Below are 144179 nucleotides of genomic sequence, written 5' to 3'. Positions count from 1 at the left end.
TCACAATTTTTAAAAAAGAAAGCATTGTGATTTCTGTACTGTGATTATGTAATTATTGTTTACTACTAAACCAAAAGTATAATTTGGTTACATTTTCCTCTGGTCTTTTCTGGAGTTAACAGTTGATTCTTCTATTTCTTTCTTTTATTTTTATTTTCCTTTTTTCTTTATTAAAGATTTTCTTTATTTTTGAGAAAGAGAATTAGCATAAGCCAAGGCAGAGGGACAGAGGGAGAAGCATGAGTGCATGTGTGTTTTCTTAGAGCCCACTAGTCTTCTACTCCAATCTAAACTAATAGTTCTCTAGGATTTTGGCAGAGAATTCCCAGGACTTTCTATCTTACTTTTTTTTTTTTTAATCCTAGGACTTTCTTTTGTCATTATCTTGGGAGTTCTCTCTCTATTTCTCCGTCTCTCTCTTTTAAGCAAACTCTACACCCAACATGGGGCTTGAACTCATGACCCCAACCAAGATCAAGAGTCTCACATTCTATAGACTGAGCCCACCAGCAAAGGACCCATCAGGAGATCTCTTTACCCCTCTTCTATGTTGTATCTCCTATTTCCTTGATCTCAAATCTACCTCCTTCTTTTTGTATTTCATCTCAGTGGAATATACCATGCAGATACTTCCTGAGAAAGAGTGCTTGTGAGGTAAATATTTCTGTCTGAGAATATGTTTATTCTCCCATCTGCATTTTTTGATAGTTTATCTAGGTAGAGAATTCTAAGTTAAAAATATTTTCCCTTAAGATTTTGAAGACAGGGATCCCTGGGTGGTGCAGCGGTTTGGCGCCTGCCTTTGGCCCAGGGCGCAATCCTGGAGACCCGGGATCGCATCCCACGTCGGGCTCCCAGGTGCATGGAGCCTGCTTCTCTCTCTGCCTCTGTGTGTGTGTGTGTGTGTGTGTGTGTGTGTGTGTGTGTGTGTGACTATCATAAAAATAAATAAATAAATAAATAAATCTATTTAAAAAAAAAGATTTTGAAGACATTGCTTTCTTGCTTCTTTTTTTTTTTTTAAGATTTTATTTATTTATTCATGATAGACATGGAGGGGGGCAGAGAAACAGGCAGAGGGAGAAGCAGGCTCCATGCCGGGAGCCCTACGGGGACATGACCCCGGGACTCCAGGATCATGCCCTGGATCAAAGGCAGGCGCTAAACTGCTGAGTCACCCAGGGATCCCCTGCTTTCTTGCTTCCAGTGCTATTGATAAGTATGGCATCTTTCTAATTCTTGACTCTCTGCAAATATTAGGGATTTTCTTTATTCCAGTGTGGAGGATTCTTGGTAGACATCAGCAGCAGAAGCATTTTTTTTATAATAAATTTATTTTTTATTGGTGTTCAATTTACCAACATACAGAATAACACCCAGTGCTCATCACGTCAAGTGCCCCCCTCAGTGCCCGTCACCCAGTCACCCCCACCCCCCCGCCCTCCTCCCCTTCCACCACCCCTAGTTCGTTTCCCAGAGTTAGGAGTCTTTATGTTCTGTCTCCTTTTTTTTTTTTTTTTTTTTTATTTATTTATTTATGATAGTCAGAGAGAGAGAGGCAGAGACACAGGCAGAGGGAGAAGCAGGCTACATGCACCGGGAGCCCGACGTGGGATTCGATTCCGGGTCTCCAGGATCGCGCCCTGGGCCAAGGGCAGGCGCTAAACCTCTGCGCCACCCAGGGTTCCCTCTGTCTCCTTTTCTGATATTTCCCACACATTTCTCAGCAGAAGCATTTTGAATCTCTCTAAATCCTCCCATAAAATAGAGTAATTATAGGGCAAAACAAAAATAAAAAACTAAGTAATGAGATATCCCCTGAGCCCCAAAGTACAAGCAGGTGAGGACAAAATAGCAGCATAGGCTCTGCAATAGTATCTGCATTTAAGCAGGAGAAAAGCAGAGGGAAGCAATGAGAGTCTGATAGACTTGAAAACAGGAGAACCCCATGGCTAACAGGTATTCACTGGAAAGCACAGTGGGTCAAATTTAGAACAGCATCTGAACATGGAAAAGGTTTTATCCACTTCAGCAGCAGCTGAGAACAATAGGTCTTCTCCTTGTAAAATAAGCTAGACAAAACAAATATTAAATCTGTAAGTCAAGAAATCTTGTCTAAGTCTCTTCAATAAATGGTGCTGGGAAAATTGGGCATCCACATGCAGAAGAATGAAACTAGACCACTCTCTTTCACCATACACAAAGATAAACTCAAAATGGATGAAAGATCTAAATCTGAGACAAGATTCCATCAAAATCCTAGAGAAGAACACAGGCGACACCCTTTTTGAACTCGGCCATAGTAACTTCTTGCAAGATACATCCACGAAGGCAAAAGAAACCAAAGCAAAAATGAACTATTGGGACTTCATCAAGATAAGAAGCTTTTGCACAGCAAAGGATACAGTCAACAAAACTCAAAGACAACCTACAGAATGGGAGAAGATATTTGCAAATGACATATCAGATAAAGGGCTAGTTTCCAAGATCTATAAAGAACTTATTAAACTCAACACCAAAGAAACAAACAATCCAATCATGAAATGGGCAAAAGACATGAAGAGAAATCTCACAGAGGAAGACATAGACATGGCCAACATGCATATGAGAAAATGCTCTGCATCACTTGCCATCAGGGAAATACAAATCAAAACCACAATGAGATACCACCTCACACCAGTGAGAATGGGGCAAATTAACAAGGCAGGAAACAACAAATGTTGGAGAGGATGCGGAGAAAAGGGAACCCTCATACACTGTTGGTGGGAATGTGAACTGGTGCAGCCACTCTGGAAAACTGTGTGGAGGTTCCTCAAACAGTTAAAAATAGACCTGCCCTATGACCCAGCAATTGCACTGTTGGGGATTTACCCCAAAGATACAGATGCAATGAAACGCCGGGACACCTGCACCCCGATGTTTATAGCAGCAATGGCCACGATAGCCAAACTATGGAAGGAGCCTCGGTGTCCAACGAAAGATGAATGGATAAAGAAGATGTGGTTTATGTATACAATGGAATATTACTCAGCTATTAGAAATGACAAATACCCACCATTTGCTTCAACGTGGATGGAACTGGAGGGTATTATGCTGAGTGAAGTAAGTCAGTCGGAGAAGGACAAACATTATATGTTCTCATTCATTTGGGAAATATAAATAATAGTGAAAGGGAATATAAGGGAAGGGAGAAGAAATGTGTGGGAAATATCAGAAAGGGAGACAGAACGTAAAGACTGCTAACTCTGGGAAACGAACTAGGGGTGTAGAAGGGGAGGAGGGCAGGGGGTGGGAGTGAATGGGTGACGGCACTGGGGGTTATTCTGTATGTTAGTAAATTGAACATCAATAAAAAATAAATTAAAAAAAATAAAAAAAATGGACAAATAATCCTAAAAAAAAAAAAAAAGAAATCTTGTCTAAAAAAAAAAGAAAACCCTTAAAACTACACATTGAAAAAGTACGCCAAATACATAATTATATCAACCTGAAAATCACCAATCCAAGACATTTCTAATAAAACTACTGGACTTGAAAGAAAAAATTATCTGAGCATCTAGGCACAAACAGCAAATGACATAAAGAAAGAAAATTAGACTGCCATCAAACTTTTATCAGCAATAGTTATGCAAAAAAAAAAAAAGAGTAATAGTTTAAGATACTCAAGAGAAGAAAATGTGAGCCAAGGATTTTATATCCAGCAAAAATGACTTTCAAATATAAAGGGACAGGGGCAGACTATTATTACCATATACAAGCACAGATTTTCTTGCATGTTTTTCCTATGGGCCCTTCCTGTGGAATCTACTAAAGAAGAGCTTTGAACAACCACGGTGACTAGAAAGAGAGGTAGAACAACTGTCTGAGAACACTCATATATACCAATGTTATATCTACACTTTGGGTAGGTGTTTCTTCATGCATCATCCTGGGAATTTAAAGGACGATTTCAATCTTGAAACTTAGTTCAGAGAAATGTCCTTGTATTATTCATTTGAAAAATCTCCTCCCCTAAAAGCAAAAGACAGGCGGGGTCAAGCATCTGGCTGGTTCAGTTGGTCGAGTGTGCGATTCTTCATCTCAGGCTTGTGGGTTCAAGCCTCACACTGAGTGTAGAGATTATTTAAAAATACAATCTTTAGGGATGCCTGGGTGGCTCAGCCAGTTGAGCCTCTGCCTTTGGCTCAGGTCATGGAATTGAACCCCTGCATTGAGTTCCCTGCTCTGCAGGGAGCCTGCTTCTCCCTCTCCCTCTGCCTGCAGCTCCCCAACTCATGCTTTCTCTCTCTCTCTCTCTCTCTCTCTCTTCTGTCAAATAAAATATTTTTTAAAAAAATAAAATAAAATCTTTAAAAAAAGAAAAAAGACAATCCCTCCCTTATATATTTTTTTCTCTTCTGAAACGCTTATATATCAGATTTACTGGATGTCCTGTCTCTCTGCCTTTTTGTGATACATTTTGGGAGTTTCCTGACTTTATCTTCCAGCCTCTATACTGAAAGTTTCACTTTTTAAAATTTTTTAAAGATTTTATTTTTGAGTAATCTCTCCATCTAATGTGGGGCTCCAGCTCACAACCCCAAGATCAAGGATCAAATACTCTACTGATGGAGCCAGTCAGGAACCCCTGAAGGTTTTTTACTTAATCTCTCATATTTAAAATTTCCAAATATTCTATTTTTTTTAACAGAGATTGTATTGTTTCATGGATAGAGTATCATCTCTGACTTCTGTGAGGACATTATAGTTACAAGATTTTTCTTCTGCTCTTTATAATATCTGTTTCCTCTGCATCACTTTCCCAGCCTCTGTATTTCAGAATCCTGGCTTTCTTCCAGTGTATGGAGACCTGTAATTGTCCGCTCAGATTAAAGTGGAATATTAGGGAGCTAACTAAAACTCTGTAAGCATAGACTGGTTTGACCAAGGTAGGGCATTTAGGCAAGGACCCCGGTTATTTAAGAGACCTAAAAAAATCCATTTTAACTTTTTTCCTCTGGGACCATTCTGTTTCCCTAGAGAAGTGTCTTGTGGTTTGGTTTTGCTTTTTTTTCCTGGAAAACCTAACCCCGGTTGCTACCATTCTGGGAGATGAACAGGGAAAGGTGTTTGATTGGGTGGGGCGGGCACTCTGCCTTTTCACTGTGCAAATTCTTACTTATGCTGCTTCCTGACAGTCCTACACCTGACTCTCTGCCACACTGCCTCCTGTCCCCATGTGAGGAACTTCTCCCATTCAGTTTCTCCAGATTATAAACCTCTGGTGCCCTACAGAAGCTGGAGGAAAGATTGTCACTTAGCTATGAAATATGGGGAAAAAAGAACTGGAATCTATTTTTTTTTAGATTTTATTTATTTGTTCATGAGAGACACAGAGAGAGAGAGAGAGAGAGAGAGAGAGAGAGAGGCAGAGACACAGGCAGAGGGAGAAGCAGGCTCCCTATAGGGAGCCCGATGTAGGACTCGATCCCGGGACCCCAGGATCACGCTCTGAGCTGAAGGCAGACGCTCAACCACTGAACCACTTAGGTATCCCCAGGAATCTGTTTTATATATAGACTTTCAGCCAATCATTACTTTTAGCCCCATCAATCATTTTCTACCATCCACTCTTCCTAGTGCCTCCAGAAACTGACCCTTTCTATAGTTTTTTGGGAAGTGCCCTTTCTCTTCTTTGTCACCCTTATGCAAACATGTAAGGTTTTAGCTTTCTCTGTTCTGTGAAAGTTATTAATCACTCCTCCTCTGCTTAGCATCCTCCAAAAATTCGTTCACATGCTAGTCCGAGGTTGTGTCTGTTTCTCTTTACCCTTGTGAATTCTCATATCTCAAATTCATTTTCTGTCATGTTATTGGGTGTTGGGAAGAAGCAGCTATAAACAAACCTATTCAATGTATGTTTAAAAGGAAGTCCTCCTTTCTATTGCTTGAATAAAAGCATTGTGTTACTTTCAATGGCAGGGTTTTCACACTTGCTGTTTCCTCCCTATAAAAGGTTCTTTGTTCTTCCTTCACTCCAGAATATCCATTCACCTGATGTAGTGGGTTGAATTGTGTCTCTGGGGAAAAGATATACCCAAACCAGTACCTGTGAGTGTGATTTTATTTGGAAATGAGATCTTTGCAGATATAATTAAGGATCTCAAGATGACATCTCCCTGGATTAGGGTGGGACCTAAGTTCAAGGACTGCTGTGATGTTCTTATAAGAGAAAGCAGAGGGAGGTTTGTAACACAGAGACAGAGAGAAGACCCAAAGAGGTCCCTGTGAAGACAGGGGCAGAGATGTGAGTGATGCGACCACCAGCCATGGAACTCCAGGAGCTGCGAGAAACTGGAAGAAGCAAAGATGTGTTCTCTCTTCGAGCCTTCAGAGGGAGCACACTCATGTCAACACCTTGATTTGGACTTCTGAGATCCAGAACTCTAAAAGAATAAATTTCTATTGTTTTAAGGTACCAACTTTGGGCTTATATGTTGGGGCAGCTCTAGGAAACTAATACTCTTGGATAATTTCAATTCATTCTGCCGGTCTCTGCCTAAACATCACACTAATATAGGTCCACCAAATTTGGTCCCTCTGATATATAACTTCATTGCATTGATTTGTAGTATTACAACAATTTTCTTCTTTTTTTAAAAAAAATTATTTATTTATTCATGAGAAACACACAGAGAGAGGCAGAAGCATAGGCAGAGGGAGAAGCAGGCCCCCTATAACTGGGAGCCTGATGAGGGACTCAATCCCAGAACCCCACGATGACGCCCTGAGCCGAAGGCAGACACTCAACTGCTGAACCACCCATGCGTCCCATAACAAATTTCGTTGCATAATCATTTGTGTACTTTGTTTTGTACCTATTTCTCATGAGGGGCAGGACTATATTAGTCTTGTTCACTCTTGTATTTATCTTCCTGACACATAGCTCCTACATCCAAAAATCAAATATTGGGGGTGTGCCTGGGTGGCTCAATCAGTTAATGATCCACTCTTGATTTTGGCTCAGGTCATGATCTCAGGGGTTGTAAAACCAATCCTTGTACTGGGCTCTCCTTTGGGATCCAAGCTAGGCTTGGAACCTGCTTAAGAGTGTCTTTCTCCTTCTCCCTCTGCCTCTCCCCCTCTCTCTCTCTAAGGAAAAACAAATAATAGGATTAGAGAGATAGAACAAACTGTAATATGTAAGATTTATTATAAATGCCAAAGAAGTAAAACGTGCAGAGAAAAATTTAGCCAGAGATTCCAGGAAAGTCTTTGTAAAGAAAGTGACCTTTAGGCTACCTATCCTCCCAGCAACCACAGCATCTATTATGGTGGGAGCAAATAAACATTTGTTGGTGGTGGCCATAATAGGTCCTTCAAGAGTTAATCATATTTCAGACACTATGGTTAAGTTGTTTTCTCCTCTGTGTCATCATTAAGCCTTGAAACAGGCAGAAGCAGATGCAGCATACTTTTCCCATCATATCTCAGGTTGGGAAAAAGTCAGTGAGTCTGTGGGCTTCTGTATTTATAATTTTTTAAAAGATTTATTTATTTATTTATTTATTTATTTATTTATAGCACAGGGGGAGGGCAGAGAGAGAGGAAGAGAGAGTCTCAAACAGACTCTGAGTTGAGCACAAAGCCCAATGCAGGGCTCAATCTCATGACTCCAAGATCATGACTAGAGCTGAAACCAAGAGTTGGATGCTCAGCTGACTCTGCCACCCAGGTGCCCCTGTGTTTATAATTTTTTTTATCACCGTTTTACCAAGTATTCCTGAGGCTGGAGCAAGGTGTCTTCTAGCAGCTTTATTCTATACTTCTTTTTTTTTTAAGATTTATTTATTTATTTATTTATGATAGACACAGAGAGAGAGAGAGAGAGAGAGAGAGGCAGAGACACAGACACAGGCAGAGGGAGAAGCAGGCTCCATGCCGGGAGCCTGACGCAGAACTCGATCCCGGGACTCCAGGATCACTACCTGGGCCAAAGGCAGGCACCAAACCGCTGAGCCACCCAGGGATCCCCTATACTTATTTTAATCTCTATATATCCTTAGTTTTGCACCCGGCACAACAATATATGGTTGATACATGTGTTCATGTTGTGTAACTATATATTTCTGTGCTTCCCCCACTAATATGAAAGACCAAGGAGAAGACTATGACTACTTCATCACTGTGAGCCTCTCCCCGAACAAAATGCCTGGCATACAATAGGAGAGCAGCATATGTTTGTTAAATAAATGAATGTCACTTAGTGAAACTTGCTCTATCCCTGAAATTCTGGGATAGAATCCTCATTCTGGATAATTTCTAAGAGTTGAACTTTTTAAAACTGTGGTTATATTACATACATATGAGATGCCTGTAAATCAGGACTTAAACCAAATGGGTGCTCTTTTGGAGACGCTGGACCCAATTCCAATGCATAAGGGTGGGAAGTTTTCATACACAACACCTAGCAATTCTTGAACACCAACAAAGCATCCAAGAATTCAACACAATTCTGATACTGTCTACTTGGAGATAGCATCAGACTCCACAGGGTAAGAGTTCAATCATACTAGAAAGCCCTCCATCCCCCATTTCTGATACCAGTCACCAGCTCCAGGCTGTTTCGTGTGCTTCTGACTGAGAAGCTACAGATTGGAGGATCCAATGACCTCCTCCTTAGGTTTGATTAAGCTCACAGAACTCAGGGAAGCATGTTTACCACTGTATTAAAGTATATGAATCAACAGCTGGGTAAAGAGATACATGGGGCAAGATCCTGAACCAAGAAGCTTCTATATTCATGGAGCTTGGGCCTAAGAGGGATGTGGAAGCATTCTGGTTCTGAAACTCCCTAAAGAGGACAAAAAAAGTTGTCCTCTTGGGTTTTTATGGAGGCTTCATTACATAGTTGTATTGACTATGTTATTGGCCATTGGTTGATTCAACTTCCAGCCCCTCTCTCCTTCCCAGAGGCCAGAAGTTGGGGAGGACTAAAAGTTCCAGCCTATTAATCACAAGGTTGGGCCTCCTGGTCTCCAGCCTCTAGCCTTGGGTAAGGTCCAAAAGTCACCTTCATTAATAGCAAGACATCCGTTTCACCTTTATGGCTCTGAAACATTTTCAAGAACTGTGGATGAAGACCAAATATATCTGAGAAATCTATTTTGGTCATCTGAATGATCAAATATATGTATTTCTTATAAATCATTATATCATGGGTGCTCATTAATTCTCAGATCTACATCCACTGTTCTATTTATTATATGTTCCTATAAATAGGCATGGTGTAGAAATTCATCCACAGTGAAGCAAAAGACAAGAATAGCCACATCCTTCCTTTATACTATTATCACTAATGTTAGAATGTGGACCCATTAACCCTGATGGCAATTAAACAACAGGGAAGACAAGCATATGCCCAGAAGAAACACACTAGTATTGGGAGTCATGAAGCACACACATACATACACACAAGAGAGAATTCTCATCTCTCCAATTTGATAAGTAGTGTAAAAGACCTACTGGTTTGGCTATGTTGTTGTCCAACTGCTGTGATTTGCTCTCCTCTCCCAGAGGCCCAATTATGCATGTAATCAGAAAAATCTCTTGGAAGAACTAGTAGATGTACCACTACAACTCTGATCAGTGCAGTGGACATTTTGGGAATTGCACCTAGATTCCCTCCAGATTCCCTGAGAACCTTGAACTCTCTGGGTCTGCAAAACCGGCTTCATTGTCCCTGGCTAGAGGATAGCAGCCTGCCCCTTATCTAAAGACTACATAAGGCCCCAAGTGAAGCAGATGCCCTGTGCTCAAGACAAAATTTGCCTTCCTCCTCAGGTGTTGCCACCTCCTCCCCTCCTGGCCACTAAATTGATAAAGAGGAACAAATCTCACTGCAACCTGACTTGGGAGGTGCTGGCCTTGCCACAAAGAATATTTGCTGAAGGAGCTTCAAGAACGAGCTCCCAGACGAGTGGATGATGAGGGTGCTGGACCTGAGTGTACTAACCCGGACAAGGAAGACTTGAATATGAGGCACTATTACATCACTCAGATTTAATACCCAGGTCATAAAACCAGTTTTAAAGTACTTTTGAGGGTATCCCTGGGTGGCTCAGCGGTTTGGTGCCTGCCTTTGGCCCAGGGCGCGATCCTGGAGTCCCGGGATCGAGTCCCACGTTGGGCTCCCGGCATGGGGGCCTGCTTCTCCCTCTGCCTGTGTCTCTGCCTCTCTCTCTCTATCATGAATAAATAAATAAATAAATCTTTTTTAAAAATAAAATAAAGTGCTTTGAGATGGCTTTTAGAAATTTTAGGAGGGGTGGGTGGATAGCCCACATTAAAAGACGTGGAGGTGCCAGAAATGCCTTGGCAGAGTGTTAAGGATGGTATTTAAAGGCTCAAAGAAAAAAAAAAGGCTCAGAGATAAGATCCTGTCAGAATGAATCAATTATTTAAGACTCAAGAACCCACTCTGTTCCTTGTGAGGGCCCAAAAGACACTCCTTTCACTTATGCAATAAGGAATATTCTAATGAGAGGTACATAGCACCCTTGAGACACTCAGTTGTGAGGTCCTTCATTATCAAGGGCCGATGGTTCCAGATACTATTATGGCACCATTTGGGGGATACAGAGATACACCATATGGAACCATTTTTCTTAATGACAATAGGGATGGTGGAGTTCCAGAATAGAATTCTGGAGGCCAGAAGACAGATCTTAATCACCAGAGACAAGGTGAACTTAGTTACTATGATGTTTGGCAAGGCTGGAATAGTTCATGGATGGTCAACTCATTGGAGCAAGCTACAAATGAAATGGGCTGCACTATAGCCTGTCCAATGAGACAGTGTTCTTGAAGACAGTGGTGAGGAGAAATCTGCTTAATGGACCAAGCTTCAGCTAGAGTGCCTGGTCCTCTACTAGTATGGAATAGTAGAGGTAGTAGTCTACTAGTACCTTACCAGAGTAAGGGTATCATGGACTCTTGGGCAGATACTGTTGGGAGAAGGGCCAGTGGGAGCCTTCCAACCCAGCATGGAGGAACAGTTTAATACCCACATTGTTTAGTATAGTCACTATATAGTCACAATAAAAAGTGAACTGAATTTTAGGCATTTTTACTATTGTTTGAAAATCTCTGCTGACAACACACACCCTTCTTGCCTACATTAGAGAGTTCTGCTATTGCTCCCCTAGTTCACCATTGCTCGTAAGCTGTGGTGAGTACTTTAGTTGGTTGGTCAGAGGTCTGGAAGGAGTAAGACTGGGGACATGACAGCCTGTGGGCCAAAGTGTGAGTATTTCTGTATCCCCCAAATGAGCATCAGAGGGGATCCATTGTAGAAGATGCATTAAACAGCTAAGGACTTGCCCAAAATGTCAGACAGCTATGACTAGCCACCTGGTGCGTGCACAAAGATGCCCAAGATGGAGGCTATGCCGGGCCTAGCAGTGTAGATGCCCTTTCACCAGGGCTGATTTATTTGCTATTGCAGCTGTTAAATGTACCTAGTCTGTCACTAGCAGGGAATGACACGGAGCCTGCAGTGTGGTATGTTTTCCTAGGGGGGCCAATTGGTGCCATGGTAACAAGTTAATTACATCAGATCCCTTCCAACCAGGAAGGGGGCAGTGACTGCTCTTGATGAGGCTTGACACATTTTTTTTTAATTTTTATTTATTTATGATAGTCACAGAGAGAGAGAGAGAGAGAGAGAGAGAGGCAGAGACACAGGCAGAGGGAGAAGCAGGCTCCATGCACCGGGAGCCCGATGTGGGATTCGATCCTGGGTCTCTAGGATCGCGCCCTGGGCCAAAGGCAGGCGCCAAACCGCTGCGCCACCCAGGGATCCCTTGACACATTTTCTGAGTTTAATTTCTTTGCCCACAATATCTTGGGATCCCACATAACAAAGCCTCACTTTGCATAGGAATGGAACCAATTAAGAGCAAAGGAGTGACAGCAAGAACCAAAGGCCACAAGATCCAGTGGTCCAACCACAGATGGCATCACCTAGGCACAGCTTGCCTGATGGAGAGTTGGAATACTCTTAAAAATGCTCTTAAAGATGCAGCTATGGGACCAGCTTAAGAGATGACTCTGCAAGTTCAGATCACTGCCCTTCAAAATGCTATACCTTCAACCAACAACCTTTCTTTCTTTCTTTCTTTCTTTCTTTCTTTCTTTCTTTCTTTCGAGAGGGAGAGAGAGCAGCGAGCGGGGATGGAGGCATGGTGGGGGCAAAGGGAGAGGGAGAAAGAGAATCTCAAGCAGGCTCCATGCTCAGCACACAGTACGACACAGGGCTCGATCTCATGACCTTGAAATTATGACCTGAGCCAAAATCCAGAGTCAAACACTTAACCAAGTGAGCCACCCAGGTGTCCCAACCAATGGCCTTTAAGTGATGCTGTGCACTGCCTTCCACATCAGAACACAGGCCCAGAAACTGAGGAATGGAAATAGAAGGGGCACTGCTCACTATCACTCTTAGAAACAGACCCACTTGGAGAATTTGTCCTTTTTTTTTTTAAGATTTTATTTATTCATTCATGAGAGAGACACAGTGAAAGAGAGGCAGAGACACAGGCAGAGGGAGAAGCAGGCTCCACACAGAGAGCCCGACTTGGGACTCCATCCAGGGTCTCCAGGATCATGTCCTGGGCTGCAGGCGGCGCTAAACCACTGTGCCACCGGGGCTGCCTGGAATTTGTCCTTTTTATCTTTATAAGTATAGGTTCTGTGAGTCTACATATCCTGGTTGCCAGAGAGGAAATGCTTCTGCCATGGGACACCATAAGAGTTCTGATAAACTGCAGCTACAGCTGTCACATGGTCTCTCAGTTTTCTTGCCATGAGAACAGAAGGCAGAGAAAAGAGTTACTACACTGATAGGGGCAGGTGACCCTATTCATCATGAGGAGATAGAGCTGAAGCTACAGAATGATGCAGAAGGGATGCCCCTGGGACTCAAAGAACCCACTGGGGCAAAGCATGCTGTCCTCATGCCCAGTTTTAACTTGAAATGGGCAATTGCAACAGAAATGGTATAAGGGCCTGGGAACCAGTGGCTGACCTAACAAGGATGAGGGTCTGGGTCATGTCAGTAGGAAAGCCCTCTGGGACAGAAGAAATCCTTGCTAAGGATGAGACAAACAAGAATAGGTAGAGGCAGGAGATGATGGATATCCATTATGACCTCCATACTGACTGTACCAATGGGGCCTTAGCTGACTTCGCCAATGTTCTTTTGGTAAGTTCCGGCCAAGAAATGTGACCAACCACCATCTTGAAAGAACCAAGACAGGACAGAATGAACCCAAAGTGAGATTCAAGCAGATCCAAGTGTTAGAATGAGGAGATTGTAGTGCCCACTGTTGGTACTTTACTGGATCCCCTATATTTTCCTTAATTTCTTCTGTGTGCCCCTCTCATTTCCTGTGGGTTTTTTTTTTTGTTTGTTTGTTTGTTTTGTTGTTGTTTTTACTGGCTTGCATATGCAACTTTCTTCATACAACTGACTGAAAGGTACTGGAGCCTCTGCCCATACTTGCTGAGAGCCCAAAATACCTGGGAGAGGCCCTTACCAGTGACTGACTGGTGGGAGAGTATGAAAATCAAACTTCCTTGCCTCAAGTTTCCACAAACTCCGAGATGTAATTTATACCCCAGAGCTCCCCACAGGATCGTTTTAAGGCTAGTAATATTAACTGTGGTAAGCAGAATTCTCAGGTGGTGGCCAAGGACCCATACCCTTGTATAATCCCGTCCCCCTGAGTGTATGTAGAACCTGTGAATATGGCGGACTGCCACTCCTGTGTATTACGTGGCAAAGGTGAAGGGGTTTTGCAACTGTAATTAAGGCCGTAAATCAGTAGACTTTGAATTGATTAAAAGGAGATTGGGGCACCTGGCTGGCTCAGTCAGAAGAGTGGGTGACTCTTGATCTCGGGGTTGTGAGTTCGAGCACCATGTTGGGTGTAGAGATTAAAAATAAAATATTTTTAGGGGTACCTGGGTGGGTCAGTGGTTGGGCATCAGCCTTTGGCTCAGGTCATGATCCTGGGGTCCTGGGATGGAGCCCCGCATCAGGCTCCTAGGGAGCCTGCTTCTCCCTCTGCCTATGTCTCTGTTCTCTCTCTGTGTCTCATGAATAACTTATAAAAAATAAAATATTAATAAATAAGTAAATAAATAAATAAGGTGACTATCTGAAGTGAAATAAGGTGACTATCTGAAGTGGATCTAATCAGGTGAGTCTTTCAAAGAAAGCTCAGACCTTTCCTGAAGAAGGGAAGCTCATGAGGAGGTGACCACAGTCCAGGCAGGAGTTGATGACAGCGGAGCTAGGGATGGGGTGAGGGGAAAGTGGTCAGATTACAGATAAACCTAGAGGCAGAATGATGGGTTTGCTGATGGTCTTGATAGAGATTCTCTCAAAAGCATCCTCATGGATCTTCAGACAACTCTAATTCAACTAACAACTGATAAAGAATTCATTTTTTTGGACAGCTGTCGTTGACAGAACCTTCTTTTCTTTGGTGCGTTAAGTCAGCCTCGTCTGACTCTGCCATTTGGTCTCAGCTCCTGTGAAATGTAAGCACCTGACAGTTGGCCTTTTTGATTGCAGTGGAAGTGCCTGACATTAAGCTTTTGATTGCTAAGGCATCCACTTCTAAGGCTGCTTTCTCAAATAAACACATTGCCAGCCACCAGACTAAAAAGTTAAGCAGACCCACCTTTGAAGTTTCCTTTGTTTTAGAGATCTCTGGCCAACTTAGCTGGAAAGTTGACTGGAAAAACCATTGTTTTTCCTTTTCCAGTCTTTAGTTACCAATCTTATTTTTTAAATTTACCAATAAAGAGCAGAACCCTAGGCACTCAACCTGATAAAAGCAGAAACCCAGATGCACATGCACTCTCTCCCTGAGACCTCTTGTATGGTCCCAGACCAGCCATGGGCCCTCCAGGATCTGTGAGAAATAAACCTTGTTTTGTTTTGTTTGTTGGTTGGCTTTAGGATTTTATTTATTCATGAGAGACACACAGAGAGAGGCAGAGACATAGGCAGAGGGAGAAGCAGGCTCCATGTAGGGGGCCTGATGCAGGACTAGATCCCAGGACCCCGGATCATGACCTGAGCTGAAGGCAGACGCTCAGTCCCTAAACATTGTTTTTCTTTCCAAAGTTCCCTGATAGTCGGTGCTGAGGTGTATCTTATAATCAGAACGAGAATCACAAAAGCCATTTCAGCCACAACGTTGGCTCTGAAAGGGGAAATGTCTGTGGGGTCTCACCTTGGGCCTAGGTGAATGACCCCAGGCAGTCATAGCCAATAGCGTCACTATCAATGGGCTGAGGTTGGCACAAAACACCCAGTCTCTGAAATGGTCCCAGAGAAGCCTGCTCCCTCTTCCACTTGCCAAATATCAGCGACTGCTTACTCATGTCCTACACTTGGCAGGCTCAGCCTCATTAAAGTGAAAATCTAGTGTGGTAAGAATTAAGAAGCTCCCCTCAATACTAAGTACTGGGGGTATGGAAATAATTGATATACCAAAGAGGAAGAGAGTCCTGGAAGCCTGTGTAAGCACTGAGCCACAGCCTGCCTACAATTTTTCACTCCCAGAAGGCAAACAGATACACACCCACACTTATGGCTCCCAAATATAGCCAGTGTGTCTGATTTGTCTACTAAGGTTCTCTGCCCCCAAGCAATTTCCTTACTGAAAGTAAAGGTTGGTCCTAAATCCCAGCTTGGTAAACCATAATCCAGATTTCCTTCACTGAGTTTATTCCACTGTCTTTGCTCCAGAATTCTTGGTATTCCCCACAATGACTCTACTCTGAGTCTTAAGATTCTGGAAACTCACCTGCACAGCATTATGACCATTGCTATCAGAATCAAGTTTTCCCTTTGAAGAATATGCTGTCTTAGAGTCACCTGGAGTTAGCCACATCCCCATGAATTTGCTGGTTTGATTGCACATCTTTTCCTCAGGCTGAGCTAATGCCCCTGGGGTTTCTCCACAGTACTGCCCCTTTCTGCTCCTAGGTCCCTGATCCGGCTTGTCTGAATGTCCCAGCATGCCATGCAGCTGGGACTGTGAATTATGACATATGATTGAAAGAATGTTAGAACTTGAAGGAATCTTACAGATCATCTTGTCCGGTGCCTCTCAAACTTTTCTCTGAACCATGAATCTCAGGAAAAAACACAAACAATAGCAGTGAATACCTTCTCTATACAGACAAAAAACAAGAAGCTAAGTGCCAAAGGTCTTACAGCCAGTTATGATTAAGAACTAATTACATGAAAATAGTCTATAGCATTTATTTATTATGAAGAGTCATATTCTTTTGGATCTTTTTTCTGCTAGCTTGGGTTCATCACTCACCTATAAGAATTTTGAGGACTAGTATGTGCACAGTTCAAATTAACTAAATCAAGCTAAATCAGGGATCCTGACAAGTATTGAAAACAATAATACTTAAGGTGGAATTAATTCTTTTTAAAAAAAATTCCTAACTTTATTGAGCTACAATTGACATACCACACTGTGTAAGTTTAAAGTGTACTAAGAAAAAATAAAATAAAGTGTACTAAGGATTTGATGCATGTATAGAGTAAGAGATGTTTACCACAATAGTAATAACATATCTTTTAGTTCATGTAATTGCCATTTTGTTGTTGCTGCTGTTGTCATTATGATAAGAGAGAATTCTTTACTTCTGACGTTCACAAAAAAATAATAGTTTGACAATTCTACTTGACTAGAAACAGTAATCCTGATAGCCTGATGGGGAGGGTCACCATTTTTCAAATGCATTCAGATGAATAAAGTTAATATGCAGGGTATAAAGAAGATAATAAAATGTGTATGGAAATTAAGGTATTTTGGCAATTTAATTCTAAACCAGACTTATGAGGTATATTTTTCTTAACCAGTCATTTCAAAAAACAAAAATCACATTGTATTACGTACATTTTCCTCAGTTTCTTATCTAAAGAGCACAAGACTCTATTTTAATAAAATCTGAGCAACACAAAAATGATAAGAAATGGTTGAGAGAAAACAAGATTGAGGACAATAGAGATGAAACTGGAAGCTTGAATCCTTTGAAAAAAGACAAGAGGCGATCTTGGTTAAATGAAAGAATCTTCAAGAAAGATACTAGGGCACTGTATTAAGCCTGCCAGGGCTGCCATAACAGAGTATCATAGTCTGAATGGCTTAAACAACAGAATTTTATTTTTTCACAGTTCTGGGGATTAGAAGTCCTAGGTCAAGGTAATGGCAAGATTGGTTTCTGCTGAGGCCTCTCTTCCTGGCTTGTGGATAGATGCCTTGTCTCTGTGTCCTTACGTGGCCTTTCCTTTGTGCTTTCACACATACAGAGAGGGAAATCTCTGGAGTCTCTTCCCTTTCTTTTTCTTTTCTTTTTTTTTTCTTCTCTTTCTTAAAAGGACACCAGTCCTATCAAATTAGCAGCCCACCCTTCCGACCTCATTTAACTTTTACTACCTCTTTAGAGGCTCTACCTCCAGTACAGCCACATTAGAGGTTAGGGCTTCATCTGAATTTTGGAAGGACACAATTCAGTCCGTAACAGGCACTTATTCAAGTTTTTCTCAATATTATGCACTAATTCACTGCTTTTTTGAAAGTTATCTTGTGTGTTCACAGAAGAGAAACAAAGAACTAGTGTCTGTCAGGGTAGCAGCTTTGCCACTGCAATACAATGTTTATTGTGTGAGTAATGGGTTTATCAGTCTCCAGAGAGCATGCAATACCTGCATCCACCTCCCATTTGATGTAAATGGAACACAGAGGATTTGGCCACTCTTCATCTTGTGACAACTCACTCTGCACTGATCAAATCGATTATTAACAGCTCCCTGCCTTCCTCATGATTTTGTTCAGGCCTTTGCTGTCACCGGGTAGCTTAGTTTTTTCTTTTCTGGAAATACTGCAAGTTTTCTACATATTGTTACCTTGGCAGTCATATATATTAAAATTGGTTCAACATGCTGATATCTGATACAGTAAAAATGGAAAATATTACAAAGGCCATAGATAAATGTGCAACTAAATATCTCCCTTGAACACCGAAGTTGTATGTTGGCAAATTGAACACCAATAAAAAATAAATTTATTATAAAAAAAAAAAACACTGTAGTTAATGGTGATAATAATGTTGGTTGATTTTATTAAGCCCTGTATGTAAAATGCTTTCCTTTATTTTTTTCACTTATTTTAGTTGTAAAAGCAATACATGATATTGTTTTTATCTTTGTTTTTTAAACCAACCCAGGAGTATAGAGTAAAAAATTAAAATTTTATCTCCCTGGGGTACCTGTGTGGCTCAGCCAGTTGGGCGTCTGACTCTTGATTTTGGCTCTGGTCATGATCTCAGGGTTGCGAGATTGAGCCTGAGACTGAGGTGGGTGTGGGGCCTGCTTGGGATTCTTTCTCTCCTCCTTTTGCCCCTTCTCCCTTACCCACCTCCAGTTCATTCTCTCTCTCTCTAAAATAATTTAAAAAAAATAAAATCTACTTACCTTATTCTGACCTATCTCACTCCCCACACTAGAAATAATCACGTAATCACAGATGTGTTTTTTTCTAGATCTCTTACTAAATACACACACACAGAGGCATGCACACACTCTCCTTCTCTTTCTGTGTGTGTTACTTTTAAAATAAAAATTGGATGATACTTTGTGTATTTGTGCATTTGACTCCTCAAATATATCATGAACAAAAGAGAGAGATGAAATGAAAATTGCAGAATGTTGATAATTGTTGAATCTAGATAATGGATACACAGAATTATATTGTTCTCTTTATTTCCTGGCTAATACAAACATTCTTCAATGTGAGTACCAAAAAAAAAAAAAAAAAAAAAGCAAAAACAAAAACAGACAAAAAATCCTCATAGAAAAAAATCAAATATACCAGAGACAGGGGTAAAGAGTGGAAGAACTGGACGAAGTTATTCAAAAGGTATAAATTTCCATATATAAGATAAATTAGTAATGAGGATGTCATGTACAATATGATCACTACAGTTAACACTGCCATGTGGTATATTTGAAGGCTGAGAGAGTAAACCTGAAGACTTCACAAGGGGAAAAAAATTTTTTTCTTTTTTTTTTGTATCTATATGATGATGGATATTTACTAAACTTCTTGTGGTAATCATTTCACAGTAAGTCAATCATTATACTGTACATCTTAAACTCATACAGTGCTGTATGTCAATCATGTTTCAGTAAAACTTGAAAAAATGTTCCACTGTATAGCATCATTTACAGAAGGAGACTTCTAATGGAATAATTGGATTTTCCATGTGTTATGTCAAATTATGCCTAATATCTCCTTTCTGCCACCAACCCCCTATCTAAACCAGGGGATACTTTATCACTAGGGTCAGTTCTAATCTTTGGAAGGCACTGAAGGAATTCTAAACCGAAAATATTGGACTTGATACCATCACATCTATTCTTCCATACTTCTGACATTTTACCTGAATTATCATGACCAGCATTCTTCCATCTTGTTCCACATTCCTTAATTCTAATCTTGGTCACCTTTCCAGGTTAGCAATCTTTTTAGGATCGGAGATCTGATTTCTTCTCAGTTGTCAATTCCAGTGGTTGATCTCTCTACCTTTTTTTTTTTTTTTTCAGGTAGGTTCTATGCTCAACGTGGGGCTCAAACTCACAGCTTCAAGATCAAGATTTGCATGTTCTAACAACTGAGCCAGCCAGGCACCCCTTTACCTATCTATTTGCATCTCCGATTTTCATTGCCTCCAGAATTCACCTTTATTTATTCCACAAGCCTCTTAAGCACTCCCTATCTTACTTTTGGACTACCTTGAGATCAATATTGTTGATTTTCCAGATCTCTCAAAAATTTTATTCTGTCTGTTGACCTGGACTCCCTCCCCACCTTCCAGGACATTCTGTAGCTGCTATTGCAAGGCCCATTCCACCTTGTAGGTCTAGTTCAGAGTCTCCATAATCTCCCATCTACCTGTGATCTGGACTATAATAAAACTCTTCAAATGCAAAAAAGACCATTTTCTTCATACCTCAGAAAATGTCACATGTTTCTAGAAATGTATAAAGGAAGTGTCATTCTGAATTGAGAGAAGCCAGTAAGGATCAAATTATAATAGTTTAGGTGAAACTGGGAAAGACCCACTCTGTAAAGAGAGATGATGATGGTGTGAGTGATCTCATGAGGCTGGTTAAAGATGAGTATTTCAGAATAAATGAAATTGCACAGAGATTAAGGGATTATATTGTCATAAATAATAAATTCTACAAAGCAGAAATTGCTGACCAAAATAATACTGAAAAATAGAAGCTATCAATGAAAAGGAAACTTTTCAAAAAATCAATTGCCTGGAAATGTTAAATGACACCTCTAAATAACTCTTAGGTAAAGAAGAAATTAAAATTGAAATTAGGGCAGCCCCGGTGGCGCAGCGGTTTAGCGCCGCCTGCAGCCCAGGGCGTGATCCTGGAGTCCCGGGATGGAGTCCCACATCCGGCTTCCTGCATGGAGCCTGCTTCTCCCTCTGCCTGTGTCTCTGCCTCTCTCTCTCTCTCTGCATCTCTATGAATAAATAAATAAAATATAAAAAATAAATAAATAAAATTGAAATTATATAATAGAATTGAAAAAACTTTGAAATTACCAACTATTTAGAGTATAGCAACTATGTCACAATATAGTTAAAAATCCTATTCAGGGAAAATTCAATGCTGCTTAATATTTATATTAATAAGGAAAAAACATTGATAGATTATGCATTTACCTCTAGAAACAAAAAAGAGAGAGGGCGGCACCTGGCTGGCTCAGTCAATAGAGCATGTGACTCTTCATCTCAAGGTCAAGAGTTCAAGCCCCACATTGGGCATAGAGATTACTTTAAAAAATACACAAACAAAAAAAAGAAAGTAAAACAAAAGAATGTTTTAAGAACCACACTAAAATCAGAAACCATGAAGGAAAATATTTACAGGTCTAACTACAAAACTTATTTTTAAACTTCCAGAGCAAAATAGACCATAAATAATAATAAAATATAAATGACAAACTGGGAAAAATACACGCAGAAAATCCATAGCAGAAATGTAATTAATGCATCTAGCATTAGTACATCTTTCAAATTGATAAAAAAAAATCATCAAACATTTCAGTAAAACAATGAATGGAGATTTAACAAAATTTGCAGAAACAGAAGCTAAGATGGTATTACACAGACTTTATTCTAATTAATAAAATCATGAATGAAAAAGGAGAGATCACAACCAATACCAAGGAAATATACAAATTATTTTAAAAACATTATGAGCAGCTATACCCCAATGAATTAGGCAATCTAGAAGAAATGGACACATTTCTAGAAAACCACAAACTACCAAAACTGGAACAGGAAGAAATAGAAAGCCTGAACAGGCCAATAACCAGGGAGGAAATTGAAGTAGTCATCAAAAACCTCCCACGACACATAAGATAATAAATTCACTGAAAATCAGAGAAACACAAATCAAAAGAAAAATATTTTGAATCAATGAAGCTAAGAAAAATTTGAAGAGAGATTTAGCCCAGCGCTGGCATGAGAATGGGAAACTGGCACTCTTGTCAACTACTGATAGAAGTGTAAACTGGTACAAATTTTATTTTGGAAGATTGATTTTGACAATATGTTTTGAAATTTAAAATTTGCATATTAATTCGGTGGCCTGAGCAAATGTGTTTATCTCACACCTGCCAAACTCGCATTGAAGTGATAGAAAAATACATAAAAGGAAGTTCTTGGGGTCCCTGGCTGGCTCAGTCAGTGGAGCATGTGACTCTTGCTCTACAGGTTGTGAACTCGAGCCTCACCTTGAGTATAGAGATTACTTAAAATCTTTTTTAAAAAGAAAGTTCTTTGCCCTATGGGAAAACTGTAAACTAAGAAACCTGAAACCCAATATAGAGGCCTAAATCCAGCTGAGCATCACTTTCACCAGTGGTTTCTAGGAAGAACTCCCAAGTTCAGAGTGAGCTGCCGCATGTCCCCTAGAGGCAAAATTGCCCTCGATAGAGTACCACTAATACAGATGTAGGGATGAACATGGCCCTATCTATACTGTCTTAACAATGATATTTGTGGTATGGGATTACAGAGTTTGACCTCTGATATGTTATTTGAATATATGATATATATTCACATACATGTGTACATTTCATAGCAGTCATTATTACTATTACTAAAAAAATTCTGAGGAGATAAAAGGTTGAGGCACACCATTTTGTACTCATTGAATAAAGACTGGGATTAAATAAAATCTGAATTATCTGAATATGTTATTCTGAGTTTAAGGGTAAAAATCCAAAATCTCCAGGTGAGAGAAACTGGAGCTGGTCAAACTGAATTGCATTTTATTTATTTATTTATTTGTTTGTTTTAAGATTTATTTAAGAGAGAGAGAGAGCATGAGTGGGAGGGGCAGAGAGAGAGAGAGAGAGAGAATCTGAAGCTGACTTCAAGCGCTTAGAGCCCAACAGAAGGCTGGATCTCACACCAAGATCCAACCAGAGCTAAAACCAAGAGTTGGATACTCAACCAACTGCATGCACCACCCAAGCACTCCAAACTGAAATGCACTTTAGGAGAGAATCAGAAACAACTCCTGAGAAAATATACCTGTGGTATTTTGTGAGCAACTTGTTTTCTGAATAATTTCAGTGTGAGATCACCTGTTTTACCTTTACCTTGAAGAGTTTGCAGCACAGCTGAGCTAGGCAACGCTTTCAGGGGAGCCAACCAGAGGATCCACCACTGAGTGTATGTGTTACCTTCTCTTAGACTTATTGTTATTTCTCTAGTCTCTTCCTTTGTAGATATAAAGTCTTAAACATTTCCAGTGACCTATAGGTTAGACTAGGAATTAGAGAATCAACACAACATAATGTTTACTGGGTGCCAAGTAAATTCTCAGAATTCTGGATAAGAAAAATCACCCATGAAAGTAGGCTTCTTGCCAAAAACAACCCTGTAGAAAAAGAAATCCTGTGCTAAAATTTTAATAAATCTCTTGTATTACTTTATCAAGGTTTTGTAGGTAAAAGGATACATGCCTCAGAATAAGAAATTTAGCTATAAATTTAACTTCTCCTTTCTATTTTTTAAATCAATACAGTTCACATACAATAAAATGCACCCTTTTAAACAGTACACTGCAGTGGTCTTCAGTATATTCACTACCTTGTGCAATTAGCCCCAATATGTAATTCCAGAATATTTGTCATCACCCCCAAAAGACACCCATATCTGGTAACAATGACTCACCATCCCCCAGAGTCTCCTGGCAACCACTAATCCACTTTCCGTTCTATGCATTTGCCTATTCTGGATATTTCATAAAAATAGGATTATATAGTATGTGACCTTCTATGCATGGCTTCTTTCATCTAGTGTGATGTTTTGCAGACATCCATGTTGTAGCATGAATCAGAACTTCACTTCTTTCAATGCCTGAAGAATATCGTATTGTAGGGACATATTACGTTTTGTTTAGTATTTATTAGTTGACGGATATCTGAGTTTCTGCTTTTTGGCTATTAGGAACAATGCTGGTATGAACATTTGTGTACACTTGTGTAGATGTATGTTGTCCCTTCTCTTGTTTATATACTTAGCAGTGTTATTGCTGGACCAAATGGTGAATCTGTATTTAACTTTTTAAGGAATTTCCAGACCATTTTCCTTAGCACCTGCACCATTTTACATTCCCACCAGCAATGCATGAGGGTTTAATTCTCTACATCCTTATCAACACTTGTTATTTCCATTTTCTTGACAAAGAAATTTAACTTTAAACTTATTGGACACGAATTTAAGATGAAATCTCAAAATGTGAGCATGCAAATGTTCTTCAGATATATACATTGCTTATAACAAACCCGAACTGGTTAGAAGAGGTAAGACGAGACTGATCTTCAAACTGACCTTGGGATTACAGGTCTGAGTTTGAACCCTACAAATTTTGTGACTTGAAGTTGTTAATCTCCTGAGGCTCTATTTTGCTATTTCCAGAATAGAAGCCAGGATTTGGGGTCCTGAATCTTATACAGTTTTGAGGGCCCGAGTTTAAGGAAAAGAATAAAAAATTATGAACACAAAATTGGATATGAATAAGAAAAGACACCATAACAAAGTACAGATTTAAGCAGTTGACAAACATCACAACATCACAAAACCCAGAAAAATAATATATTTTATTAACTACCTGACACTCCTCTAATATATTTTCTCTCTGCATTTAATCTTCATTTTCTCTGAATACCTCTTTGTGTGATGTAAATGTTGTAGTACCATTTTCAGTGGTGAGAATAGGAAAACAATTTAGTCTTCCAGCTTGGTTAGATGATTTTTTATTTTACTACTGTTAGTTGGGATATTAAAACATAAGAATTCCTACATATATACTTGCTGTTGGAAGCTCTATTACAGATTTGTGTCCCACAGACAGAGGAATTCTGATAAATATTGGTGCTTTTGTACACATTTAAATCATGATGCAACTTCTCATCATATATGCTAGACACAGAAGTGGCTGTGAGATACAAAAATATATGATATAAACTCAAATTAAATTAAATGTATCCCTAATTTTAGATCCCCACAATCACATCCTAAAATTACCCACAGCCCTTTAACACTACCCCCAAAGGAAGAGGGAAGTGGAAGAGGGGAAATGAAGTTTAATTCTTGATCTTAACCAACTGCCATTAAAAGATCTTTTGGGGGCATGTGTGGCTCAGTTGGTTAAGCATTGGGCTCTTGATTTCTGCTCAGATTATGATCTCAGGGTTGTGAGATAGAGCCCCACATTGGCAGCACACTCAGCGTGGAGTCTACTTGCGACTCTCTCCCTCTGTTCCTGCCCCCACTTGTACACTCTCTCTCAAATACATAAATCTTTAAAATAAAAATAAAAATAAAAGGTTTCCTGTAAATTTTAACCAAAACATACAGCCATGCAAAGACACTGTTGCAACCCCTTTCAGGATCTTGGGAGGGGTCATACAAATGAGGATCCTGAATCATATTTCTTTAGCTTCCTGATAAACCTACCTCTGCATATTTCATAGAACAGCTGTGAGAGTGAATGAAATAACATGTTAACTATTCACTTTTGTTTTACACAGAACTTTACACAGTTCCAATCTGTCCAGGATAGTCCATTTTCTACTGTCTAAGATCAGTGCATCTCAGTGGGTACATCTTTTCTTTTGGAAAAAAAAAAAAAAAAAAACAAGAGAAATCATCCTTTCTCCAGTCCTGCACACTACACAAAGCTATACTAGAAATAGAATGCCCTTTATGAACATGATTACCTCTATTTTTTTCCTCTAAGGCAGCTTAGTGTATGATATGAGCCAAAAAGTCATATGGAAATAATTTCTCTAAAGGTCAAGTTAATGTAATATATTAAAGGGTGATGACAACACCTAGAATTTCTAGAATTCTGTATAAATATATCAATATATCAAAGTATTATTGTTTTGTTTTGTTTTTTTAAAGATTGCCCATATGGATTTTTTTTTCAAGTGTTTTCTAGTAAGAGAATTCTGCATTTCTAAAGAAGATTTTGATTGAGATTTTCCAATAAAACAAGAAAAATTGTTCAAAATAACTGATCTTGATTCTGTGTCTATTGGCATGGGCCCGAGGTGGGGTGGGGTGGGAGTAGGGGAGTGGCCCTCCCTGCTATAATCAGAGAGTGGAAGGAATAGAATTTTTCAAATTCAGAAGGCTGGTTTACTCAGTCTTGATGTAGGGGTTGCTCTGTACAGTACTGTGTGCACAGCTGCCCTCTACTGGATGGAACGACAATTTGCCCAAGTTCATTGAAACTGGAATTCAGTTATTCAAGTGTTCATTTAGCAGTTAACAAATATGACTTCCCTAAGTATTGTGTTGGTTTTCAGGGATACAGACATGGGGAAAAAGCAGTGCTTTCCCTCAAATGGCTCACAGAAAACTGAGGGAGACTCATAAGAAAATAAGTGACTGCAATCAGTGTTAAGTGCTATAATATTGGTAGGCATAAGTACTATTATTAGACTACAAAGAAAATACTATTTATTTATTTTTAAAGATCTTATTTATTTATTCATGAGATACAGAGAGAGAGAGAGAGAGAGAGAGAAGCAGAGGGAGAAGCAGGCTCCATGCAGGGTGCACCAATGTGGGACTCGATCCTGGGACTCCAGGATCATGCTCTAGGCTGAAGGCGGTGCTAAACCGCTGAGCCACCCAGGCTGCCCGAGGAAACACTATTTATAGTCCGTTTTGGTTTATTAACTGGTATGACTCCTGTTTGAGACCTCATCTGACAAAATTATACAGACATTCTCTAATTTTTACCTTGGAGCAGAGTTAGGGGTAGAGTTGACATAAAAACGGATGCACAATTAAATTTTAATTTCAGATAAAGATTACATAGAAAATACTTATATTATTGTTTCCTTTCCAGGGAAACATCTCTCAAAACCAAACGATTTAGAATTAAGTCTAAAAATATTTAAGAAAATTTTGGCATTTTAATATGTCTGAGTAATCTTAGGAATCTAGTTGAAATTGTATAGCTAAATAATCTATTTACACTATAATTTTAAGCCTATCTTAAGCTTACAATATTGGAACACTTTAAAGATATCAAGAAACACCATATTTATGTGTAACTTTTTAGCATCATAAAAATTATTTAATACTTGGGGAAATTTGTCAGTTGGACAACTCATATGTATCAAAGAATCATTGATTAAATTTAAATATATTAAATTTCCAAATGCAATTCAAAAAAATGAATTCAATTATCTAAGTTTATAAATGGGACCAAATATTTAGCAAATGCCCCCCCCCCTTTTTTTTTCAGAGAGGGAGAAGCGAAGGGAAAGAGAGAGAGAGGGAGAGAATCTTAGCAGGCTCCACACCCAGCAGGGAGCCTAAGGCAGGAGTCAGTCTCAGGAACCTGAGATCATGACCTGAGCCAAAATCAAGTCAGTCACTTAACTGACTGAGCCACCCAGGTGCCCTGCAAAAGGTTTTTAGAGTATTACTACAAATGTATACTTTAATACATTTATAAATCAAATAGTAAGATTTATAAGGTGGATTTAAAAGCTTTAGGAAGAACCAAGCTTTAAATCTATAACTTTAATAAATAGCACATTAATTTTACAAAAGCAAGGAATCCTGGAGTAACCTTTTCTGGGTGTAAAAGCAATCCTGAAGAATACAAATGCATACATTGAAGCCAGTCATTCATTGGATAAATATTTATGAAGCATTTACTATGTGTGAAACACAAGCACACAGTAGTTAACAAAAGAAACCGGAATGGGCTTAAAAGCATAGTGTTTGAGAGGATATGGGAATTACAGATTTTAGTCCAAATAAGCAGACATCAATCAATGGATAGAAGGAAGGGAAAATTCTATAAATGAAATAGCTGAGTATTCCTACTTGAGCCTAAGGAAAGATCCTGCAGTATAAAAGGAGGAAAAAGTAACATTTTATTTTCAAAGGAAGTGCATATATTTGAAAAAAACTAAGGGATGCCTGGCTGGCTCCGTTGGTAGTGTGTGTGACCTTTGATCTTGGGGTTGAGAGCTTGAGCCCCATGTTGGATGTAGAGACTACTTTAAAATAAAATAATTTTTTTAAAAAAAGGAAGAAAGAAAAACTAATAGAAGAAACATAATTTTAGAAAACATCTTTGTACTTGGAAAACTCAGAAAATATAGATAAGCCGAGGGATGAATGATGAGATTATAAATCAGTAGACTGTGATTAAAAAGGAGGTAGAAACAGAAACTGAATTAGGTGCCAAGTACAATGAATGGCAGAGTTAGAAAAGTCATTGTTTTGTGATCATCACGGTGAAAATTGATTCAGACAAAAAAAAAATCAGTGGATACCAAAATTATTAGGGACAAGTTTGATGATAAACAGGAACTATATACAGTCTCAAGGTATATACAGTCTCAAATGTCATATTCACTATAAAGGAAAAAAGTAATGTTACAGTGGAGAAATCTGATGGACACCACTTTAAATGAGGGATCAAAGTTAAAATCACCAGTAATAGGACAAACAGACATAATGTTCTTCCTGATGTGATTGAGAAGGATCATGGGATGCCTGCATGGCTCAGCGGTTTAGCACCTGCCTTCGACTCCAGGATTGAGTCCCACATCAGACTCCCTGCATGGAGCCTGCATCTTCCTCTGGCTGTGTCTCTGCCACTCTCTCTCTCTCTCTCTCTCTCTCTGTCTCTCATGAATAAATAAATAAAATCTAGAAAAAAGAGAGAGAGAGAGAGAGAGAGAGAGAGAGAGAAAAGGATCAGCATCATGTATGTGGTATTCTTGCCAAAACTAAATAACCTGATTCTAATTACAACAAACCCAAATTGAGAGATACTACAAAACAATTGGCCTATACTCCTCAAAACTGTCAAAGTCACAAAATACAAAGCAAAGCTGAGAAAGCATTCTAGGTTGAAGGAAACTAAAGAGACCTAATAACTAAATGTAATGTGTGCTTACTGATTGGCTCCTGTATTAGAAAAAAAATTTAAGCATTACTGAAATAAATGATGAACTTTGAATATGGACTATATTTTAAAATAGTATTGTAACAATGCTAAATTCTCTGAATTTATTTTTTTAATTCCCTGAATTTAATCATTGTACAATGGATTATGTACAAAAAAGTCCTCACTTTGGGGAGGTAGAAGATGAAAGGTAAAGAAAAATGATATATGTAATTACTCTCATGCATTTCAGCAGTAGTAAAAATAACACATATATATTGAGTAAGAGGATAATAATGTATTCATAGAAAGATATCCTGATAAAGCAAATCTATAAAAATATTAATAATTTGCTAATCCAAGAGGCACATGGGTGTCTCAGTTAGTTAAGCATCTGCCTTTGGCTCAGCTCATGATCCAAGGATCTTGGGGTCAAGTCCAGCCTCAGGCTCCCCGCTTGGAGCCTGCTTCTCCCTCTCCCTCTGCCTGCCACTCACCCTGCTTGTGCTTTCTCTCTCTGTCAAAAGAATAAATAAATAAATAATCATTTTTAAAAACTGATGAATCCAGATGAAAATACATATAAGTTCATTGTACTTTTCATGAGATTTTCTGAGTTTTGGAAATGTTTTTTCAAAATAGGAAATTCCAAATAAAATAAAAACAGAACAAATTAGAGAAGATCTCACAGATAGAAGAAAAAAAAGAAAAGAAAAATGATAAACAGGAAGCTAACAAAAATGAAAAAGAACAAAAACATATCAGGAACATATTCCTGATAAACAGGAAGCTAACAAAAATGAAAAAACAAAAACATATGTTTCAGGAAACATATCTGGTTTCCTGAAGAAGCAAGAACAAACGTTATGTTATATATGCTATAATTAATGCAGTTATAAAAAAAACTGTTAATTGCAGGTAAGCTGGTTTGCAGGCAAAAGGGTCCATCAATTACCAGGCAAAATTAAGTTTTCTTTACTAATATTTAGGTATGTCTGGGTGGCTCAGCAGTTGAGCATCTGCCTTTGGCTCAGGTCATGATCCCGGGGTCTGGGATCGAGTTCCACATCAGGCCTATGGGGGAGCCTGCTTCTCCCTCTGCCTATGTCTCTGCCTCTCTCTGTGTCTCTCATGAATAAATAAGTAAGTAAAAACTAAAAAAAAAAAAAAAAAGGAAGAAGGGTAGCTATAATAGGACCAATTAAAGTAGAAGTCAAAGGAAGGAAAAAAAAAACATTAAATCTGATAAAGAGGGTCAGGGGATGGGTGAGATAGGTGATGAGGATTTTTTTTTAAGGTTTTATTTATTTATTTATGAGAGACACAGAGAGAGAGAGAGGGAGAGAGGCAGAGGGAGAAGCAGACTCCATGCAGGGATCCCAATATGGGACTCGATCCTGGGATTCCAGGATCATGCCCTGGGCCAAAGGCAGATGCTCAACCGCTGAGCCACCCATGCGTCCCACGTGATGAGGATTAAGGAGTGCACTTGTGATGAGCACCAGGTGCTGTATGGAGTGTTGAACCAATATATTGTATACCTGAAACTAATATAACACTGTAAGCTAACTGGAATTAAAATAAAAGCTTTTAGGAAAGGGGCACCGGGGTGGCTCATTCAGTTATGCATCTGCCCTTGGATCAGGTCATGATCCCAGGGTCATGGGATCAAGCCCTGATCTGGGCTCAGCAGGGTGTCTGCTCCTCCCTCTGCCCCTTCCACCCAGCTCCTCCCCCCTGTTCTGTCTTTCTCTTGCACGCTCCCTCTCAAATAGATAAAATTTAAAACAAAAAAGTTATAAAAAGATTTGTCCTACATTGATAAAAGATACACAAAAATATAATCCTCATAAAGCTTTTTAAAAATATTTTATTTATTTATTCATGATATACACAGAGAGAGAGAGAGAGAGGCAGAGACACCAATGCCAGAGACACAGGCAGAGGGAGAGGCAGGCTCCATGCAGGGAGCCCTATATGGGACTCGATCCGGGGTCTCCAGGATCATGCTCTGGGCTGAAGAGGACACTAAACCGCAGAGCCACCCAGGCTGCCCCCTTCATAAGGCTTTATGATACAGCTCTACATATATGAGGAGAAAGCAGTCATAAATTTGAGGAGAAATTGATAAAAACACATTTCTCTGAGTGCATGTTTCTCTGATTTCTTGGAAAGATCAAAAGGCAAAACATTAAGTAGAAAAAAATAAAAATTTGAACAGTCTGAATAATGTGAGTAGTAAGATAGATATAATGTGTGTATGCTAAACTTTATACACTGTAGAAAACAGCACTGGGAATTTTATAAATATCAACACATTTTAGGCTACATATTAAAACTCCAGTAAGTTCCCCAAAGCAAAATTGCACAGATAACATTTTCTGATTATATTGTAATTAAACTGGAAAATAAGAACTGAAAAAAAGCAACACCTAAATCACTTGGAAATTAAAAAGGCTTTTCCAAAGTAACTCTTGACATAAAGAGGAAATTAAAAATGTAAATATAAATTCTTTAGAAAATAACAATAACGGAAATGCTAAATATAAAATCTCATAGGATGATGCCAATATATGGCCTCAAAGGCAGACTCACAGTCTTAAAAATGTTTTCTTAATATGAAAAAGATGAAAATAAAATAACCAAACCACGAAGTTAATAAAAAATGAAGGATATTTAAGAAAATAATACTGAGGAGCAAGATGGTGGAGGAGTAGGCTCCCTGTATCACCTGTCCCCACCAATTTACCTAGACAACTTTCAAATCATCCTGAAAACCTATGAATTTGACCTGAGATTTAAAGAGAGAACAGCGGGAACACTACAGAGAGAAGAGTTTGCGCTTCTAACAAGCACAACTCATTTTTAGCCACTCTGCACTGAGCAAAATGACTAGAAAGAAGAACTCACCACAAAGGAAAGAATCAGAAACGGTACTCTCTGCCACAGAGTTACAGAATTTGGATTACAATTCGATGTCAGACAGCCAATTCAGAAGCACAATTATAAAGCTACTGTTGGCTCTGGAAAAAAACATAAAGGATTCAAGAGACTTCATGACTGTGGAATTTAGATCTATTCAGGCTGAAATTAAAAATCAATTAAATGAGATGCAATCCAAACTGGAGGTCCTAACGATGAGGGCTAATGAGGTAGAAGAAAGAATGAGTGACATAGAAGACAAGTTGATGGCAAGGAAGAAAGCTGAGGAAAAAAGAAGAAAAACAATTAAAAGACCATGAGGAAAGGTTAAGGGAAATAAATGGCAGCCTCAGAAGGAAAAAATCTACATTTAATTGGGGTTCCAGAGGGCACCGAGAGGGACAGAGGACCAGAAAGCATAGTTGAACAAATCATAGCTGAGAACTTCCCTAATTTGGGGAGGGAAACAGGCATTCAGATCCAGGAGATAGAGAGGTGGCCCCCTAAAATCAATAAAAACTGTTCAACACCTTGACATTTAATAGTGAAACTTGCAAATTCCAAAGATAAAGAGAAAACCCTTAAAGCAGCAAGAGACAAGAGATCCCTAACTTATATGGGGACAAATATTAGATTAACAGCTGACCTCTCCACAGAGACCTGGCAGGCCAGAAAGGGCTGGCAGGATATATTCAGAGTCCTAAAAGAGAAGAACCTGCAGCCAAGAATACTCTATCCAGCAAGGTTCTCATTCAGAATAGAAGGAGAGATAAAGAGCTTCCAAGATAGGCAGAAACTGAAAGAATATGTGACCACCAAACCAGCTCCGCAAGAAATATTAAGGGTACTCTGTAAAATAAAGAGGACAGGGGATCCCTGGGTGGCGCAGCGGTTTAGCGCCTGCCTTTGGCCCAGGGTACGATCCTGAAGCCCCGGAATCGAGTCCTACATCGGGCTCCCGGCATGGAGCCTGCTTCTCCCTCCTCCTGTGTCTCTGCCTCTCTCTCTCTCTCTCTCTCTGTCTATCATAAATAATTAAATCTTAAAAAAGAAAAAAAGAAAGAGGACACCCAAAGAAATAATCCACAAAAACAAGGACCGAATAGGTATTACGCTGACATTAAATTAATACCTTTCAATAGTAACTCTGAACTTGATTGGGCTTAATGATCCCATCAAAGATGCAGGGTTTCAGACTGGATAAAAAAGCAAGACCCACCTATTTGCTGTCTACAAGAGACTCATTTTATTTTATTTTTAAAGATTTTATTTATTTATTCATGAGAGACAGAGACAGAGACACAGGCAGAGGGAGAAGCAGGCTCCATGCCAGGAGCCTGACCCAGAACTCGATCCCGGGTCCCCACGATCACGCCCTAGGCTGAAGGCAGCGCTAAACCACTGAGCCACCTGGGCTGCCCTACAATAGACGCATTTTAGACCTAAGGACACCTACATTCTGAAAATGAAAGGTTGGAGGACAATTTACCATTCAAATGGTCCTCAAAGGAAAGCAGGGGTAGCAATCCTCATATCAGATAAATTAAAGTTTATCCCAAAGACTGTAGTAAAAGATGAAGAGGGACACTATATCATACTTAAAGGATCTATCCAACAAGAGGACCTAACAATCATGAATATTTATGCACCTAATGTGGGAGCTGCCAAGTATATCAATCAATTAATAACCAAAGTAAAAACATACTTAGATAATAATAATACACTAATACTGGGAGACTTCAACATGGCACTTTCTGCAAATGACAGATTTTCTAAGCACAAACTCTCCAAAGAAACAAGAGCTTTAAATGATACACCGGACCAGATATATTTCACAGATATTTACAGAACTTTACATCCAAACGCAATCGAATGCACATTCTTCTCAAGTGCACATGGAATTTTCTCCAGAATATACCACATACTGAGTCGCAAATTAGGTCTTAACCAATACCAAAAGATTGGGATAGTCCCCCTGCATATTTTCAGACCATAATGCTTTGAAACTTGAACTCAATAACAAGAAGAAATTTGGAAGAAACTCAAACACGTGGATGTTAAAGAGCATCCTGCTAAAAGATGAACCGGTCAACCAGAAAATTAGAGAAGAATTAAAAAGATTCATGGGAACTGGTGAGAATGAAGATACAACCATTCAAAATCTTTGGGATACAGCTAAAGCAGTCCTGAGAGGGAAATACATCACAATACAAGCATCCCTCAAAAAATTGGAAAAAACTCAAATACACAAGCTAACCTCACACCTAAAGGAACTGGAGAAAGAACAGCAAATAAAACTACAGCAAGCAGAAAAAGAGAGTTAATAAAGATTCGAGCAGAATTCAATGAAATAGAGACCAGAAGAACTGTAGAACAGATCAATAAAACCAGAAGATTGTTCTTTGAAAGAATTAATAAGATAGATAAACCATTAGCCAGCCTTATTAAAAACAAAAGAGAAAAGATTCTAATTAATAAAATCATGAATGAAAAAGGAGAGATCACAACCAATACCAAGGAAATATACAAATTATTTTAAAAACATATTATGAGCAGCTATACACCAATAAATTAGGCAATCTAGAAGAAATGGACATATTTCTAGAAAACCACAAACTACCAAAACTGGAACAGAAAGAAATAGAAAGCCTGAACAGGCCAATAACCAGGGAGGAAATTGAAGCAGTCATCAAAAACCTCCCACGACACAGAAGTCCAGGGCCAGATGGCTTCCCAGGAGAATTCTATCAAACGTTTAAGGAAGAAACAATACCTATTCTACTAAAGCTGTTCCAAAAGATATAAAGGGATGGGATACTTCCAAACTCATTTTATGAGGCCAGCATCACCTTAATTCCAAAACCAAAGACCCCACCAAAAAGGAGAATTATAGACCAATATCCCTGATGAACACAGATGCAAAAAATCTCAACAAGATACTAGGCAATGGGATCCAACAGTACATTAAGAAGATTATTCACCATGACCAAATTGGATTTATCTCTGGGATGTAATGTTGGTTCAACACTCATAAAGCAATCAACGTGATAGATAATATCAATAAGAGAAAAAACAACCATATGATCCTCTCAATAGATGCAGAGAAAGCATTTGACAAAATACAGCATCCATTCCTGATCAAAACTCTTCAGAGTGTAGGGATAGAGGGAACGTTCCTCAGCATCTTAAAAGCCATCTACAAAAAGCCTATAGCAAATATCATTCTCAATGGGGAAACACTGGGAGCCTTTCCCCTAAGATCAGGAACACAACAGGGATGTCCACTCTCACCACTGCTATTCAACATAGTACTAGAAGTCCTAACCTCAGCAATCAGGCAACAAAAAGAAATAAAAGGCATTCAAATTGGCAAAGAAGTCAAGCTCTCCCTCTTTGCAGATGGCATGATACTGTACATAGAAAACCCAAAAGACTCCACCCCAAGATTGCTAGAACTCATACAGCAATTTGGCAGTATGGCAGGATACAAAATCAATGCCCAGAAATCAGTGGCATTTCTATACACTAACAATGTGACTGAAAAAAGAGAAATTAAGGAGTCAATCCCATTTACAATTGCACCCAAAAGCATAAGATACCTAGGAATAAACCTAACCAAAGAGGTAAAGGATCTATACCCTAAAAACTACAGAACACTTCTGAAAGAAATTGAGGAAGACACAAAGAGATGGAGAAATATTCCATGCTCATGGATTAGAAGAATTAATATTGTGAAAATGTCAATGCTACCCAGGGCAATTTACACATTTAATGCAATCCCTATCAAAATACCACGGACTTTCTTCAGAGAGTTGGAACAGATCATCTTAAGATTTGTGTGGAATCAGAAAAGACCCAGAACAGCCAGGGGAATATTGAAAAAGAAAACCAGAGCTGGGGAATATTGAAAAAGAAAACCAAATCACAATGCCAGATTTCAAGTTGTACTACAAAGCTGTGATCAAGACAGTGTGGTACTGGCACAAAAACAGACACATAGATCAATGGAACAGAATAGAGAACCCAGAAATGGGCTTTCAACTCTATGGTCAACTAATATTCGAGAAAGCAGAAAAGACTATCCACTGGAAAAAGAACAGTCTCTTCAATAAATGGTGCTGGGAAAACTGGACAACCACATGCAGAAGAATGAAACTAGACAATTCTCTTACACCATACACAAAGATAAACTCAAAATGGATGAAAGATCTAAATGTGAGACAAGAGTCCATCAAAATCCTAGAGGAGAACACAGGCAACACCCTTTTTGAACTTTGCCACAGCAACTTCTTGCAAGATACATCCATGAAGGCAAGGGAAACAAAAGCAAAAATGAATTATTGGAACTTAATCAAGATAAAAAGCTTCTATACAGCAAAAGAAACAGTCAACAAAACTGAAAGACAACCTACAGAATGGGAGAAGATATTTGCAAATGGCCTATCAGATAAAGGGCTAGTATCCAAGATCTATAAAGAACTTATTTTTTTTTTAATTTTTATTTATTTATGATAGTCACAGAGAGAGAGAGAGAGGCAGAGACACAGGCAGAGGGAGAAGCAGGCTCCATGCACCGGGAACCCGATGTGGGATTCGATCCCGGGTCTCCGGGATCGCGCCCTGGGCCAAAGGCAGGCGCCAAACTGCTGCGCCACCCAGGGATCCCTATAAAGAACTTATTAAACTCAACAGCAAAGAAACAAACAATCCAATCATGAAATGGACAAAAGACATGAACAGAAATCTCACAGAGGAAGACATAGACATGGCCAACAAGCACATGAGAAAATGCTCTGCATCACTTGCCATCAGGGAAATACAAATCAAAACCACAATGAGATACCACCTCACGCCAGTGAGAATGGTGAAAATCAACAAGACAGGAAACAACAAATGTTGGAGAGGATGTGGAGAAAGGGCGACCCTCTTACATTGTTGGTGGGAATGTGAACTGGTGCGGCCACTCTGGAAAACTATGTGGGCGTTCCTCAAAGAGTTAAAAATAGAGCTACCCTAAGACCCAGCAATTGCACTGCTGGGGATTTACCCCAAAGATACAGATGCAATGAAACAGCAGGACACCTACACCCCAATGTTTCTAGCAGCAATGTCCACAATAGCCAAACTGTGGAAGGAGCCTCAGTGTCCATCAAAGGACGAATAGATTAAAAAGATGTGGTCTATGTATACAATGGAATATTACTCAGCCATTAGAAATGACAAATACCCACCATTTGCTTCAACGTGGATGGAACTGGAGGGTATTATGCTGAGTGAAATAAGTCAATCAGAGAAGGACAAACATTATATGGTCTCATTCATTTGGGGAATATAAAAAATAGTGAAAGGGAATAAAGGGGAAAGGACAGAAAATGAGTGGGAAATATCAGTGAGGGTGACGGAACATGAGAGACTCCTAACTCTGGGAAATGAACAAGGGGTGGTGGAAAGGGAGGTGGGCAGGGGGACGGGGTGACTGGGTGATAGGCACTGAGGGGGGCACTTGATGGGATGAGCACTGGGTGTTATGCTATATGTTGGCAAATCTAACTCCCATTAAAAAATATACCAAAAAAATAGAAAATAATACTGAATAAAACAAAAATTAATTTTCTAGATAATGGAAAACAAATGGTAGGGTATTTTTTTTTTCAGAATTTCAAAAAGGAAACAAAACTGAGAATAGGGGAAATAGAAACTGATATTGCAGTTTTGGTGTAGTTATATAGTGTTGCTCACAAGATAATTCTTTTGCTCAGTTTCATCATGACATTTTACCTTTGTCCTTTGTATGCAGAGAGCAAACTAGTGGTTGCTAGCAAACTAGGGGAGTGGGGACAGGTGAAATAGTTGAAGTCGATTAAGAGGTATAAACTCCAGCTTATAAAATAAATCATAAGGATGAAAAGTACAGCATGGGAAATATAGTCAATAATACTGTAATACCTTTGTATGGTTACAGATGGTAACTACATTTGAGCATTTCATAATGCATATAATTGTCAATTTCAGTATGTTGTACACCTGAAACTTACGTATGTCAACTATATTCAACTTTTAAAAATAACATCTATTTTTTTCCTACTGATGATATATGTCCATTTTAAGAAATTTGAAAGCTACAGGCCGCCCGGGTGGCTCAAGTTAAGCGTCTGCCTTAAACTCAGATCATGATCCCTGGGTCCTAGGATGTAGCCCCTAATCAGCGGGAGTCTCCTTCTTCCTCTCCCTCTGCCCCTCCTTGCTTGTGTTTTCTCTCTCTCTCTCTTGCTCACTTTCTCTTTCAAATAAACAAATAACATCTTTTTAAAAAAAGAAATTTGAAAGTTACAGAGAAACACAAAGGAGAAAATAAAAATCACCTATAGTGCTGCAACACACTTTCTTGGAAATCACTTTTTGCTTTTCTGTATACTTTAACCATGCAAGTATGCATCCCTAAATGAGCTTAGTTTTGCCTATTTTTTTAAAAAGATTTTTATTTGTTTATTCATGAGAGACAGAGAGAGAGGCGGAGACAGGCAGAGGGAGTAGCAGGCTCCATGTAGGGAGCCTGAGGTGGGACCTGATCCCAGAACCCCGGGATGACACCCTGAGCTGAAGGCAGATGCTCAACCATGATCCACCCGCTGAGCCACCCAGGCATCACAGTTTTGCCTATTTTTTAACTGTATGTAAATGGCAACTCACAATATGTATTCTTTTCTGCCTGATTTCGTTCCCTCACTATTGTGTATCTCCTCATGTTATTGCATATAAATTGTTGTTTTCATATATAAAACTGTTAAATATACCAGTGGATGAATATGCCACCATTTTCATTGACAGATATTTGGGTTGTTTCCAGTATTTGGCTATTATGAACAGTGTTGGTATGGAGTTCTTATACATGTCTCTTGGGTACAAGTTCCTAGGAGTACAGTTGCTTGGTACCCTAATTCTTTTTCTTTTTTTAATTTTTATTTTTAAATAGGCCTCATGTCCAGCATGAAGCCCAATGCAGGGCTAGAACTCACAACCCTGAAATCAAGACCTGAAGTGAGATCAATAGTCCAACAATTAACTGAGCCACCCAGGGAAGTGGAAAGGAAGGACTGAACCACCCTGGTACCCTAATACTTAAGTGTAAAAGGAAGGATAAAAGGGGCACCTGGCTGGCTCAGTGGGTAGAACTTGTCACTCTTGGATCTCAGGGTCATGAGTTCAAGCCCCTTGTTGGGTATAGAGATTACTTTAAACAACAATAACAACAACAACAACAAAAAAAAACAAAAGGAAAGATGAGGGTCAGTGAAGGAGAAAATGAGAAATAGATTAATTTTGAACTTTTGTTTAATATCAAATAGATTTTTAAAAATATTTTATTTATATGAGAGCAAAAGACAGCTCATGGGTTGGGGGAGGAGCAAATGGAAAGGGAGAAGGAGAAAGAGAAAATCTCAAGAAGACTCTGTACTGAGCCAGGGAAGAAGGGACTCAATCTCAGGACCCTGAGATCATGACCTGAGTCAAAACCAAGATTCTGTTGCTTAACCAACTGAGCCCCCCAGATGTCCCTGAAAACAGATTATTAAGAGGAACAATAAAATTTTATTTTACACATGGAGTAAAACTGGAACTTAAAATAATTTTTTAAAATACTAAGGTTTTATAGGCACATAAATAAGAAGTGGTTCTTACCACTTTGGGGAGAGTCACATATCTGAGAGTCTGGTAACAGTTATAGAACCTTTTCCGTCTAAATTGAACTTAAACATTTTCATATCGTGTTAGTGTATTCATAGATCCATGAAGCTCCCCTTTCAATCTAAATTAAAACAAAGGAACAAAAACCTTACTGTGTACTTTTTTTACACGTCTCCTGTTACATTCAGGTTTTAAAGTACATTTAAAATTTGCCATATAATAAGTGACTATTGGGAAATGGAATGCTGTATCCTTTGGGTTCCTTGCCTCAACATCTTTACCCATAAACACTGCAGGATGCTTCAGGCATGCAAATGTGAAATTAGATCCAAGTTACTGTACTGGAGAACCTGGATTCTCTGGTCTACATACTCCTTGAATACAGCTGGAAGAGCCATGCAACAAAGATTTAATTTTCTGAATACACGGAGTCTTAAAAATCTTGATATCTCAGATCCCCCCAATTTGTGATGTGTTTGCTACCTTCAGGCTCAAGCCTTAACTAAGGCAGTTGGCCATTACCTGCGGAACAGGAATGGCCCTTTTTGGAAGGGCCATTACCCTTCCAAAATTTTTAAATTATAAAGTCAACCAAACATGTACCAGAATGGCCCCTTCCTAAGAACTGAGGATGCCTGGAGGCTTACTTAAGCAAGGCCCATTCGCCCAATTTAAGGAAGAGAAGCCAGGCTTTCATCTGGGTTGAAAGGGTGCCAGTCGCGGTAACATTCCATTCACGTGGTCATTCAACCAATGTTTGTTGAGCGCCTACTGTGTGCAAGCTTACTGAGCACGCAGCCCACGGTAGGACACCCACTGGCCTATGAAGTCCCTTCCCTCGCAGCCGCTAGCACCCCCTCGGGCCCAGCCCCCAGCACCTCAGAGCTCCTCAGGCCCCACCGCGTGCTCTGCGCAGCCGCATAAGCGCCCCCTCCCCGCCCAGAAGCCTCCGCGTGCGCACGTGCGGGGCGAGCCCCGCTTTGTTCCTGAAGTTTCCGAGGAAGCAGGTGCGAGCAGCTGTGTTTCGCCGGGAAGACTTGGAGTCCGAGGAGCTGACTGGACCAACCAGGCTGCCGAAGGTGGGTGTGGGGCACGTGGCGGCAGGGCGGTGGAGACACAGGCGAGGTTCTCCGAGAATTACAGAGGGAAAGGCTATTATAACGAAGCTCGCGGACTTTTTTTAAAGATTTTTTTTTTTTTTAAGTAATCTCTACACCCAACGTGGGGCTTGAGCCTAGAACCCCGCGAGGGTCACAGGCCCCCCCACACTAAGCTCGCAAGGGCCTCAAAGTTCAAGATTCTTTACTTGAGCCCAGAGGAGGGCCCCCCCCTCCCCCCCGCCGTGGGCGCGGGCGCCCTGGTCCTGAAGGTGAAGTATCCGCTTCCCTCAGATGAGCCACTTCCCACGCTCGCGCCCCGTTTGCTCCGGTGCAGAGCGCCATTGAGGTCGCCCGACGCCTCTGTGGGCATGTGGGGAAGATGAGGCACGGGGTTGGAGGGGACCCTACAGCCTGGACGTGGCTGAGAACCCGGCTTCCGGGAGGCTCAGCTGCCGGAAGGTCGCAGGGAGCAGCGCGAATCCTGTGAGCCTCGGCGCGGAGCCTGGCGCCTCCAGCGTCCCTTCAGCCCGGGTTCCAGGCCGCGCGCGCCCTCCCCCCCGGCGGGGGCGGGGGCGGGGGCGGGCTCGCTGGGGGCGGGGCGGGGCCTCGCCGGGGCGCCGCCCCCTCGGGCCGCGACTCGGGCCCCACGCACTGCCCAGCGGCTCGCGAGCGCGGAGGCGAGGAACGCCGCCCGGGTGACTGCTGCTCTCGCGCCGCCGAGAGAGGCGAGGCGCTGAGCCGCCCGGGCCCCCCGGACCCCCCGCGCGAGCCCGCACTCAGAAGATGCCCGCCGGTGCCGGCCGCCCGCTGTCTCGCTGCAGCAGCCGGTGGACGTGGGGGCGCTCGGGTAGGCGAGGGCGGCTCGGGAGGCGGGCGTGCAGGTGAGCCCGAGGGGAGCCTCCTCCGACGCGCCCCGGGAGGCGGCCGCCGCGTGTCCGTGGCGCCTCGGCCGTTGTAAACAGGGCTGAGTGGAGGTTTTGCGAGACTGCTTCGCCTTCAGTTCTTGACGTCTTGGTTCACCTGTTTGAACGTACTGAAACTTTTCGGGTCCCACAGGGCTGTGGGTGTAGAGAAAGTCTCCTGACCGTCAGGTAGTTTAGTATGAGCCGCTACTGAAGCCCGTTCCTAACTCATCTCTTCTGAGGCAGTTTCCATCTTTTTTTTTTTTTTTTTCAAAAGTTTGTTTATTTATTCATGAGAGAGAGACAGAGAGAGGGCGGCAGAGACACAGGCAGAGGGAGAAGCAGGCTCCATGCAGGGAGCCCAATATGGGACTCGATCCCGGGACTCCCAGGATCATACCCCGGGCTGGAGGCGGCGCTAAACCGCTGAGCCACCCAGGGCTGCCCAGTTTCCATCATTTCCACTCTAGGGTCGGATATACTTGGAGTGCTCAGCTTGAGGTGCTCCGCCGCCCTGGTGGCGATGTGGGAGACACTGTTTAGTAATGAAGTTACAGAAAGTGAAAAGGTCCAGGGTTATTGGTAACCTCAAGGCTTTAAAAGAACACAGTTCTCCTCCAGTTTTAAAAACTGTGGGCTCCAAGTGCAATGTAAAGCACCCCAACACCGTAAGTGCACTGTTTGCCTTTTGGGTGACAGCAGAAATATGGGACTCTTTGGAAGTATACAGTGGAAGTGACAAGATTATATAATTCGTTTATTTAAGTTTTTGAATTTGCTTTTTGACAATTATGTGTTAACTCTGTGTAGAGAGAAGTGGTACAAGCTTTAAGAAAAGGGTCATTGAATTCGCATTTAGAAAATGGTTAATTTTGTTCATTAGAGAACCTAAAGAGGTTTTAGGCTTCATTCAAAATATTGTTCAGTGGAAAGGAGGGTACATTTTAATGTTAGAGGCCAAGGCACCTGGAGGAGTGAAATGATTATTTATAGGTATTTTCAATGTTCTGTCATTGCTCATTTTCTTAAAAGCTTCTAATTTAAACACACACACATCAAAACTGTCTTTATCTTATTGCCCAGATATTTTAAAATCTGAACTTAATCACAAAGATGTCAAAAGTTTGGAGACAATACCTAAATGTCTTGAATAGCCATGCACATATTCTTTTTTAAGATTTTATTGAGGCATTTGGGGCCCTTGACTGGCTCAGTTGGAAGACCATCTAACTCTTGATCTCAGGTCATGAATTTGAGCCCTGCTTGGGTGTAGAGATTACTTAAAACAAAAAAATTGTATGAAGAATTCATAGAACTAGGGTAAAATGGAATTAGCTTTAGAGGTTAATAGTTAACCAGTAGGGAAAATAGCATAAGTTTTATTTACATTTTCTGACATTTTAATTCTAGTGGCTAGTGATAATTTTAACATGTATTTCAGCCATATTTTATAGATTAATACATTAAAAGTGTTTTATTTTACAGTACATACATATGAAATTACCACTGTACACCTGAAACTAGTAAAATGTTATGTCACTTATATTTAAATTTTGTTAATGTTTTATACAACCAGTAAAATGTAATTATGCTACTTTTATTAATAACATATATCATGATGGTGCTTTACTCTATTGCAAGTGACTTGAGGATCACTTTTTCTCTCAGTACACCAACTACTATACTTGGGCATTTTTAAATTGTAAAGTTATTTTTTATTATACCAAAGGACAATATACTGTACTTGGATTGCAAAATTTTTTTTTAAGATTTTAGTTATTTATTTGAGAGAGAGAAAGGGAGAGAGTAGGAGAAGCAGACTCCCCACTAAGCAGAGAGCCCTACGCAGGGCTCAGTCCCAGGATGAGAGCTGAAGGCAGACACTCAACGGACTGAGCCACCCAGGCTCCCCCAAATTTTAAATTAGAGAAAACAATCACCCTTTTCATTATGCCTGAAGATTAATTTTAGAAAATTGGCAGTTATGTTTTTTGGTAAATGTGTTACTTTGGTCTGCTTCCTGTGTTCCTATTTTTTCTGTCATTTATTTCTAAATGCCTTTGCTTTCATGAAGGATTTAGGGGATTAGAAGTGCCTATAAGTTATTTTGTTAGATGTGATGGAATCTGATTAACTGCAAGCCTTAAACGTGTTGCATTATTGGGATTAGTTTTCCTTTAACAGTGCCTTTTTTTAAATCATATTTGTTACTTGTTTTTATTTATCAAAAAGGAACTTTTTGTTTAACAAATATTTCCAGAATACCAGTGTTTTGGGTTTTTTAAAAGATTTTATTATTTATTTATTTTTTTTTTTTAATTTTTATTTATTAATGATAGAGAGAGAGGCAGAGACACAGGCAGAGGGAGAAGCAGGCTCCATGCAACGAGAGCCCGATGTGGGATTCGATCCCGGGTCTCCAAGATCGCACCCTGGGCCAAAGGCAGGCGCTAACCTGCTGCGCCACCCAGGGATCCCCTATTTATTTTTTTTTTAAATATTTTTATTTATTCATTCATGGGAGAGAGAGAGAGGCAGAGACACAGGCAGAGAGAGAAGCAGGCTCCATGCAGGGAGCCCGACATGGGACTCGATCCTGGGTCTCCAGGATCACACCCTGAGCAAAGGCAGACGTTCAACCACCCAGGAGTCCCAAGAATACCAGTGTTTTATTCATTACTTTTTGTGTCTGTTTATAAGTGATAATCTAGACTGATTTGTTTTTACTTTGTCATACTTGCGGTTTTATGAAGTTAATCTAGGTGTATGGTTAGATTGTCAGAAATAACTTTTCAGTAATAGCTCTATTTTACAAAGTGAAGTAAGGTTTCATAGTAAACTGAGCAAATTTCAGAAAATTTTAAACTCCTATATAGAATAAATTTGATGATTGCTTTAATGAGCAATTTTGCCTATTAAGATAGTCCCTGAAGTCTGGTAGCAACTCTATATCTTTGGAATGTATAATCCACATAATGCACAGCCTTTGTAATTACTGGTCTTTGAAACTAATGATAGTTGCTCCTGAGAGTCTGTCTTTAATTACAACAGCTGAGTCTTTGGCAGAGCTGCAGCTACTGCTTTCACTAGTGTGACTGTGGATATATGTGAACAATTAAATCCTTATCAGAATGTAATCTTCATATTGGATTCCTTGGTGGTACTTATTAGACCCTAGATTTATTTTGATTTTTAAGTTTTTCAGACAAGTTTTTTAGCCTACTATAACTCAACTGGAGGATTTGAAGGACAATATTGCAATAGGGAAAACCACTGTTGTATCTAGTTTGTCAGGATACAATTCTGAAACCTGCACACACACCTCAAGGGGGGAGTACTTTCTGCCAATGAAGGTAAAACTTAATTTCTTTTTCCCTTTTATAAGCATAAGTTTGTTAGCACTGGTATGTTTATAGGTGGAACAGCAAAACTGCAAAGTGCATGTGTGAGAGAAAGAGGAAGAAAGAGAAGGGGAATGACTAAATGGCATTTTTTATATTAAATCAACAGGACCATTGTAATACTCTTGTCTAAAAGTTCTTAACTTGGGATACGTGGACTTCAGTGATTATTTGAAGCCCCTGATTGTTTGCAAAAAAAAATGTGTGGATTGTGTTGATTTTTGCTGAGGAAAACATACAGCTTTATCAGACTCGAGAAGGTGTGAGCCCCTCTCCCCCAAAACAAATTTAGCAGTAATAAGCTTGAGGTTGTTTTATAGGAACACGTTACCAATGTTATAAACCAAGATAGCTAGATACTAGCAAAACTAGGAGTCAGACTTAAGTTTTTGACTACTAATCCTTTGCTACTTTCCACAAAGGTCCACAGTTACTGAACCTTATAGTGACCTTTTTTTTTTCTTTTTCTTTTTTTTTTTTTTTTTTTTTGGTAGGCCCATGTTCTCTACTGTGTGGCTCATAAGTAAAGCTTTTAGAGAGACATTTCAAGTTATGGAAGAGTTTTAATGACAGGTCTTAACAGAAACTATGAGCAAAAAATGAATTATTATATGTAAAGGAAGACAGGAGCAAATACTTTCTGATATAGGTAGATGAAAGCTTTGCCATAATTTTGTGCCATTAATATAAAAGAACAAATCCAAAAAGGACAAAGCTTTTCTAAAATCAACAAATTCTCTGTTAGAATTACATATTATAATAGTGGTCAGGGAAGTCCATAAGCCCTTTGACCTTGGGCTTATACTTTTTTTAAGTTTCTATCCAAATTCAAATTCCAATTAGCTGACACAGTGCAACACCAGATTCAGGTGAACAACATAGTGATTCAACACCTTCACACAATACCCGGTGCCCATCATAGCAATCCCTATCACCCACTCCCTCCCACCATCAGTTTCTTTTCCACAGCCAAGAATCTGCCTCTTGATCTGCCACCCTCTTCCATTGAACCCCTTGTTCTGTCTCCTAATTTCTGTATGTGAGTGAAACCACAAAGCATCGTCCTTCTCCAGATGACCCACCCTACCCAGCACACTTTCTAGGTTTATATATCCTTCATTTTCTGTAGCATATATTGTATACAATGACATATTTAGACAAAGAATATGAAGCAACTTCAGGAAATAGCAGAAGGACAAATTTTAAAGAAAAGTTCTGGAGCACCTGGGTGGCTCAGTGGTTGAGCATCTGCCTTTGGCTCAGGCTGTGATCCTAGGGTCCTGGGATCGGGTCCCACATCAGGCTCTCCACAGAGAGCCTGCTTCTCTCTCTGCCTCTCTCTCTGTGACTCTCATGAATAAATAAAGAAAATCTTTAAAAAAAAAAAAAAAAAGTTCCTCAAATCCATCTTTCTCTTTCAAAAACCCAATGGTTTTGTATATGCAGGTGTCTTTCAAGCCCATTTCAATCTAGCATTGTAGTTTTTCAAGTTTATTATGTGCCTGCCCATCTGAGGTATTTAGCCCATACAAATACATACACTTCATATGTTTTGCTCTCTTAAAGCTAAAAAAGAATAGGGCTTCACACGTCAATAAAATGGCTGTTGGGAAAAATGGATGAATATTAGATGATTAACATTAAACTATAAGAATTTAAAAATTACATCTCTTTATGTAATTAAACATGTGCTAATAATAGCCAACACTCAATAGCACTTTGTTCTATAAGTTAGTGTTGAATGTACTGCACATAATTAATCATACAGCAAAAGAATATTGAACTGAATTAACAACTTGAGTAGGTATTTGTTAATTTTTTATTTTTAATGTATAAAGAACTGAAGCACAGAGAGATTAGGTAACTGGTCCAAAGTTGCACAGTTATTAATAAGGGGCAGAGCAGGATTTGGAACTAGGTGATCTGGCTTTACCAAACTGCCACCAAAAATATATTTCTCTGATTTATGGCACAAATGAGTCAAATAATTTTCTTTTAAAAATAATTTATCTGAACTACTTATGTTAAATTTTTTTTTCATAAAGATTTTATTTGAGAGAGAAAAGATAAAGCAGAGGGAGGGGCATAGGGAGAGGAAAAAGCAGACTCCCCGCTGAGCAGGGAGTCCAATTCAGGTCTCCATCCCAGGACCCTGAGATCATGACCTGAGCAAAAGGCAGGCACTTAACTGACTGAGCCACCCAGGCACCCCCTTACGCTCAATTTTTTTAACAAAAGTTATTTGCGGGACGCCTGGTGGCTCAGTGGTTAAGCGTCTGCCTTCAGTCCAGGGCGTGATCCTGGGGTCTGGGAATTGAGTCCCGCATCGGGCTCACTGTATGGACCCTGCTTCTCTCTCTGCCTGTGTTTGCCTCTTTCTCTCTGTGTCTCTCATGAATAAATAAAATTAAAGCAAAAAAAGAAAGATTAATCGCTGCAAATTTTCTGAGCCTGAAAAAAAGCTAATGGCAAATTGTTCTGTTTTGTTCACCTTGTATTTATGGACTATCTAAAAGCAGGACTTACATTTTTAGCCTAATGGAAGACTAGCATGAGAAATGCCAAGAAAAATTATCTAAGTTCATTTCTCTGCCTAGGATGCTATAACCCATGTTCTAGTTAGTTTGGTTGTGGAGACTCGATAATACTCAAGTTTTGCCTACACTTTTCTTTGAAGTCTACAGTCTGTCTACTTGGTATAACCCCCACCAGGTTTATTTCAGTATCCTTAAGAAAGGGAGAGAGAGAAAACGAGAGAGGAAAGGGGGTGGCGGTGGAGGGAGAGAGAGATTCTTAAGCAGGTTCCATATCCAGTGAGGAGCCCAAAGGCAGAGCTTGATGTAGGCCTTAATCTTAGGACCCTGAGATGATGACCTGAACAGAATTCAAGAGTTGGATGCTTAACCCACTGAACCACCCAGGTGCTCCTTAGACATTGCATTATTAAAATGCTTCTACAGAACTTTTGAGAAACCTGCTTGTTGCTACAGTCAGGTAGAATCTTAAAATGAATATAATGTTAGAAATAGACAAATTATATTAAAGTCCATTCTTGATAGGAGTATTAGTAAGGATGCATATTATTATTGCTAGTTGTTCTCTTGTCATGTTTAACTTAAATATAGGAAAAGATTTTTATTATTTTTAAAGATTTTATTTATTTATTCACAAGAGACATAGAGACAGAGAGAGGCAGAGACACAGGCAGAGGGAGAAGCAGGCTCCATGCAGGGAGCCCGATGTGGGACTCGATTCCGGGTCTCCAGGATCACGCCCCAGGCTGCAGGTGGCGCTAAACCGCTGCGCCACTGGGGCTGCCCTAAATAGTATCTTAAAAAAAAAATTTCTTTTACCTCTGGCTCCAGCCATGCATTTCTTGTAGGTTCAGCAGATTGGAATTGGTAACTAATGATTGGTGGCTACATTTTCCATACAATATGTGTAGAAAGGAAGCTGCTATTGAATTTTTTGAACCAACATAGATAACTTAATATTTTAAGATGAAAAGAACACCTTGAATAACAAGAATGATTCAGGGCACCATTCATTGACATTAAAGGGGCAATCTGAGGAATACTATTGGTTTTTAATTAGAAAACCATCCAGGGCAAGAGGAAAAATTGATTTAGTGTTGGTCAGACCTAGTTAGAAATTTATCAAATAGTGCTTCATATATTACCTGTATACATTAATAAGAATGAATTTTGTGGGTTTTTAAATAAGACCAATTTTAGAGATGACTTTGTTGTTGGAGAAAACTGATAAATTTTCTACAAGGATTAAATAAGAAGCTCTTTATTATTCTTTCTCTTCCAAGAGTTTCATGTGTTTAATTCCCTTGAAAATTATGTGTCATTATCTTTAATCATCTGATTAGTTCTTTGTATTTCCCTAACGTCTTTTTAAAAATCTCATAATGGCAATAGATTAGTTACTAATCTTATTCCTGTGCCTTTACAACAATTCCCTAACTCCTTTTGTATGTGATTTTCTTCTGCTACACAGAGAATGCGCTCAGTTTGGAGTTCAATTGATTGATCTATTCATCTTTCACAGCCTGGTAGCACCATATTTTACACCCTTCTGTCAATACATCTGATTTTCAGGCAATCATTTCTCTGTTTATATCTGCATAGGGAGGAAAGAAGTGGCTTTAGGCTGGCAAGGTGGTAACTTTCTTGCTATTTCATCTGCTTTTCACTAGTTTTCAGTATATTAATTTAGAGGAAGGCATTCTTTGTATTTAATAATTGGGCTCACTAAGTAGTAACAATCTCTCATTATGTTCGTCTATAGATTGATACATAGGAGAGGGATAGGTAATCCCAGATTTTTTTCCGTGTTGTGCAATAGCAAATTATCCTTTGCTAGTTTACTTCTTGGTGGAGTAGTTCTGTTTTGCTTAAGCCAGTCAGAACTTGGGCATTTGAGAAGGTTGAAGGAAGAACTAGGAGTAGAGGATTGAGTTAATAAAGCGTTGAGCTGTTTTCTCACCTTTTCTGTGGCTGGGATGACCCTGGCCCCTTTGTGGAACCTGATCTATTTTTACCAACGCTCCTAGACTCCAAAGGGAAAGAAGCCAGGGGAGTCCTAACCCTTGGGGGCCCCTTAACTTTAATTATTCCCCTGATGAAAAGCAGCTGGACTAGAAGTACTCTTTCCCATAGCCTAGACTCTTGGGATAGTCTTTAAAGCATATAAATTACTTTTAACTTTACTCTCATTTGACCATGTATAATTAAATAGATACGGGATCCTCCTTGGGCCTGAAGGGACAGACTTCCCCAAATTTTTAGAGAAATTCATTTATATAGTATAGGACAATTAAAACAAAATTTAGACGTTCTGAATCACAACAAAATCATGGAAATGTTGGAGTACTAGCTTTTGCTTCTAGTTTAGGAAAACTTTCATATTGGAAGTTGGTTGAGGCAACATAGACACCTGAAGATAGGTTGTGATAAAATAGTTAAATCACATAGTTTAAAAAATAATCCATCCCCCCTTCCCTATTCTCTCTGCCATCATGACAAGAGACTCTCAGCAGTAAATATACATGAAAAGGTCTTGAGAAATGAACTGGTAATTCTTAGACATTTCTTTCCTGGAGTGCCCAAACTTTATGATGCCTGATCATCTAGATTGGTGGTTATCAAAGTGTGGTCCCTGGCCATCAGCATTACCTGGGAATTTATTAGAAAAAAAAAATCTTGGGCCTCAGCTCAGACAGACTGAATTAGAAACTCTGGAGGTGGTACCCACTAATCTATGTTTAATGAGCCCTCCAGGTGATTCTGATAGATGTTAACATTTGAGACCCACTAGCCTTAGATATCATGGATGGACCATGTTTTTTTTTTTTTTTGCTTTGCTAGTCCATTGCTTCAGTGTAAATACAATTATTACTTATCACTTATTTGGTATTGCCAGGAATAGGCAATTATGTTATTAATTATATTGTGTTAATTATTTTGAATGGTATCCAAATTAAAATTGTTGGTAGCTTCCGGAGTTCTCTTTCTTGTCTTTCCTCCTTGCTGAGTACCCTGGAACAAGGTAGCTGTTCGGTGATTACTTTGTTAGATGAATGGTTTGCCTGCTTCCCTTCCCACCCTACAAGAGGCATTCTTTTTTTCATTTCTTTTAGATTATTCCTTTGCAGGAGCAACATTAAAAATGAGGTTTCCAGTTAAGAACATTTCTTTCTCCTAATAGTGACACTAGTTGAAAAGATTGCTAATAACTAAAAAGGAAAAAGGAAAAAAGAAACAGTTCTTATGTAGCTGATAGAATGCTTTCCTCGGAATTATCTACCAGTAGATCTCAAACCTAGCTTACATCAGAATCACCTGGAGAACCTGTCAGATCACAGTTTGCTGGGCCTAATTCCTAGAGTTTTGGATTCAGTAAATCTAGGATTGGGCCGGAAGATTTGCATAGCCAGTAAGTTCCCAGGTGATAATGGATGCTGCTGGTCTAGGGACCACAGTTTGAGAACCACTGCCCTTGACTCACTGAGACCAAAAATAATAGGTAATTTCCTGAATATGAATGTTCCTGGTGCTTGTGTAGCCAGTGATCTATAATTGGAAAGTATAATATAATTGGATAACAAACTTACTGAATACTACTTTTTAGAGGTTTCTGGAAAATCTTTTTTAACACAAGACTTTTTCAAGCCTCTTTAAAAAGCAATTCAGGGATCCCTGGGTGGCGCAGTGGTTTAGCGCCTGCCTTTGGCCCAGGGAGCGATCCTGGAGACCCGGGATCGAATCCCACATCGGGCTCCCGGTGCATGGAGCCTGCTTCTCCCTCTGCCTGTGTCTCTGCTTCTCTCTCTCTCTCTCTCTCCGTGTGCCTATCATAAATAAATAAAAAATTTTAAAAAAATAAAAATAAAAAATAAAAAGCAATTCAAGGGATGCCTGGGTGGCTCAGCAATTTAGCGCCTGCCTTTGGCCAGGGCATGATCCTGGAGTCCTGGGATCGAGTCCCACATTGGGCTCCTTGCATGGAGCCTGCTTCTCCCTCTGCCTATGTCTCTGCCTCTCTCTGTGTGTTTCTCATGAATAAATAAATAAAATATTCAAAAAAAAAAAAGCAATTCAAGGGATGCCTGGGTTGCTCAGTGGTTAGCGTCTGCCTTCAGCTTAGGGCATGATCCCAGGGCCCTGGGATGGAGTCCCGCATCCAGTTCCCCACAGGGAGCCTGCTTCTCCCTCTGCCTATGTCTCTGCCTCTCTCTCTGTGTCTCTCATGAATGGATAAATAAAATCTTTAAAATTTTTTTTAAATGATTCAAAACTCAGCCACCTAAATAATTGAATTTGAAAGGGATAGATTCTTCCTAAAGCGTGCCACACAGATCATTTCTCTGCTTCTCTTTCACCTCAAGTTTTTTGAGTTTAGCTAAGCTACTCCACAGTATTGCTGCCTCAGCAATCATTTTGTTTGGCCAGGCAGCCTTTGGTGACCTTAAACTGACACTAGCCCCCTCATGCAAATGCGCACAGACTCAAAAGCACATGAAAGTTTATGAAATGACTTCCCCAACAGCCCTTCTGATCAGCAGTCTCCTGCCTCCCATTGCCTTTCCCTTAAGCGCATTTAATAAGACCCCTGTGTAGCTTAGCAAAACCCTGCTCTTTTGGTTTATACTGACCAATGCAGCTTAGCCTAGGAACACCAACATGCTTCACCCACAGACCCTAATAAAGGTGTGTGCCCAGGTCCTGCCTCTCTGTTTGCACTCTGCCTTGGTCTCCCCATGCGGCATGTCAGGGACTTCTTCCAGGACCTCTAAAAAATTCCTCTTGTGGTCTGTTGTTGAACCTTAACTCATCATTCTGGCATCCTGTGCTCCACTTCATAAATGTTAATTTGACAAATTCATAACAAGCTTACCTAATTTTCCAATATTATTGGAAAACTACAAGTGCCTAAAGAACAGGAAAGTTGACATTTCTTGTGGATTTTTTTCTCACAACTAAAGTTTTGTAGGCTTGACTGCTTGTCACTTGAGTTCTTACATTGTTAGCATCTCCTAAAACAGTTTAAAATGAGGTAAAAATGAGGTTCCCCCCAACTCTTTTATAAGCCTTTTTTTCTTGCTAAATGAGTGGTTCTAAAGAAGGAAATTTGAAATCTATCTGTGAATATAGAATTTTCATATTTGATAGAAACTTTATTTTTTATTTATTTATTTATTTATTTTTTTTGATAGAGAGAGAGAAAGAGAGAGAGAGAGAGGGGCAGAGACACAGGCAGAGGGAGAAGCAGGCTCCATGCACCGGGAGCCCGACATGGGATTCAATCCCGGGTCTCCAGGATCGCGCCCTGGGCCAAAGGCAGGCGCTAAACCGCTGCGCCACCCCGGGATCCCTAATAGAAACTTTAGTTGAATATTTTCAACCATACCAATATGAACACATATCTCCCTCTGCAGATTTAATTCAGAGGTTACTGTACTGGATACGTTCTAGTAGAGAAAAGTCTTAGAAGACAGTTTGTTGTTGTTTTTTTCCCTTAATAAAATATCTCTCATCAACTTACGGAAAGGCTAACCAAATCAGTACCTTCTTTGTTAAATCTGTAGTTGGTGTTGCTCTGTAATTTCAGTGTCCCCATAGCCAATATTTCTCCCTATTTTCAGGGGTTTGCCTGTTTTGCTATTTTAGAAAGTCTGGAACAGTTCTGTGCAGGTGTTCTTGTGTTACTATCCTTTCCTGAGCAACTTTTATTAACAAATTAGGAGTATTGGTAACTTCTACATCTTCATACATACTTGTTTTGTACACACTCCAGTTGTGGTAATTTATGTTTGCTTCAGATTATTATTAATGTACTGACTTAAAAAAAGTGTCCTTAGGTTACTACAATTATAGTAGACATGGAAATCAATTTCCAAATGTATATATTATCCATATAATTTTATTAAATATTTCATACCTTTATTGATATGTGAATGCCAGCTCTCATCATGGAAATTTATGAATGACAGACCATCGCTATTAAATTCTCAGAATTTTTAGTTTCCAAATTATTTGGTATTTTATTTTTATATGTCAGTCTCTTGTCCTTATTACCTTGGTTATATTTACTCCTTACAGTTTCTTTATGTCCTCTACTTTTATTTCTCTGGATCTCTTTGGCAGTGACACTTCATTAAAATACTTAACTAAAACATAGGCAAAATAATCAGTAAAGAGTAACATATTCTTTTGTTTTTATACAGTTTTAAAATGAGTAGTAGTGATCTTTTCAAAAGTAAATCTACAGTGTCTATTTTAAATACCTTTTTCAGGGCATTTGGGTGGCTCTGTTGGTTAAGTGTCTGCCTTTTGTCAGGTCATGACCTTGGGGTCCTGGGATTGAGCCCGAGTTGGACTGCTGCTCAGTGGAAGTCTGCTTCTCCTTCTCCCTTTGCCCCTCTTCCCCACTTGTGCTCGCTCTTTCTCTCTCTCAAATAAGTGAAATCTTTAAAAAAATAATATCTTTTTTATTTGTTTGAATGCTTAACTTGGAGAAAAGAAGAACTCTAGAATTTGGAGTCCAAAGTTTTGCTGGATGTTTCACTAATAAAAAGATACTTTTAAAAAATTTTCTTTTTAAGGTTTTATTTATTTGACAGAGAGAGCACAAGCAAGGGGAGTAGTAGCAGGCAGAGGGAGAGGGAGACTCCCTGCTGAGTAGGGAGCCCAATGTGGGTCTCAATCCCAGAACCCTGAGATCATGACTTGAGCTGAAGGCAAATGCTTAACCAACTGAGCCACTTGGTAACCCCAAAAATAGTTTTCTTAAAGAATGTGTAGCATTAAATTTTTTTAAAAGATTTTATTTGAGAAAGCTAGCATGAGTAGGGTGGGGCAGAGGGAGTGGAAGAAGCAGATTCCTCACTGATCAGGGAATCTGTCTCGGGGCTCCATCCAGAACCCAGAGATCATGACCTAAGCCAAGGGCATGTGCTTAAACCAGTGGAGCCACCCAGGGCACCCCAAGATGTGCAGCATTTTAATGTATGGAATAGTATCATATAGCCACCTGGGTGGCTCAGTGGTAAGCATGTGACTTTGGCTCAGCTTGTGATTCTGGGGTCTTGGAATTGAGTCCTGCATCAGGCTTCCCACAGGAAAGCAGGTTTGGGAAGCCTGCTTCTTCTGCCTATGACTCTGCCTCTCATGAATAAATAAATTTTTTTTAAAAAAGGAAATAGTATCATATAGATATTACATAACCAGTAGTATTATCCTGAAATCAAGACAAAAGTCTGTTATCCTGAAATCAACACATAAATGTGAAGCTAATTATAACAGATCATTAAGATTCAGCTAATTATATAATTGTTTGTGTTTTCATGTTGCATACAGTTACAGCTTAAATGTCTCCAAAAGAAACTTAAGAAATGGTTGGATAGTTTAGTGGTTTAGAACCCAGACATCAAGCCTAGGGGGAGTTGAAAACCAACTAAGCAATTGGTTAACCTTAGCAAGTTTCTTAAACTTTGGGAATCTCTCTGTTCTCATCTGAAAAAATGGAAATACTGCTACCAATCAGTGCAGATTAAATGAGATACTGTATATAAAGTACCTAGATGGTACATAGCATGTACCACAACTGTTATAATGACTTAATTAAAATTTTGGTATAAAACTGTCAGTGTTAGTGTTCAGTGTCTTTTGCTATATGTAAAAATCCAAGAACAAGCTCATCTGCTGTGTCACAATGTCATTTTGTGTACTGGATGACAACGTAAAAGTGGTGACCTGACTCTGAATAGCAGATGAGAATGTACTGAAGAGAGGAGAAAGACAATCAGAAAGAGGAATGAGAGAGGAGAAAAGAATGCAAGGATGTTATAGAGAAGGCACTGAGACATGTGGAAAACAGACCCCTTCCTCCTCACAAATGAGAGAGGACTAAAAGGAAAGCGGAAATCAGGAGGAAAAAAATGGAATGGACAATAAAGTGCTTGTTCTGGAGGGAGCTTCTGACCATAATTCTCTTCATGTCTCCTTTTTCTTTTTTGTAGGTATTCCTTTGTCATTTTTCATGTATGGACTGAATTCTGATCATAACTGTATGATGGTAGATTCCATTGAAGAGTGGTAAGTATTTCAAATAATGGTTTTGCTATTGCTGTTACTTATAATGCTGTATTAATTTTTTTCAACTCACTGTCAGTAATCTGCTTTACAGTTGACTTGTAAATAATTTGGCAATAAAAAAGATACATGAGGGGGATGCCTATGTCTCAGTTAAGCATCTGCCTTTGGCTCAGGTCCTGATCCTGGAGCCCTGGGATCAAGCCCCGCATTGGGCACTCTGCTTGGCAGGGGGCTGCCTCTCTCTCTGCCTGCCACTCCCCTTGCTTGTGGTCTCTCTCTCTCTCTCTCTCTCCTCCCTCTCTCTGTCAAACAAATAAATAAAATCTCTAAAAAAAAATATACATGAGGAATATGTGTAGTCTTTCACATTTTGGAGGAATGCTTTTAAAGCGTCCTTTGCAGTAAATATTTATTGGGTACTTATTTTATGAGGATTTGTGATTGGAGCTTAAGATTGAAAAATGGGTAAATTATAGTCCAGGGGAGAACATTGGCCCAAACAAAATTGACCTTAACTTACCATAAGTATTCAATTTTTTATTAACTAAATTGGAAAGTCAGACCAATATGCAGATATTGCTTAGAGCATTTATGTTATTCGAGATTTGGAACTGCCTTTGAACCACTACTTAAAAAGAATACGAAACTTAGTTATTTTGTAGCCAGATTTCTTTCCTTGCTCCATTTTTAATCAAAAGTAGCATTGTCAAATTTGGTCACCCACATATTAATCAGATGGGTTTTAAATGATATTTGGTTGATTCTAAAAACAAAACATATCAGAGGATGGAAATTGGACCAACTGTTGACATTTAAAAAATAAAAGTGCCATAGTCAGAGACAGAAGTACTCTAAGGAAATAAGTTGTCTAAGTAGTTTAAAAGTTAGGAGAGTTATCAAGGCTCTAACTTATGAAGCTGTTAGATTTTTATGACATGGACTTACATATGCTGTACAGTTTCTTGCATATGCCTATATGTGGAACCACAGAGAAAATGAAAACAAAGCCTGAAAGTGGTAGAAAGAGATATAGGTAAAGGAGGAAGCAAAACATTTTATAGTTTACAATACAGATTTAAGTGTTACTGAAACAGATGAGAAAAGTAAAGATTAAGAGTAGACATTTAGTGAGCAGCAGAATCAGGACAAGAAACCCATGTCTGAAGACTTCTTGAACAGAGCCCTTTCTTTACTGTATCATAAATACTTCAAAAACATTCTTTTTCAAGCTAATTTTGTAAAGACAATTTGAAAAGAAAATGAGAAGTTGGATTGTTAAGTCACAGTGAAGCTATATAGCCAGGTTAGCCTCAGCTACTTGTAACTGGGCCTGAGGATTCAAGATATTTTTCTGCCAATGTGATCAGTTCCAGACTTTTTGCATTTGGGGAAAAAATTGCTTGTTCAATCTTAGCAACATCTTCAAAACAAATCTCAGAGCTCTTAATTTTTGTTTGATAATTCACAGATTTTTATTTAACATTTCATAATGTATTTATTACATTCAGCCTTAGGTAGTAAGATTTTATTTGTCCCTAGTAGTTCAAATTAATATAGTTTTTTTTTTTTTTTTTTAATTTATGATAGTCACAGAGAGAGAGAGAGAGAGGCAGAGACACAGGCAGAGGGAGAAGCAGGCTCCATGCACCGGGAGCCTGACGTGGGATTCGATCCCGGGTCTCCAGGATCGCGCCCCGGGCCAAAGGCAGGCGCCAAACCGCTGCGCCACCCAGGGATCCCTAATATAGTTTTTTAAAATAAATTTCTAGGAGGTTAGATAAATAGTACATTCTAATGTATGAATTTTCTTTTCATATAGCACATCTTTCTAGAGAAGTGGTTGACATGGGCACTGATTTTCAGAAGCACACAGTTCTACTTGTCTAAATCTTTTAAACCTAAGAAACCTATTGACAGAGTAGAACTGTTCTCTTGGGAGTTATGTTGGCTTTTTTTTTTTTTTTTAAATCTTCCTTGTTTTCTGTAAGTGAGTCCAGGTAGCTACTGGAATTACTGTGTAGTTATTATAAGCCCTTGTCTCTGATTCAGAGTAATGGCCTCCAGGGAAGTAGGACTCAACAGATGGCTCATCTTTTCCAAAAGCATTTGATAATCTCCACATGGTGCTCTTTCTAAAAGATTCTGAGATTTGGCAGTGACAGAATAAACAAGATGATCAGAAAAGAAATAAGGTAGTCCTAATGTCCATCATAAATAAAATTTAAAATAAAATAAAACTTCATGAGCTTCCTCTGTTAAATTTTCCACTAATTTTATAGAAGATGGAGATGATCTAGAAACATTTTTTATTAAATAATTTCTACCTTTTGTGTATAAGACTGAGCAGGTTTTTTTTTTTTTTAACTTTTTTTTTTTTTTAAGTATTTTATTTGTTCATTCATGAGAGAGACAGGCAGAGACACAGGCAGGGGGAGAAGCAGGCTCCATGCAGGGAGCCCAACGTGGGACTCTATCCCAGGATTCCAGGATCACTACCTGAGCCGAAGGCAGACGCTCAACCACTGAGCCACCCAGTCATCCCTTTTTTAACTTACTTATTTAAGCAATCTCTACACCCAACATGGGCTCAAACTCAAAACCTCAAGATCAAAAGCCACATGTTCTACCCACTGAGGGAGCCAGGTGTCCTAAGAGACAGTTTAAAAAAAAAAAAAAAAGTCAACAACTTGTTATTATCATTGTTCTGGCATCCCTCTCTCCTCCTAAACCAAACCTCAAGAACTTGACAAGGATAGAACTTGCAGAGTCACTACTGTGATGAAATTGTGCTTTCTTAAATGTATGTGTTCATGAAGTGTAGGGGTGCCTGGGTGGCTCAGTTGGGCATCCAACTCTTGGTTTTGGCTCAGGTCATGATCTTGCAGTTGTGGGATTTTGAGTAGGCATCAGGCTCCATGGGGATTCTCTCTCTCCCTCTCCCCCCTCCCATCCCAACTTGTGCCTTTCTCTCTCTCCCAGAAAATAAAATTATAAAAAATAAATGCATGTGTTCACGAAATTTTGACATGTAAACCTTTGGATAACTTATAAATGTATCTAATGGGATGTGTGTCATGTAATAATGGCTAAATAGATATTGAATCTGAAATCAGTAAGAAGAAATGATCTGACACTCAGCCAGATGCTGCTGCCCAAATTGATAGACAAAAATCAGTAACATTCTGTAAGTGAAACAAAAAAATTACCAGATTTTACTGATAGCAGCTTAGGGGCATTCTCTGCTCCTTCAAGGGGTTACAAGCTTCTAGTCCATGAAAAACAACATATTTTTTTACCTCTTCAGTCACCCCTCTCTAATTTAAGACTTTATTGAAAATCTATTTGTGTAAACTTAGGTGTTAACCTTTGAATCATTATGCTATATGTTTTTTTTTTGTATGAGCTTTTTTTCTTCTCATGCTATAGATCACAATCCTTTTTTTTAAAAGATTTTATTTTCTTATTCACTGGAGACACTGAGAGAGAGGCAGAGACATGGGAAGAGGAAGAAGCAGGCTCCATGCAAGGAGCCTGATGTGGGACTTGATCCCAGGACGCCAAGATCACGCCCTGCGCCAGAGGCAGATTCTTAACTACTGAGCCACCCAGGCGTCCCAGATCATGATCCTTTTGATTATGACCTTGCTCTTTTATGTTAGTTCAGCCTCACCAGTTGGAGAGCTTTGAAAATTCCTCCAGTATTCTATTCATATTTTCTCTCTAAGTGTTCTATTTGTTTATTATGGCATCCAGAAGAAATTTCTCCTTCCAATTTTCTGTCACCACCCGATTCCTCTCCATGGGCCTGGACCTTTCTGCTCTTGGTTTCCTCAGTGTAATGCTTCATTTCCACTTGGAAACTCTTCATTACCAGAAACCAATACTAGCCACTGTGCTAGTGTTACAGACACTTTAACCCTCTTTTTTTGAGGGAAGGAAAAAGAATTTATTTTACATAACTGATTGAAAAATAGTAATTCAGGAAATAGTAAATAAAATAATAATATGGTCTCATGCACCCTGAAGGAGGTGGTGCCCGATTTGGAGTTGTGATTGCTATGTCCAGACAGTCTCCTATTTGGAACTTCTGTGACTGCAGGGTCATGGAGTCATCAGTCTCCTTCCTCCCAGACATGGTGCTGCCAATTTCCTTTACTCAATAGGCAGGCCTTTTAGGATCTGTAAAAACAATAGCAAAATTGAACTGTGTGCCCTTCTTTCTAGCTTCTGGGTAGACTTTTACTAAACTAGTCAGTTCTTTCAGTGTTGCATCCATCCAAGTGTAGATCTGCAACTCGCTGGACGGCATGTTTCCACGGGAAAACTCGTCCATTCCGTGGTGGCCGCCGGTATTGGTGGTGAAGATATGCAGCAGTAGCAGGCACGTTTTTTCCTGATTTTTCTCCGGCTCCTTCTTAATTTCCTCCTGGGAAACGCGCAACTCCACTGCCATCTTCCTCCTCCCTTGTTTTTTTTTTTTTTTTTTCTTAAGTAGGCGGCGCAGAGCTTGAACTTACAACTGCAAGATCAAGACCTGAGCTGAGATCGAGAGTCAGATGCTCAACTGACTGGCACCCTTCTTTACTTTTTTTACTATGATCTCTTTTCTTGATGTGTCTCCCATTCCATCTTTCCTGTTGTGCTTTTTTAGCTTCATTATAATCTCTTTATCTTTAACCATTGTTGTTGGTTTTTTTTTTCCAGCTGCTTTTGCCATACTTTGTATCTTGATCGAAGCTAAATTTCCTCCTGGTCTCTTACTTCATTAATAATTTTCCTAAGGTTTTAGATTTCCTTTCCCCTGAAATGCCCACTATTGCTAAAGAGTGTCGTGAATGATTGTACTATACATTCATACCCAACTTGAAATTTTATATTACGTTCTCGGGATCTTATTTCACTACAAATATGTAACCATTTATGTTGGCACTATTTAAAAGATAGGAACTAGGGAAAGAAGAAACTTAGCTGTAATTTAGTAGAGGAAAGAAATAACAAAGGAAAGTCAGAAATAAATAAAATAGAGACCCAGGTAAACAATAACATAACATTGAACGTGATGACCAGTTTTTTTTAAAAAATAAATAAAATTGGGCAGCCCGGGTGGCTCAGCGGTTTAGGGCTGCCTTCAGCCCAGGGCCGCCTTCAGCCCAGGGCCTGATCCTGGAGTCCCGGGATCGAGTCCTATGTCGGGCTCCCTGTATGGAGCCGGTTTCTCCCTCTGCCTGTGTCTCTGCCTCTCTGTGTGTGTGTGTGTGTCTCTCATGAATAAATAAATAAAATCTTTAAAAAAAAATACTGATCTGTTCTATAATGATTAAAAAATAAAATAAAATAAAATTGACAATACTTTAACTATATTAACTAAGACAAAGAAGAGTGCCTGGCTGACTCAGTCCATAGAACATATGATTCTTGATTTTGAGGTTGTAAGGTTGAGCCCTACACTGGGTATAGAGATTACTTAAAAATAAAATCTGAAAAAAAGAGAAGACTCAAAAACCAATGAGAAATGGAAGAGAAAACAATACAACAGATAATCACAGAAGTATATACTATAATAACAGATTACTATAAACAGTTATATACTGGGGGACCTGGCTGGTTTAGTCAGAAGAGCGTATGACTCTTGATCTCAAGGTTGTGAATATTTTTTTAAGATTTTATTTATTTATGAGAGACACAGAGACAGAGAGGCAGAGACATAGGCAGAGGGAGAAGCAGGCTCCATGCAGGGATCCCGATGTGAGACTCAATTCCGGGACTCCAGGATCATGCCCTGAGTCAAGGCAGATGCTTAACCACCGAGCCACCAAGGCATCCCAAGGTTGTGAATTTGAGCTCCACATTGGGTGTAGAGAGTACTAAAAAAATTAAAAACTGAAAAACAAAAAAAGAATTATATACTAACAAATAACTTAGGGGGAAAAATAGTTAATTCCTAAAAACACACAGATTACCATGTGACTGAACCATGAATCCAAGAAATAGGAAGTCTTAGACCAATAACAAGAATGAAAGTTGATAATCTCCCAGCGCAGAAAAGCCCAAGACCACGTTTTCATTGGTGAATTCTACCAAACATTTAAAAACAGAATTAATGACAATCTTTATCAAAATCTTCAAAATCTTATAAATAATGGAATAGAGGGAACACATTCAAAATTATTTCCATAAGGTGTACCTGGGTGGTGCCATCGGTTAAGTGTCCAACTTTTAGTTTTGGTTAAGGTCATGTTCTTGGAGTCATGAGATGGAGCCCGGTGTCAGGCTCTGCACTCAGTGCAATCTGCTTGAGATTCTCCTCCCCTCTCCCTCTGCACCTTCTTCTCACGCATGTGCATTCTCTCTGTCTCTGTTTCTCAAATAGATAAATCTTTGGCTGTCTATAATTTTTTCCTTAGAACTAATAAATGCTTTTGTAGCCTGTTTTTCTATAAATCTAATATTTTTTTCTGCAAATGTGTTGGTACTTGTCAGTAATGGTTTTTTGAGTGGTAAGATATATAAGTTCCTTTTTCTTTTTTTTAATCTGGAGAATTCTCTTTTTTTTTAAATTGTAGTTGATATACAATGTTATATTAGTTTCAAGTGTATGGTGAATTTTTTTTTAAGTCTTCCATTTCCCTGTTTTAGTCTAGACTGATGATTTCCTAGAAATGGTGTGTTACTCTCATCCATCCTAGGGTTACTGCCCGATGTTGTATCCATTCATTTTTTTAATCCCATTTTAGATTCAGTCTTTTTTTTTCCCCCAAAGCACATCTTCCAGTAGATTTCTAAGAAAGGGTGTATGTTAAATATATACATGTATCTTAGACCTTGCCTACCTTTAAAAGACTTTCTCTTACCCATGTACCAATATTATGTGAGCCAGGCATGGTAAAAGAGCTAAAGCTTCTATAACTTTCTACCCTAGCCCTCTTTTTCCTAGTGTTACCTGAGTTATGAAACTTTAGTCTTACCAGTAAGAACACTGCATTCTGGTTGCACAATTCCTGTCTCTATTTATACTAATTCCATATTCGGTGGTGATTATAGCCAAAACTATCAAAGAAACAATATTTGGTCAAAGTATCCTTTGTTGACATAATCTATTAGCAGTGGTCTGATTAGAGATTTGATCTCACCATCTCTACATATCATGAGATGAATTAATTTTAAAACATTGAGATGTTTCCAGTTAGGATGAACAGAATCTAATTAATACTATTTTTATTTTTATTTTATTTTATTTTATTTTATTTTATTTTATTTTTTTACTATTTTTAAATTTATGGTTACTTCCTTAATAAAGTTAGGAATTCAGATTGATAAAAAATGTTAAACTCAAATAAATTATTTAAAGCCAAATTTTAATATAATTCTGGTTGTACAAGTTCCCCCTGAAACATTAGACCAGTTTTGTCATAATAGGCTGGATATTAGTTCAGGATGAGTGCCAGTATGATACTTTAAGAAATTTATAAAGTGTAATAGTTATAGTATGGAATGGTAAATGGAAAGTATTGGAATTATTGGAAAATAGTAAATTTTTGGTGGTCACATTTTCTTTGTTTTTGACAGCATTTAGCTGCCATTCAGTTAACACATTTGTATTTTTTCTGTTGTAGATTGCCATTTGATACAAGACCTATCAACTTAATTGTAATCTTTGGTGGGGGAGATAATAGAGTACATTAAAATTCAGTTGATTTTTAAATTTTTTATTTATTTCAACTTCTTATTAATTTTAATAAATGTCCTAATTAAACAACATTGAAATTTGAAAAAATTGTTTTCTGGAAATGATATGATAATTCTATCAGTCATCAATCATGGGTATATAATGAAACCCCATGAATGAGTGATAAGGAGGAGGAGAATATTTCTGTAGATCTGTTAAGCACAAATTTGTCTAAATCCTTCTTCTGTATGTATTTTTTTTCTAGCCTCACTTAGTTGTTCACCTGGTATAGAATTGAAAAATTTTTGTTGAAACTAACCAACGTTGCTATACACAAGCTGATGACTTGCTTGCTATCATATTTCTTCTTTTCTTTTTTTTAAGATTTATTTATTTACTTTACAGAGAGTACACAGGGAAGGGTAAAGGGAGAGGGACAGAGCATCTTAAGCAGACCCCACACTGAGCATGGAGCCCAACATGGGACTCAATCCCACAACCCTGAGTTCACAACCTGAGCCAAAAACCAAGAGTCAGATGCTTAATTGACTGTGTCATCCAAGTTCCCCAGTTTCTTCTTTTCTAAATTATTCAGTTTTACTTTCTTTATATAAATGGCATCATACTTTAATCTTTCCAATGTGTTTTGACATTGTTTCATATAGCTTAGTTCATTTTCACTTGTGTTATATTTCCTGACGTATTATATACTATAGTTTATCCACTCTGGTGGTCAGCAGTGGACATTTCAGTTACTCAGTAACAGTGCTGCTTTGAACACTCTTCTACTTGCCTTTAGGTATACATGAATGAGAGCGTCTCTGGGGTAATAGTTCTCAGAGATTTGGGTTTTAAAATTTGCTGTTTCCACCTTAACTGTAGTGTAATGCAGTCCAGTTCAAACACTAGCCACTGACGCCTGGGTGGCTCAGTTGGTTAAGCATCTGACTCTTGTTTTCAGCTCAGGTCATGATCTCAGGGTTGTAAGATCATGCCCCATGTTGGGCTCTGCACTGGGCGTGGAGCCTGCTTGGGATTCTCTCTCTCTTTCTGTCCCTCCTCCCCTTCTCTCTTTCTCCCTCTCTCCCCCTCTTTCTTTCTGCCTTACCCCCTCTAAACACACACAACCACAAAAGCTCTCACACCTGGACTGAGTGGCAGACTCCACAAGACCTGAGTCTTCCACAGAACTTCCCTTACTTCGGATGCTAGTTGCAAGTGGGTTCCCGAAGCCATCCACACCTATGGCCAACTGGTTACATATTCAAGGGTTCCCATGGACCCCTCAACTTCAATAATTCACACAGAACTCTGGAAAGCACTTCACTTAAAACTACAGTTTTATGACAAAGGACATACATAGAATAAAGTCTTGGAGGTTCCTGAACACAGAGCTTCAATGACCTCTCTCCATGAAGTCCAGAAGCATCACCCCTTCCAGCACATCAGTGTGTTTATCAAGCAATAAGCTCTATTGAGCTTTAGTGTTTGGTGTTTATTGGGGTTCCATTAAGGAGGCACAATTGATTAAATCATTGTACATGTGGCTAAACTCATTCTCCAGCCCTTTTCCCCAATAGAACAACTGAAAAGTCTGAACTCTCTAATCACAAACGTCTCTTTCTGGTGACCAACCCTCATTTTGAAGCTGTGTAGGGTCCCACCATGAGTCACCTTTTAGCAAAACAAAGTCACTCCTTCAGGAAATTCCAAGGTTTTTTGAAGCTCTTTGCCAGGACAAAACCAATATATTCTTTATACAGGATCCCTTTCATTACCCTTCAAATTTAAGACCTAAAGAACTTTTGTTGATGAGGGTTACATCTATTGATATTTACTGTATCAAGTTAAAATCCAGAAATTTTTTCATTTAAAAATAATAACACATCCATCATGTATTAATATAAATATTTTAGTAAAAAATACTTCCCACAGAAAAGTGCTGTTGTTTTTCATTATTGCAAATCAGGCCTAATAGAAGTCAGGTGAATTCTCATACCTGCTTCTGCATTTAGTCTTTTGCGATTTCTGTTGTTTTGATCGAAGAATATAAAGAAATAAGACCTCACAGATACGTAGTTGCTGACACCTTGAAATGCTCTTGTGGGGACCCTCAGAAGTTTTCAGATCACACTTTGTGAATTGTTGCTTGAGTGTTGATGCCTAGAGAATGGAGTTGCTAGTCAGAAGATAATGCACATCTTCAACCTTAAAAGATAATAGCTGATTGTTTTTTCTAAAGTGACTGTGCCAGTTTACACAATCACCAGAAGTGTATGAGAGTTCTGGTTGCTCTGCACCTTTTTCAGCATTTAATATTGTCAGACTTTAATATTTTATCCTCTAAGGGGTATGGAAAAAATACACTTCGTTGTAGTTTTAACTTTTGTGTTTTTGTTTCCATATGGCTAGTTACTGTTTAAATATGATGGATTCCTCACTGGTTTTTTTTTTAAGATTTTATTTATTCATGAGAGACACAGAAAGAGAGAGTCAGAGACACAGGCAGAGAGAGAAGCAGGCTCCATGCGGGGAGCCCAATGTGGGATTTGATCCCAGGTCTCCAGGATCATGCCCTGGGCCAAAGGCAGGCACTCAACTGCTGGGCCACCCGGGCGGCCCATCTTATAACCTTTAGTATTATTTTTGTCAACTTCAAGATTGAATCAACTTTACGGACTTAATATAGGAAGATTTTGCATATCCACAGTAGTAAGTATTCCTCAAAAATAAAGTATGCCTGTTCCCCCTTTCAGCAAATTTTTTATGACCCTCAGTTTTTTAGAAGTATTCCTATTAGCCCAGACCATTTCTTATGCTTATGCTTAGGTATTTTATGTTTTTTGTTACAATAGTGAGATTATTTTTGTTTTTAAGAGTTTATAAATTATGAAGATAAAAATTAAGGTAATAAAAATATAAACTAATAAATCGCTCTCCACCCTATTTCTAAATCACTTATTATTCCTTTCTTCATAGGCAATTAATATTATCTTTTTCTTTTAAAGATAATTTATGCACACTTAGCTGAACACTCTTATACTTCTATTTTTATTCTGGAAAATTCTAACATATATGACGACAGAATACTATAATGAACCCCAGATACCATTTTCAAGCTTTAGCAATTATAAACTGGATAATTTTAAAGCAGACAACCCAGATATTATATCACTCCTTTTTTAGTATGTGTATGTTAAATCAACTAGTGATTTTATTTTTTTTTAAAGATTTTATTTATTTATTCATGAGACACACACACACACACACACACACACACACACACACACACAGAGGCAGAGACATAGGCAGAGGGAGAAGCAGGCTCCATGCAGGGAGCCCAATGTGGGACTCAATCGCGGGTCTCCAGGATCAGGCCCTGGGCCAAAGGCAGCCCTAAACCACTGAGCCACCTGTGCTGCCCTCAACTAGTGATTTTAAATCAAGTTTATTGAGAATGCAACCTAGGAAAAAGCAATGAAATATATGAATTAGGAGTTAAGAAGCATGAAGAATAAAGGTAGAGATTTGAGCATAGGTAACTAAAAGTTGTAAGGAAATGGAGCAATACCACAACAGTACAAAGATAACATTGCCAAGAATTTCACATAAATGTCAAAGATACCAAAAATTAAATACAAGAAGTCCATGATATGCTTATACTAGAATGTTATAATGAAAATGAAGAACACCAGAGACAAAGAGATCTTCAAAAGCTGTCAGAGAAAAAAGATTTGCCCATAAATGAGTGGCAGTTAGATTGGAGGCAATTTCTTAATAGAAGCAGTGGATGGCAGTAAGTAGTGTGGGATAATAGCTTAAGAGTGCCAACAGAAAATGTCAGTCAGTCTAGAATTTTATACCCAGGAAGATTTAACCTGATATAGCAGGTCTTTCAAAAAAATAGAATTTATCCAGTTCTAAAATATTTAAAACATCCCCTTGAAGTTAGGGAAAGACCAATGCATCTGACATTATCACTTATATTTGGCATATGTTGGAACTCCTAGCCTGCCCACTAAGGCAAGCATAAGAAATAAATGGTATAATAATTGGAAAAAAGAAATAAACTGAAAATTGTTATATGCCCTTCATCATTTACAAAAGATATAGTTGTTTATGAAGACAAATTGTTAGAATTAACAGGAGCTTAGCAAGGTTCCCCAGGAGTCAATGTATAGAAACCAGTTTCACTGAAGGTCATTTTGCTCATAGTGGGTGCATTCACTCTGATACCAGACTGCCTGGCTTTGAATTCCAGATTCAACAAATACTGTCTACTGTATGTCCTTAGGCACATTATTTAATTTATGCTTTTTTTCATAATTTAAAATAAAGGGCATCTCCTAGGGATACAATGATTAAATGGATCAATATGTATCTAAACCACTTAAATAAGTATTCCTAATAAGTGTTGCAGATGAATGTTAGTCATTATTTTTATCATCCTGTAAGCCATTTTAAACATTAGCAATGAATAAGTGAAAAATTTTTTAAAAGATAGCATATGTAGTAATTTTAAAATTATTAAAAACTTAGCATAAATTCTTTAAAACCTGTTATATCTTCATGGAAAAAAAATAAAGCTTTATAGAAAGATATTAATGACATGAATAAGTGGAGAGATAGCCCATGTTCAAGATAGAAAAACTAGTAAAACAGTGTCATTGATCAGTAGTAGGTTCAGTGAACTTCCAATTAAAACCTAAACAAGATTTCTTATTAGACAAACATTTAAAAATATGCATGTCAGAGCAAAGATGTTTCAGAAGAACAAGATTTCTTTTTTCTTTTCTTTTGGTTATGTCCAAACATGGATCACTTAACATGGTGTGGTGTTGGTATAGGAATACAGATGCCTGGGTGAGTGTCTGCTTTTGACTCTGGGTGTGATCCCGGACTTCCAGGATTGAGTGCTGCATCAGGCTTCCCACAGGGAGCCTGCTTCTCCCTCTGCCTGTGTGTCTCTGCCTCTCTGTGTGTGTCTCTCATGAATGAATGAATGAATGAATGAATGAATGAATAGATAAATTAATTAATTAATTAATGTTTTTTTAAATATAAAAAAAGAATACAGAAAGATACCAACCAATACAACAGATCAGAGTGCCCAGAATATGTGCATATATGGGAAGTTGGTTTATGTTAGAGATACCATAGATATATAGAGAAAGGAAAGATTTTTCAAATAAATACTAGCATGATTTTATACTCACATGGAAATATTGAGCCCTTCTTACTTATCTCAGACCAAAATTAATTTCAGGTGCATTAAAGACTTAAAGGTAAAAGGCAAAACTATAAAACTTTTAGAAGAGAATAGAGGGGATTATCTTTAAACCTTAGAATCATTTCTTAAATTTGATCAAAAGCAAAAATATAAAGGAAAAAAAATAATTTCAACTACATTAAATATTTTTGTTAAAGTGAAAAACAAGTTTAAAAAGTGGAAAATTATTTGCAACAAGTGTAACTGGTAAAGACCTAATATCTCAAAAAGATTTTTTGTGCAAAAACCATAGAATAGGATAAATTGCCTCATAGAAAAGTGGATAAAAAAACGTGAACAGGCATTTCACAGGTTTGAAAACTCAAATGACCGACAAATATACTCAGTCTCATAAAAAATCAAGCAAATGCAAACTAACCATAGTGAAATAGCTTATGCAGATATCAGATTGGCAGAAATTAATGCCAATCAAATGAGATGAGGATATGGAACAACGGGAACTGTCACACACTGCTGGTGATAGAATAAAAATCTAGTACAATAAAAGATTGAAAAATTAAATAACAGGAAAATTAAAATTTTGCTATGGGAGGCAAATGCCATAAACAAAATTAAGAGAAAAATATTGCAACACTTATTATGACAGACAAAAACTAATTTCTCTGTGTGTAGAGTCTTTAAAAATCATTTAAAAACCATCTTACCTGTAAAAAGAAAAGATGGGAACAAATGATAGAAAAAATAAAATTACTCAACCTCATGAGTAATGAAAGAAATGCAAATTAAAACCTCAAGATTCTGATTTTGTTGTTGACTAAAATTAGTTGGATAACATACTAAAAAAATCTTCAAAGAGATTATTCTCTTCTTTCCTTTATGTAGGTAAAACTTAAAACAGTAATAAAAACCAGGTAAAGATGAATTATTAAAAGGCTGAGAAAAGAAAGCACTGCTTGAAATCAGGATTATGAAGTCACAAAAGTCAGAGGAAGAATGTATTATTTCAGGCATAGATTGGTCAAAAATATCAAATGTAGAGAGGCCAAGTAGTTTATGAGCCAGGAGTATCCTTACATGAGTGAGAGACTGATGTGAAAAATCATTAATAACCGTTGAGGTAAAGTCAGAAATCAAAATAAGATTGAGGAGAAAGTGGGAGATGATCTAGATAAGGGCAAAGATGACTCTGGCAGATTCTGTTTTTGAAATGATTGGGTTTGAGCTTGTTTAAATACTTTTGAGCAAGATCCAGAGAAGCTAAGTGAGTAGGGATAAAATTCAGAATACAGTGGAAAGGGGCACCTGGGTGGCTCAGTCAATTGGGTGTCTCTGCCTTCTTCTCAGGTCATGATCCTGGGGTCCTGGAATCGAGTCCTATGTCAGGATCCCTACTCAGCAGGGAGCCTGCTTCTTACTCTCCTCCCTGCTCATGCTCTCTCTCTCTCTTTCAAATAAATAAGTAAAATTTTTAAAAACAAAACAATACAGAGGAGACATCAGTGAGACAATGGGAATATAGGAGAAAGAACTCTAAAAGGGGAAATCATGAGACCTAGTTTTTATTGTCCCTATTCCTAGATACTTAGTTGTATTGCATCATCTCTAACAGGTTGGCAAACTTTCTGTAAAGACTAAACATTTTAGTCTTTGTAGGCCATAGAGTCTCTGTCACATTTACTCAGCTGTGCTTTTCTAATAGTAAAGCAGCCATATAGCCATAAAGCAGCAGACAATAGATAAATGGGTGTGGCTGTGTCCCAGTAAAACTTACTATGGATATCATATACCTTTTAAGTGCCATAAAATACTGTTCTTGATTTTTTTGTCATTTAGTTTGTAGTCCCTATGAAAACTAACAGTGAGCTGTAACTTGCCAATCCCTGATCTATAAAATGAAAAATAAGACAAAAATATATTTTATCTTTACATTATACAATCTTAACTGAGGGATTCTTGGCTTAATGTCACTATATATGTAGTTTAACATATGTATGATCTGATTTAACCTTTTGTTTATCAGAGGTAATTCTTAGTCTGAAACATTTAACACTCTGCAGAACAACTCAGAATTTACTTTTGTGACTAAAGTTCTGAGAATTTTATTTATTCATCAGGAACTCTGTCCCAAGATCACTAGAAAAGCAATGAATGATCTTTGCCATATCATCATTATATATCATTACAGTAATTACTGTAATATTATAAAATAGAGTTATTTTTATTTAAGCATATTTTGGGATGGAACATGGATTAAAAATCAGTATTTGGTGCAAATAAAAGGTAATTGTGAAAAGAAGTTAAAATAGAACATTGTTATTTGCCAGAAAATCCTGAAACAGTCATTTTTTGTTGTTGTTAGAGATTAGCAAACTTTTAGACTTTTTTCTTAAAGATTTTTTAAAATTTATGTATTCATAGAGAGAGAGAGAAAAAGACAGAGACACAGGCAGATGGAGAAGCAGGCTCCACGCAGGGGGCCCGATGTGGAACTCAATCCCGGGTCTCCAGGATCACACCCCGGGCTGCAGGCAGTGCTAAACCTCTGCGCCACTGGGGCTGCCAACTTTTAGACATTTTAAAGATAACAAGCTGACCCATCAAAAGTTTGAGGGAGAACTGAAAAAAAACTTTCTAATTAATGCTTTGTGTATCTGCAGTTATTCTCAGTTACCTTATGTTAGGAAACCTTTTCATAAATGATAGCAGTTGAATTTTATTAAACTCTAGGGCTCTCTAAGTTTTTCCATTGAAACACCTAGTTATGTTATTAAGAATCTGACAGTAATCAAGTAAAAGATTTTGCAGGTTTATTTGGTAATCTCTAATCTCCCAAACATTCAGATTCTTAACGTTTGATGGTGGTCTTAGGAAACTCAGTACAAAAACTCTTAAAATAGACTTTGAGAGATCAGATCTTTAGACTAGTTGACATAAAAGGGGTTTACTCTTTTGCTACCAACTTGTCGCTGAACAATGTATTACGATTCATAGTGCACACAGAGTAATACACTGTTGATGTTAGTGAGATATCTAAGGGTTAATTGATTAATTTCTAGTGTTAGAATCAACATCACTTCTAACCTGATTACCTTTGCAGTACTGTGCTTCTTGACAAATTCTGTGACTTGGTTTCATAGGATGAGCTTTAGGAATACACACACAGTTAATTCTGTGCAGTTACAGTGTACAGGTGCTACAACCATGTGAGGTGTTGATACTGTTAACCTCAGAGAAGTTAGGCATTTTGCCTAATGTAACATTGTTAATTAATGGTAGAACCAAAATTTGAAACATTTTTTTGCCTTACTTGCTATCTACCTCTGTGAAATAAAAAGTATATAAAGGCAAGCTAAAGGGGAAAGGTAAAGGCCACAGGGAAATGAATTCTGCAGAGCCAGGGCTAGGTCTTCTGTCTTCACCCTCCTCTGATTGGCATCTAGCATGGCATATATGTCAGCAACGTGAAAGAGTGTGAGTCTCAGCTTGTAGGAGAAAATTTAGGTGGATAAAGTTTTAGATGGATGAATGAATTTTACTTAGGTAAAATATAACAGCCCACTGTTAAAAGGAAACAGAGATAAAGGAAACAAACATATTCTTGTTTTATTCTTAATTTAGAAGGTAGTGCTTCTGGTAGTTAGCAAATTCCTATAAATTTTTGGTAAATACTCATCAAATTATGAATGTTTCCATCAATTCTTCTTTACTAATTTTTTTTTAAAACTGTAGGTGAAATTTTTTTAGATTTTTAAAAAAGATTTTATTTATTCATGAGAGACACAGAGAAAAGGCAGAGACCTAGGCAGAAGCTCAACCATTGAACCACCCAGGGGTTCCTTTTTTTTTTTTTAGATTTTATCTGCTTCAGAAAGAGTACAAGGATGAGCGGGGGCGGGGTGGGGGAGAGAAGCAAGCTCCTTGCTGAGCAGGAAGTTCAGTCTGTAACTCCATCCCATGACCTGGGAATCATGACCAAGCCAAAGGCAAACATTCAACTGACTCAGCCACCCAGACACTCCAATAAGTGAATTTTTAATTTGACTAGATGCTTTTTCTGCATCTATTGAGATAATCGCTTGATTTTCCTTTTTTTGAAGGTTTATGTAGGTTTTTGAAGGTTTGTGCCTGGGTGGCTCAACGGTTGAGCGTCTGACTTTGGCTCAGGGCATGATCCTGCAGTCCTGAGATCGAATCCCACATCAGGCTCTCTGCATGGAACCTGCTTCTCCCTCTGCCTGTGTCTCTGCCTCTCTCTCTCTCTCTCTCTCATGAATAAATAAATAAAATCTTTAAAAATATAAAAATAAAGATTTATGTAGTAAATGAAATGTACATATTTCCTGTGATAAATCTCCTTTGTGTTGCAGGATGAACTCAGCTTGTTTTTGATATATTAATGCTTTTATTTTTATTTTTTTTAAGATTTTATTTATTTATTCATGAGAGACACACAGAGAGAGAGAGAGACAGGCAGAGGGAGAAGCAGGCTCCATGCAGGGAGCCTGATGTGGGACTCGATCCCGGAACTCCAGAGTCACATCCCGGGCTGAAGGCAGGCGCTAAACTGCTGAGCCACCCAGGCTGCCTTGCTTTTATTTTTAGAATCAGTTTGTAACTACTAATTTAATTTTTTCTTAATAGTACTAAGATGATGAATTCTTTTAATTTCTTGAATCAGTTTTAATACATTTTTCTTAAAATTATTATTTTGTATAATTCGTTTTTTTAAAGATTTTATTTATTCATGAGAGACAGGTAGGGAGAGAAGCAGGATCCCTGTGGGAGCCTGAATCAGAACTCAATCCCAAGACCCTGGGATCAGGACCTGAGCCAAAGGCAGATGCTCAACACTGAGCCACCCACATGTCCCTAATCTTTTTTGTTGTTGTTGTTGTTAAGATTTTATTTATTAGAGAAAGAATGAGCCCAACCAGGGGATGGAACAGAGGGAGAGAGAGAATCTGAAGCTGATTATACTCTGAGTGTGAAGCCCAACTCAGTGCTGAATCTCACAACCCTGAGATCATGACCTGAGCTGAAGTCAAGAGTCAGGCACTTAACTGACTGGTTATATAGATGCCCCTTATATAATTTTTAAATGTATTAGCTTAAAGCTGCTCATAATATACAAGTCCTATATGAATAGATGTTTTAGCTGTTGGGGAACCTTTCTGCTTTTGGTTTCTTTGTGTGATCTTTTTCATTCATTCATTCATGCAAATATCTGCTAAGGACCTAATAATATGTGCTGTGCCCTGTGGTTTAACTATTCTTGAAGTTTTTAGAATTGATTTTTCTCTACTACTCATCTAGAATAACCCAGGATCTCATAGGACAGCCTCAGCATAAATACTTAGAATTAAAATATATGATATATGTCATATATGTAGCATTTACATAGTGGTTAGGACTATTGTATATATTTTGCAGTATATAATGGAATATATTTTTGCATATGTATGTAAAAATAATATAAATTAATGGTTATGGAACTTATATATATGAATGTAAAGATTTGTATGAAATTGTTATCACTTTTACATGGCTGATTTGTTTGGCTGAAGTTAAAAGAGTATTATTCCTACTTGAAAAATTGCTGAGTGCAACCTATTTAATGAAGAACATTGAATACCATTGTGCCCTGAATATTCGTCTTTCATCACAGTTTTTAACTTAGCTACTTGGAGGGGCACCTGGCTAGCTTACTCAGTAGAGTATGTAACTCTAGATCTCAGGGTTATGAGTTCATGCCCCACATTGGGAATAGAGCTTACTTTAAAAAAATAATAAAAATAAATGCTTCCTAACTTAGCTACTTTGTGGCTAAGTATTATCCTAAGCACTAAGGAACAAAATCACTGAATTTCAGAGGTCTACTTTATTAGTAAATTCTATTAAAGGAACATTTTATAAGAAACCACAGAGCTGAGGGCAGCCTGGGTGGCTCAGCGGTTTAGCGCTGCCTTCAGTCCAGGGCCTGATCCTGGAGTCCCGGGATCAAGTCCCATGTCAGGCTCCCTGCATGGAGCCTGCTTCTTCCTCTGCCTGTGTCTCTGCGCTCCCCCCCATTCATGAATAAATAAAATCTTAAAAAAAAAAAAAAAGAAAGAAACCACAGAGCTGAAATAGCATTATTCATCTTTACTGAAAATACAATTTAACTATAGTTAAAAGCAATATTGAGTATTGTTGCAGTACTTGGCTCCTCAAGTATATTCAACTGATAGTATACCTTTGTGTACAGTAGGTATAGATCATGATTAATTGAAGAGGTTCTTTTGTAATTTAATTCATTAAATAAGTTACTCTTCCCTTCCAACACAGGGCTCAAACTTATACCCCAAGTTCAAGAGTCGTGTGCTCTACCAACTGAGCCAGCCAGGTACAGTGTATCTTAAGGGTATTATTGTTAGGAGGCAACATTACTAGTGTCTATCAATGAGACTGGATGAGGAAACAGACTGATTTTCTTCTATTTCTGTTGGTCTCTGTCCATTCCCTATTTTGATCCACGTTTGATTGGGAGACTGTAAGATTATCTTTCATAGGGATCCCTGGGTAGTGCAGCGGTTTAGCACCTGCCTTTGGCCCAGGGCGCGATCCTGGAGACCTGGGATCAAATCCCACGTCGGGCTCCCAGTGCATGGAGCCTGCTTCTCCCTCTGCCTGTGGCTCTGCCTCTCTCTCTGTGTGACTATCATAAATAAATAAAAATTAAAAAAAAAAACATTATAAAAAAAAGATTATCTTTCATAAAGGGTGGAGAGGAGATTGAGGGCAAAATCTTTTGTGAGCTTTTTGTAGAATCTTATCCATTGTGATCCTTCTGTAGAATTTTGGCAACTCTTAATATAGATTATGATCTAAGTTTGGACTAAGCAGTTGATAGCTACCAGGAGGCCTGTGAACCATATTATGAAATGGTATGAAAAATCCATGTCTATATATATTTTTCTGTGTGTACGCTCCATAACTCTCCTTCAATACCTAGTATGAGTTTTACTTAAAAGGTTAAGAATCATTGTGTTGAATGGGGAGAGAGGGAGGGCTTCAGAGAGGAAGGAGAAGGGAGGAAAAGAAATCTGATACTAGTATAAATATATAAGGTCTTAGTCCATTTAGTGATATTATGGAACAATAGCCAGTGAGTGACTGTTTAGGCAATCAATTATAGGGATAGTTGTGCAGAATTTGGTTTACAACTTTAATAAGTTTCTTCCAAAGGCAGAGATTCTGATTTAGAGAATATCATTCTATTCACAGAAATGTGTTGGCATAATACTTTAAAAACTACAGTATCTGGTGAGAATTTTACCAAATGTTAATAAAAATTGTTTGGAAGTTATTAAGCTTTTCAGGAACACAGACTTTTGGTTACCTAATTACAGTTACATATATATTACTCAGGAAAGGTCTATTAGAAACTACAAAATAAATACTCAAGGATTATATAAAAGCTAAAGTTGTTAATTTATTTTTTTTTTAATTTTTATTTATTTATGATAGTCACACAGAGAGAGAGAGAGAGAGAGAGGCAGAGACACAGGCAGAGGGAGAAGCAGGCTCCATGCACCGGGAGCCCGACGTGGGATTCGATCCCGGGTCTCCAGGATCCGCCCTGGGCCAAAGGCAGGCGCCAAACCGTTGCGCCACCCAGGGATCCCTGTTAATTTATTTTTTATTTTGGGTAACCTGGCAAATTGAGATTTGAATCTGTTGTGAATGGACCAAGAATAAATATTCAATTCTATGTAAAAGTTTTTAAAACATTTTACTAAGATTGCCTCTTATATATGTATTGACCTTTTGTTTAATAATTTGGGGTTGATTTTAGGCCACCAACAAAATGGAAATGAAAGAGATTGCTAAAAACAAGACACTATGGAAAATGAACTCAGTCAGTGAACCACTATTAGTCACTGGTGTAGAAGTCAATCCTCTGAAAAAATTCACTATTCCCAAGATCCGGAGGACAGCTGAGAAAGGTAATATTTACTATCTCCATGGAAGATGGGGTTATTTCGTAACTATTACTGCATTTCTCTGATTCTTACTTTATGTTCATCTTCTGTTTTGACTATATAAAATTAGGTTAAGTCATGCATTTAATTCCTTAAACACACGTGTACCTACACAAAGCTACATGGAACAGACATGTTCATTAAGTATACTTAAAAATTCTGGACATCATACGTAAAACAAATATTAGAAGACTTTGAAAGGTTTAGAGAAGAAAATGGACCAGTTAAGGACTCTGGTAATCAAGGAATGTTGTTACAGTAAGTTCTCTGGATTTTATTTTTTTGTTTCCTCCATGTCTTAGGTTGGATGCCAACAGTCTAGGAATGCCAGCTGGAACAGACACAGAAATCCCCAAGAAAAGTCTGTTCTCCCTTGCCAAGGACTGGGAAAGACATATCCTAGAAAAATAGATACCTGATTGACTATAAATACCTTACTCCTACAAAATACTAGGGGCAGGAAATAAAACCTGTACACCTTTGTCAGCAAAGGTTTAAGTGGAGAACTTGGACTTCCACTTAGGCCTTTCCTTTTATGGGTAACAAGTTCCCCTCCCTGCCATCCCCTACCTCTGCAGTGTCAGTGGTTTTCCACCCCTGCCCTCTGGTGATGACCCACCCCTTCTTACTTGGAGTAGAGTCAATGAAGACCAAGTAAAGAGCCTGGACTTCTATCACACCTACCAGTTACATAGCACACATCTCTCTCCCACTATGTCAGTAGAAGCTGAGTTAGGAGCACCGACTTCTACCCCTTCCTCGTGGTAACAAAGCATCTCCCGACAGTGTTACTAGAGTGTCACTTTCCACTGCCCTGTGGAGAGCCAGAACTTCAGTCCCACCTGGTAGCAAAGAATAAGTACCTCCCTTTCCCTGCTGGTAGATTCCCTTGCTGGCTCAGTTTCAGTAGAAGCTTGCTAAAACCTAAGATCACTTAACATCCAAAATGACCAAGATATAATTTTTGAAATTTACCACCAACAAGGAAAATCTCAACTTGAGACAAGAAAATCCACAGATGCCAACACTCTGATGAAACAAAAGTTGGAATTATCTGACAGGGCTTTTAAAGCAGCCATTTTAATGATGTTTCAGAAAGCAATTATGAACACTCTTGAAACAAATGAAAAATAGAAAATCTCAGCAAAGAAATGGAAATGTAATAAAGAACCAAGTAGAAATTTTGGAACTGAAAAATACATAATTGAAATAACTCAGTGGATGGGTTCCAGAGATGAATTGAGAAGACTCTGGGAAGAGTCAGTGAATTTGAAGATAATAACAATAGGAACTACTCAGCCTGAACAACACAGAAAAAAAGTTGGCAGAGCTTCAGGGACATGTGGAACAATAATAAAAGATTAAACATTTTTTGTCTTCAGTGTCCCCAAAGTAGAAGAGAGTGTAGAAAAGTATTTGAAGAAGTATTAGCTAAAAATTTCCTAAATTTGGCAAAGAGCATATAGTCAAGGGGCTGAATAAGCTTTGATAAATAAGATAAACCCAAAAAAGTCCATGCTACAGCACATCATAATCAAACTCTGAAAACTAAGGATAGAAAAAATCTTGAAAGCAACAAGAGCAACCATATATCTATAGGGGAAAAAATTATTTAAGATTTATTTTTTTAGAGAGAGAGCACATGGGGGAGGGGGCACAGGGGGAGGGGGAGAGAAAATCCTCAAGCAGACTTCCCACTGAGTGTGCAGCCCAACACAGGAATCAATTTCAGGATCTCAAGATCATGACTTGAACTAAATTAGCCACCCAACCAACTGAGCCACCCAGACTACCCTGGGGGAAAGTGTTTTTAAAGTAAGTTCTACACCCATTGGGGGGCTTGAGCTTATGACCTCAAGATCAAGAGTCATACGTTCTACCAGCTGAGCCAGCAAGGTGCCCCAAAGGGGACAACTTTTTTGAATGATGGAAGATTTGTCATTAGAAACCGAGTCCAAAGGAAGTGGCACATTTTTCAAATATAGAAAGAAGACAACTGTCAGCCCAAAGTTCTGTTCTGTCCCTAGCAGAAATATCCTTCAGAAATAGAAGTAAACATTGTCAGATGAAGTAACAAAATTTTTCATCAGCAGATATACCCTGAAAGAAAAGTTCCCTTAACAAAAAAATGACAAAAGAAGCTCGAAACATTAGGAATGAAGAACAATAGGAAGAGTCAAAATATAGGGAAATTTAATGGACCATCCTTCTCTTGAGTTTTCTAATTGTATTTGACAGTTGGAGAAAGAAGAGTATTCTTTGATGTGATTCTCAGTGTTATATAGAGGAAATAATTATAAAATGAAATATTACCATTGGAGGGAACTGGGTGAATGAGAATAGGTTCTCTCTGTGTTATATATTGCAACTACATGTGAATCTACAGTTACCTCAGAATTAAAAATTTTTTACAAAAACAGATCAAAATGAATTTTTTAAATGTTTAAGTAACCCACAGGTAGTCAGGAAAATGAAATAGAGAATTGAACAATGAAGGGAAAAATAAAATAAACAGATAAATGGTAGGCTTTAAGCCCTAACATATCAGTTTTATTAAGTGTAAATGATCTAAACATATCAATTAAAAAACAGGTTGACACATTATATTAAAAAATATGACTCAAGTATACACTGTTGATAAATTCACTTCAGATACAGTGGTACATTTTTTAAAATAAACATAATCCGAAAGATAGGCCATGCAAACAATCAAAATAAAGTGAGAGTAGATTTATTAATAACCTATAAAGTAGACTTTTGAGCAAAGAAATTACCAGGAACAAAGAGGGATAATGCGCAGTGATGAAAGGGTCAGTCTGCCAAGAAGACATAGCAAACCCTTATGTGTATGCACCAAACGACAGAGTTTCAATATGTATGAAACAGAATTATTAGAACTGAAAGAAGAAATAGACAAATCCAGAATTATAGTTGGAGACTTTAGCACACTTCTCTCAACAATTGATAGAACTAAAACCAGACAAGGACCCCAATAAAAAGAATTTTACATCAATATTCCTGATGAGCATTGATAGAAAAATTCTCAACAAGATACTAGCTAATTGAATCCAACATGTTAAAGGGATTATTTACCATGATCAAGTGGATTTATTCCTAGGCTGCAGAGGTGGTTCAGTATCTGCAAATCAATCAACATGATATACCACATTAATAAAAGAAAGAATAAGAACCATATGATCCTCTCAATAGATGCAGAAAAGCATTTGATGAAATACAGCATCCTTTCTTGATAAAACACCCTCAGGAAAGTTGGGATAGAGGAATATACCTCAACATCATAAGGGCCATATATGAAAGACCACAGCTAATACCATCCTCAAAGGAAAAAAATCTTGAAAGCTTTTCCCAACTAAGGTCAGGAACATGACAGGGATGTCCACTCTCACCACATAATACTAGAAGTTCTAGCCTAGCAGTCTTCAAGATACAAGCTTCTGCAGAGCGAAGAAACAATCAACAAAACTAACAGGTAACCTTTGGAATGGAAGAAGATATTTGCAAATGACATATCTAATAAAGGGTTAGTGTCCAAAATCTATAATGAACTTACCAAACTCAATACCCCGAAACCAAATAACCCATTAAGAAATGAGCAGAAGATATGAATAAACATTTTTCCAAGGAAGACATCCAGCTGGCTAACAAACACATGAAAAAGTGCTCATCATCACTCATCATCAGGGAAATACAAATCCAAACCACAATAGATATCACCTCACATCTTCAGAAGGCTAAAATGAATAACTCAGGAACAACAGATGTTGGGTAGGATGTGGAGAAAAGGGAACCCTCTTGCACTGTTGGGGGGAATGTAAGGTCTGGAAAACAGGTTGGAGGTTCCTCAAAAAGTCAAAACTAGAACTACTTTATGACTCAGCAATTACACTGCTAGGTATTTATCCAAAGGATACAAAAATGCTGATTCAAAGGGGCACCTGCACCCCAGTGTTTATAATAGCATTATCAACAATAGCCAAATCATGGAAATTGTCCAAATATCCATCAACTGATGAATGGATAAAGAAGATGTGGTATGTACACATACACAAACACACTGGAATCACACTCAGCAATCAAAAGAATAAAATCTTGCCATTTGCAACAATGTGGATGGAACTAGATGGAGTGTATTATGCTGAGCAAAATAAGTGAGAGAAAGTCAAATACATGATTTTGCTTATATGTGGATTTGAAGAAACGAGACAGATGAATATAGGGGAAGGGAAGGAAAAATAAGATAAAAACGGAAATGGAGGCAAACCATAAAAGACCTCTTAATTATAGAGAACAAACTGACATTTGGGGGGGAGCAATGGAGCAATGGGCTAAATAGGTGGTGGGCCTTTAGGAGGGCACTTGCTGGGATGAGCATCGGGTGTTTTAAGTAAGTGATGAATCACTGAATTCTACTTTTGAAATCAATGCTACAATATTAACTAGCTTGAATTTAAATAAAAAAATAATTGGTAGAACTATTAAGATAGAAAATCAGCAGTTGGGGCACTTGGGTGGCTCAGTTGGTTGAGCGTCTGACTCTTGATCTCAGCTCAGATCTTGATCTCAGGGTCATGAGTTCAAGCCCAATGAAGTCAAGCCCCACATCAAGAAAGAAAGCAAAAATATAGAAGAACTTAATACTGTCAAGCAACAGGATCTAATTGACATTTATACGTAAGTTCACCCAACAACAGCAGAATAGACATTCTTTTCAAGAACTCTTGTGACACCCATCAAGATAGACGTATGTTGGGCCACAAAACACATCTCAACATATGTAAAAGAATTGGAGTCCTACAGAATATGTTTTTGGACCACGTGCAAAGTAGAAATTAATAGAAAGTAATATGTAACTCTACAAACACACAGAAAATAAACATATTTATAAATATTCATGAGATTTCAAGGGAAATCAAAATATACATCAAATAAAAATGAAAATATTTCAAATTTAAGGGACACAGCTAAAGCATTGCTAAGAAATTTTTAACTCTAATTACTTACATTAGAAAATAGGGAGGAGGGCAGCCTGGGTGGCTCAGCGGTTTAGCGCCGCTTTCCGCCCAGGTGTGATCCTGGAGAACCAGGATCAAGTCCCACGTCGGGCTCCCTGCATGGAGCCTGCTTCTCCCTCTGCCTGTGTCTCTGCCTCTCTCTCTCCCTCTCTCTCTCTCTCTGTGTCTCTCATAAATAAATAAATGAATAAATAAAAATTTAAAAAAAAGAAAATAAGGAGAAAAGAAAAGAAAGTAGGGAGGATTTCATATCCTCCAGTAATATTGCTACTGGGTGTTTACCCAAAGAATACAAAAACACTAATTTGAAAGATCTATACACCTCTATGTTTATTGCAGTGTTATTTGCAATGGCCAAATTATGGAAGCAGCCCAAGTGTCCATTGACAGATGAATGGATAAAGAAGATGTGATACACACACATTTGTGCACACACACACACACACACACAAACTGGAATATTATTCAGACATAAAAAAGGCTGAAATCTTGCCATTTACAACGACCTGGGTGGATCTAGAGAGTATAATGTTAAGCAAAGTAAGTCAGCAGAAAAAGACAAATACCATACGATTTCATTCATATGTGGAATTTAGGAAACAAAACAGATGAATCTACAAAAAAAAGGTGGGAGGAACCCTCCAAATAATAGGTTCAGCAAGGTCACTCACTGGATACAAGATCAAAATAGAAAAATCATAGAAGCAGCCTAAGTGCCCAAGATGGATGAATGGATAAAGATGTGGTATATGTATGTACACACACACACACACACACACACACACACACACACACTGGAATATTACTCAACCATAAAAAAGAATAATATCTTTCCATTTGTGGCAACATAGATGGACCTAGAGGGTATTACACTCTGTGAAATAAGTCATACAGGAAAGCACAAATACTGCATGATTTCACTTACATATGGATTCTAAAAAACAAAACAAGTGAACAAACCAATCAAAAGCAGAAATAGACTCATAAATACAGAGAAGAAACTAGAGTTTGCCAGAGGGGAGAGACGCACAAACTTCCATTTATAAGTAAGTCATGAGGATGAAAAATACAGCCTGGGGGATAGTCACTAATATTGTAGTAACTTTGTATGATGACAGTTGGTAATTACACTTTCTGTGGTAAGCATTTTGTAATGTATATAATTGTTGAGTCACTATGTTGTATACTTGAAACTAATACAATATTGTATGTCAACTATGTTTCTATTTAAAAAAGAAAAATTGGGACACCTCGGTGGCTCATTGGTTGAGCCTCTGCCTTCAACTCAGGGCATGATCCCGGAGTCCCAGGATCAAGTCCCACATCAGGCTCCCTGCATGGAGTCTGCTTCTCCCTCTGCCTGTGTCTCTGCCTCTGTGTCTCTCATGAATAAATAAATAAAATCTCATAGATAGATAGATAGATAGATAGATAATAAGAAAAATCAGTTGAATTTCTTATATTAGCAAAGAATACGTGAAAATCAAAATGATATTAAACATGCCATTTGTAATAGCTCAAAACATGAAATACATGTGTATAAGTCTAATAAAACATCTACAGTATTTTTATGCTTTATTATTTTTTAAATATTTTATTTATTTATTCATGAGAGACACAGAGAGAAAGAAAGAAAGGCAGAGACACAGGGCTGAAGGCGGTACTAAACCACTGAGCCACCAGGGCTGCCCTGTTTTTATGCTTTAAACTGCAAAAGCTAGGTGCCTGCGTAGCTCAGTCAGTTAAGCATCGGACTCTTGGGCACCCAGGTGGCTCATTGAAGCATCTGCCTTTTTGGCTCAGGTCATGAACCCAGGATTCTGGGATCTGCTGAGCAGGGAAGCCTGCTTCTCCCTTTGCCCCCCCCACCCTACCACTTGTGCATGCGCGCGCGCTCTCTCTCTCTCTCTCTCTCTCATAAATAAATAAATAAAATCTTTTTGTAAAAAAAAAGCATCAGACTCTTGATTCGGCTCAGGTCATGATCTCAGGGTCCTGAGATCAAATGCCACATTGGGGTCCATGCTGAGTGGAGCCTGCTTAAGATTCTCTCTTTCTCCCTCTGGCCCTCCCCCACCTTGCTCTCATGAGCACAATCTTTCTCTAAAAAAAAAATAAACTGCAAATGCTGATTAAAGAAATCAAAGAGAATCTCTTATTAGGGAGATATACTTACATTCATAGATTTGAAGATTCAACATAATGATACCATTTTTTTTTTACAAATTTATCTTTAGATTTATTGCCGTTTTTCTCAAAATCCCAGCAAGTCATTTTCTAAATAAACAAATTTGTTCTCAAATTTACATGAGAAGGCAAAGAAACTAGAATAGCTTAAACAATTTTGAAATAGAGAAAGTTTGTAATTACTCTGCTCAATACTAAGGCTTACTGTGTAGCTACAGTAATCAAGATAGTGTAGCAATGGCAGAGGGAAAGACACATCAGTGAAACAAAATAGAGATTCCAGAAATAGACCCACATAAATATGCTCATTTGATTTTCTTTTAGTTAATTTTTATGAAGGTATATTCAATTGAGGAAAGGTAGCCTTTTTGTCAAATGTGGCTGGAGCAATTGGACAGCATCCATAGGCAAGACAAGGAACTTCCCCCTACTTCACACAAAAAATAATTCAAAATGAATCGTGGTTGGAGCCCCTCGCTGGCTCAATTGGTACAACATACAACTCTTGATCTTGGGATTGTGAGTTCAAGCCCCATATTGGGTATAAAGATTACAAAACAGACTTTAAAAAATAAAAAACAATTGATACATTAACTTTATCACAATTAAAAAGCTATTTTCTGAAGGACTGTTAGTTAAGTGAAAAGGAAGCCTAGAGTGGGAGAAAACGTGGGGTTTTGGTTTTTTGAGGGTAATAGTTGACATACAGTGTTATATTATTTTGGGGTGTACAACAGTGATTCAGCAACTCTATACATTATACTATGCTCACAACTAGTGTACTTACCATGTGTTTACCATACAACACTGTTAACAATCCCACCCACTATATTCTCTACTCTGTATCTTTTCTCCCCATGACTTATAAATTTCATCATCAGAAGCCTGTATCTCCCATTTTACCCATCCTCCCATCCTACTTCCCTCGGGCAGTTATCAGTTTTTCTATTATAGGTCTGATTCTGCTTTTTATTTATTCATTTGTTTTTCATTTTCCACATATAAGTGAAATCATATAATATTTGTCTTTCTCCCTCTGACTTACTTAGCATAATACCCTCTGGGTTTATCCATGTTGTTGTACTTGGCAAGATATCATCTTTTTGATGGCTGAGTAATATTCCTCTGTGTGTGTGTGTGTGTGTGCATGTGTGTGTCACCTCTTTATCCATTCACCTATTATTGAACACTTGGGCTGCTTCCGTATCTTGGCTATTGTAAATAATGCTGCAGTAGACATAGAAGTACATGTATCTTTTCACATTTGTGTTTTCATTTTCTTTGTGTAAAAACTCAGTAGTGGAATTATTAGATCATATGATTCTTCTATTTTTAATTTTATGAAGAACTTCCATTTCCACCAATAGTGCACAAGGGTTCCTTTTTTTTAATTTACATTTTTAAAAGATTTTATTCATGAGAATACACAGAGAGGAGAGAGAGAGAGAGAGGCAGAGACACAGTCAGAGGGAGAAGCAGGTTCCATACAGGGAGCCTAACGGGCTCGATCCCAGGTCTCCAGGATCACGCCCTGGGCTGAAGGCGGCGCTAAACCGCTGAGCCACCCGAGCTGCCCCAAGTGTTCCTTTTTATCCAGATCCTCACCAATACTTGTAAGTCATGTATCTGAAAAAAAGTGCTTTCAAAACTCATTAGTAAAAAAAAAAAAAAAAACAAAAAAAAAAAAACAAAAAAACTCATTAGTAAGGGCAGCCCCAGTGGCCCAGTGGTTTAGCGCCGCCTTCAGCCCAGGGTGTGATCCTAGAGATTGGGATCGAGTCCCACGTCGGGCTCCCTGCATGGAGCCTGCTTCTGCTTGTGTGTGTGTGTGTCTCTCTCTGTCTCTCATGAATAAATAAAATCTTTAAAACAAAACAAAACTCATTAGTAAGAAAAAAAGAGGGGGAGACAGTCCAATTAGTAAGGAAAAAGGCATAAATAGACATTTCACCAAAGAGGATGTATGGATGGTAAATGAACACGTAAAGAGATGTTCAGCACCATAGCCATTAAGGAAATGGAAACCACAATGAGTTATCACTACACAGCTGTTACAGACAGCTAAATTGAAAGAGTAGCAGTGCCCAGTGTTAGCAAAGATATGGAATAACCAAATCAGTCATATAACCAGTGGAAACCAGGTAGCTCAGCCACTCTTTGAAAAACAGTTTGATAGTTTCATTAAAAACTAAACCTGCAACTACCATATGACTCAGCAGTTGCATTTTTAGGCATTTATCTGAGAGAAATGAAAACTTACATCCACACAAAAACCTATACACAAATGTTCATAGCAGCTTTACTTGTAAAAACTAAAAATTGGCAACCATCTGGATTTACAGCGAGTGAATGGTTAAACTATGGTACATCCATACCATGGAATACTTAACTCAGCAACAAAAAGAAACCATCTATTGAAATAACTTAGTTGGATCTCAGAGGGATTGTCCTGAATGGAAAAAAAAAATCAATGTCCATGGGTCACAACTGCAAAATTCTACTTACAAAATATTGTTGAAATGACAAAAGTACAGAGGTGGAGAATAGATTTGTAGTTTTCAAGACTTAGAGGCAGAGAAAGGGAATACAATTATTAGTATGATTCTATTTCTAAAACAGCATAAGGGAGATCTTTGTGGTGATGGAACACTTGTGTATATCAGTTATAATGGTTGACGTGGATCTATACATACAACAAAAATTGCATAGAACGATATGTACACACACGTGCATGTAAAACTGGTAAAATCCTAAGATCTGTGAGTTTTACTAGTGTTTTTCTGGTTTATATTATAGTTATATGTGTCATTGTGTAGATGTACAAAAATATAATTTTAAAGTTAAATAACCACTTCCCTTTTCTTTATCTTTAGTTTACTTATCACCTTGTTGCACCAATACTAGAGAGTATAGTTTCATACATGATACTCTTAACCAGTGCCAGCTTGATGTAGACTGTGATCTACAATCATCATGGCAGTTTGGAGACACAAAACTGGTTCACAATGAGGATCTGGAAAAAAATTTTACTTCTAAGAGGTAAGTTCCTACCACCCAAAGGTGGTTGAGATTTGGGGGGGGTGTTCTTTTAATATTGAAGTCATGTATCAATTAGCAATTTCTACCATTTAAGATTTGGTAAGTATTACTAAGAAAATAAGTACAGAGATTGTTTATTCATTATTTTGTTGGCTTCTCATAGCCTTGAGTAATAGTGAAGAGCTAAGTGTAAGATTTAGAGGTTAATGTAGCCAGAGTTTCAGACACTTCTAATTTTTTAATCTTGGTAAATTTTTCAGAAGCATACATAAGCACATTTGTTAAGCACCCATTTTGTATATCCCTTGTGCCTCCTGCATAATATAAAACAGCAGTGAAAGTATTCAGAAAAATAACTTTTTCTTTTAATTGTTTAGAGACTTAGTTGATGTTTTAATTAGGCAGGATTGTATCTGGCTGTGTCTACCCATTCTGCTAGAGCCACTATTTTTTTCTTTAATTTTTTTTATTTGAGTATAGTTAACACGAGTGTTACATTAGTTTCAGGTGTACAAATATTTCTGATACTAATTCTTTAAAAGTACTACTTTCATAAGAAAGAAGAAAAGCGTATGCAAAATTCTCATTGTAAACATTTTATATTTATAGATCTAGATCTTATGTGAACACAACTTGTTCATTTTCTGAATTTCCTCCTTCACTAATTGACATTTAACTTAAAACCTGACTGTAGTTTGATCAAGGAAACACACTCAGAACTCATTTTGGAATGTTTTTGGTTTCTTTGTTTGTTTGTTTGTTTTAGAATTAATTCCTCTTGACTCATACTTATCCCCTGATATCACTTTGAGAGAATTGGTAGGAGTGACAGATTCAGGTGGTAGCATACATACTCTGTCATCCAGAAAACAGTTTTGAGCAAAAGTGGAATGCAGTGGGCATTTCCTGCCACTTCCATGTTGAAATGACAGTTTGATCAAAAATTTTTCCTGGTATTGTTCTTTGGTTTCAGTTCTTTTGGTATTGTAAAACTTGGTCCTTTTTCATAATGCCCTCTTCATTTACAACCTGTTGATGTTAACCAGAAAAATCAGAACAAGTACCCAAAAATATGAGACATGTTAGAACATTGCTAATAACCAACAAATGTAGGATTTATTGGTTTCTGAGTTATTTGCACAATTAGACAGACTCATTTGTTTCCCATAGTACATTATACTCATTTCATAGCTTAATACCGTGTGTTTTGTGTGATTTTCCTGCATTGTGAGTTTTATCTTCTTTGTTCTTATGTCCATAGTATGAAGCTGACAACACAGTGGGCACATAATTGTTAAGATACATTTTTATTTCATTAAAAAAAAACAGTGATGCTATAAAATGCCCTTAATTAGCCTTAAGGAACAGTGGGAAAAAAATAAAAGGAAAAATAAAAAGAAGGAATAGCAGAAGAAAATAATATAATGAAAAAAATACGTTAGTAACTGCCTCTGGCTATTCTTTCTTCTAAAGATATTTATTTATTCATTTATTCATTTATTTGAGAGAGTGGGGAAGTGGTCAGAGGGAGAGGAAGAGAATCTCAAGCAGACTCTTCACTGAGAACAGAGCCTGGCATGGGGCTTGATCTCACAAACAAGTGTTGGATGCTCAACCAGCTGAGCCACCCAGGTGCCTCATAGCTTTTCTATCATTCTCTTTAGAGGAGTTACTATATCTATGAGCTCAGCAAAAACAAGTATTTCCAAAAGGATACCAATTTCTACTTCTTATCTGCATTCTATCTACCACTTCTTAAGTCTGATAGTAGCAAAGGCATTAAAAATCTAAACATGGGGATGCCTGAGTGGCTCAGTGGTTGAGTGTCTGCATTGGGCTTAGGGCGTGATCCTGGGGTCCCGGGATTGACCCCCACATCAGGCTTCCTGCAGGGAGCCTGCTTCTCCCTCTGCGTATGCCTCTGCCTCACTCTGTATCTCTCATGAATAAATAAAATCTTTAAAAAATATCTAAACATCTGTGTATTCAGTCATTAAACATTTGAGTGCCTATTGTGTCAGACACTATATTTGATACCCTCAAAGAACAATGAATATTTTTTCCTGTCTTGAAGAATTCACATTCTAATTTAGAAGACATACAACTAAATATGAAATGTTATAATAAAGATATAGGTGCATAGATGAGGGACTGATTAGTCTTAAGAGTTTTGAAAGATGCTTTGAAGAGTTAAACTTGAGCTGATCTTAATGGGTAAAAGAGAAACTGAATTATTCTTAATTCTGCTGCCTTACTTGTATTAGTTTGACCTTTTTAAAAAAAATATTACTTACTTTTGGGGAACCTGGATGTCTCAGTAATTGAGCATCTGCTTTTGGCTCAGTCCATGATCCCGGAGTCCTGGGATCAAGTCCCATGTCAGGCTCCCCACGAGGAGCCTGCTTCTCCTCTCTCTCTCTCTCTCTCTCTCTCTCTCTCTCTCTCTCTGTATCTCTCATGAATAAATAAAATGTTTTTTTTAAATGATTACTTTTAAATTTTTCAAATTTGTATGAAAGGATGTCGTTTTAAAGATTGTCAGTACCCAGATTAATGTTGTGATTGAATTAGTACTTGACATATCAGTTTCTGTTTACTTCAGATGTAGTCTGTGGTTAATTTCATTTAGTTTATTAAGAGTTGGTTTCAAGGGTGGACAGAAGTAAATCAGTTTGGGTCAGTAACACACTCCAAATGGATTGGCTTGGGTCTCTGGGGAAGAGAAGCCAATCTGATGTGGACAAGGAATCATGTTGCTTAAGCTACTGATAGTACCCTTGAGCTAAGAAAAAGACTAGTGGGGCAGCCCCAGTGGCTCAGCGGTTTAGTGCTGCCTTCAGCCCAGGGTGTGATCCTGGAGACCGTCCCACATCAGGCTCCCTGCATGGAGTCTGCTTCTCCCTCTGCCTGTGTCTCTGCCTCTGTGTGTGTGTGTGTGTGTGTGTGTGTGTGTGTGTCTAATAAATAAATAAAATCTTAAAAAAAAAAAAAAGCAGAACAAAGAGATGGAAAATACCTGGATCCTTGATGACATCTGGAGCTGTGGAATCTATCAATCCTGATAAAGGCTGCCTGATATCTGAATTTCTTGTTATAAGAAATCAACTTATTTTTAAGCCTAGTTGAGCAAGTTTTTGTACTTGAAGTTAACAAGCATTCCAGCTGATAGTTTTGTACTGGATAGGAGGTACTGGCAAATAAGAGATTCCTAATTATAGATATAAGTTGGATATTGGGAAGTAAGGGTACCAACTTGAGAAGTTGGTAATAATCCTTTATATCTTGGGGCATAACCATTTGCTTCATGAGGCTGTGGTTTTGGGAGAAGTTATACAGAAAATTCAGGATGTTGAAGTACCTTGATCATGTCCTGCTTCAACTCAAAAGGCCTTTAAAATTCAGATTTGTTAAGGATTCTTTCTTCTTATGGTCTGGTTTCACAGATCAGCTTCATAAGATTAGCTCATCTTCTCTGAAGTTAGTTTGAATTTGGGTTTAAAAAGGAGATTTAACAGGAGGTAAGTATGCTGCAAAGCACAAGTCTATTGCCTTCAACCTTTCCCAATATCTCCTTTTAAGTATTTTCTACAGGGTAAATGGAAAGTACTCAGGTTTATACAATAAAGATATATTTCAAGTGCAATTTAGGGGAAGAAATGGGTAGTTTCTTTTTTTTTTTTATACTCACACACAGAGAGAGAGAGAGAGGCAGAGACACAGGCAGAGGGAGAAGCAGGCTCCATGCACCAGGAGCCCAACATGGGATTTGATCCTGGGTCTCCAGGACCGCGCCCTGGGCCAAAGGCAGGCGCCAAACCACTGCGCCACCCAGGGATCCCCAAATGGGTAGTTTCTAATTGGAATGCAATAGGTAAAGGCCATTTCAAATTCTGAGCTTTGGAGGATGAGAAGGTTTCAGAGGTTTGTTGCCAGGAGACTGGAGGTCCTAATTGCAACCATAGTCTAAACATGATCTTGCTATGGTTACTAGCCTTTGGAAATTTGAAGGTAAAGAATCCTAGGTTCTTCTTTCAAAAGGATATACTGTTGCTAAGTGTCAGTTAATACCATTTTTGTGTCATTCTTCGTTTTTCTGGATTTAATTGTAGTTATTCCTAATTTTTTCCCTTCATCAAAGTATTTTTTGGTGTAGATAACTTAATCTTATTGCTATATATTGCCTAAATGGATGTTAACTATATACATTTATATTCAGACCTGTTAGAAATGAAGGCATATTACTCACAACATGTATCTAAAGTTAGATGCAGTAACTAGATGACACTTTGGATGGTTCCCTTTTTGTGAGGTGGATCGAAAGTGTTTTATGTGAGCATGAGCACTTCTGAAAGTGTATATGTTGGAAGAAGGATGTTTATGAAAGGTAGTCAAGTTAGTAGACTGCAGTCTTTCTAACAATTCTAAATCATCTTACATAATTTAGACTATTCCTTGTCTTATTCTCCTTTATTGGTTTACTGATACACAAGCCTAGCTTGTATGGCTCATTAGAACACAGCATGAGACTTGCCTGGAAATCCTGAGATGAAGTCAATGTCTTTGTTAAGGACTACAAGCAAGGAAACCTATAGGTCTAGTTGCTGCTTGACAGCCTTCTTAAGACTTAGAGGAGCCAGAAAAAGAATAAAACTGTGAGCAGCAGTGTGGAGTGTCAAGGCAAAGAAACTTGAATTGTTAATATTGTTGAGCTAAATAAATTCAGAATCTGCCTGCAGTAGGCAGCATATTGCACTCTCAAAGATGTCCACATCCCAATTCTTAGAATCGGTAAATATGTTACTTTACATAACAAAAAGGACTCTGCAGATCTGATTGAACTCACAGACCTGCAGATAGGTGATTATCATGGGTTACCTGAGTGGGCCCAATATGAGTAAGTGGACTTACAATATGAACTCTTAGAAATGTAGAGGAAGGCAGAAGAATGGGTCAGAGAGAGGAGACAAAAGAAGAATTTCAGAGGGATTCAGCCTGCTTTCCCTGGCTTTAAAGATGGAAGAGGCTTTATGACTCAAGGAATGTGGGTAACTTCTGGAACCTGGAAGCAGCCTTCAGCTAACAGCTAGAAAGGAAATGGGATGTTAGTCCTCCATCTACAAGCAATTAAATTTTGCCAAAAAATGAAGAGATCCTCTCTTGGAACCTGAGACCAGAACACAATCCAAGTGATATCTTTATTTTAACCCGATAAGACCTATATTGGACTTATGTCCTGCTTAACTGTAAGATAATAAACTTGATTTGTTGGGAGCACCAGGGTGGTTCTGTCAGTTAGGAGGCTGACTCTTGGCTTTAGCTCAGATCATGATCTCCGGGTCCCGGGATCGAGCCCCGTGTCAGGCTCCCCTCCGAGTCCTGGGATCGAGCCCCGTGTCAGGCTCCCCTGAGCAGGGAGTGTGCTCTGGGATTCTCCGCGCTCCCTTTGCCCCTCTCCTAACTCACACTCTCCCTCTAACATAAAAAAATGAATCTTTAAAAAAAAAAAAAAAAACTTGATTTGTTTTAATCCACTAAGTCTGTGGGCATTTATTACAGCAGCAATAGAAAATTAATACACTGCATTATCTCCAGACTTCTTGTGTAAGTTAGAAGATTTTTCCTTCTAGCTTTGAAATATGATTAACATATGACACTGTGAAAGTTTCAGGTGTATAATGTGATGATACATTATGAAATGTTTACTGTGATAAGGTTAGCTAACTCATCTTTTACTTGACTTAATTAACTATTTTGTTTGTTATTATGGTGAGAACATTAAAGCTTTATTATAGCAGCTTTCCAGTATATGATACAGTATTGTTAACTGCAATAACCATGCTGTCCCATAGATCTTCTGAACTTATTCATCTTATAATTGAAAGTTTGTATCCTTGACCAGCATCTATCTCCCCATTTCCTCAATTCTCTAGGCCTGGCAATCACTACTCTCATCTCTGTTTTTATGAATTTGATGTTTTTAGATTCCATATATAAGATCATATGGTATTTGTCTCTCTCTAACTTAAAGTAATGCCTTCAAGGTCCATTCATCTTGTCACAGACTGAAGAACTTCCTTCATTTTTATTGCTGAATAATATTCCATTGTGTGTGTGTGTGTGTGTGTGTGTGTGTGTGTGTGTATACCACATTTTCTTTATCAGTTCATGTGTTGATGGATACTTAGGTTGTTTCCATGTCTTGGCTATTGTAAGTACTGCTGCAGTGAACATGGTGGGTGCAGATATCTCTTTGAGATGGCAGTTCCATCTCCTTCAGATACATACCCAGAAGTGGGATTGCCTGATCATATGGTAGTTCTATTTTTAATATTTTCAGGAATCTCCATACTATTTTACATAGTGGCTGTACCAATTTATATTCCAATTAACAGTGCACCAGGGTTCCCTTTTCTCTTCATTCTCACCAGCACTCTTTACTTTGTCTTTTTGAGAACAGCCATTCTGACAAGTATGAGATAATATCTCATTATGGTTTGATATGCATTTCCCTAATGATTAGTGGTGTTGAACACTTATTCGTGTACTTACTGGTCATTTATGCATTTTCTTTGGAAAAATATCCATTAAAGTTCTCTGCCATTTTTTAATCAGATTGGTTTTTTGCTTTTGAATTGTATGCTCCTTATGTATTTTGGATATTAACCCCTTATCAAATATATAGTTTATAAATATTTTCTCCCACTCCATAGGTTATTTTTTCTTTTTGTTGATTCTTTTTGCTGTGTAGAAGTATTTTAGTTTTATATAGTCCCATTTGCTTATTTTTGCTTTTGTTGCCTTTGTTTTTGGAGTCAGATCCAAAAAATGATTGCTGAGACCAGTGTCGAGGAGCATACTGCCTAGGTCTCCTTCTAGGGATACATGATTTCAGGTCTTACATTCAAATCTTCTATCCATTTTGAGTTAATGTTTATGTATGGTGTAAGGAAGTGATCTAGTTTCACTCTTACATGTGGCTGTCCGGTTTTCACACCTTTGTTGAAGAGACTGTCCTTTTCCCATCGTGTATTCTTGGCTTCTTGGTCATAAATTAATTGACTGTATATGCCTGGGTTTATCTCTGGCCTCTCTATTCTGTTCATTGATCTCCGTGTCTGTTTTTATGCTAGTACCATGCCATTTTGATTTTTATAGCTTTAAACTGTAATTTGAAATCAGAGAGCATTGTGCTTCCAGCTTTGTTCTCTCGCAAGATTGCTTTGGCTATTCGTGGTCTTTGTGGTTCCATACAAATTTAGGATTATTTATTCTATTTCAGTGAAAAATGGAATTCAGTAGGGATTGCACTGAATTGTAGATTGCCTTGAGTTGTATGGATATTTTTTAAAATCTTAACTTTTCCAATTCATGAGCAAAGAATATCTTTCTTCATATTTGTGTCTTCTTCAGTTTCATTCATTAATGTCAGTTTTCAATGTACAGGTCTTTCCCTTTCTTGGTTAGATTTATTGCTAGGTATTTTATTATTTTTGATGTAGTTGTAAATGGGATTGTTGTCTGAATTTCTCTTTTCTGGTAGTTCTTTTAAGTGTATAGAAATGTAACAATTTTCTGTATATTAATTTTGTATCCTGCAACTTTACTGAATTCATGTATGCTAAGGGTTTTTTGGTAGAGTCTTTAGATTTTCTGTGTGTAATATCAACTCATCTGCAAATAGTGACGGTTTGACTTCTTCCTTTCCAATTTGGATGCCTTATATCTCTTTTTCTTGCCTAATTCTTCTAGCTAGAACTTAAATACAATGTTGACTGTTTAGAGCAAGTTTGAATTCTTAGTAGGGTAAATCCTATATCTTCATTTCTTTGTGCAAGTTACTGGAGGTTTACTGTATGCTTTTGGTGGAGACCTATTTCCCTGATTCTTCATAATCCTCATAGCTTTGCATAAGTGTCTGTAAATTTGAAGAAGTGGTCATCTCTTCTAGACTTTATACATTGAACTTTGGTCTTCACCTGCAGATGGGGCCATGCTAGAATGTTGGTTAGTGGGACAGGTTGCTAAGTGCAGGGCCTGTGGTTGCTCCAGGTGTTGGTTGTTGGGTGAATAACAACTCATTGTATCATGCCTTGGGTGAATAGCAATTCATTATAGACAATTGTGTGGTTTTTGGTGAGTGCTGCCAGGCATTCTCATGAGATAAAAAGGCTATTGGGATTTTCAGCATCTCCTCCTGGTCCATCAGATAGGGACCAGAGTAAGCAGTGGTAATGGCCTGAGTCTGTTATATGCATACACTCAGTTGTAGGGGCCTGTGTTGTGGCAGGGGCCAGTTGCTAATGCATAGGTAGTGGTGGGTGCCAGGAGAGGCAGCAAGGGCCAGCCAACAGCACGTGTGCACTGGCAGCTGTGGGGATCCTGGCTGTTGTTCATTACCATGTTGGCTGTATCTCACCCTGGACACATGGCAGTATAGAGGTTAATGATGGGGATGGGCCAAAGGATATTCAGGTGCATAGCTGGAGTGGCAAGCTGCAGGTGAGCCTAGTGATACAGGCTTGACAGAAGACAGGACTTGATCTGGGCCTTCATGCAGCTAAAGGAGCCTTGGCTATGGGTGTGGTCTAATGTGGCTGCAGGATCTTGCCATGGTGTGCACATAGCAGTTTAGGCTGGTGACAGATGTTTAGCCAACATCATGTAAGTACACAGCTGGAGGAGCTAGCCCTGAGCACCTGCATGTTGGTGGGTCAGCTGCAGGATCTAGCTTTGTGTGTTACAGTCTTGGAACCAGAGAGTCTTCGGCTGGCTTCTGGTAGAAGATGGGTGGGGAGACTCAGGTGGCTGGTGTCAACAAATATAAATACCTAAGGGTCTGAAACTAGTGAAGTTTGCAGGGGTATGCTGCAGCTGCACTGGCTGTCAGTGTCATCTTTCAGTGGTGAAAGAAGCTGGTGGTATTTGCTGAACAGTTAGTGGGAAGGTGGTTGCTCCTACTGTGTCATTGCAATTGGTAGCCTCTGCTTTTCTTCCTTGTTCCTAGCAGTTTCTTTGTGTCTCAGCTTTGCCATTCTCCAGTTAGGGTAAAACCAAAGCTGATCCTTGATCCTTCGTATAGTGCCTCTACTAAGGTTGGGGAAACTGGTTACTCATCTCACTCTCACTTTCCTGGTGAGGGGAACTCTTTTTATCTGGGGAGTTCCCTCTTGATACTGAACAATGTCAGCTCAGTGTGTGGAATGGTACAGGCAAATTGAAGCTCTTCATCCTTCCCTTCTTGTGCAATTATTCTCTGACTTTTTGCGCCACCATGTTGCCGAACTCCAAAGCTCCCCCAGAGCTGTTTTGTTTATAGATAGCTATCTTACTGTTGATCTTTGTTGGGGGTCAAGTGGTAGGGTCTGCTACTCTACCATCACTACTCTTGAATCAAAAATGTACTTCTTTGGAGGCACCTTGGTGCCTCCATTGGTTAAGCATCTGACTCTTGATTTTGGCCCAGGTCATGCTCTTAGGGTTGTGGAGTGTAGCCCTGTGTTGGGCTTCTCACAGGGCTTGAGGTTCTCTCTCTTCCTCTCCCTCTGCCCCCCCCATCCCCACTCTCTCGAAAAAGGGAAAAAAAGAAATTTACTTCTTTTGTAAACTTAGTTAAATCCCAATTTTTCTTACCTTGTTTATGCTTTATTTCATATATCTTACTTTCTGCCGGCTAGACATTGATCACTTATCAGCAGTCTGATGGATTTGAAAACAAATTATTTTTCCAGCTCTCCAAAGCCAGTTACTTCATTTTCTTTAACTGTTTCCTAAAAAATATACTTATGCTTACATTCTCCCCTCCACATAACCCCAGTAGCTAAACAGAGTTCTTTTGTTTCCGGTTAAAGTTTGAGATATGATACTAAAAGTGTTTGATTTACTCAACAAAAAATTATTCACTACCTATTATAGACAAGGTATCTTGGAAATCTGTATAATTTAATTAATTAGGATATGGGCATTCCACCTGAGGCACTTATCCCTTTTATTCTATTGTAGTTGGTTTTGGTAGATAAACATCATAGTAGCACACAGTCAATTTTAAGTTCACGATCTTCCAAAAGATATCCAAATTTCTAATATTGTTTCTACCACTCATTTGTTGTGCTGTGTTCACTTATACATAACTTCTCTGTCCACACAAATTTTCTTATCTAAGTTTTTACATTTCCTTACTTAATGTTTAATAAAATGGTGGTAAAAAAAAAAATAATGACCAACCCATAACCAAGAGTATTTCTACAGGCTGGGTTGATTTTAAACTTTCCACTCCAGAGCTTAAAGTATGTATAAGGTACAGGGCTGACAGATTGTGACACTTCCTCCTCATTAGTGTGCCTGCATAAAAACAGGAGGAAGTATTTTTGGAAAATTATTCTTTTTTTTTTAATTTATTTTTTATTGGTGTTCAATTTACTAACATACAGAATAACCCCCAGTGCCCGTCACCCATTCACTCCCACCCCCCGCCCTCCTCCCCTTCTACCACCCCTAGTTCGTTTCCCAGAGTTAGCAGTCTTTACGTTCTGTCTCCCTTTCTGATATTTCCCACACATTTCTTCTCCCTTCTCTTATATTCCCTTTCACTATTATTTATATTCCCCAAATGAATGAGAACATATAATGTTTGTCCTTCTCCGACTGACTTACTTCACTCAGCATAATATCCTCCAGTTCCATCCACGTTGAAGCAAATGGTGGGTATTTGTCATTTCTAATAGCTGAGTAATATTCCATTGTATACATAAACCACATCTTCTTTATCCATTCATCTTTCGTTGGACACCGAGGCTCCTTCCACAGTTTGGCTATCGTGGCCATTGCTGCTATAAACATCGGGGTGCAGGTGTCCCGGCGTTTCATTGCATTTGTATCTTTGGGGTAAATCCCCAACAGTGCAATTGCTGGGTCGTAGGGCAGGTATATTTTTAACTGTTTGAGGAACCTCCACACAGTTTTCCAGAGTGGCTGCACCAGTTCACATTCCCACCAACAGTGTATGAGGGTTCCCTTTTCTCCGCATCCTCTCCAACATTTGTTGTTTCCTGCCTTGTTAATTTGCCCCATTCTCACTGGTGTGAGGTGGTATCTCATTGTGGTTTTGATTTGTATTTCCCTGATGGCAAGTGATGCAGAGCATTTTCTCATATGCATGTTGGCCATGTCTATGTCTTCCTCTGTGAGATTTCTGTTCATGTCTTTTGCCCATTTCATGATTGGATTGTTTGTTTCTTTGGTGTTGAGTTTAAGAAGTTCTTTATAGATCTTGGAAACTAGCCCTTTATCTGATATGTCATTTGCAAATATCTTCTCCCATTCTGTAGGTTGTCTTTGAGTTTTGTTGACTGTATCCTTTGCTGTGCAAAAGCTTCTTATCTTGATGAAGTCCCAATAGTTCATTTTTGCTTTGGTTTCTTTTGCCTTCGTGGATGTATCTTGCAAGAAGTTACTATGGCCGAGTTCAAAAAGGGTGTTGCCTGTGTTCTTCTCTAGGATTTGGATGGAATCTTGTCTCACATTTAGATCTTTCATCCATTTTGAGTTTATCTTTGTGTATGGTGAAAGAGAGTGGTCTAGTTTCATTCTTCTGCATGTGGATGTCCAGTTTTCCCAGCACCATTTATTGAAGAGACTGTCTTTCTTCCAATGGATAGTCTTTCCTCCTTTATCGAATATTAGTTGCCCATAAAGTTCAGGGTCCATTTCTGGATTCTCTATTCTGTTCCACTGATCTATGTGTCTGTTTTTGTGCCAGTACCACACTGTCTTGATGACCACAGCTTTGTAGTACAACCTGAAATCTGGCATTGTGATGCCCCCAGCTATGGTTTTCTTTTTTAAAATTCCCCTGGCTATTCGGGGTCTTTTCTGATTCCACACAAATCTTAAAATAATTTGTTCTAACTCTCTGAAGAAAGTCCATGGTATTTTGATAGGGATTGCATTAAACGTGTATATTGCCCTGGGTAACATTGACATTTTCACAATATTAATTCTGCCAATCCATGAGCATGGAATATTTTTCCATCTCTTTGTGTCTTCCTCAATTTCTTTCAGAAGTGTTCTATAGTTTTGAGGGTATAGATCCTTTACCTCTTTGGTTAGGTTTATTCCTAGGTATCTTATGCTTTTGGGTGCAATTGTAAATGGGATTGACTCCTTAATTTCTCTTTCTTCAGTCTCATTGTTAGTGTATAGAAATGCCACTGACTTCTGGGCATTGATTTTGTATCCTGCCACGCTACCGAATTGCTGTATGAGTTCTAGCAATCTTGGGGTGGAGACTTTTGGGTTTTCTATGTAGAGTATCATGTCATCGGCGAAGAGGGAGAGTTTGACTTCTTCTTTGCCAATTTGAATGCCTTTAATGTCTTTTTGTTGTCTGATTGCTGAGGCTAGGACGTCCAGTACTATGTTGAACAGCAGTGGTGAGAGTGGACATCCCTGTCTTGTTCCTGATCTTAGGGGAAAGGCTCCCAGTGCTTCCCCATTGAGAATGATATTTGCTGTGGGCTTTTCATAGATGGCTTTTAAGATGTCGAGGAATGTTCCCTCTATCCCTACACTCTGAAGAGTTTTGATCAGGAATGGATGCTGTATTTTGTCAAATGCTTTCTCTGCATCCAATGAGAGGATCATATGGTTCTTGGTTTTTCTCTTGCTGATATGATGAATCACATTGATTGTTTTACGGGTGTTGAACCAGCCTTGTGTCCCAGGGATAAATCCTACTTGGTCATGGTGAATAATTTTCTTAATGTACTGTTGGATCCTATTGGCCAGTATCTTGTTGAGAATTTTTGCATCCATGTTCATCAGGGATATTGGTCTGTAATTCTCCTTTTTGGTGGGGTCTTTGGTTTTGGAATTAAGGTGATGCTGGCCTCATAGAACAAATTTGGAAATACTCCATCTCTTTCTATCTATCCAAACAGCTTTAGGAGAATAGGTATGGTTTCTTCTTTAAACGTTTGATAAAATTCCCCTGGGAAGCCATCTGGCCCTGGACTCTTGTGTCTTGGGAAGTTTTTGATGACTGCTTCAATTTCCTCCCTGGTTATTGGCCTGTTCAGGTTTTCTATTTCTTCCTGTTCCAGTTTTGGTAGTTTGTGGCTTTCCAGGAATGCGTCCATTTCTTCTAGATTGCCTAATTTATTGGCGTATAGCTGTTCATAATATGTTTTTAAAATCGTTTGTATTTCCTTGGTGTTGGTAGTGATCTCTCCTTTCTCATTCATAATTTTATTAATTTGAGTCTTCTCTCTCTTCTTTTTAATAAGGCTGGCTAATGGTTTATCTATCTTATTAATTCTTTCAAAGAACCAACTCCTGGTTCTGTTGATCTGTTCCACAGTTCTTCTGGTCTCGATTTCGTTGAGTTCTGCTCGAATCTTTATTAACTCCCTTCTTCTCTTGGGTGTAGGATCTATTTGCTGTTTTTTCTCTAGCTCCTTTATGTGTAAGGTTAGCTTTTGTATTTGAGTTCTTTCCAGTTTTTGAATGGATGCTTGTATTGCGATGTATTTCCCCCTTAGGACTGCTTTTGCTGCATCCCAAAGATTTTGAACGGTTGTATCTTCATTCTCATTAGTTTCCATGAATCTTTTTAATTCTTCCTTAATTTCCTGGTTGACCCTTTTATCTTTTAGCAGGATGGTCCTTAACCTCCACGTGTTTGAGGTCCTTCCAAACTTCTTGTTGTGATTTAGTTCTAATTTCAAGGCATTATGGTCTGAGAATATGCAGGGGACAATCCCAATCTTTTGGTATCGGTTCAGACCCGATTTGTGACCCAATATGTGGTCTATTCTGGAGAAAGTTCCATGTGTGCTTGAGAAGAATGTGTATTCAGTTGAGTTTGGATGTAAAGTTCTGTAGATATCTGTGAAATCCATCTGGTCCAGTGTATCATTTAAAGCTCTCGTTTCTTTGGAGATGTGCTTAGAAGACCTATCAAGTATAGAAAGAGCTAGATTGAAGTCACCAAGTATAAGTGTATTATTATCTAAGTTATTTCTTCACTTTGGTTAATAATTGATTTATATATTTGGCAGCTCCCACATTCGGGGCATATATATTGAGGATTGTTAAGTCCTCTTGTTGAATAGATCCTTTAAGTATGATATAGTGTCCCTCTTCATCTCTCACTACAGTCTTTGGGGTAAATTTTAGTTTATCTGATATAAGGATGGCTACCCCTGCTTTCTTTTGAGGACCATTCGAATGGTAAATGGTTCTCCAACCTTTTATTTTCAGGCTGTAGGTGTCCTTCTGTCTAAATGAGTCTCTTGTAGACAGCAAATAGATGGGTCCTGCTTTTTTATCCAGTCTGAAACCCTGCGCCTTTTGATGGGGTCATTAAGCCCATTCACATTCAGAGTTACTATTGAGAGATATGAGTTTAGTGTCATCATGATATCTATTCAGTCCTTGTTTTTGTGGAATGTTCCACTGAACTTCTTCTTAAAGGGGAATTTTAAGAGTCCCCCTTAAAATTTCTTGCAGAGCTGGTTTGGAGGTCACATATTCTTTTAGTTGCTGCCTGTCTTGGAAGCTCTTTATCTCTCCTTCCATTTTGAATGAGAGCCTTGCTGGATAAAGTATTCTTGGTTGCATGTACTTCTCATTTAGGACCCTGAATATATCCTGCCAGCCCTTTCTGGCCTGCCAGGTCTCTGTGGAGAGGTCTGCTGTTACCCTAATACTCCTCCCCATAAAAGTCAGGGATTTCTTGTCTCTTGCTGCTTTAAGGATCTTCTCTTTATCTTTGGAATTTGCAAGCTTCACTATTAAATGTTGAGGTGTTGAACGGTTTTTATTGATTTTAGGGCGGGATCTCTCTATTTCCTGGATCTGAATGCCTGTTTCCCTTCCCAGATTAGGAAAGTTTTCAGCTAGAATTTGTTCAAATACATATTCTGGCCCTCTGGCCCTTTCGGCGCCCTCGGGAACCCCAATTAAATGTAGGTTTTTCTTTCTCAGGCTGTCGTTTATTTCCCTTAATCTATCTTCATGGTCTTTTAATTGTTTGTCTCTTTTTTCCTCAGTTTCCCTCTTTGCTATCAACTTGTCTTCTATGTCACTCACTCGTTCTTCCACCTCGTTAACCCTCGTCGTTAGGACTTCTAGTTTGGATTGCATCTCATTCAATTGATTTTTAATTTCTGCCTGATTAGCTCTAAATTCTGCAGTCATGAAGTCTCTTGAGTCCTTTATACTTTTTTCTAGAGCCACCAGTAGCTGTATAATAGTGCTTCTGAATTGGCTTTCTGACATTGAATTGTAATCCAGATTTTGTAACTCTGTGGGAGAGAGGACTGTTTCTGATTCTTTCTTTTGAGGTGAGGTTTTCCTTCTAGTCATTTTGCTCAGTGCAGAGTGGCCAAAAGCAAGTTGTATTGGGAAAAGGAGAAAAAGAGAGGAGAGAAAGAAGGAAAGAAAAGAGAAAGAGAAAAAAAAGGGAAGAAAAAAAAACGAAAAAAAAAAAAGAAAAAGAGAAAGAAAAAGAAAGGAGAAAAAAAGGGGGTGGGGGAAGGAAGCAAATCAAAAAGCAAAACAAAACAAAACAAAAAAAAAAAAAAGAACCACGGGGGAGTATCTTCTGATTCTGTGTACTTTAAGTCCCTTGGCTTCTCCTGGAAGTTGTCAGTCTAGCTGGTGTCCTGGGGGAGGGGCCTGTTGTGCTGATTTTCAGGTGTTAGCAGTTGGGGGAGCTGCTGTGCCCCTGCCTGGTGCAGGGCTCAGTGGGGGTTGTTTACCCCGTGAGGCCGCAGGAGGAACAGCCCCAGTGACGGGGCCAGCTCTGGAAACCTGGATTCAGCTCCGGCAGGAACTCCGTCTGCAGGGCCTGGAGGCTCTGGGGCGGGGCCGCTGATCTGCTCAGCTCGGGGCAGGAGCTTCCTTGCTGTCCTGAGCCCTCCCGGCCTCTGCCTGTCCCGGGGGAGGCCGGATCCTGGGCTGTGTCCCGGCGCCCTGTGCTCCGGGGCCTGCGCTGTTGGATTCGCGCTCCCGGGCCGCGCAACCCCCTCCGCGGAGCTGCCGCCCGAGCCCCTCCGAGCTGCTCCTGGAACCGCGCAGTTCCCTCCGCGGAGCCGCCGTCCGAGCCCCTCCGAGCTGCTCCGGGTCCCGCCGTGCGCGCTGCAGCCCTTAGGGAGCTCGGCGCACTCTCCTGGGCGCGCAGTTGCTCTGTTACTGTCCCAGGGAACCCGAGGGCATCCTCGCCCTCCTGGGTCCTGCTCCAACTTCCTGGAGCCCCTTTCCCCCGGGAAGGTCGGTGCAGCTCCTGCGTCTCCGGGACGGGGCTCTCCTGTCCTGGGGACACTCGCCTCGGCCTCAGCCCGGCTCCTCGCGGGGCCCCTCCCCCTTGGAGGCCTTTGTTCCTTTATTTCTTTTTCCCCGTCTTCCTACCTTGATAGAAGCGCGAACTCTTCTCACTGTAGCATTCCAGCTGGTCTCTCTTTAAATCTCAGGCCGAATTGATAGATTTTCAGGATAATTTGAAGGTTTTCTAGGTAATTTGGTGGAGACAGGTGATTTGGAGACCCTACTCTTCCGCCATCTTGCTCCTCCCCCCCTGGAAAATTATTCTTAACTTATTACTTGTTTCTTTATATTTAAGATAATATAAATATTGCAGCATTATTTATAACAACCAAATGATGGAAGCAGCCCAGGTGTCCATCAACAGATGAACGGATAAAGAAGATATGGTGTGTGTGTGTGTATATATATATATATATATATAATGCAATATTACTTAGCCATAAAAAAGAATGAAATCTTACAATTTGCAACAACATGGATGGCCGTAGAGAGTATAATGCTAAGTGAAATAAGCCAAGCAGAGAAGGACAGATACCATAGTATTTCACTAATATGTGGAATTTAAGAAACAAAACAAAAGAACAAAGGAAAAAAGAGAAGCATAAAATGGACTCTCAACTATAGAGAACAGATGGTTACTGGAGGGGATGGATGAACTAGGCAAAGGGGATTAAGGTTACACTTACGGGACGCCTGGGTGGCTCAGTGGTTGAGCGTTGGCTTTCAGCTCAGGATCTCATTGAGCTCCTCACAGAGAGCCCGCTTCTCCCTCTGCCTGTGTCTCGGCCTCTTTCTCTCATGAATAAATTTTTTAAATCTTTAAAAAAAGAGAGACATTTACCTTGACAAGCACTGAGTAATATATGGAATCGTTGAATCATTATATTATACACCGGAAACTAACATAACACTGTATGTTAACTACACTGTAATTAGAATATTTTAAAACTTCTAAAGGATAATTTTTTATTGCTCACTTTTATCTAAATATTTAGTCCTAAATGATTTTCAAGTGTTATTCTGAAAACATATATTGAAAACAAGAGCATATTCAGTTTTATTACTAATATAAAACTCAGAGAATATTTTCTACTTTAATTTTAAAAGGTTTTTGGAGCTCTGGGTCAAATCTTTATTAAGTTATAATTACATTTTAGTCAATCCTTTAAGAGGATATAGTGCTAAGCCACCAAGATGACTGGATAACACAAAGAATTATTTGGCCCAAAATGTTAATGGTGTGTGCCACTGTTGAGAATCCTTGCTCTAGGGTTTACACACAGTGTACCTTCATGTAATGTCATATTCATGTGTAATGTAAGAACCTTGCAACAATGAACATTTTCCTTCCTTCCCCCCAAACTTTGAGCTGTTGTTAGTACTGTCATATAGGAATTCCTCCTAGGCACGCTCAGAAAGTTAATACTTTTCCAGATTTTAGGGAAAACTAGTTGAGAAAGTACTCTAATTATTCTGTAATAATTAGACCTTATCGACATTGATATCTTAGTAGTTCATAGAATTACTGATGTTACGTTGTAAGCAAGAGCAGGAGATAACAATATGTGGAGTTCAGAGTTAGGGTTGACATTTCCGGGAACAGGACAAAATGGTCATGATCTAATCAGTCTTTTTTTTTTTTTTTAAGATTTTATTCATTTATTCATGAGAGACACACAGAGAGATGCAGAGACACAGGCAGAGGGAGAAGCACGCTCCCTGTAGGGAGCCCGATGGGGTACTCAATTCTGGGACTCTGGGATCAGGCCCTGAGCCAAAGGCAGACACTCAACCACTGAGACACCCAGGTGTCCCTAATCAGTTAGTCTTCCTTGTACCTGTTGCCATGTGTTTTGTGGCCCTGTATACTGTAAACATTAAGTTATTCATGCAAATAAAATAGATACTAATATGCTGATGTGCTTAGTGTAATTTATACAAACTCTGTGAGTGGTATTCCAGGAAACAACAAATATTGGTAGCATGTGGTATTCAAGAACAGTTTTCCTTTTGTTGTATACACATTACTTTCTAGGTTCTGAAATTCTCCACTGCTGACAATCATTTGGAATCACATTTCTGTCCTATTCTAGTGATCGACCTCTCTACTATATCACCTAGTATGGCAGACATAGCTGCTACTATGTAGATTCCCTGTCTAATCTGCTAGTTGGGGTATATGTCTTATACAGTTAAGTGGCTCTTGTTATGGAATATAAAATTTGAAGAGTGTGTACTTCAGATTATAAGTGTGTGTACTTCTTTTCTGAGGATGATTAATAATTTCCTTACTTCTGTGATAGGAGTACTCTGTAATCAAATCCTAGCTTGTTTCTTCCAGCTATTACCTGGACCCCTGAAAAATAGAGAATGTCCCTAATAATTTACCATGTATGTATCTCTATATATTTATTTAAGAAATGCATGTTCTTTAATCCATAGCACAAATAAGAACTTGAGGAACGCCTGGGTGACTCAGTGGTTGAGTGTCTGCCTTTGGCTCAGGTCATGATCCTGGGGTCCGGAGATTGAGTCCCACATCGGGCTCCCCGCAGGGAGCCTGCTTCTCCCTCTGCCTGTGTCTCTCTGCCTCTCTCTCTCCATGTCTCTCATGAATAAGTAGTTTTTAAAAAAAAGAATAACTTGAGCTCTGGAACTTAATGAGCAAAAGTTCATATACATAATTCCAACTCTGTCACCTTGCTGTTTTGGCAAGTTACACTCTCTGAACTTAATATTCCTCATTTTAAAAAGGAGTCTAACAGAGGCAAGGGAGATGAGGGGGAAAATGGCTATAACAACAATAAAATAATAACAATAGCAATCAATTTTTGGAAAATTCATAAAAATTTCAAAAAAATTAGTGTGCTAGGTTTATTAGTAGCATTCAGGAAATGTTAGCCCTTATTATCACTGGCCTCTACCGAGTGTAGTCCATAATTCTGGATGAGTAGTTATCTACTTCTTGAATTCTTTCTTTAGATGATTTTCAGCCTCACTTGTTATTATAGGATAATGATGCTTCTGAATGTTATCAATAGTTGTCTTGTTTTCTAACTGTTGTTAATCTGAAGTATTTACCTTCTCCTTGAAAATTCTGTTAATATTCTCATTTAACTATACACAGTTTGTTTTGCCTTAGGTCAGAGATGCGTGAGAGTGGAAGACATGGCAGAGAACTTGAAGAACATTTCTGCTTTTTAGCACTTTCTCAGAATGATGTGGCTGAAATATATCAAAATGGGATAAGTACCAGAACATCTACGTTGAAGATACTAGGAAATCCTCTTCTTGGAACTTATATGTTTAGACATGTTGATGTTGCTTTGAATTATGCTCATAGTAGAAGCACTACTGTAGAAAGTATTATAATTTTTAAGGTGGGTAGCATAAAACAAATACTAAATATTATATTCAGCTGCTTTAAATTGACCTGAAACATATTGTCCTTTCAGTATGAATTATTAGTGTTTTTAAGTTGCATTATATAAAATAAATAATACATATATTACTTTCATCATCATGATGATTTGGAATTTTCCCCTATTTCTGACTTTAGTTGGGTATGCAGCATAAAACAAAACTCCAACTAATTAAATACAGCCATTATCATCTTTGTCTTTCCAATTTATATTTTTTTCTGTCTTAAATGACTCTTCTCTCTCTTTTGTTCAGACTATAATGAATACTAGAGTATTTTAAGTATTTTTCTCAAAACATTGGTTATAGTAATTCTGCCTTAAGCTAGTTACTAAGCTCTTATTCTTTATTTTAGGTAATAGTATTATACAATGTTAATTTCTTTTTTAATTTTTTATTGAAATGTAATAGACATACAGTGTTACATTTGTTTCAGGTTACAACACAGCAATGTTTCTTAGTTTTGATCATTTTGCCATGCTTATGAAAGATGTTAACTTTAAGAAAACCTGGATACAGGTATATAGGACCTCTGAAAAGTTTCACAACTTTTCTGAAAGTCCAAAATTACCCAAAATTGAGAAAAAAAATAAGTCTTACCAAATCTTAAGCATCAATAAGTGTGTTTAAGACACACTTTTATAAAGTTTTATTTTATTTTTTTAAGATTTTATTTATTTATTCATAGAGAAGCAGAGAGAGGGAGAGGCAGAGACACAGGCAGAGGGAGAAGCAGGCTCCATGCAGGGAGCCCGATGTGGGACTCGATCCTGGGACTCCAGGATCATGGCCTGGGCCGCAGGTGGCGCTAAACCGCTGCGCCACCAGGGCTGCCCTATAAAGTTTTATTGTAGCTTTGTCAGGACTACTAAAATCACAGTAAGTAGGCAGGATCCTCAGGTTTATAACATAAGATGTGTGTACATAAAACCATTGCTTCCATTGGAAGGTCTCAAATATTATCAAATTCATAAAGCATAATTTATTTTTATATTAAAAAGTAATACATACTCATTTTAGAAAATTTGATGCATACTAAGAAATTCCAAAAAGCCCGTTAATAACCACAGTTAATTTTTTATATATCTGTAGTCTTGTATATATAGATAGATATGCATGTATAATGATAATTAAAATGTATTCTTTATATACTGTATAACTTTTTTTTCATTGATTATAAGACAGAGTTTTCATTGCATTAAATAAGTATTCTTCTCCAATAGCCTTTTGTTGTTGTTGTTTAATTTTTTTTTTAAGTAAAATCTCTACACCCAGCATGGAGCTCAGACTTAAAACCCCAAGATCAGTAGTCACACACTTTACCAGCTGAGCCATCCAGGTGCCCCTCTAATAGTCTTTTGAATAACTAACTACATAGTATTCTACTATATAGCTCTACCATAAGTCTGCATAACAAATTTTTTAATTTGAGGTTATAAATTGTTTGGTTTTTTGTTTTGTACTTTTAATTACTACTTTGTTCAAATACCCCTTGTAGGTATTTTACACACAACTCTGGTTATTTGCTAAGAATTAATTGATTAATTCCTACCTAGAAATCAGATTAGGAACCAAAGCTATGTATACTTTCATAGCTTTCGATATGTAATGCCCAGTTGTCCTGAGAAAGGTTATATTATACTTTTTTAATAATCTTTACCAATCTTAAATGTAATTTAATTCTCATTGTTGGTTCAATTTTTTTTTCATAGTTACTGCTGAGTTTAAGCATTCTACATATATTCCTTAATAATATATGAGTGTGTGACTCTTGATTTTAGGATTGTGAGTTCAAGTCCCACACTGGTCATGGAGCCTACTTAAAAATTAAAAAAAAATTTTAAATTAAAAAATATAGTTGTCTATTTATATCCTTTCCCAGTTATTATCCATTCATTAAAGTATATTTTGAATATACTTTGAATTATATTTTATCACTTAATATTTTCTTTTTTAGAAAAATAAACTTTCATTTTGGAATGAATTTAAATTACAGAGAAGTTAAAGGTAGTACAGAAAGTTCCTGTATACAGTTCACTCAGTGTCCCCCCTAATGTTAGCATTTCATATCACTATGGCACATTTGTCAAAACTAAGAAAAGTAGCATCATATATGTCAATTATATTTCAGTAAGAAAATTAAAATAATAAAATGAAAAGACTAACATTGGTACAGTACCGTTAACTATAGACTTTATTTGGCTTTTGCCAGTTTTCCTACTATTTTTTTCTCTTCAGTACCCAAATGCAGTATATCACATTACATTTAGTATTTTTAATTTTGAGTGAATGTATTATTATTATATTGAAAAATAACACTAATAGAATTGCTGACTTTAATTAAAATGTGCACTTGTCATATTAATTGTACTTTCTTTTCCCTTATTTTTTACCAGTTAATTATGTTTGTGGTTTGGGTTTTTTTTTTTTAGGATTTAATTTATTTGAGAGAGAGAGTGAGTGTACAAGCAGGGAGAGTGGAAAGGGCAGAGGAAGAGGGACAAGCAGACTCTGTGCTGAGCACACAGCCAATGTGGGGCTAGATCCTAGGACCCTGGGATCATGACCTGAGCCAAAGGCAGACACTTTACCAACTGAGCCACTCAGGCACCCCTGTTTGTTTTCCAAACACAGCCACATAAGTGTTCCTCACTATATCCTACTCAATGCCATTATCTTCACCCTGATCCAGATTAATATATATATGATACATCATAGTCTTACTTTATTTTATTATTATTTATTTTAAATTTTTAATTCCAGCATAGTTAACATACGGTGTTATTTTAGTTTCAGGTGTACAGTGTAGTGATTCCTGAGTTCCATATATTACTCAGTGTTCATCAAGATAAGTGTACTCTTGGAGCACCTGGGTGGCTCAGTTGGTTAACCATCTGACTTGATTTCAGCTTAGGTCTTGATCTCAGGATCATGAGTTCCAGCCCTGTGTTTGGGCACCATGCACCACCCCCCTGAAAAAAGATGTGAGTACACATCTTTTTTAATCCCTTTCACCTATTTCACCCATCCGCCCCCTCTCTGATAACCATCTGTTTGTTCTCTATAGTTCAGAGTCTGTTTTTATGGTTTGTCTCTCTTCTCTCTCTCTGTCTCTCTCATAGATTGTATACCCAGTATGGGGCTTGAACTCACGACCCTGAGATCAAGAGTCACAAGTTCTGCTAACTGAGCCAGTGAGGCATTCCTGTCAATTTTCCCTTTGCTCTTTTGTTTCTTAAATTCCACAATTGAGTGAAATTCTTTGACTGCCTTATTTCACTTAGCATTATATGCTCTGGATCCATCCATATTGTTGTAAATAGCAAGATTTCATTCTTTTTTATGGCTGAATATATTCAATTGTATACATACACCAAATCTTTATTTATCGTTGGACACTTGGGTTGCTTCCATAGTTTGGCTTTTACAAATAATACTGCAGTAAATAGGTGCCTATATCCCATTGAATAAATATTTTTTATTCTTTGGGTAAATACCCAGTAGTGCAATAGTTAGATCATAGGGTAGTGTTATTTTTAATTTTTTTGTGGAACCTCATACCATCTTCTACAGTGGCTGCATCAGTTTGCTTTCCCACTGCGAGTGCACAAGGATTCCTTTTTCGCCACATCCTTACCAACACTTGATTTTTGAGTTTTTTATTTTAGCCATTCTGGCAGGTATGAGGTGATAGTAGTTTTGATTTGTATTTCCCTGGTGATGAGTGATATTGAACATCTTTTCATATGTCTGTTGGCCATCTGTAAGTCTTCTTTGGAGAAATGTCTGTTCATGTCTTCTGCCCATTTTTTAACTGGATTGTTTTTCGAGTGTTGAGTTTTATAAGTTCTTTATACATTTTTGGATACTAACCCTTTATTGGATATGTCATTTGCAAACATTTTCTCCCATTCAGTAGGTTGTCTTTTAGTACATTCATTTGTTTTTGATGTACAAATGTTTTGAAATGCCTTACGATTTCATGGTTTTGGTTTATGGGTTCTTGGCACATATGCTTAGAAAAGAATTCTCACTTTGAGATTAGATAAATGTGACATATTTCTTTCTACAGTGTTTGCATCACTAAATATTTAACTTGTTTGGCACTTATTTTGGTCTATATATTAAGAAGGGAATTTAATTTTTTTCATTTGTCTCACACCATTTATTGAATGTTTTTGGTTCATTTATTTCAAATGGTACTTTAAACATACTATATTTTTACAGATGCTTGGATTTACCTGAAGCTTTTTATTTTATTCATTCCCTGCCCTCCCCACCCCACCCCCGCTTCTTTTTGTGGTAGTAACATCCTTTTAAAAAATATTTAGGAGTGCCTGAGTGGCTCAGTTGGCTAAGTGTCTGACTCTTGATTTTGGTGCATTTCATAATCTCAGTTGTCCTGAGATCGAGCCCTGCATCAGGCTCTATAGGATTCTCTCTCTCTCTCTCTCTCTCTCTCTCTCTCTGCCCCTCCCCTCCTATCTCAATCTCTCAAAAAATTAAAAGAAAACAAAAATATTTAATACCTTGGAAGTGTAAGTCACCTGCCCTGTTCCATCATTCTCTTATCTCTGACCCAACATTTTTTTCTAAAAATTTTTTTCCAAATTTTCTAAGCTATTCTTTTTTACAGAGAGAGAGAGAGAGGCAGAGACATGGGCAGAGGGAGAAGCAGAGTCCATGCAGGGATCCCATTGTGGGACTCGATCCGGAACTCCAGGATCACACCCTGAGCTGAAGGCAGACACTCAACCACTGAGCCACCCAGATGACCCTTCTAAGCTATTCTATTTTGTTTAGTCTTCTAGATAAGTTTTTAGACTGACTAAATTTCATTTCTACAAATATTTTCTAAAAAAATTTTTTTTAACATTTTATTTATTAATTTATAGAGACACAGAGAGAGGCAGAGACGCAGAGGGAGAAGCAGGCTCCATGCAGGGAGCCTGATGTGGGACTCGATCCCAGGTCTCCAGGATCAAGCCCCGGGCTGGAGGCGGCACTAAACCCACTGAGCCACCAGGGCTGCCCCTATTTTCTAAAATTTTAATTACAATTACTAGAGTATTAGAGTTTAATTTAGAAAGGGAATTGACATGATTATAACTTATCCTAGTCATCTAAGACATGGATCCTCTCTCCATTTGTACTTTTTTCCTTAAAAAAAGAGTTAGCCTTACTTTGCGTTCTAGCATGAGAGTTTAAAATGTTCTGGTGTATTTTTATGAACCTTCTTTTTGCCTAATTTTTTTTTTTAGGTTCTCTTTGGAAAGGTGAAGAAAATTCAGCCTTCAGTGTGTAAAAACAAAGTTTCTTTGGATCCTTCTCCTAATTTTGATTGCCACATGTCAAGAAGTGTACCTTCTCTGAAAGATACCATTGAGTTACAAGCCTACAATTCAGCAGTATGTTAACTTTTTAGGTCATTTGACTACTTGAAAGTGACATGCTTCACTCTGTATGATACATGACTTAAAACAACTTCTCAGAATATTAAATGAAAATCTCTTAATTTATTCAATATAATAAGAGCATAAATAATTAGTATAAGTTGTATTAATATTTGTGATCTAGGAATGTTAGTAAAAAAGTTTCCAAATTTGCATTTAACTATGTTCAGAATACAGTGACTGCTTTCTTTTTTTTATTTCTTCCATAGATTAATTAATTCCTAACTAGCAAAACATGACAACTTTTTTATAAAAAGCGATTTTGAAATAATGTTATTGATTTTCTCTACTTTGCAATAGGAGAAAGACTTAATGTGTTCATTATGCATGAAACATTAATTTTCTATCATAAATTGCTGAAACACTAGGCCCTTCTTCTTCTATAGAAGATTAAATTATATGTAATAAACATTGAATATCATCATATATATGATTAAATGAAGATAAATTTTCTAGAAGTATATATATGCTCCCACATGTAAAATGTATTGAGCTATTGTTATTTTTCTAATTGACGTTTTCTTCCAACTAAAACATTACAGGTGTTCACAGCATATGCAAAACATTGAACTTTTAATAGAAAAATACTTTTTTGTTCAAAAACAGATCATTTCTGCTGCTGCCCACACTGATACCCTACCAAGGAAAATATGTGTGGTTGGCAGAAAAATTTATAGTTTTAAAAAAACTAGGATTGAAGAATGAGGAGAAGCGGCAGGTATATAGAAGCCAGTGAATAAATATCATGCAGTCACACAGCTTTTAAAATATATGAGCAGGGAATCCCTGGGTGGCTCAGCGGTTTAGCGCCTGCCTTTGGCCCAGGGTGTGATACTGGAGTCCCGGGATCAAGTCCCACATTGGGCTCCCAGCATGGAGCCTGCTTATTCCTCTGCCTGTGTCTCTGCTCCTCTCTCTCTCTCTCTCTCTCTCTCTCTGTCTATAGTAAATAAATCTTTAAAAAATAATAATAATAATAAATAAAAATAAATTAAAAATATGAGCATATCCAATTCTGCTAACACTAATTAGCTTTAAAATGTTCTTTTTTCCCCTTCTTTATCTTTCAGGTATACTTCTATGAATACAATGTTCTTTCAAAGCCAGTAGATAAACCTAGGCAATGTCTTCCATATGCAATAGTAACAGTAAAATTTATTGGCCAAAAAATAGATAATGGGCACCTTATGACATCTTTGAGATTCCTCTCAAGCGGATTTCCTAAGAGGGCTGGTAAGATACATCTATTATTCTGTTTCACTAGCATTTGTGCATGTCTTAGAACTTCTGAGTATTATTTTTGAATACATTATGAATATGTAACCAAAATAGTTGTGCTTTAACCTATTTTTTATTTAATGTATGTAGAATTATAATGCAGATATTTTTTATGACTGCTTTTGCCCAGTATTATGTTTGTGTGGTTCTATGCTGTTAGGTATACTTGTAGTTTTTTCATTCATACATATGTATTCACATGTATTATTCCATTTGTTTGTTGACTATACACTATTTCTCTGGGGATATGTGGATATTTGCCGGTTTTCCTCATATTGCAAACATTGCTGTTTTAAACATTTATGTGTCTCAGTGCATATGTGTATAGAGTATTAAATATCTACATCAGAAATGTGCAACTTAATCCAAAGAGGATATCAACTAGTTTTCAGAAGCAACTGCATCAGGTTACATAATTACTTTATATCCTTGCCAACACATACTTTTTAAAACATTTTTTGTTTCTGCTAGCTTACAGAATGTAATATGTTATCATCATCATCTTAAAAAGAAACTGTGTAAAAAAAAAGAAAAGAACTATGTGCTCTTAGAAAGCTATCTTATCTCTTTCCTCTCAGTCCCTTGCCCTTAAAGCAGTCACTAATATACTTTCTGTCTTTATGTATAGCTGACCCTTGAACATGGAAATTTGAGGTACCAACCCCCTTGCAGTCAAGTCATGTATGACTTTCGACTCTCTGAAAACCTAACTGCTAATAGCCTTGTGTTGTCTGGAAGCCTTACCCAGAACACAAACAGTTGATTAACACATTCTTTGTAGTTATATATTCAATATACTGTGTTCTTACAATAATACCTATTTCTTAATTTTTACTGGCATTTTTAGGCTACCTCGTTCATCTGTGAGTTTTTTTTAAGTTGTGGCAAATATCAAAAAAATTTTCCAATATATTAATTGAAAAAAATCCATGAATGAGTGGACCCACACAGTTCAAACACATATTATTCAAGGATCAACTGTATTTGCCTATTGTGGGCATTTAATATAAAGGAAATCATAAATATGTGAAGTGGCCTTTTGTGACTAGTGACTTTTCACGTAACAGTATTTTCAAGGTTCTTGCATATTGTAATATGAATTAATACCTCATTCTTTTTCATGGAGTAATATTACATTGAATAGATACACTATATTCATCAGTTGAAGGATGTTTGGGTTGTTTTCATCTTTCGGCAATTATGAATAATTCTGCTATGACCATTCTTGTACAAATTTTGGTGTAGACATGTGTTCACATTTCTCTTGGTATATACCTAGGGTTGGAATTGCTAGGTCATATAATGACACTATGTTAACCATTTAAAGAACTGCCAAACTGTTTTCCAGAATGGCTGCACCATTTGCATTCACACCAGCAGTGTATGAGTGTTAGGATTGTCCACTTCCTATGTTATTATCTGACTTTTTCTTAATAGCCAGCCCAGTGAATGTGAAGTAAAGGTTTTCAGGGTGTAAGTTTTATGCTGCTTTTGTTAAATTTACTTCCCCCTTTATTTTCTTCCTTTTTAAAATTTTTCTTTATTTATTTCCCTCCTTTTTTGGCTTTGGGTTTAGTTTGCTCTTTTTTTCTGGTGTCTTAAGGTGGAAGGTTAGGGTATTGCTTTGAGATCTTGCCCCTCTGATAATATATGTATTTACAGCTATAAGTTTCCTTGAAAGTACTGTTCTAGCTGCTTCCCATAAGTTTATGTTGTATCTTCATCTTCATTTTCATTCATCTCAAAATATTTTCCCATTTTCCTTTTATTTGTCCCATTGGTTTTCTTAGAGACATGTTATTCAACTTCCATGTATATGTGAATTTCCCAGTTTTTTCTGTTACTGATTTCTAATTTTTTGTCCACTGTATCTCCTACTCTCAAGAATACATCTTTAGGGGATCCCTGGGTGGCGCAGCGGTTTGGCGCCTGCCTTTGGCCCAGGGCGCGATCCTGGAGACCCGGGATCGAATCCCACGTCGGGCTCCCGGTGCATGGAGCCTGCTTATCCCTCTGCCTGTGTCTCTGCCTCTCTCTCTCTCTCTGTAACTATCATAAATTAAAAAAAAAATTAAAAAAAAAAGAATACATCTTTATTATGGTCATACTTCTACTATAGCTTACTATAATTAAAAAGTATAATTACAAGTGGTTATATAATGTAGAAGTCTTCAACAAAGCTATCTTTCAATATATTGTGATATAGAATCTCATGATACATCCCAATAATATATGATTATAGTTTCACATATGTCATAAATCTCACCATCAATTTCTCAACATTATGAGGGTTTTTTTGGTATTACCTATGAATGCTTTGTGAACGTTTTATTTGGTAAATATGTATTTTTACAAGTTCCTTTGTTATTACATTTAGTTCTTTATGAAATTGTAGGAATGAATTCCTATAAATTAGAAAATATGATTCCATTTTCCAGATTTTTATCTATATATATTATTTGCAGAAATACCTATTTCACTATGGAGCAGGGGTAGTGCTTTTGCTCCTGAGGAGGATTTTATGGACCCTTTTTGCTCTTTTCCCCTGTTTCCCCACCTCATTCCCCTTTTCTGTTTTTCTTCTCTCCTGACAAAGAGAAAAGCAAGGTAACAATAGATGAAGACATTTTTGCCTTATTAATATGAAGATTCTATTATTAGGTATCTGAATATAGGAAATTAATACAAGAAATACCTAGTCTTTGAGGTCTTTGAGCAACATGTTTTTATTCCTTTTTAATTTTTCTCTTTCTTTGTATTTGTCAGAATTCAAAAATTTTTATGGCAAATACTTTTTTTAGTAAGGTCTGTAGGACAGAGTTTCACGTTGCATCATTTCTATTGTATGATTTGTCATTCATCCTCTTCTCTCCTTTTTTCTGATGAGACCTTTCTTAATCATCATTAGGTTATTTAATGAACTTTCAGTTAAAACCACTGTGACATAGTTTACTTACATTAAGAGTTGAATGTAGAAATCCTTTTCCTTCCTGTTTTTTCTTATTTTTTTATCATTTCCACAGAAAGAACATGCTCTCTGAATAACTGTACAGTGGCCAAAAGAATTGGAAAAGGAAAAGATGCTACTGTCATCTTTGAGCATTTCAGGAAACCTGTAGATCCATTTGTTCCGGAAAACTGTTCTTGCAGTGTACTAAATGCAGAGATAAATCCTTCCAATGCAAATATTTCAAATACCTATGGAAATGTGCAAAATGGAAACATTTCTATACATGAAACATACAATGGACAGAAGGAGCACAATTTAGCAGAATGTAGAGACACGTCTCAAGTACATATATGTGATTCAAGTCTTTCATTTATTCCCAGTGGTACCAGAGAAAGTGTTAATGGTGACCTCATGTTAAATTTGACACATTTTACAAATGTTTTAAGTGGTCTTTCTGCTGCTTTTCCCCTTCGTAACAATACTGGCTCAAGCACAGTTATTACTTCAAAACTCATTAAAGACCCAAGACTGATGAGAAGAGAAGAAAGCATAGAAAAACATAATAATATTGCAGGCTTAAATGAGATTTTGCCACTTGAGAAGAGTTTAGATTTTGTTAATTCAGGAATAAACCTATCATCGATGCCAAGTAATTCTGCCTCCTCATCTGAAATTGTGGCTGGTGATCATTCTGTGCTTACTAGTTGTTTGGACACCCCTTGCTTCAAAATTTCTCTTGACAATTCACAGTCACAGGCGCACAACTTGGACTTTCAGAGCTATAATTATACAACTCCCAATAAAATGGCAGGACAGTGTAAGGGCCAAGACAATTTTTCCTCCCCAATGTGTTTGCCAAACATAGTTTCAGAAGTTGAAAACCAAAAACACAGTGAGGGAGAAGTCCAAAGATCCCAACAGAGAAGCAACATCCCACTTTTAATTGAAGAAAAAGATGAACCACATAACTCTTATGAATCAGTGAATACTTGTATAAGAGGGTACAGCACTCACATCTCTCAGAAATCATGGTCTTCTAATTCAGAAACTGTATGTCAGACTGGTCAGCAAATGTCTACAGTTTTTCCTCTCCAAAGGAAGGAAAACATAGATGGGTACATTCAAAACATTGAAAAAATGAGAGACTTCACTGACCCAGAAGATAATTCCAGGCATGGAGAAAAGCAGATTTTATGGAAAGAAACTGAAGCAAAAATCAGTCCAATAGATAATTACATTTCTTTGTACCAAGAATGCAAAGGGGATGAGAGTCATGATTCTTTTGGGAAAAATTCTGATCAAATATTAATTACACAAGAATTAGAAATACCAAAATCTTCCACATCTGCCACAAAGGATAAATATAAGTTAGACCATCTAGCATTGGAATTACAAAGTAATCTTACTCCAAGAACAGAAACCCTTTCACAAAAGCATCCTCAACCTTCTTTGGAGTATGAAGATAACATTCATACAAGTTTTGCAGTTTCTCAAAAACTAATGGAACTAAAATTGGAAAAGCCAAATGAGAACTGTGTTAGCATTATGACTAATGCTTTCCAGGAAGCAAAAGACATCCCCCAGGCCAAAGAACTGCCAATTGATGGGGTTATTTCATCTCATGACGTTAAAACAACTCATGACAACTCAAATTGCAGCGTATCTAGAGAACATATCTATGTCCATAGGAAAAATGAAAATGATCGCATGTCATTGGAGAACATGCAAAGAGACTGCAAAGTAACTTTTCAAATTGCTGATAAAGGTCAAAGTCATACTTTGTCATGTAATGCAGAGTTGCACAATGATATACACCTGAATATTGATTTCAAAGAACAAGGAGATCATGATAAAGAAAATGAAAATGAGACTAAAGAGGAAAACACTGCTTTGTCTACAGAAAACAACAGAGTAGATATATGTGGACATGAGAAGCAGGGTTCTCATACAAACAAAAATTATGCCAATATAGATGAAAGAAAGGAGAATAAAAATTACAATAATGTAGAAATTTTGAGTTCTGAAGAATTTTGTACATTTAATTTGACTGGAGGAGAAAAATGCATATCAACAGAAGCTACATTTTTAGATAGTGAAAATACTGTCACTGCCATAAAACAAAAAGATACTCAAAATACAGGCAGAAGTGTAGAGCACTTGACTTCCATAACATTTCCCCAAATTGCAGAGTCTTCAGTGCATGTAGCCTCAAATGCTGCAGTACAGATAGCTGGTAGTATGGTGCCTACATTAGGCACAAATCATGAAGATCACCAAAGATACCAGATTAAAGAGGCTTGTTCTTCTGAGAGTCTAGATTTTGGTTTATTAGTAAAACATAAGGTTTCTGACTGTGAAATGGATATAGATGACAATCAATTACATGAGTCATTTCATCAATCAATAAGTGACAGCTCAGTTCTTCAAAGTTTTGAAGTGGAAAATAAGATTGAAGTAGGATCAGAACAATGTAATGATGCTTTTCTAATTCAACAAGATCCTCCTAGCCATGGAAATGTTCTGTATGAAGAATTTAGGGCCTCATTTGAAGCTCTAAAGTCTCGTATTGATTGGGAAGGTCTGTTGGGAAGTAATAATGGGGAGAGGGAAGTTTTGAAAAGCTCCAAAAGAAGGGAGAATAATGATCAACGTTACTCTGAGAAAAGTAATTGTCTTTATTCCTCTATACAAAAAAACAAAGCAGAACTCTGCCATCCAATTTTACTTCCAGATTTACAAGTGAGAATCACTAATATATTTCTGCCAGGATTCAGTCCCACTTCTGAATCCCTTGCATTGAAAGATAAGTTTTGCAAAAACATAACTAAAACCACAGAACCAGAAATAAACAAGGAGGGTAAAGTGCCAGGATTTGAAATGTATTCCCAGTGTTCTGGTGAAAATTCAGGTTATTCACTTGAAGATGAATTTGGTAATACAAGACAAGAATCAGGACTGGTGAGTAAATCTGAAATCTCGCATTCTCTTGACGTGAATCATAATACACAAGGGAATCATGCTTCTGAAAAACAAAACAGTGGACCTTTGCTTAGTGAACCCTCTAATGTCACAACATTAAATAATGAAAGCAGATATTCCTTGACAAAGTCAAAAACTAATTGTAATGATACTAGAAGTAAAAAGGACACAGAATCAAAAATTAGCAAAAGAAAGCCACGTGTGCCTTTTAAGGATGAGAATATGGCACATAAGGATTTAAGAAATCATGAAATTTATGGCAAGAGGAGGAGGCTAACCAGTCAAGATTCATTTGAATGTTTTTCTTCATTATCCCAAGGACGAATTAAAACCTTTTCAAAGTCAGAAAAACACATTAAGAGTGTCCTGGATATTCTAAATACTGAAGCATCTTTATGCAAAAGCAAACGTCTTTCCAGAAAACTTGACAGAGCTGTTCTTCACTTAAAAAAAGCTCATAGGAGAGTTCACACATCTTTGCAACTTATAGCTAAAGTAGGAGAAAAAAGAAAAGGCCCATTACCAAAATCATATGCAATAATATGCAATAATTTCTGGGAAAGTTGTGACCTTCAAGGTTATAGCTCTGTGTCTGAAAGAAGATATTATTCTACTAAACATTTTTTGTCAAAAAGAAAATACGACAAGCCAAGAGAGAAAAGGGCTTTGGGATTTGAAATGGATAAATCATTAACTCCTGTATCAAAGCACAAGTCTTACCAAGCAAGTAGAGAGAGAATCACAGAGTGTCTTTCTAACACAAATGTGGCCAGCAGTGTCTCCAGTCACACCACTGTTCATGTAAGAGAATTTTGTGATCAAGAATATCCTGAATCACAGTTAACCCTGTGCTCTACACCCCAAAGTACAAGTTGGTCAACTTATAACAAGAGCAGTATGAGAAGTCTAAGATCATCAGAACTTCAGACATTTTCTGGAAAAACTGGGTGCCTGTTTTCCCCACCCTGCCCAGATGAGAAACTAACTAAAAAAGAAAATCAAATTGGCATAAAGTTTTTATCTAACATCAGTAAATATGAAAAGCCTGGGAGCCATTCAGCAAATCATAAAATTAAGGATACAATGAAAGAAAGCCATTCTGAGACTAATAAGGTAATAAATAAGAGTAATTCAGTATCTTTAAGTAACATAAAAGAAAACAATGTAAGTTTTAGCAGAGACAAAAATTATGATGCAACTTGTATAACACACACAAAGGTAAAAACTGACATAGTTATTTCAGTTTTGGAATCAAATGTGAAGCACTTTTTAAACGTTGGTATCTATAAACCAGATAACCTTATTTTATCTGGTTATAAAGGAAACCTGGAAGTAAATTTTCCTATGGAAGAATGGACAGCTCCTAATCAGAGCTCCAAACCAGGCATTATTACAGAAGACTTCCTTATGGACCCATTAAATCTAACTCTGATAAGCCACAAAAAATACAACAGTGTTCCTCAGTTGTTACCAACTACTCCAGTGACAGACAATGAAGTAGAATCTTCAGAATCTTATTTGGATAAACAGAGAATTTTTGCTAAAGATTCTTTTGCAACATCCACCAATGTACCAAACTGTCAGCCAGAATGTGGTGGAAAAGAGTTTCTAAAGGCAGAACAATGCTCTTCAAGTCATTGCTTCCATATAGATGGGAATGAATCAAATGTTCTTGAGAATCCTAAGTTGGGTCTTAAATCCGTAACTGAAGAAGGTAAAAGTTACAGGAAAAATACAATGAAGAGGCTATTTTTCAATGATAGTTCTTTGCCCTTAAAAGATAATGTAAAGGATTCTTCTTCAAAAAAATGTATGGCAAAGACAGACATTCAGGCCAGAACAATGTGGAAAACTAAACAAGCAGAAAAAGCAAAAGATTCACTTAATAGAAAAAGCTTGACTGAAGGATCCATTGCTAAGACAGAGTACAAAAATCAAAAGAATAAGAACTTAGAAGAATCCTCCTACTTAGGTGAGAAAAGAATTAGAAATAACGTGATTGATTCTCATCTAAGCATTGAAGATATTACTGAGGCAGTAGTCTCTTTGAATAACCCAATTTCTAATCATCTTAGCAAAAGAGAGAAAGAAGGGGGAGTTAAAGTTGGTAATGACTCTCATTCTGACTCTGCGTTGCATTCAGAAATAGCCTGTAATTCCAAACCAGGCATTATAAGAATGAATCATGGGCCTGCTTTACATAGGCACTCTCAAACCTCCCAACCCTCTACTCCTCAGAAGATGGCTACATCAAACATGAACGGATTAAAAGAAAAACATTGCTCAGCTAATCATTCAGCTCTTATAGCTAGGCTAATTCAGATTTTGAGAAGGGCAGATGAAACATCATCTTTGCAGATTCTACAGGAAGAAACTAAGGCTTGTCAAAATATTCTCCCTTTATTTGTTGAAGCTTTTGAAAGAAAACAAGAATGTTCTCTTGAACAAATCCTGATTTCAAGAGAACTATTGGTAGAACAAAACCTGTGGAAAAATTGCAAACACAAATTAAAACCATGTGCTATTGACTCCTTGGTAGAACTCCAAATGATGATGGAAACTATTCAGTTCATTGAAAACAAAAAAAGAGTCTTAGGAGGTGAACCAACATTCCGAAGCTTGCTTTGGTATGATGAAACATTGTACGGTGAACTGCTTGGTAGACCACGTGGATTTCAACAGCAATCCAATTTCTATCCTGCTTTTCAAGGAAGGTTAAAATATAATGCATTCTGTGAGTTGCAAAACTATCATGATCAATTAATTGAATTGTTTGAAGAATCCAAAAGGGAAAACAACTCATACTATGCATTCTTAAAATACAAACGACAGATTAATGAGTGTGAAGCAATAATGAAGCATTGTTCTGATTGCTTTGACTTTTCTCTCTCTGTTCCATTTACCTGTGGAGTTAACTTTGGAGATAGTTTAGGAGACCTAGAAATCTTAAGAAAAAGTACTTTAAATCTGATTGGTATGTATGGGGACTCTCCTAAAGTTGATTCCTGTCCAGGAAAACAAGACCATTTGTGGATTATCATAGAAATGATCTCTTCAAAAGTTAATTTTATTAAGAACAATGAGGCAGTAAATATTAAAATATCTCTTTATGGTCTGGAACATATCTTTTTTGATGCTGCAAAAAGTCTTGTTTGGAAAGAGAGGAGACAGTCTTTCTGCAAAAATTACTCAGGAAATAAAAATAAAGAAATGCTACTCAAAATGAATCAGTATGCTTTTTCTAAGTTGAAAAACATATATGATATGTTGTCTAAAGACTTAAGCAGTGAACAGATTTCCAGTATTGAGCTTGAGAATACAGAGATTACTTCCAGAGCATCAGATGATCTAATAAACAAAGCTACAGTTAACATTGAAAACTGTAGGTTTAACAGTACTTTGCCTTCACACCCAGATTTCTGTTGTATTAGTGAAATATTGGATCAGGCTGAATTTGCAGACTCTAAGAAATTACAGGAACTCACTTTGAGATGTACTGAACACCTAGAAATTTTAAAAAAATATTTTCAGATGGTGCAAGAAGAGAACATAGATAATATTTTTATCACAGAAGAAAATGTTTTGGACATGGTGAAAAACCACAATCATGGGGCTATAATTTTAAAACCTGCAGCCATTGAAACCTATATTGAAATTGTCATGCTTTCAGAAACAGTTCACTTTCTTAAAAACACAATGGCAAAGAATTTAGACAAACAGAGGTTTCGAGGTATGCTTTGGTTTGATTTGTCACTTCTTCCTGAGCTGATTTGCTGCCAAGAAAAAATGACTTGTTTTTCATTTCTTAAAGATAATTCAACAGATTGCCTTTGGAAGGTCATAGAGACTGCTATTTCTGAACTGAAGAAAGATCTGGATATTATTTATAAATATGATGAAGCTGTTAATTGCTCATATGCTCTTCATTTGCTCTCAAGAGAACTTGAAGAGCTTTCAGAAATAAAAAAACTTCTAAAGAAGTCTGAATATTCTGTTTCTACGTATATTGACTTTGTGCCATATATAGCATCCATAAATTATGGAAGCACTATGACAGAGTTAGAATACAATTACAATCAGTTTTCTACACTGCTCAAAAACCTAATGGCTGCCCCTCAGAAAGATTTAGGGAAAATGGCTCATATTATGAAAGTCATGAAAACTATTGAACATATGAAGATAATATGTGCTAAAAATGCTGAGTTAACCATTTCCTTTATTCTGTGCCAAATGCTACATAACAGAAAGAAGACTTTCCCACTGAAGAGAAAAGAAAAAATAAATACGCATGTAAAACCTAGGAAGAGTACCAATAAATCTAGTACTTTTATGAAGGTGCCCTCAATTTCAGAGTGCATAATGAAAAATGTTTCAAATTCCTCTAGAAAACGATCTACTACTGTAGACCAATGTGAAGACTCTCAGGAACAAGAGAAAAACACTACTGTTTTCAACTGTAAAAAACAAAAGGTAACATGTTTTAAAACAAAACCTGTGTAAGTGTTACTTTTGAGAACAAATCTACTCTTCAAACAGGTAGTTTTCTGATTGGTAAAAATAGAGAATGCTTTGACTGTTGCCTTGCAAATGAATTTAAAGAACTGGATTGGGGTGCCTGGCTGGCTTAGTCGATGGAGCATGCAACTCTTGATTTCTGGGTCATGAGCTTAAGCCCCAGAATGGGTGTAGAGCTTATTTTTTTAAAAAAGAAAAGAAAGAATTCCTGATACCTAAAGTGATATGATTCTATATATGAGAAACATCTTGCAGATGTCTACTTTAAACTAAAACTTACTTAATTTAGAAAACATTTCTTAGAAGAATATAAATCTGTATAACTTCTTAAGGGATAATCCAGTGTGAATGTAAGTTAGTAATTTATTAAGTAGCTTCTATATAACAAGGCTACACTTAATGTAGTGAATATTAAAAACTGGCTAGTGGAGCCTGTGTTCTTGACCATTATCATCCACATGGAAAAATAGGACACATATTTTTAAATAGATGATTATGAGGGAATTAAAAGAAGTCCTACCTAAACATTTTATTTAGCAAATCATAGAAAACATTTTCTTTTGTACCTGGCACTGTTCTAATGATTTCACAAAATCTTTGTGATGTAGGTACTATTACTATCTTAAGGTATAAAACAGATCCATAGAAACATTAAGTTACTTTCCCAGGGTCACAGGGTTAGTAAATAGGCAAGCCCAGATGTAAAACTAGGCTCCCGAGCCCATATAACCTAACAACCTACACTCAGAGGCTTCTCTTAAAATTTTTTTAGAATTTCTCAGTTCAGAAGTAAAGAGAAACCTATATGCACACTGAAAAGTAGGAATTCTTTCTCGGGCTATTGTAATTGTATTTGTTAAACTGGTGACCAGGAAACCAGTCATTTATTTCACTGTTTATAGGAAAATGCTTAATAAAAGAACAGTTTGTAAGCATACTTCCAAAACACAATAAATACAAGTTGTGTACTCTACATCAAGAGTAAAATGAGGATAATACTTAAAAAGGTATTTTAAGTATTGAGAAGAAAAGAAAAAAATGGAGGTTTATTTTTTAATTTCAATGAATAGCACACAATGAAGTTTTGCCTTAAATTAGGAAAAAACGGTTATCTGATGAAGGTTAAAATAAAGAAGGGGGTATCTAAGTTATGGAAATAATATGGGCAAAAATACAATGTTTATTGACATCATTTGAGAAGTGAGTTTAAAATTAAGTCTAGAACAAAAATTTAATTTAGTGGACAACAGTAAGCTAAGATAGAGAGGAATGTTGTTTCAGATTATAAAATGTCTTAAATATAGGTCCAAGGAGTTTAAACTTTATTCTGTATTTATTGAAGGTAATGTCCTGTGAAATGTGTTGTAGAAAGAGTGATGTTTTACAGAATAAGAAAAGAAAGTCCATATTTGACAGACAATTACTTAACAATGGGACTTAATGACTGATCTACTAAAAAGAGTATGTTTTTAAAAAGGGCAGTTAAAATTGGACTCCAAGATTTGTTATAAGATATGGGGATAGGGGATCCCTGGGTGGCGCAGCGGTTTGGCGCCTGCCTTTGGCCCAGGGCGCGATCCTGGAGACCCGGGATCGAATCCCACATCGGGCTCCCGGTGCATGGAGCCTGCTTCTCCCTCGGCCTGTGTCTCTGCCTCTCTCTCTCTCTCTCTCTCTCTCTCTCTGGGACTATCATAAATAAATAAAAATTGAAAAAAAAAATACTTTAAGATATGGGGATAAAGGGATCCCTGGGTGGCGCAGCGGTTTGGCGCCTGCCTTTGGCCCAGGGCGCGATCCTGGAGACCGGGGATCGAATCCCACGTCGGGCTCCCGGGGCATGGAGCCTGCTTCTCCCTCTGCCTGTGTCTCTGCGCCTCTCTCTCTCTCTGTGACTATCATAAATAAATAAAAATTAAAAAAAAAAAGATATGGGGATAAAAAGAATGTTGCAGATTGCTTGTTTAGAAAAGTTTCTCCAGACATTTATGACATATGGGAAGTCCAGCAGAGTCACTGGTTTTTAAATGGGGAGGATTAATGAACGTAGCTTATGACAGTGCATTTTAGATGAGGACAGAACAAGCAATTTTAAGTATCTGATGTGAAAATAATATTTATGTTGCATTTTATACCATCACCAATGTAGGTTTTCTTTATAACTTTTTAAAATGTAGATTGACATGAAAGATGTCACAAAAGTCGACAAAGAAAAGACAACATTCAAGCATCCAAGGTAAGAGTTGCCATCAGCCCTATCTGAAGAAAAACTAAACAAAATTAAGCACATATTAAGGAACAATACTAACACATTTATTTATATACTTCTATTGGATCATGCATGTAACTGAGAGGAAAAGAGTAAGGTTAGGAGGGAGAATAAGATTTCAGATTATACAGTGCATTAAGGTTTAAGGAATTTGAACTTCATTCTGTAAGTATTGAAAAGTAATGTCCTGTGAAATGGGTTTTTTTTTCAGTGATTTAAAGGATAAGAAGAGGGATCCCTGGGTGGTGCAGCGGTTTAGCGCCTGCCTTTGGCCCAGGACACGATCCTGGAGACCCGGGATCGAATCCCACATCGGGTTCCCGGTGCATGGAGCCTGCTTCTCCCTCTGCCTATGTCTCGCCTCTCTCTCTCTCTCTGTGTGACTATCATAAAAAAAAAAAAAGGATAAGAAGATTCTGAGTAGAGTTAGAAGTAGTAGTAAGTTAGAAAAGAGTGATGTTTTTAGAATAAGAAAGTACAATTCGTATTTGACAGACATCATTTAAAGAATTCATGGGGATTAGTAACTGGTTTGCTAAAAAGGAGATAATATGACAAGTGATTAGACTGAGTTTTTTTAAACTTGTGGGTATTACTAGGCAGATTTCAAAATTGGTTAAAAAGATAGAAATTGCTGACTTATATTACTAAGTGGGAACTTAGTCATCAACATACATATATTATAAATGTACTACTATTTCATAAAAGGATGTTTAAACATCATAATATAGGAGGAACATGATTTCAAAAATAAAGGCTAGTTCTTTAAACTTAATTATTTTTATGAAAAACTCCCTACATGGTTTATATTTTGACATGAGATGGCACCACTGAATATGTTGACCATCTCTAATTTCATTCAGCTCTCTGCAATTTTCAAATTATCACAGGCTTCATTTATTCACATCTTTTTTCCGTTTTGTGAAGGAGAATGAGTAATACAGAATTAAAAAGATGAGCATTCTCGTTTCTGTCTTACTTGGTTTTGGTTCTTTAAATCTACATTTTATTTATTGCATTTCTAGAATCCTTTTCTAGAATCTTTGGTTGTGTAGTGGCATAAAGATGAAAAGGGATAACATAAACCATTTCTATAATCGTCTTAGCAACTAAATATAGGTGGTATTTGCTACTCAAAGAATCAAACTTTGTCTCACATAGCAAGAAAATGAATCCAAATAGAAGGTTAATACAGGGTGCTTGGGATCCCTGGGTGGCGCAGCGGTTTGGCGCCTGCCTTTGGCCCAGGGCTCGATCCTGGAGACCCAGGATCGAATCCCACATCGGGCTCCCGGTGCATGGAGCCTGCTTCTCCCTCTGCCTATGTCTCTGCCTCTCTCTCTCTCACTGTATGACTATCATAAATAAATAAAAATAAAAAAAATACAGGGTGCTATTTTCATGGGAGAATATTCTCTAAGAGAATGCATAGAAGAGTAACCATACAGGCAGCTGTCAATCTATAGGGTTAAGACATCACTTAAAGATTGGAAATGTGGGCAGCCCGGGTGGCTCAGCGATTTAGTGCTGCCTTCAGTCCAGGGCGTGATCCTGGAGACCTGGTATCGAGTCCCGCATCAGGCTTCCTGCATGGAGCCTGCTTCTCCCTCTGCTTGTGTGTGTCTTTGCCTCTGTGTGTGTGTCTCTCTCATGAATTAATAAATAAAATATTTAAAAAAAAAAAAGATAGGAAATGTGATAAAGCCAAAATTTTACTTTCTGAAAACTGTCAAAGTATTATACAGGATTGGATAAGAATGATGATGTTGTCACTAAAATGCCTTTTAGGGGAGACTGGATTAGGTAAAATAAAATACAGAGCTGTTAGTTTCATGAGTTAGATACACAAACTCCAGGCCCAAGATTAATTTCTTTTGCATGGGAGGAGTGATTATTTTTTTCTTTTCATCATGTTCTTTTCCACATGTAATTCAAAGAATTTGATGAGACACCAAAAAATATAATCATCCTGGGGGACCTAAATTAACTATCTTGCTCTAGACATTTCCATAGTGAATGCTTCCTTCAGCCCGGGTGAGACTTTCTAAATTTAGGTAGGAATGTCAGGGATATTAAATTGGCATCATATTTTGGAGGTCTGTGTTTCCTCTTCTCAACCTTGAACAAACAAAATATCTTAGTAGTTCCTGATAACAGAAGATGATTTTTTGGCAGGGGCAGGGCACAGCTGGTGGTTTTGTCAGTTCTATATAGCCATTTACAAGTAGAGAAGATCAACAAGTTGGAAATATATGAATGCAAAACTACAGTAAAAAAAAAACTGGATGTAATTTCCTACTTCTAAAAGCCGCTTTTAGGAAATGTCCAATGCATAAAATAATTACAATATTGATGCACTGTATATATTTCTAAATGTATTAGAAATACATTTGAAATGTGGAGTATATCACATTCAGCAGGAAAAAATCTGAATTCAAAACAAGGGAGTAAAACTGGGGAAATAAGTTACCCAAATACTGCTGATAGAGAAAATGTAAATCTTAAGAATTCTCCTGAATAAAAACTTCAAATATGTGTTTACATTAAGATTTGGGGACTCCATGTATTTTAAGTTGTTTTTATGTGTGTGTTATACTTAATAGGACTACAAGATCTCATCCCGAAAGTGAAAGTGAAATAGGACCAAGTTCATCTGACAATCTGAAAAGACACCATGTATCTCCAAAAAAGGTTGAGGTGGAAAGATCACTACCTGGCTCAGTTTTACCTTTAAAGAACTTAAAAGACATTTGCACATCAAAGTCAGAGGGCAAAATATATGTAACTAATACTTCACCTGATACTTCAGAAGACTTCACTGGACAACAGGGGAACTTAAATAGCATGAAGAAAAGTAATGTGAATTTTAGTGCTACTGAAACGAGTGATAAGAAAGATTGTTCTTCTTTTGCAATTTGTGAACAAAGAAGTGTAGATGGCAGAATATTTCCAAAAGACTGCAGGATGCCTTCACAGAGATTTCTTACTCCTGCAGAGAAATCTTGTCCCTCAGACATAAAACCAGGAACTGATGCTTCTCCTCTGCCTGATGCATCAGTGCTCTCAAACCCTATTTTCCATTTCATTGGGGACATCCCTGCCAATTTAGGAATGAATGATGACACTGTCTTTGAACTGCAAGATAATGAAATATTAAATTCATCTATTAAAAATTCTGCATGCACCAATGCTACAGAACCCAAACTTACCCAGAACAAATCTCCTATTCTGCATGTAAATAAAACTCAGCCTGCAAAAACTGAGTTAAAAGAAAAATATATGAAGGATACTTTGAGTCCCAGTACTATATCTGTTGAAGCATCTGAGAACTTAACCCTTAATGTAAATCAAACAGCAGAATATTCTTTTTCTGAACAGCAGAATAATGAAAATTCAAAAGTCCTAACTCAGAATGCTGCTGCATATTGGAATGAACTTCCACGGTCTGCATGTACCCCAATATATAATTCTTCTGAGCATTCATTTGGAACTTCATATCCTTACCATGCTTGGTGTGTTTATCATTATAGCAGCAGTGGCAGCAGTTCCCTTACACAGACATATAGTGGAATAACATCGTATGAGGTACAGGCACCTCCTTCTGGGATGTTGACTGCAATTGCAAGTACTGTCCAAAACACACATCCTAATCTTTTGTACTCTCAATATTTTGGTTACTTTGCTGGGGAGCCGCAAGAAAATAACTTTGTGCCAGTGGATGGGTATTTTCAATCTCAAGTGCCTGTTTCTTACAATTTTCAGCAGCCGATTTTTTCACAGTATGCTCCCCATCAGCCATTCCAACAAGCTGTATACCCTTACCCTCCTGATTCAGGTGTGCTTCCAGAAGCTCCTTGGACATATGGTGAGTTTTAGAAGTTTTAGTGCTCTATTGAGTTTTTACTTTTATTTCTTTGTACATTTATGTAAATGAAATTTACAGCAGGTGATGATCTATAGCAGTCATTTTTCTGTGCAGACTTGTAGAATTGTTCAAATCTTAGGCAGAGTTGAATTATGTTGTCAGATGGGAATCCGATCGTCAAAGATTGAAACAAAAAGAATCGGTAATATCACTAGTATGTCCTTCAATAAAACCCAACTTTGGGAAGTAGTTAAGTAAATTATTCTTAATCCATTCCATGAAATACAATGCAACAATCACAGGGTTTATAAAAGTTTTTAATGACAGTTTTTAAAACTTTGTCATATATATTTACCTGGGTAAATAAAGAAATGCCTAGAAATACTGAAATGAAAGACACCAACATTTTGACTTGTCTGCCTCTGGGTGATAAAATTGGGGAATTGTGGAGAGAGTTTTTTATATTTTCTAGATTTCCTACCATGAAAATACATTATTTTGATAAATGGAGACGAAGAGTAAAAAACCAAGTTGGAAAGAAACTTCAGTCAGATAAAGCAACCTTTCTCTTTCTCTTGGTATTCTAATACAGTATATCTGGCCATAAGTGAATGGAACAACTTGGTAATTGCCACTAGAACTTGAAATTTTTTTCTCTTAAGTACAATTCCATTTGTAAAATATCATAATTAAAACATAGATTTTTAAGATTAAATTGAAATATAGATTTACCAGCATAAAACAAAATATAAAAACAATGATTAATCATGCAAAAACTACAGTTATCCATTAACATCCCAATATTCTACCATCAGAAGTAATATATACTGTAAGTAAAGCTTAACCTAATCTTTTATGGTCTTAAACAGAAAAATGCAAGAGAATTTCTTTCAAGTTAAAAGGTTGTTTCCTGGGACACCTGGCTGGCTCAGTCAGAAGAGCATGTGACTCTTGATCTCTACACATTGGGTGTAGAGATTACTAAAAATAAATAAACTTAAAAATAACAATAAAAGGGGAACCCTGGGTGGCTCAGCGGTTTAGCACCTGCCTTCGGCCCAGGGCGTGACCCCGGAGTCCCGGGATCGAGTACCGCATCGGGCTTCCTGCATGGAGCCTGCTTCACCCTCTGCCGGTGTCTCTCCCTCTCTCTCTGTGTGTCTCTCATGAATAAATAAATAAAATCTATAAAAAAAATAATAGCAATAAAATAAAAAGTTGTTTTCCAACTCTAGATTCTTATAAATTAGTAAATAGAAAAAATTAATTGAATTCATTTATTCATTCATTGTCTGAATTGGATAAGAAGCAGCTTGTTAAAATAGTTCTGTTTCTAATTTAAAAATCTGATCACAGTAGCACCTCTACATTGGAGTTGCCACTGACACTCTCTGACCTATAGGATAAAATTCAAATATTTTAGCGTGGAGTGCAGAGTCTTTCACAGTTTATACAGCCTCATCTCCCACCACTTCCACCTTTGTATTCAAGTCACGTTGAACTTCATCCTGTTCTCCCATGTGACATTTCCTCTGGTACTTCATAGTACTTCTTGTGTGTGTTTCTCACATGATAAAGCATGTGAGTATTATATGGTATTGTAATTACCTGTGTATCTTTCCCTTCCTATCCCGGTCCACCAAATGATTTAAACAGGAATGGAAATTGTTCACCTAAAACAGAACCTGAAGAAAAACCTGTAGAGGAAAGGAGAAAGACATAGGAGTGGAAGTGGGGAAGTATATGACGGTGCTTTATCCTTTTTGATTAATTTGATACACTGCTGCTGTAATGTAAACACACCAAACATAGTAGATGCGGCGAGTCTAAACTAGAAATTTTCATTTCTGAAATAGGAAATCTTGAATGTAATTGTTTCATTAACATAAAGGTTTTCAGAGTTTGAGCTTTCTCTTGTTAATAATTAATGTTTGTGATGCTTAAAAAAGATATCTCTGAATCAAATCCAGCTTTGATTCTCAAGAATTTTAATTGTTAACCTACTTGGTTATATTAGTCAAGTGAAAATAAAGGAAAAGAAACAACTATCTACCTATTGTATTATTCAAAAGTAACTCTAAAAATATTACAAGGCAATAAGCCACCTCATTTAGTTTTCCTAAGTGCAAATAATCTGTAGAGTTCACTTCTCATGCTTTCAGGAACTGCATTCTTCTAAAGGTATGAAAATCCCTGTGACCCATTTCTTGATGTTTTGCTCTTGATGCTTATATTCAGCACCATAAATGGAATTAAAGGAAGGGGCTAAATGAGCTCTGTGTGTGAGACACATTACATCCTTAACCCCGTTTATCTCTCGCAGAATACCTGTAGAGACACTATTGTTCTTTTACAGATAAGGAAAGTACTGCTTGGAGAGCCTTATATAACTTTTTAAGATCCCATGGCTATTAAAGGGCAGATGTGCAGTTTGGCTCTAACTTAAGTCAGGTCTTCCACTGTACTATTACATACCATTAGTCGGCATCTTTAACTTATCTCAAATCTTTGTGGCTTTTTTTCTTTCAGTTCCATGCCAACAAGAACCCTTTCAGCCAGGACATTGAAAAAAGCCTTCTGTCTACTGAAATAAAGGGGATTTAACATGTTTTTCCAAGTATTTTTTACTTATTTTTTTTTGTTTTTACATTTTTTATATGTAAATATGGTAAGAAACAGAAACCATATAGCTCTTTATAAAATGTTTAAATCAACAGTATATCATATAATGTAATTGGAAACATGTCGATTTCTGACATCTTAAATACCAAAATTATTTCCATGCAATATTTTAGTGAATGTAGTAGGCCATTTTCAATATCCATCAGAAACATTAACAATATTTTGAAATTTATATTTTGAAATGTTTCCATCACAACTGTTACAGTTATATAGAGATTATTTTGAGATTATTCTAATGGAATAAGAGTAAATGTAACATTTGATATGATTAAAATTAAGCAATAGTAGTAAAATCTTTAAGATTTTTCTGATATTTTTAATACATTTATGCTAGCATTTTGCCTTTTGACTCAGACTAAAGAAGGATTTTTTTTACTTGAATTAGTCAATTAGACCAATTATTTTATAATTATTTTTTTTATTTTATAATTCTTGATACTTCATATAATTTACAATTCTGTGTCTAATGGGAAATTCCTTTCATTTCTATATTTTCTAATTTGTACTTGTAAAATATGTTTTAATAAGGAACTTGGTTTGTATATGTTCAGTGTTTGTTCTTGAGTAGAGATTTTTAAAGTTTCTATGTTTGAAGTAGTTTTATATCATTGTATTGAATTTACAGTATATTTAATTAAAACTTTTCCCATGAGCCCCTTCCACAAGATTTATTTCCTTTGTATTTCACAATTCAAACATTTTTTAAAAGTGATTTTGTAGCAGATAATAAGGAATAATTTCTTATCCTTTTGCCATTAGTTTAGTCAATATTTTAGTAGTTTAAATAATGCACCACAAATAGAAGTTTTTTAATGCTCTGGTCATAGGTTTTTTTTTTCCTTTTCCAATGTTCCACAAAAGCAAAAAATGTCTCAGAGATAATCATCATAGAACAACTGGGATTATAGTATATAAATGTGGTCTTCAGCACCATCTCTGCCCATCAACACCCATTCCTGTTTCCTGTCAGATTCTAGCTATAAAGATCCCACACAACTGGATAGACCTTTCTCAAGCCGCAGTGGGCCCAAAAACATGACAAGAAATTTGCATTGGCTAAATCTAAACAGATAGCTAGCAGAGCCTTAATGTTTTCTCAAACTTTCTATGTTGGCAGACTTTTTATGTTACCTAGTACAAACCTCTAAAAAGAGTTTAATTCAGCCTAATTTATTGTAGAATAATTTTTCAATTTAGAAAAACACTTAGAACCCCCAGGATAAGCCTCTTTACTCACATCCACCAAATAGAATGGAATTTGGAATACTTTAGATTCTTCTCTAACAGATCTTTAAATGAGGAAAGTCAAGCAAAGAGCTGCAGCTGAAAGAACTAAGGAATTTGAAGACTATAGAATTAAAGCAATATCAAAACAACATGGACAGGAGAGGAGGATAGGGAGGTTTGTCCATATAGCTGTTTTATTTGAAAATAGTCTATAACACCTGAACTCCTGAACAGTAATACTGTGACTTAAAAAGTGACTTTGTCTCCATCATTTGGTTTATGTTTAGTTGTGGAAAAATGTTATAGATTTATTATTTAAATGTCTCTATTAGGTAAGCCAGAAGTTAAATGTTAAAAGGATATTTTCTTTAAACAATGTTCAGATTCTGTTAATACTGTTTTGTGATACTTTTATTTCAAGAGTTTTGATTTCTTCCAAAAAAAAGACACCTTATTTAAATATTCAGTTACATTTTAAAATCTACACTTTGAAATATAACATGAAAAACTGAAGCATTTTCTTCCCCAACCCCCCGCTCAAATATGTGTTTTGGTTCTAAAAGTAAAAGTAGAACAAATTAAAATCTGAGCAAACATTATTTTTAAAAACCTGGTTATTTGCAAATATTATTGTTCTGGAATTAAAGAGTTACCTGAATAAACCAAATTCCTTCTAGTTTCAGTGTTTTTTTTCTTTTGTGTTTCTTGACTAATGAACAAAGATACAAATGGTCCTTGGTTTACAAGTACCCATTACATGAGAAACAACCCACAAAGAACTGACTAAATAAACTGCTAGAGACTTCCTCCCTTCCTCCAAACTTCCTTACTGCCTGGAGTTTCGTAGGACAAGCCAGAGTCCTTGCCTTCATGCAGTTCTCATACCATTAAAGAGAGGTAAGTGATACACACATAAGTAATTTCTTTCACATCATGGGAATATGGAAAAAAAACAAAATAATGGAATAGAGAATGATTACATGATTGATATATATGCAAGCTGAGATGTTCAGGGAGGTAATCAAACTAACTTCTATATTCTTTTTTTTGTGATTTTTTTTTATTTGTTTATTCATGAGAGACACAGAGAGAGAGAGGGGCAGAGACACAGCAGAGGGAGAAGTAGGCTGTATGCAGGAAGCCCGATGTGGAACTTGGTCCCAGGACTCCTGGATCACACCCCAAGCCAAAGGCAGATGCTCAACTGCTGAATCACCCAGGAGTCCCTAACTTCTATATTCTTATGTTTTAATTATATCACTCTGCCTTCCACATAGAAGTGCCACTTAAACTTAAGTTCTGAATCTAGCCAAATACAAGGCTGTACCCCCAATTTCACAATGAGAGAATTCCCAAAACCGTTTTTAATGAACTTAAATACATAAACTTTTAGAGACATGGATGTATGCTTAAATATCAATTGTGTTATATAAAACTATCTAAAATTCTTTTAATTAGAGTATCTGGATGGCTCACTTGGTTAAGCATCAGACTCAGTTTCAGCTCTGGTCATGAAATGGAGCCCTGAGTCTAGCTCCTCCACTCTCAGCATGGAGACTGCATGGAATTCTCTCTCTCCCTTTGCCCCCTGCCCCTGCTCACACGTGCTCTCTCTCTCTCTCTCTCTCTCTCTGAATAATTGTTTTAAAGATTTTATTTATTTATTTGAGAGAGAGTACAAGCAGGGGGGAGGGGCAGAGGCAAAGGAACAAACCGACTCCTTAATTCAAGACTCCCTACTCAGGACCCCTGGGATCATGACCTGAGCCAAAGGAAGATGCTTAACCTACTGAGTCACCCAGGAACCCTAAATAAATAAGTCTTTTAAAAAGAAAAATTGGGGGCAGCTCAGGTGGCTCAGCGGTTTTGCGCTGCCTTCAGTCCAGGGCCTGATCCTGAAGACCTGGGATCGAGTCCCATGTCGCACTCCCTGCATGAAGCCCGCTTCTCCCTCTGCCTCTGTGTGTGTGTGTGTGTGTGTGTGTGTGTGTGTGTGTGTGTGTCTCATGAATAAATAAATCCTTTAAAAAAGAAAAAAACTTTTAACTCATTTTGTAGAACAATGTCATTGTATCCTGTCATGCATCTTTGACATCAATGTCTTTGTCATCATTAGAGCCTTTTTGAGTTCTATTACAATGTTCCAAGGCATATCATCCTTACTTATAAGTTTTTTGAGGTATATGCTTTTTAAATCTGTGTACATATCCAAAGTTTCTTTTCCACTGAAGTCATTTCAGGCTAATTTTTCCCTAAAGACATTTTTTAAAGTAATGACTTAAGTTTTCAAAATAGAGGAAGGCTCCATACTTTTTTCGATGGGTATAATTTTAAGAGCAAAAAATAGTATGTTCAGGAATATGTGGTTTCTTAAAAAAATCTTTTATAGACATAGTTTGATTTCAATTTGTACAATATTGATAGTGCTTGAGTACCATGATAAACTCCCAATTGTCCATGCAGTTTGAGATTGTGGAGGAAGAAAATGTAATTATTTTTGTAAGACAAACACTTTAAATTCTGACAAATACAATTGTAAGAGCAGTGACTTCAGATTCCCAGTTAGGTTACGAAAAGAAACAAAGAGGTTGCTTAGTAATGCAATGTGGAAATAAGATTAAAAGAGCCCGGGTGGCTCAGCGGTTTAGCGCCGCCTTCAGCCCAGGGCCCGATCCTGGATACCCAGGATCAAGTCCCACATCGGGCTCCCTGCATGGAGCCTGCTTCTCCCTCTGCCTGTGTCTCTGCCTCTCTCTTTCCCTCTCTCTGTGTCTGTCATGAATAAATAAATAAAATCTTTAAAAAAAAAACTCAAAGATTAAGACAGGAAAATTCTATAAGACTATAAATCCTCATTTCCTGAAGTGTACGCTCTGCTGCCTGCTTTATTGTTAACTTCTTATTTCTGAATCTTGTAACCATTAAAGAATCCCTCTGGCAATTTTAAGAAACCTCCTTTGAAATACTCTTTGGAACCCTTAATCCCATAATACACCGCATTCCAATTTGTTGCCACAGGAAACTGCAAATATCTTGGGATTTGTAACTTCTTTCATTTTTAAAGTCTATTTTCCTTTATTAGGTAAGAATAACTTAGATCTGGGGCACCTGGGTGGCTCAGTCGGTTTTAAGTCTTTGACTCAGGTCATGATCCTGGGGTCCTGGGTTCCAGCCCTGCTTTGGGCTCCCTGCTCAGTGGGGAGTCTGCTTCTCCCTCTGCCTATGCCTACAGCTCTCCTTGCTTGTGTGTTCTCTCCCTCACTGTCAAATTAAATCTTAAAAAAAAAAAAAGAAATTAGGGATCCCTGGGTGGCGCAGCGGTTTGGCGCCTGCCTTTGGCCCAGGGCACGATCCTGGAGACTCGGGATCAAATCCCACATCGGGCTCCCGGTGCATGGAGCCTACTTCTCCCTCTGCCTGTGTCTCTGCCTCTCTCTCTTTCTCTGTGACTATCATAAATAAATTTTAAAAAATTAGATTTATGACATTCATTTTTTTTAATATGAGTATCTTTGTTTTGAGAAAACTAGTCAATTGAGCATATTTGGTTAAAGATTGCATTTACAATGAGGCAGCAACTATTGAACATCAGACTTGTGCTAGAAGTATGCTATTCTATTTGCACGTGCATCAACTAATGTTTATATCAACCCCATAAAGGAAAGCATTATTTGCTTATTTTATAATGCCTTCATTCAGAAGGCCCTGCAAGATCCCTCCAGTCATCTTTGTGTATATCAGTTAATAGTTTCCAGTATCGTTGGTTTGAAAAGAATGTAAGATGTCTTAAGTTTCTCTTCTTTGACATGTCACTTGCTTTTTTAATTCCAGACATCAATTTATGTACCTTATACATAATCCTTTCTTTTAAAATTTGAATTACAGAATATGCAAAAAGCATTACAGTAATTTTACATTTTTGCATGTTTGATTAAAAATTAATTGTTCTATGTGCATACAAGTATTTCTAGTCCTTTGGCTAGGATCATTTTAGTTGTATTGAGAAGTGAATGTATTTTTCATGTTGGGAGTTCTGCTATATCAAGTAACTAATGACTTCTACTCATTCTCAACCAAGGTGTTCTGAAACCTCATCTGAATATTAATGAAAATATTACTGCTAACTGTAAACTTGAAAAATAGGGTGATAAATTTTGTTATGTACATTTCACCATTAAAAAAATAAGAACTCTACCAGGAATACTTGAACCAGGGATATGTTCTATGGGATGTGCCTGTACTTCCTTTTCTTCCTGGGGTAAACTGAGGGTTCAGCCAAGGGATAATGCTATTTCTCTTTGTCAACTTAAATCATTCCATGGGAAATGGGGTGTGATGTGTATCCCTTTTACTTCCCCATAATGCATACACCCACATACATGAGTGGAATACTTTAGGTTATAATCACATGTGTCCCCTCTATCTAAAGACCTCTGAACTTTTCAACATGTATAACTCAAAAAAGGTTGTTCAAGACTCAGGCTAGGGTTGCCTTACTCTTCTAAGTGTTCCAAATTCTAGTAGGATGAATTATATAGTCTTAAGACCTATTAACACCAACAAGAAGCATCTCACATTATTTACCTCACTTTGTTTTAACGGCTGGTTTCCTGCATGTCTCTCCCACTCTTTTTTTTTTTTCTTTTTTTGTCTCTCCCACCCTTAACAAAGACTGTACACTGCTTTCAAGCCAGAGATATCTCATTGATTCTTCAATTCCAAATGTCCATCATACTGCTGAGCTCAGAATATGCTTAATATACATCTGCTGTTTGTAACTTAGAGTAAATACCGAATGGAATGGATTTTCATTTTGTCTTTTCAAAAACAAACTTGTCAATACCATCAGATCTTTTCTGATTTTTTTTTTTACTCTAACCGCCAAGAGGAACACTCAGGATAAAATATTCACTAACAAATTGCTTTTACTTTGCCATTTGATGGGTACTCACAGAGGTTATAGGAGAACTTTTTCATTATTGCAGGTTCCTAGATCAAGAACCCAAAAAGCAGGATGAGAAAATTGTTTTTTAGTCCATCCCCAATATTTTGCCCTGAAAAATTAGTGGAAGATCACAAAAGTAGCATCGCTGGCTGAACAGGCTGTATGTGAGCATTTTCAATAGACGACATATTTGAAACATTACTTTGTTTTATTTGGTATAGTTGACCTGTGGGAAAGGTTTAAAAGGGTGGGTATAAAGCCAAGAAATTATCAGAGAAGTAAATGGTTTGGGGATAATGAGAAAGGAAGAGAGGTAGAGAGCCTGCCTCTCATGAGGGATATGGAGCAGAATAAGCTTCAGAATAGCATTTGAAGAGAATAAGTTTGGGGCGGGGAACAATCAATTTTGAAGAAAGTGCCACCCATCTCCCGAACTTTTACAACTGGCAAAGCCGAAACTAAACCCGTTAAACAACTCCCTCTTTTTCTCTCTTCTCCAGTCCTAGCAACCACTAGTTTGTCTCTGATTTTGACTCCTCAGAAACAGAATCCTACAATATTTGTTCTTTTTTGACATTTCACTTAGCATAATGTCCTCCAGGTCCATCCATGTTGTAGCATGTGTCACAATTTCCTTTTTAAGGCTGAACAGTATTTCCTTGTATGTATATACTCGTTTTGTTTATCCATTCATCCTTTGAACATTTGTGTTGCTTTCATTTTTTGTCGATTATGAATAATAATATGAATGACTGATGCACAAGTATCTCTTCAAGACTGCTTTTCATCAGTGAGGGAGACAGAACACGAGAGACTCCTAACGCTGGGAAACAAACAAGGGGTAGTGGAAGGGGAGGTGGGAGTGGGGGGGGGATGGGGTGACTGGGGGACGGGCACTGAGGGGGGCACTTGACGGGATGAGCACTGGATGTTATGCTATATGTTGTCAAATCGAACTCCAATAAAAGAAATATACCAAAAAAAAACCAAAACTACTTTTCAAGGGCACCTGGGTGGCTCAGATGGTTGGGCTTCTACAGCTCAGATCATGATCTCTGGGTATTGGGATCGAACCCCACATTGGAATCCCTGCTCAATGGGGAGTCTGCTTCTCCCCCCCCCCACCCCTCTCCCCTGCTTGTGCTTTCAAATAAAATCTTTTTAGGGAAGATTGGGTGGCTCAGCAGTTGAGCATCTGCCTTCAGCTCAGGGTGTGATCCCAGTCCGGGGATGCAGTCCCACATCGGGCTCCCTGTTAGGCGTCTGCTTCTTCCTCTGTCTCTGCCTCTCTCTGTGTGTGTCTCATGAATAAATAAAATATTTAAAATAAATATTAAATTAAATAATATTTCCAAAAAAAGACTGCTTTTCATTATTTTGGATGAACCACCCAGGCACCCCATGTTTGTGTTTTTTCATTGTAGTCATCCTAATGGATACGAGGTGATATATCTTTGCAGTGTTGATTTTCATTTCCCCAATGCTGCATTTGGCTTTTAATATACAAAACTCACTATATATTTTTTTCAGCCAGTTTAATATTGGAAAAAATATACCCCCCACATTTGATGAAATGTTTAACAACATGATGTATAGAAAAGTCTTGTGACATTCCAAAGGCAAAGATCTTTTAGAATCCCATTTTTAGAAATGCCCCAAGTGTCAAAAATAGGATACGTATCTTGATATCACAGCCAATACTCAAGATGAACTTTTCTTAGCTATTGCATATTTGTCCTAACGGCTTTTTTCCACATTTATCTTTCATGTGTAGCCCTTGGTATGCCTGGTACCTGTTATGAGTCCCATGCCAGATGAAAGCACATTGAAGAAATTTGTAGATAGAAAAAATAACTAGCATATACAAAGCTACTTTTTATTAAAACCATATTGTTGGGATGCCTGGGTGGCTCAGTCTCAGTGGTTGAATGTCTGCCTTCGGCTCAGATCATGATCCGCGGGTTCTGGGATCGAGTCCTGGATTGGGTTCCCCACCCGGCAGGGTGGGAGGGAGGCCTGCTTCTCCTTCTGCCTGTGTCTCTGCCTCTCTCTCGTGTGTGTCTCTCATGAACAAAATCTTTTTTTAAAAATTTAAAATTAGGGACGCCTGGGTGGCTCAGCAGTTGAGCATCTGCCTTCGGCTCAGGGTGTGATCCCAGAGTTTCGGGATCAAGTCCGGCATCAGGGTCCCTGCGAGAAGCCTGCTTCTCCCTCTGCCTATGTCTCTGCCTCTCTCTATCTGTCTCTCGTGAATAAATAAAATCTTTAAAAAATAGTCAATTTTTTTAATTAAAAATTAAAGAACATTGGTGATCAGAAATCCATGTTTTAAGCATTTTATACTCGAACATGATAGCCTGTTATTTGTATATGGATAATTTATCATGTTTTTGCTACATTTTAGGAAATTGGAAATTTGAGGCTGGCGTGTGCATTATAATTTTTCCCATTTAAAAAATTGGAAAATGGGCTCCTGTTGATGTAAAATGATCTTGTTTTCAGGTAAGGGTTACTGATTTTTACCTCTATTTGTATCTGCAGAATAAAAAAGTTTTTTAAACAGTCACAAACTTACAGAAAAGTTGGAAAAGTTTTTACTCTTGAACTATTTAAGGGTAAGTTACTGACTTGATTCCTCACCACTCCTGAATACTTCAGTGTGTTTTCCTACAAAGAAGAAAATTCTCCTACATAATAGTGCAATCATCAAAATCAAGAAATTAAAACTATTACTTTACTACCATCTATCCTTAGACCCCGTATAATGTTCACCATTTGTCCCAGTGGTGGGCCTTACAGCAAAAGGATCCAGTTGAAAACCACATGTTGTATTTCATGGCCAGGTCTCATTAGACTAGAATGTCTCCTCAGTCTTTTCTTGATTTTTGTACCTTGACACATTTGAAACATAATTTATAAAATGTCCCTCAGTCTGAGTTTATGTGGTGTTTCCCTATCATTACATCTTCATCTGGACCCCTGCTTTTCACAGTGAACAAACATATACTAAGAGTTAAACTAAAATGTAGACCTAAGACTGGGAATGATTTAAGACTCAACAATCCCAAAAAGGAAAATCAAATGGATTTGGCAACAGTTTCTGTTCAAAGAACTTCAGAGAGAGATGACAGACTGAGAAAAGTTACTTGACACAAATAAAACTAGAGACTGACATATAGAACATACTCCCAGAAATCAACAAACAAGAATATTGAGCCTCCTGTGATTTGAATAGGCAAATCACAGAAGATGATGTCCAAATGGCCAACAAATGTATAAAAAGATGTTCAAACTAACTAGTAGAGGAAAAATGCAAATTACAATGAAATACCACTTCATACTCCTCAGAATTTCAAAAAAAATCAGAAAAGTAGGTAATATCATTGGAGAAATTAACTACAGTGGATTCAGACAGTGGAATAGTATACATTAAAAGTTAGAAGCTAAATACTAAATCCAGTAATGGTCACCATTTAGTGAAGTTGGAAATAAATGTATACATGGTACAATACAAATATATTTAAATGCATATGAGACATAATAGTATATATTTTACATGGATAATTCAAGGATATATGTCAAATACATTAAAGAATACTTTTCAAGAGAGAGAAATGAGATTCTGTACCCAGGAAGAAAGAGAAAAGCAAGGATTTTGCACAGACTTGTTGACAAAATGCCTAAAATAATTATACCTATGCATCTGAGAACCAAAAAAAAGTGGGGAGTTAATTTCTACAAAATGATATAAACTATATACGTGAATTTTAAAAATTATGTAACTATGGCAACATTTTTTAAATGTTAAGATGACAATAAGCTAAATATAGTTGTAACCAAGACTGGAAATGTCATAAGTTCACCTGTCAAAAGATGTATTAAGATAAAAACTTTATGTGTTGCACTGTTCTGTCACTAATTCCATGACAGTAAATGGGTGTATTGCAATTCATTTCAATTCTGACACTACATGGTGTTAGAGCCCTCAAGTGATGTACAAAGTCCTTCACAAAACTGTCCCCATTTCAGGACACAGCCACTTCAGCTCAGCCAAAGTTTCAGGTGTACCCCATACAGGCTACAAATTCAGGGGTTCCCATGACCCTTTTAGATTCAATAATTTGCTTGAACAAGTTACAAAATTCACTCAAACATTATAGTTATAATTATAGTTTTATTATAAAGGATAGGTCAGGAAGAGCCAAACTAAGAAATGCGCAGAGCAAGTTTCTTGCCAGTGAATGGGGATGCAGAGCTTCTGTGTCTTCTCTTCTTGTAAAATCCAGGCACCTTACCTCCCAGCACATTGATGTGTTCACCAACTTGGAATATCCACAAGAGTTCTGATGTCAAGAGTTTTCGTTGCGTTCCATTATGTAAGTATGCTTAAGCAAATCATTGATCACGCAATTGAGCTCAATCTCCAGCTCCAGCTCCACATTCAGGCTGGCCCAAATTTGGCTGACCCATCATACGATGTGTCTTTTGAGTGATCAGTCCCCATTCGGAAGCTATTTTGAGGCCGACTGTGAGTCACCTGGTTAGTATAACAAAGACACTCCTGGGGTGCCTGGGTGGCTCAGTCAAGCATGGGACTCTTGATTTTGGCTGAGATCATGAGCTCAAAATTGTGGGATCAAGCCCAGTGTTGGACTAACACTCTAGGCATGGAGCCTGCTTGAGATTCTTTCTCTCCCCCTCTGTTCTCTCTCCCCCTTCTCTCTCTAAAACATCAAACAAAAAAAGAAAAACAAAAGATACTCCTATCACTCAGGAAATTCCAAGGCTTTTGGAAGGTTGGTGTCAGAAACCAGGAACAAAGACCAGATACATTCTTTTTATCTTTTTAACTATTTTTTAAAGTAAGATCTATGCCCAGGGCATCTGCGTGGCTCAGTGGTTGAGTGTCTGCCTTTGGCTCAGGTTGTGTATGGTCTTGCGGTTCTAGAGTTGAGTCCCGCATCAGGCTCCCCATGCCTGCTTCTCCCTCTGCCTATGTCTCTGCCTCTCTCTCTGTGTCTCTCATGAATAAAAAAATAAAATCTTAAAAAAAAAATCTATGCCCAATGTGCAGATTGAACTCATGACTCCAAGATCAAGAGTCCTACTGAGCTAGCCGGGTGCCCCCAGATACATTCCTTATCATACCACTGTTACATATAAAAGGTGTTATAAGTGGAAAGATAAACAATCTTCACAGTTTAATATTGGGTAAAGATTTACCAATTGTCCTGTAGAAAAGAAAATTGGTGATATATTAATAAGCAAACTTAAGATAAAATTTGAGAGTAATAAGTTATAAAGTTAATATCAATACATAATATATGAGTGTATTATACATAATATTGTGTACTTTAAAATTGGAAAAATTTTTAGGAAAAAAATTTTAAGACCCCAGAAATAGACAAATAAGGATTATTATGGGAGATTTTTCACTTTATTGGCCTGTGATATATTTAGTAGATTTAAATAAGGCCATAGAAGAAATGAAAATATAAATAGATAAATAGACTCAGAACAACTTTTGCTGTTCTAGCTTTCAGTGTTATTATCAGTGGCTTTTTGTGCAGTGCAGAAACATGGAACATTTTCAGGTGATTTAATCCCAGTATTCATTGACTCATAGACAGTTGCTGAGTACTCTCAAGTGTTCTCCTGTATTTTATTTCACGTGTATCTCCAAAAACAGCTCTCAGAATGAATCAGTACATCAAGCACTTTGTTAAATGAAATCTTTTGCTTCTGTCAGTATTTAATGTATTTTATTTACTGTATTTCTTATCCACAAGATCTTATTTTGCTATGTTCACTGTTGTAAAACATTATTCCCCATGATACTCTTTTCCAGTTTGATTACTACTTTTCGGTCTTTGTAT

General features: G+C 37.7%; 1 protein-coding gene, 1 long non-coding RNA gene and 1 pseudogene across 7 annotated transcripts; 2 read left to right on the top strand and 1 right to left on the bottom strand.

Moving 5' to 3' along the window:
• Nucleotides 1–16130: 16130 nt before the first annotated feature.
• Nucleotides 16131–20095, top strand: LOC144284485 (uncharacterized). The gene is made up of 3 exons (XR_013352887.1): nt 16131–16269; nt 19423–19593; nt 19685–20095. It is a non-coding gene; the product is annotated as an uncharacterized LOC144284485 (long non-coding RNA).
• Nucleotides 20096–40170: 20075 nt separating this feature from the next.
• On the top strand, nt 40171–132061 carry TEX15 (testis expressed 15, meiosis and synapsis associated). Of its 6 annotated transcripts, none has more exons than XM_077849065.1 (12): nt 40171–40293; nt 55146–55221; nt 74442–74499; nt 75952–76102; nt 86232–86397; nt 105863–106100; nt 111402–111548; nt 112664–112826; nt 115895–123270; nt 125493–125551; nt 128188–129449; nt 131979–132061. In XM_077849065.1, the coding sequence occupies exons 4-12, from the start codon at nt 75964–75966 to the stop codon at nt 132014–132016; spliced, it is 9588 nt and encodes a 3195-aa protein (XP_077705191.1). In that variant the 5' UTR covers nt 40171–40293; nt 55146–55221; nt 74442–74499; nt 75952–75963; the 3' UTR covers nt 132017–132061. The 6 variants fall into 6 exon arrangements, with proteins under 6 accessions (XP_077705191.1, XP_077705193.1, XP_077705192.1 ...); XM_077849066.1 differs by lacking the exon at nt 40171–40293 and adding an exon at nt 41259–41405; XM_077849067.1 differs by lacking the exon at nt 74442–74499.
• LOC144284156 (histone deacetylase complex subunit SAP18 pseudogene) lies at nt 59378–59674 on the bottom strand (annotated as a pseudogene).
• Nucleotides 132062–144179: the final 12118 nt, after the last annotated feature.

This window comes from Canis aureus, chromosome 15 (genome assembly GCF_053574225.1).
Source record: "Canis aureus isolate CA01 chromosome 15, VMU_Caureus_v.1.0, whole genome shotgun sequence".
Classification (NCBI taxonomy): domain Eukaryota; kingdom Metazoa; phylum Chordata; class Mammalia; order Carnivora; family Canidae; genus Canis; species Canis aureus.
Note: the sequence above shows the minus strand (reverse complement) of the source record. Positions and strands in the feature narration are given on the sequence as shown.

Coding starts and splice junctions, on each gene's coding strand:
- TEX15 (XM_077849064.1), top strand. Junction 76,103..86,231: donor CCGGAGGACAGCTGAGAAAG/GTAATATTTACT, acceptor CTTTATCTTTAG/TTTACTTATCACCTTGTTGC. Junction 86,398..105,862: donor AAAAATTTTACTTCTAAGAG/GTAAGTTCCTAC, acceptor GTTTTGCCTTAG/GTCAGAGATGCGTGAGAGTG.